Source organism: Boleophthalmus pectinirostris, unplaced genomic scaffold, assembly GCF_026225935.1.
Source record: "Boleophthalmus pectinirostris isolate CB_2022bp ecotype Guang Dong unplaced genomic scaffold, ASM2622593v1 HiC_scaffold_5, whole genome shotgun sequence".
In the NCBI taxonomy this organism is placed as follows: domain Eukaryota; kingdom Metazoa; phylum Chordata; class Actinopteri; order Gobiiformes; family Gobiidae; genus Boleophthalmus; species Boleophthalmus pectinirostris.
In genome coordinates, this window is record NW_026571404.1 from 3615339 (window position 1) to 3720283 (window position 104945).

The 104945-nt window shown below is 40.8% G+C and overlaps 1 protein-coding gene across 1 annotated transcript; it reads right to left on the reverse strand.

Moving 5' to 3' along the window:
* Positions 1-21841: 21841 nt before the first annotated feature.
* On the reverse strand, positions 21842-77394 carry mocos (molybdenum cofactor sulfurase). The gene is made up of 11 exons (XM_055162926.1): positions 76821-77394; positions 73769-73858; positions 63968-64034; positions 59050-59676; positions 44584-44734; positions 42982-43353; positions 31761-31923; positions 29873-29948; positions 26187-26329; positions 22831-22936; positions 21842-21881 (listed from the first exon to the last, which is right to left on the reverse strand). The coding sequence occupies exons 1-11, from the start codon at positions 76930-76932 to the stop codon at positions 21842-21844; spliced, it is 1947 nt and encodes a 648-aa protein (XP_055018901.1). The 5' UTR covers positions 76933-77394.
* Between the last annotated feature and the right edge of the window lie 27551 nt (positions 77395-104945).

The following is a 104945-nucleotide window of genomic DNA, read 5'->3' on the forward strand; positions in this document are numbered from 1 at the left end:
AGTGCCTAAATATGGAGTCAGAACATGAACAGTTTATTTGTTTTCAGGAGAAGATTGGGAAGGAGAAGGACGAGGTTTTTGGCTGTGGCATTTTGCAGGGGCAGTGGCAGATTGTGGAGTCGCAGCAAAGAGTGGAGGGACTGATCTGTGCTTCACTGCTTCAGTGACACGGAGTTCAGACACAGTTTTCATACGACAAGAAGAACGTTTGTGTACATTTGTGAGGTGTAGGTGGGATGAATGTGACCTGTCCGTTCAGACTGAAGTCACGTGTCAAAAGATCAGATATGGAGCACATATCCAAGTGGCCTGGGTCAATTTGAAAAATATCAGATCTGTGTCGTTCAGTCATTAAAAGATCAGAAACAGGAGCATAGGGATGAAAAAAATCAGATTTGGGTCACTTCAGGTTGCAGTCTGAACGCAGCCTTAGTACCGTATTTTTTCTCTGGATTATAAGACGCACTGTCATTAAATGGTGTATTTTTGGAACTTTTTCCACAAATAAACCGCGTGGGACTTTAAATGAAACCCAACAGTGTGATGGGTGAGTGGTTTTGTTTGTTTGTTCGTTCACGGTGACTCTGGGCTTTGTTCAGTTGTGGCGTGTAGGGAGGGTGTGTCTGGGACCAGCGGATTGTCGGCGTGTTCGCAGTGACTCAGTTGTTCAGTCGTGTCTAGAAGTGGCACGTCGCCCTCGCTTTTTCGGTTCCGTTCCTCGTCGGCGTGGAGTGATGAGTGTGTCTGTGGGTGTGTTTCGCTGTGCGGTCGCTGTCTGCTCCGTGTGTGTTTGTAGTTTACTGAAGTCGTGCTGGGACGCCCGAGTGGATTCGTGTATGGGGCGCTCTGGAATGTGGCGCACGGTTGTTTTTTGATGGGGTTGGAGGATTAAGAGCGCGTCTAATAGCCCAGAAAATACGGTACTTCAGTGGGTTTGGTCACAGTCGGTCGGCGAGTCCAGAGTTGGGAACTACACCGGAAGTCGTCATCGCAAGTTTCCAAACGTTTTCTTGGTTTGTGACTGAACCGTGAACAGAGCCTGTTGGATAAAAGTCTTAAGAACCAAAAAAAAACATTTCTAACATGAATAAACGGGCCGTCATGTCCAGTGTTTTTGTAATGAAGTACACATCGGCATTATAATTGTTCTGTCTTCATCATGTTTATCTTGTATCTTGGAGCACAGAAGTGGCACATTGCACTCGCTTTTTCGGTTCGTTCCTCCGTTCCGTTCCTCGTCGGCGTGGAGTGATGAGTGTGTCTGTGGGTGTGTTTCGCCGCGCTGTCGTGCTGGGACACCCGAGTGGATTCGTGTATTGGGCGCTCTGGATTGTGGGGTCATTTTTTGATGGGGTTGGAGACTTACGAATGCGCCCAATAGCCCGGAAAATACGGTAAATGAAAACAGGCTCTTGTGATCGTGTAGTACATTTAAACTAGGGCCGGGCACGTTAACACGTTAATTTTGCGTTAACTAATCACTTCATTAACGCCGACAATTATTTTAACGGCGTTAACACAGTTTTTATTATTTACTTATTTTTTTATTGTAAACCTCTGTTTCTCACTGGCTTTTATTTTGAAAAAGTCCACCGCGAGCGTTTCTTTAAGTTTGACATCTTTCCTTTTCACTTTTTTAACTTTTTTCTGACCACGTGAGATGCAATGTGTCCGAGCCTCCGCGAGCCGGACTCCGCGGCCGAGCCCGCGGTCGGGCCGGACCAGCTGTGCCCTCTGACCTTCCGCGGGCTCCCAGCTCCGACCGGGCCGCGCGCTCCGGTTCACGGGTCTTTGTCTTCTCCTTCCAGCCGCTCCTGAGGCGTCCAGATAGAGGTGTCCAGTGTGGTTTCCGTCGCTGTGGTCTCACTTACATAACGCTATCACAGTGTATTCACAAAGGTCCTGAAGATTTCGCGATATGATCCCGCCCATAACTCAATGAAATATGATTGGCTCAGACAACTGTCAATCTCAAACTTCGTTCCAGCCACCGGTTCAGCGCTGCAGGGGGAGTCACTGATTTACCCAGTTCCATTGGAAGAAAAAGTGTGATCGGTCCATTTCCATTCCATTATATTTACTTACAAAAGGTTATAAATAACCTTTGTTTAGTAAGAAATATCAGTCTAAGTTTATAACTATGATCCAGATATTATTACTAGTGTAGTGTTTATTACTCACTGAATAAAAAATATTGAATAAATATATTAGTAGTACAAACATTCATTCAATATTTTTTCTTGAGCCTTCAGAAAACCTTGAAGACTCTGACGGTTCAACTCTGACAGAAATGATGTTTGCACAACAAATGTTTGGCTCTTTCATTTACATTCCCAATAATACGCTACTTTTTAATTCATTAATTGGTTTTGCGTATAACATGTTTAATGTTATACGCATGTGCGATTAATCACGATTAATCGCACTCGATTTTTTTGCTATTTTTGCCCAGTCCTAAATTAAACGACATCATTTTGGTAAAATAATCTAAATCATCATCCACATTGGCCCAAAAATATCATCACATTCTAAACAATGAAACTTATGGCAGATTATGACTTTAAATGCAGCTTTATTTCTGCTAAAACCATCCATCGTCCTTCATAAAAGCGGCGTGTACAAGTGTTATTTAGCTCACAGTGTGTGGGGAGATGCTGCTCGTCTTAAGTGCACATGACCTTTTCTTTAAAGCCCTGAGCTCGGGGGCCGTGGGGCAGTGGCACAGCGCAGGTTTAATGAGCTCCACTGTGTTTCAGCAGAGAGAGTTTTATGTGGAGCAACAACATTTAAGGCCACATTAACCTCTTTATGGGGATATTCAGAAGAAATCTGAGAGCTGCTACTAACAATTATCAAAGTGCAATAGCAGTAATGTGGAATTCTCTCGTCTATTTTCATAAACAAAGCGCATTAAGCGGAACAAAACAGCCCGATAAGTCAAACGTTATTCGACTCTTTCACAAAAACTATCAACATTGTTCAGTTGTAAACACAAAAACTCACTTTTTCAGTTCCACAAATCCATCAAATTCTTCATCTTCAGTGTCTGAGTTTAACAGTTTGGACGATTTCGGAGTCAATTCTGGATCTTTCTCGTCATTATCCGAGTCTCGTCGATGTTACTTCGCTGTTCAGTGATGATTCGGGTCTTCGTGAAAAACTCAGACGACACTTGAGACTGATCCCTAAGTCCAGGTGTCCACGATCCATCGGCAGATCGTGGCGTAATTCGCCCGGCGTCACCTCCCTGTCTTGGTGAATGTGCATTATTCTCAGTATTGGGCAGTAAAGGATTACATGTACCAGAGTTATGTAATCAGAGTACAAATTATGAGTAACTGTATTCAGTTACAGTTACTGTTTGAGTGAGTGGTAATTGGATAACAGTTACTTTGTTGAAATAAATGGATTACATGGTGGTATATTCCTGTTTTCACATTTTGGGCTAAATCCCCAGCAATGACTGGAATGAGTAAATCCACTCATTGCCAGACACTAAACCAGGTCTAAAACCAGGTCTAAACCAGGACTAAACCAGGACTAGACCAGGACTAAACCAGGTCTAAACCAGGACTAAACCAGGTCTAAACCAGGTCTAAACCAGGACTAAACCAGGACTAAACCAGGTCTAAAACAGGACTAAAACCAGGTCTAAACTAGATCTAAACCAGGTCTAAACCAGAACTAAAACCAGGTGAGAAGACTGTATTACTTATCTCTCATAAAGTGGTAAATTCAAACTTCAGAATTTCATCCACATTATCCATAGAAATTCTCTTATGCAAATAATGAAATCCGGTCCACAAAACCGCACTGTGAATCCAGTTTGAGTCGTTGTTTAAAAGTAAAAAGGTGGGAGTAGTTCCTCGCGTGTCTGTTTACGTTCACACGGCGCACAGATCGAGGTGAAGCTGCAGATTAGTGACAGTGACTCTACTTCCTGTGGACTTATCTCCAATCTTTTATGCTTTAAAAATCACGTATCAAATAATAATAACACAGTTTTGATTTGGATCTAAACTAGAAGTGCAGAGTCTGATCTTCTGAACACTTAAGAGTCTCAAAGTGAGCCGTTTTACTGTTACTTTTTGTTAGTCATTAGTCTGTTGTTTTGACCTGTTGGGACCAGCTCTCCTGTTTTCGCTTTTTCTTTGGGTTTAGGTTTGTTGGTTTTGGTCTTTAGTTGCGGATGCTTGCACCGGCTTCTTCGCCCCTGTATGGGGTTGGCCCGATGTCGCAGCTTTTTATTCTGTTTGTCTGACAGGCTCATCAGGTCCACCGTTCTGCTGCTGCTGCTTTCTTCTTAGTTGTTTTTGGGCACGGGTTAAAGGTTGTATGGAGGATTTATTTTTTTTTGTTTTGTTTCAAATTGTCTGTGATAGATTATAGATGCAGTAGCCTTGTAATTATGATGACCAAAAAAAAGAGAATAAAAATTCATCAACTCTGGACGTGGTGGGGCTAAACATTTGCCAATAGATAACGACACTGCCTCGTTATCTGTGAGCTGACAGGCTGTCAATCAAACTCCCTACGTTTCTAGTGTAACTGACTTGCCTGCGCCGCCGTACGGTACGTGGTTTACGTACGACTGTCACGCAGTCCACAGACGCAAGACGCACAGACGCTGTTTACTCCACCAACACAACAGTTCTTAGCGGCTTTTTTTGACCTATATCTTCCTCGCAGTTCGCACAAAGTTTGTTGCGATGGCGACAAGAATCCAGGAGCAGTTCGCCGCAAAAGAAAGTCCGTTTTTGAGGTCGCTGAAAGAAGAAGACAAGGGGAAAAGCAGCGAAGCCAAAACTAAGGTGATTCTTGAAGATTCATTCCAGCGATGGCGCGACTGAAGCAGACGCAGGGTCTAAAGACTGAACCACTGGTCCACAAATTACTCCTGGACAGGAAACTTCTGCTTATTATGAAAACGTACTTTATTTCCAAGAGCGAGACAAACGTTTTTCAGGACACGAAAGCGATATCCTATGTCTGAAAACGTAATTTTCAAGGCAAAGAAAGAGTCCGCTTGCTGCTGCTGCGTGTTGTAGCTAGTTCATTCGCACTGAATCTCCGCGCAACCTTCTCTGCACCCCTTTCCTGCTCCTCTCCCCACTGCCCGATCCACTCTTCCCCCTGCTCCTCACTTCTCCGTCTTGTCTAACCAACACTGTAGTTAGTTGTTTACAAGTCATGTGCAGCACCGGCTGTAAACAAACCTGTTTCTGGCGTAAGGAGGAGGAGGGAGGAGGTGTTTCTACGTAGGAGCTGTAGGGGAGGGGAGGTGGTTTCACGCATGCGCAACATTTGAAAAAGGACAAACAGTCGCTGGATTTCTCGTTCCTTGGAAAATCCTCTATACAACCTTTAAGTTTTTTTTTTATTTTTTGTTTTTTTTTGGTTTCCAACATCAAATCTACTCAGGAGAACAAAAAAATAAACACATTTTCAATCCTTCAATCTTCTTCCTGTGTCCTTCATAAATATGTTTTGATCTTCGGGTCATAAAAACAGGAAACAGCTGACGCGCCGACGTGTCAGAGTCCGACTTCCAAATATAAGTTCTAAATATTGAACATCCACACCTGTCGAGTTCCAGTGGGTCCTGTTGGACTTTGATCGTGTTTCCATGCTGTACTGTAAACATCAAAGATCACTGACGACCTACTTAGTAAGACGTTACTGTTGTCCGACTACTTTTTTCAGTAACGAGTCGTCTAACGCAGTGCTGTTTCCAAACCAGTAGTCAGATTTAAGTTACTTTTCTAATACACTCTGCGTTACTATTTTTGCGTTTCAGGGCGACGTAGGTTATTTATTTATTTTTATTTTTTGGCGACGTGGGTTATGTGACCCTAAAGATCGTATAAATCGTCTCCGGTGACACGTTTCTTGTGATGTTACGTCGTCTCCGCTACGACACGAGTCAGATGTAAACAGTGGAGGGAGAGAGGGACGACTTTTGCAGCTGGAAAAACAAACATTATTTTGATTTTATTTCAGCTAAGAATGGAAACATAAAGGTTCGTTGTTCACTCTGTGCTGGCGACGCAGTGTTGTCTGTGTTCAAGAAAACAACATCAAACCTAAAGAAACATCTAGAGACACAACACGGCACAACCACGATAACAGAGCAGGTCCAGCCCGGTGCGAAGAAAACAGTAACGTAAAGTAACTTGTAATCTAACTTAGTCTACGTTCAGACTGCAGGGCTTAACGCTCAATTCCGATTTTTTTGTGAAATCAGATGTTTTTTCGAGGTCGTTCACATTTCCAGTTAAATGTGACTTGTATGTGACTCCAGTGTGAACATTAAACGGCCCAAAAGTGTCCCACATGTGACACTGGAGACACGACGACGTCAACCACAGCGAGCGTCTCTGTGTTTACAGAAGTTGTCCAAACATGGACGCAGCATCGAGCACCTGGAGATTTTAAAGTTCCTCTCGTACCGGAGCCAGAACATGAACAACTTACTTGTTTTAAGCAGGAGATTGAGAAGGAGAAGGACGAGGTTTTTGGTCGTGGTGTTTTGTGGTTCAGTCCGTTGAAAGGAACGTGTGGATGTGGAGACGGAGCCAAGAGTGGTGAGTGGAGATGTGCTTCGAGTTCATTAACAATTTTCTCCTACTTCAGCGCAGAATATTGACGTTTGTGTCTTGTTGATAACATGTAATGAATGCACTGTTCACACTTCACATGTCAAAAGATCTCAGTTTCAGGAGAGTGTCCTGGGTCACATTTGAAAAAAATCTGATCTGTGCCGTTCAGACTGACATTAAAACAGGGGTGTCAAACTCATTTTGGTCCGGGGGCCATATCCAACCTACTTTGATCCCAAAGGGGCCGGATCAGAAAACTCATGTCATATAAACCCCAAAAATAACAATAAGTTCAAATATTTGTGCAGAGAAACACAAATCTATTACAGAAATCTTTTTTAACTGATGAACTCTTTCTTTTACAAAATATGATAATATTATGAACAACCTGAAGCTTAAAAAAAAAAGAAGCAATTTCAACACAATGTTTTAATATGAACTTGTCTGTAAACAGGAATAAGTCCATTTTTGTTGTAAAATCCTGCACTCGGCTCCACTTTTCTCATGTTGGACATTTTTCTGATGAGGGTGTCACGGTCAACAGTCAAAACGATCGTCCTTTAAGAGCGTTTGGAAAGAGACAAGTCTTCATTTGTGCTGCTCTGGTGGGAGGGGCCACGTACAGAGACGCTGGAGACGCTGCTGTGATAAACACCACAGAAAATTAACAAGATTTTAATAGAAAATATAATTAAAATATTTTAGTAGAAAATCAGACGAGGGCCAGATTAAAGGTCTTGGAGGGCCGGATCTGGCCCCCGGGCCTTATGTTTGACACCTGTGCATTAAAAGATCAGATACAGGAACATAGGGGCCAAAAAATCTGATTTGGGTCACTTCAGGCTGCAGTCTGAACGCAGCTTTAGTTACTTTTAAAAGCAAGTAGGCAATAACTTAAGTTACTTTTAACAGAAGTAATCAGTAGTCAGTGGTCAGATTACTATTTCAAAGTAACTATGGCAACACTGGTGACGATCAGATGTGACTGAATCTCACTCCTGTTTAAAAGTGGATTAATTGCAAAGGCCAAAAGGCTGAGCAGCATTTTATAAGAAACTATAAAGGATCGTTTCTAGTGGAGGTTTTCTGTTGCCTGAGCGCACACTTCTCCTGTACTTTACACAGATGTGAGTCGTGTCACCGGTGAATGTCCCAGACTCCAGATGGGCAGACTGACAATCAGGGTCACACACATGGTCTGTCCACACTGACATTGGAAAAAAAAATAAGAAAAAAATATCGCAGGGGACTGAAAAACACGACAGAGTTCTGCACAATCAAAGAGCAAAGCACCAAACTCTGTTCATTTGAGGTGAGGAAAATAAGCTTTTTTTTAAATAACAATGTTTTGATTTTGTTTTTTTGTACATTATAAAAGCATAATCACAATCTATTTGGAAGTAGTGTACATGAAAACAAATAAACAAAAACAAAGAGAGATCAACCTAAGAGTTAGAAAATTAAGTTATATCCATCCATACTGTCGTCCCTCGATAAATCGCGGTTCACCTTTCGCAGTCTCGCTGATTTGCAGATTTTATTTGGTGCAATTTTTATGCCTTTTTTTTTACAGTGTATGAGCGTGCATTGTGTTCCTCCCCCTGCGTCCTGATTGGCTGTAGACCGTTGTCAATCAATCTCCTCTGTGCCGTGTCTCCTGTACAGTACAGAATGTGTGTTTGCCAAATGCGCATAAATGTCGGTTCTGTATCAGTGTGATTCTGAAGTGCTGTAAGTTTGCAAGTTTTCGACGAAACTTTCTGCACCGACAAAGTCTCCTGCGCTCGCACCCAAAAGGCCGAGGAAGATGCAAATGTAGAAGTTACGCGGCTGTAGCAGAGTCCTGCACCGGGTCGGGTACGGGCAGATAGTTGCTGAAACGGGCGGGTTTTAACTTTCTGGAATTTTACGGGTGGAGATTGATTACACACGGGAGGGTCAGGACTAAACCAGGACTAAACCAGGTCTAAACCAGGTCTAAACCAGGTCTAAACCAGGACTAAACCTAAACCAGGTCTAAACCAGGACTAAACCAGGACTAAACCAGCTCTAAATCAGGTCTAAACTAGGATTAAACCAGGACTAAACCAGCTCTAAACCAGATCTAAACCAGGACTAAACCAGGTCAAAATCGGGACTAAACCAGGTCTAAACCAGGTCTAAACCAGGTCTAAACCAGGACTAAACCAGGACTAAACCAGGACTAAACCAGGTCAAAATCAGGTCTAAACCAGCTATAAATCAGGTCTAAACCAGATCTAAACCAGGTCTAAACCAGGACTAAACCAGGACTAAACCAGGTCAAAATCAGGTCTAAACCAGAACTAAACCAGGTCTAAATCAGGTCTAAACCAGGACTAAACCAGGACTAAACCAGGTCAAAATCAGGTCTAAACCAGAACTAAACCAGGATTAAACCAGGTCTAAACCAGGACTAAACCAGGTCAAAATCAGGACTAAACCAGGACTAATCTTTACAGCCTTAAAACTGATATAATAATTGTAAAATATAAAGCTGACTACTTCGCAGATTTCACCTATCGCGGGTTATTTTTAAAACTTAACCCCCACGATAAACGAGGGACACTGTACATATACAAACATATACATATATACACTCATATAAAATATATAAAATGTATATATACATACATTAAAAATGGGAAATTAGCTTTAATTTGTAAATAAAATGAGACCAATGAGCTCCTGCGTTTCACATGTCACTGAAATAAACAAATCTGATTGGACGATCACGTTTGACTGGGTTTGAGACAAGAGCCGGGGATCATTAAGAAGTTACTGATACGATACATATCTCGAAACAGTTCACTTTCAGTTCAGTATGATATATTTAAAACCGATTTGATGCGGTTCAATAAAAATAAAGGCTAAATCATAAAAGTTAAACCACGTCTTGTGCAAAGTTCATATGAAACACAAACATTTTAATCATCAAAACTGTGAAAATGTCAAATGTGTCGCATAAAAAAGTTTCCTTCCTCTAAACAAGCAACAAAACTGTAACTGTAACAAAATAATTATGCAAAATACACCCATAAATTCTCTTAGCGATATATCGATACAGCAGCCCACGATATCGATACTGTATCATCACATTAAACGAGACGACATAGTGATATTTTGATATTTTTGCTTGAGACACAACAGAGGGAGTGGATACCAAACTAAAATCAATCTGAACACAAGAATAAATGCCTTTCAGAACGAGCTCGTAGACGTCTAAACCACAGGGTTGGCAGATTTTACACAGAATAAGACGCCATGGAAACACAAAATTACTTACGATGCAGCGTGTAATTATTATTATTATTATTATTATTATTTTGCACGAGAGTGACAATGGCAGTTCTCAGTGTTGTTGTTGCTGGAAAAATGCCTTCAATAACAGACTGATTTAGTGAAAACTGGAAGCGGAGATGTTTTATGTTGTTTTAGAAAGACTGTCGAGCCCATGGATATGTCTCTTTAGCTTTAATATTATTCAGTTTTGTGAAGATTGCGTAAAATTTTGCCTCATGACCCGGTTTTAGTCTGAAAGTAGAGACAACACATGAGGGAGACTCACAAGAGGAACATGATGTTGGACAGGGTTGTGCCCGTTTGCCGACTGAATTGATAAAATAATCATTAAATAACGTTGACAAGACTTTCATTTTGGACAACGCTGTTTACTTTGAGCTGAAGATCACTGCAATTGCTTTTTTTTTTTCTTTCCCGAGGAGTTTGTCCATGCTTTAATATTTCCTTTTGCCTCTTTTATTAAGTTTAGAAAAATTGGGTCTTGATTTAGTTAGTTTAGAGATGACTTTCCTTCTAAGATTTCTATAGATCTGATTATCTGTGATTCTTCTTCATTAAGTCCCACTGTTCACTGTTAAACTATGGCAAAGTTCACCTTATTGTTATCTTATTTATTATTATTTAGTTTTCTTATTTTTTGTCTTTATATATTTTGATTAGGGATGTAACGGTTCACAAAAATCACAGTTCGATAGGTCGGTTTGGTTCATTTTCGATACTGTATTGGAATAAAAAGCAAAACCATGTGCTTATTGTTTATTTGTGTGTTTATTAAAGGTTGTATGGAGGATTTTTTTTTGTTTCAAATTGTCAGTGATAGATTATAGAGATGCAGTCGCCTTGTAATTATGATGACCAAAAAAAAAAGAGAATAAAAATTCATCAACTCTGGACGTGGTGGGGCTAAACATTTGCCAATAGATAACGACACTGCCTCGTTATCTGTGAGCTGACAGGCTGTCAATCAATCTCCCTACGTTTCTAGTGTAACTGACTTGCCTGCGCCGCCGGTTACGTGGTTTACGTACGACTGTCACACAGTCCACAGACGCAAGACGCACAGACGCTGTTTACTCCACCAACGCAACAGTTCTTAGCGGCTTTTTTTGACCTATATCTTCCTCGCAGTTCGCACAAAGTTTGTTGCAATGGCGACAAGAATCCAGGAGCAGTTCGCCGCAAAAGAAAGTCCATTTTTGAGGTCGCTGAAAGAAGAAGACAAGGGGAAAAGCAGCGAAGCCAAACTAAGGTGATTCTTGAAGATTCATTCCAGCGATGGCGCGACTGAAGCAGACGAAGGGTCTAAAGACTGACGCACTGGTCCACAAATTACTCCTGGACAGGAAACTTCTGCTTATTATGAAAATGAACTTTATTTCCAAGAGTTAGACAAACGTTTTTCAGGACACGAAAGCGATATCCTATGTCTGAAAACGTAATTTTCAAGGCAAAGAAAGAGTCCGCTTGCTGCTGCGTGTTGTAGCTAGTTCATTCGCACTGAATCTCCGCGCAACCTTCTCTGCACCCCGTCCTGCTCCTGTCCCCGCTGCCCGTTCCGCTCTTCCCCCTGCTCCTCACTTCTCCGGGCACGGAATCTCCACGCACCGCTCCCCTCTCCTCTCTCCTCTCCTCTCTCCCTGCTTCGCTCTTCTTCCTGCTCCTCACTTCTCGTCCGCACACGAAATCTCCGCACACCCCCTCCCCCCGCTCCTCACTTCTCCGTCTTGTCTAACCAACACTGTAGTTAGTTGTTTACAAGTCATGTGCAGCACCGGCTGTAAACAAACCTGTTTGTGGCGTAAAGAGGAGGCGGGAGGAGGCGTTTCTACGTAGGAGCTGTAGGGGAGGGGAGGTGGTTTCACGCATGCGCAACATTTGAAAAAGGACAAACAGTCGCTGGATTTCTCGTTCCTTGAAAAATCCTCTATACAACCTTTAAGGATGTAACAATAACCGAAATATTGTCATATCGTATCAAACTAGTCACAATTATATCGTGCGCTGTCACATTATATTGAATCACAAGTTCCTTTGCTTAAATGCAGGTTTTATAGAAGCAACGTCTTTCATCAGAACATCGGAAACTACGTATCCCATGATTCATTTCAGCGCAGACAACATGAAGAGATATGTTTCTTACTTTTAACATGATACAAACGGGAAAATAAAATGAATGCAAAGTGCTGCTTGGTAAAACTAATAAGTTAAATAAAACATTCTCAAATAAGCAACAAATGTTTGAAATATTATAAAAAATAAGTAAGTAAGTCTTTATGTATATAGTGCTTTTCACAGACAGATGTCACAAAGACACTTTACAGATCATTATTCAGTATTATTCATTCACTCTACACCTGGTGATGGTAAACTACTGTTGTAGCCACAGCTGCCCTGGGGCAGACTGACAGAAGCGCGGCTGACATGCCAATCAGCGCCATCGATCCCTCTGACCACCACCATCACTCACACACACACCACTTTCATATTAGGCAATGTGGGTGAAGTGTCTTGCCTAAGGACACAACGACAGTTATTCCCACTGTGGCACCTGATTTTCCCAGTGTCTCCATCCAAGTTCACAGCAAAAAGTGGAGAGTTAAAATTGACTCTCACAGAATCAACTTTAACATTTTCTCAGAGTTTATATGAGTCCAATCTGTTCTAGAGTTAAATTAACATTTTTGGAAATGTTAATTAAGTAACACTGGACCAAAGTTCCTGTTTAACCCCAAAATCCAGAGTTATATCCATGTTTTGAGCGTAAACAGATAACACTTTGTAGAGTTATTCTGATTTAGCTAAACAACACACAGAGGTGTTTTATTTTATTTTTACTTTTTTTGAGTTAATTTAAGATGAAATTATATTCAAAACTGGTTCAAACTGGTCTTCTCTCACAAGAGTTTGAAGTGGTGAATGGGAGGAGCCAAATTAATACTAAGAGAAGTTGAATTAACACTAGAGGAAGTTGAATTAACCTCAGCCACATCAACTCTGGCAAATAACCCCAACTCAAACCCCCATTTAACTTTCAAATAGTTAAAATAACACTTTTGGTGTTAAAAACAACTCTGAAATATTTTACCCTTAAACTTTAACCCTCCAGTTTTTGCTGTGTACTAACCAGGCCCGGCTTTGCTGAGCTTCTGAGATCTGACGGGATCAGACTTTTACAAGCCGGTGTGGCCACACAATTCATTCATAAATTCATTATAAACAGTAAACAAACTTTTCAAAAAGTAAAGCACAGCACGAACAGCTCCAGCATTAAGTTTTATTCTATGCAGGTGAAAGACGCAACGATCGTAGTTTTTCAAGGATTCAGGTGGTTTGGAGGGACGTGGTCAAGGCGGGGGGCAGTTGTTGTGAAGGCCGCTCTAACTATAAAGCAGGAAACACTGACCCAATCACAGATGAGTTCCCTCGATTACAGAGCTGAGCCTCCGTGTAGCTGCACATGTAGTGGTTGAATGTAAACACACACTAATTGTGCAAATTCATTCGTGCACAGATACATGAACCGTTACACCTCTAATTTTGATAAAACCGTTTTTATGGTAGAAATTACATAATTAAACATTTGTTCACATGATTTGTGGTCTGGTCTGGCTTCTGGCCGGTCTTTTATTTTCTCAATGACACATTTCATATTGCATAGAAAATACCTTGAAAAACATTCTTACTGAGAGTGGAGTCGCCTTTCCACAGATCTCACATGTAACTTTGCCTGGTAGGGTCACCTGCTTGTCTCCATGAAGATAGATAAGCTCAATGCCACACTGCAGAACATTTTGGACTAGGGATGGGCATAATTAGTCGATTAATCGATAATTGATCAGTAAGAATTTCATTGATTACGTTACATTTTTAATCGACAAACCGAATGTAGGCTGCTGTGCGTAATGCAGGGTGAACAAACAGGTGTGTACATGTGTCTCTGCATCAGAAGGAGCGAGACACAAACCGTGGGTCAGTCTGCAACGAACCGAAGCACAAATGTGGATTTAACGATGATTTGTACAAGAAATTCCAGGTTTTCTGTTCCGGTCGGGTGTGAGTCCATGTGCACAGTGAACAAAGCAGCACATGTGTTTCAATGTCCAGTGGGAAAAGTTCACCAGGACACTGAAAAACATTTAAAAGTTTTTCCAGGTGAGAGTCGCTCAATGTGGATGACGAGGCCCCGCCCCCCTCCCCCCGTACGCTGTCCTGGTTTTGACAAACACAAATCTGGTCACACTGACCTGTATTCACCTGAGTCATGTCTTTTAATCCAACAGAAGTTGAACCACATCAGCGACACAAGAGCTGTTTTTTTTTTCTTCGCTTTGACTTTCTGCACCGACAAAGTCTCCTGCGCTCGCATCCCAAAAGGCCGAGGAAGATGCAAATGTAGAAGTTACGCGGCTGTAGCAGAGTCCTGCACCGGGTCGGGGACGGGCAGATAGTTGCTGAAACGGGCGGGTTTTAACTTTCTGGAATTTTACGGGTGGAGATTGATTACACACGGGAGGGTCAGGACTAAACCAGAACTAAACCAGGACTAAACCAGCTCTAAATCAGGTCTAAACAAGGATTAAACCAGCTCTAAACCAGGACTAAACCAGGACTAAACCAGAACTAAACCAGGACTAAACCAGCTCTAAATCAGGTCTAAACCAGGACTAAACCAGGTCAAAATCAGGACTAAACCAGGTCAAAATCAGGTCTAAACCAGGACTAAACCAGGTCTAAATCAGGTCTAAACCAGGACTAAACCAGGTCTAAATCAGGACTAAACCAGGTCAAAATCAGGTCTAAACCAGGACTAAACCAGGACTACACCAGAACTAAACCAGATCAAAATCAGGTCTAAACCAGGACTAAACCAGGTCTAAACCAGGACTAAACCAGGTCTAAATCAGGACTAAACCAGAACTAAACCAGGACTACACCAGAAATAAACCATGTCAAAACCAGGACTAAACCAGGTCTAAACCAAGACTAAACCAGGACTGAGTCATGTGGTTTTAAGTTTCATTTCTGTGAGAGTTGCACAAAGCTGCATTAAACACATTATAATGTCAAACGGGCTGATGTGGCTCTGTTTACATGTCATAAAGTTGAATTTATTTATGCAGATTAGTAGTGCAGATAGTACTAATAATAATGATCATTTTAATAATCGATTGTTAATTCTCCAGATGATCGATTAAGAAAACGTTATCGAATGCCCATCCCTATTTTTGACAAAGCGAGGGCCTCTTTAAATAACAGATGTACATTTGTAACAGTGACCGTGCAAATAACTGTTTCTATCTATGTCGTACTTTTTAAGCCCAGATTTAAATAAAGTTATGATTTCTTGTTTTTGTGAGGATTGATGAGCGTCATCAGTCTCTCCCCGGGTCCGGTCGTGTTTGCTCCACACAAGGACAACACCATCTGTACCGTTCAAGCCAAATGTGCAGAGAACAGGTCCCACTGTAGCTTTGAATCAGCTCCGAGCTTTCCACACTAAACAGATTTCCCATAGGTGCCTTCAATACTCCTGATAATGACAGAGTGTTTCCTTAAAAGCAATTCTGGAAACAGATTTGGTCTCCACAGGTTTTATAACACACAAATGAAACCAGGTATCTTTTATTTTGCCAGAGCTGTCAAATACTTTATTTTTAGGACCTTCTTTGGCAGTTGTTTTCTTTTCCTTTTTCAGCTGGCATAACAATCACCTAACACTTTGCGCTGTTTATTTTGTACTTAACAGTTTGCTGTGTAACTTTCTGGTGGAAGGTCTGGAAACTGTTTTTGCCTAAAACAGGGGTCTCCAACCTGTAGCCCGGGAACTCTCCACTCTCTTCTTAGCAGCCAAAGGATTTCTGAATTATACATAATGTGCTGAATGTCTCAAAATTTTATGAACTGCCATTGTAAATCTATCATTTTGATGCCTGACTTTGTGCACTAATAAATGGATAAAGGTTTAAGTTTTATAGGTATCTAAATGTTCTAAGACTTTCCTACGCTCAGTTTCTTATGACCACTAAAATTTGTAGCTCTTTGGTGTTTTCTTTTTTGTAAAATGTAGCTCACCAGAAAAAAAAAGGTTGGACACCCCTGGTCTAGAATGTTTCACAGTATGACATTAAACTTACCATATTTTTTGGACTATAAGGCTACGTTCAGACTGCAGGGCTTAACGCTCAATTCTGATTTTTTTGTGAAATCTGATGTTTTTTCGAGGTTGTTCACATTTCCAATTAAATGTGACTTGTATGTAGAGGTAAGATCTTAAGACCGAGCCCAAGCCAAATTCGGGTCGGGTCGGGTCTAAAATGTCAATCATTACTTCGGGTCGGGTCGGGCTTCAAAAAAATATATGTTTATAAAATGTATGCTAAAACGATGTGTGGATACTAAACTAAGGAATACTTGTTATAAAATAAATAATATGGATAAAACAGAGAAGTAATGTAATGTAATTGGTATTTAACTACTAAACAGGATCCGCAGAGCCAGAGCTCTGCGCACGTGAACGCCCCCTCTTCATTTAATCATCTTCCCCTCCACAAGTCTGCATCTATTTTGACCTGGTGTCCCCAATATGGAGGAGCAAGAAGTTAAACTAAAGGCAGGAGAACTGAAAAGACAAACACGCACCGGTAAGAGTGAGGTGTGGAAAAGCTTCAAATTGAATTGTTGAAAATGCTACAGAAATTGCGTTTGAACTTCGCTGAATGTCGTCAATGTGGCGCTTTGCTTTCATCATCGAGAGCAAAAAGACTGGGCCAAAAAAATCGGATTTGGGTCACTTCAGGCTGTTGCACTGCATTTGTGTTTTTGGTGTGTATTATTTGGGTGTTTATTGTGACTTACACTCCAATGCTACTTATATGATAAAATGTTCACACTGACAGCTGCAAGTGGTTCTAGTCTTGTGTGTGAGGATCTGCTGCTCCTGTTCCTCCTGTACCACTGTCACTTGGCTCTACTGCGCATGTCTCCTGCAGAAAGAGCCTCTGTCCTTGTCTGTATCACGTCAGTCGATCGCACCGTTACTTCTGCACCACTGAACAATTTAACATTTAAACAAACATGAAGACAACCGAAACCATCCTAATAATTCTAACTGGAACTGATGCTGATTCTGACGACAGCGACACAGAAGAGTTTGCGTCGCTCTGTTTACCTCCGGAGGTCGAGGCCGAGTTGTTCAGAAGTGACACCGAGGATGAAGAATTGAATGGATTTAGTGATTTGGAGTGAGATGGAGAGTTTGTTAAACTTGTTCTGTTCTGTTGTTTATGTTATAGTTTATCTGAAGAACTGTTCATATGTGACGTTAACAGTCTGTTGTTCTCTCTTGTATTGTTTTTACCGTATTTTTCGGACTATAAGTCACACCAGCCAAAAAATGCGTAATGAAGAAGAAAAAAAACATATACAAGTCGCACTTTTTGTGGGAAATTTATTTTATAAAATCAGAGACCAGGAACTGACATTTTATCTTGAAAGTCAAGTTTTAGTAAAAACAACAGAACAGAGAACAACAGACAAATAAGCATTAATATGCTAACGTCACTGTTACGACCCGGGGGATTAAACATATTAATGAGGACACAGGAGGCGAAAAGGTTACAAAAGTAAAAGATGTTTTTATTTTTAAGTTAATTTTAATTTACTTTAAAAACGCTAAAACCCTCCCGTGCCTGAAACCAAAGTAACAACTGAAAGGTGGACCTGGTGAGTCGACCAAACAGAACAAAATGATGCAGCACCGGGCCAACCTCGTACAGGGCCGTAGAAGCCGGTACCAACATCGCTGAACTAAAGGAAAAAAGACGTCCCCAAACTAAAATTACCAAACAAAAGGCGAAAACAAAACAGCCGGTCCCACCAGGTCAAACAAAAGACTAACAGCTAACAGGCACCGTGCAGCCTGCGCCGAGCAGCCAGGACAAGGGAGCGCGCATAGTGACGAGCGCGTGCCCAGGTGTGCGGAGGGGATAGGCGGCCTATTTATATGCGAACCAACCACGCCCCAAAACAGACACAATTATAAGAACACACGCAATGGGAAGCACAAAGGGGCACCAGCACGTAACAGTCACATATGAACAGTTCTTCAGATAAACTATAACATAAACAACAGAACAGAACAAGTTTACCAAACTCTCCATCTCACTCCAAATCACTAAATCCATTCAATTCTTCATCCTCGGTGTCACTTCTGAACAACTTCGGTTGTCACTGAAGTCCAGGTCTTGTCAATCCATCCAATGACTTCACGAAATGTTTCATGGCGCATCCTCCTGGTTCCTGTGAAGCTGTGTCTCCATCCCCGCTTTTCTCCAGTCCCTTACAAGTTTCTCACTGACTCCAAATTTTCTTTCTGCTGCTCGATTATGTTTTCACAACTTGCAGCAGGACAGAGGCTCTTTCTGCAGGAGACATGCGCAGAAAACTGATACACAAGACTAGAGCCTCTCGCGGCTGTCGGTCTGAAAGTTTTAATATATAAGTCACAGAAAACAACCAACCCATGAAAAAAATGTGATTTATAGTCCGAAAAATGCGGCGAGTTTAATGCCATACTGTGAAACCTTTTTCCTCCTGGTGAGCTACATTTACAATAAGACAAACAACTACAAATGTTAGTGATCACAAGAAATTGAGCACAGGAAAGTCTTAGATGGAGAACAGTTAGATACCTACTTAGAAACCATGAAAAAAAAGTGCAAGTTATAGTCTGAAAAATCTCGTACTAGAACTTGACTTTCAACATGAAATGCTGGTTCCTGGTCTCTGATTTTATCAAATAAATTTCCCCCAAAAAGTGACACTTATATATGTTTTTTTCTTCTTCATTACATGTTTTTTGGCTGGTGTGACTTATACTCCGGAGCGACGTATAGTCCAAAATATACGGTATATATATGTCCATAGAGACAAACAGTCGATGTCACCAGGCCATAACTTTGCCAGGAAGACGAACTCTCGCGATTTTTGTGAGGTTATAAACTCTTGAGAATCCATCTTAGAACCACAACAACAAACACGGCGACGCTGTCAGACGTACTTCAGCCTATTTGAGCAGAAACAAAGAAAATCCTGCTCGTTTTAGAAAAGCAGAAGGAACCGCCTTGAGCGTTTGGGCCCAGATAAGAAGTCTGAAACCAAAAAAACAGAGAGAACATGCAAACTCCACACAGAAAGGCCTCATGAACCGTCTTCCCGGAGCAACTATGTCAATGTTTGCTACTTTACGCCGTTCCTTTTGAAATGCCCACGTTCTTACCCAGGCTCGGGGGTTGGTCTGTGCCCGTGTTGATAAAATAACTACTGCATTCTGATAAATATTTCAAGTAGGAGCAAATGCCACCCCAGGTCGAGCATACACTTCTCATTATTGTTTGGGAAAGGCTCTGGATTCCCCTCTGGCTTACGATACAGACTCTGCAACTAATATTTATGCACCTTTACTCGGCTGGGTTGTTGACAAAGTATCCTGCAGTTTTCTGTTTGTTTGAAATGGGTTTAAATCGTTCAACAAATCCAGACCTGATGAACGATTTGTGCGTCATGCGGTGGTGGTTTTCAGAGTTTCAGATCCCAGACGGGGGTCTCTATTCATGACATTGTTCTTTGTCATGAAATATTTATTCAAAGGGTAAATTCACAAATGTTGAACCTGATCATTTCTAATCAAAAATAACAATATTTTAACAATACACTGGTCCCTCATTTGTCGTGGGGGTTACGTTCCAAAAATAACCCGCGACAGGTGAAATCCGCGAAGTAGCAACTTTATATTTTACAATTATTATATCGGTTTTAAGTCTGTAAAACCTCTCAGCACAAACTTTATACACTTTTCTCTCACAGGACAGTTACAACACTTTTTTCTTCTTTTTTTTCTTCTTAAAAGTTCTTGCCGCTGTCGTCTTTTTGTTATTTTCTTCCTTCTTTATGGTAACGAACCGAAGATTCATTTATTCCGTGAAGGAGAGTCCTGCACGGGTCAATTTTTGGAAACCCGCACTCGCCCGTTAACCCGAGATTATATCAAACTTTTGCGCTGCCTACGCCACGGACTGAACTGAGACTAAACCAGGACTAACCCAGGACTGATTCCAGGACCGAACAAGGAGAACTAAACCAGGACTGAACTAGGACTAAAACAGGACTAAAACAGGAGTAAACCAGGACTAAACCAGGACTGATTCCAGGACCGAACAAGGGGAACTAAACCAGGACTGAACTAGGACTAAAACAGGACTAAACCAGGACTAAATCAGGACTGATTCCAGGACCGAACAAGGAGGACTAAACCAGGACTGAAGTAGGACTAAAACAGGAGTAAACCAGGACTGATTCCAGGACTGAAGAGGAGGACTACACGAGGACTGAACTAGGACTAAAACAGGACTAAAACAGGAGTAAATCAGAACTAAACCAGGACTAAACCAGGACTGATTCCACGACCAAACAAGGAGAACTAAACCAGGACTGAACTAGGACTAAAACAGGACTAAAACAGGAGTAAACCAGGACTAACCTAGGACTGATTCCAGGACCGAACAAGGAGAAATAAACCAGGACTGAAGTAGGACTAAAACAGGAGTAAACCAGGACTAAACCAGGACTGATTCCAGGGCCGAACAAGGAGGACTAAACCGGCACTGAACTAGGACTAAAACAGGACTAAACCAGGACTCACTGTCAGGACGGGCTCGAAGGTGACCACAGGAGAAACGTCCGCAGGTCTACCCGACACTACCCGCCCACATACCCACCTGTAATATTCCAGAATGTTAAAACCCGCCCGTTTCAGCAACTATTTGCCCGCGGGGACCCGACCCGGTGCAGGACTCTGCCACAGCCACGTAACTTCTCCCTTCCTTCGGCGTGTCCAGAAGTCCAACTTTTTGTGCGATGGTTTGCAGCTTCCTCTGCCTTTTCGGTGCGAGCGCGGGAGAATTTGTCGGTGCAGAACGTTTCGTCGATATTGTTGGTTTTGTCGAGGAGAAAACTTTTTCAGAATCTCACTATTAGAGATCGAACATTTATGTAAATTTGTCAACATTCTGTACTGTACGGGAGACACGGCACGGAGGAGATTGATTGACAACGGTCTACAGCCAATCAGGACGCAGGGGGAGGAACACGACGCACGTTCATACACTGTAAAAAAAAATAAATAAATAAAAGCATGCAAAATTGTACTAAAAAATCCGCAAAACAAAAAGACAGCGAAAGTTGAACCATGATATAGTGAGGGACGACTGTATTGATTTTAGCTGCCCTGTCTGCATTAAAAGGAATTGTATGTAAGATTTAGATTTTGAATTCCATAAACATCACTTTTGTGTCTTCAGATGTGAGAAAAAACATGTTTAAATCAAATATATCTTTTGCTGATAACTATTGTAATGCTGATTTATTCTTAATTACAAAAACAGCATAATGGCCCAGTAGTTTACGTTAAAATGTTGTGTTTTAGCTCTCAAAATATTGTCAGTTTCAAAGCTGAAGTCCAGTTGGTTTAAACCTAAATGAACTCTCTCTAATCTGAATTCTCAGGACCTAAAGCCCGGCACCTGCAGCCAGTCATGAATCAGAGCCGAGCCTCTGCTGCTGCAGTGTGTGCTGTCCATACTCTGAGAATGAGAATGGATGTGTCCTCTGCAGGTTGAGGCTCTGGCAACGCAGGAGCAGTTGAGATTCTGGCATCATTTTAAACTGTAAACAAAGGCTGCATACAGTTTGTTTAAAGCTGGGCAAGTTAATGCTTTAATTTAGCGTTAACTAATGGCTTTATTATTGCAGACAATTATTTTTAATGCAGTTTTTCTTACCGTAAAATCCAGACTATTGAATGCACCTGAATATACGCCACATCAACAAAATTTTAACAAAATTTTTAAATAGGAGGGTTTCAGTCATGTGATCACGATGATGCGCGAAAAGACAAACGCGGCTCTGGAGAACACAGATATGGAGAAGAGTTCTTATTGTCAGGATTTAGAGCCAGGAGCGAGGCAAAAGTACGAGCAGTTAGTCGACAAATATATTGGGCGTGACCCTGATCTTATTGAAAATGAGAGAATTTTCAACCGAAGTAAAAGATTTGCCGACAATCGAGGCAGAGGAGATCACGAACTATTTAGCTCTTCAGACGTCGTTCTACACCAGACAACAGATGAAGGCAAAGTACAAAAGTTTGGAGGCATAGAACTTTTTTTTGTCAGTGGATGGGTCCTCAACCTCGGTGCAAAACGCCTAAATGATGATGATCGTTTGGTCTTCGCCGGGGTGAGTGTTTCTCTTATTTTATGTGTATAGATGTTATGAATCAGCAGTAACCTCTATCCGAACTATTTAATGTCAACAAACGTCGTTCGCCGTTAGTTGTTAATGATTCGTTTATGTTTAGGTAAACCACAAAAAACTATTTATCTTTGTAACAAACCTTTGTCGAAGTGTCACTGCAGACACGAGCGTTAGCGAATTCTGCTCCTCCCGACCGCAAACAGGTTTGTAATCCACTTTTTACGGTGTTGTTCTGTCGACTTTTCCCATTTCTGACCTTTGTGGACGACTGTATTCAGTACTCTAAAAAAAAATCGCTTTTCCTTCTCTCGGTTAGAACGATTGGCACAGCCGGAAACTACACAACACATCGGCATTTTCCTCCAGTCAGTTCACTTCCTGCCCTCCATCTGATTTTGCGCTGACAAACGTAGCCCTGTGACGTCACGTGAAACCCACATATTGAACATATATCGGGCGCACCTGAATAAAAGCCGCAGGTGTCCACGTATTCAAGAACGTTATTAAGTTCAGGTCGTCCACTTTTATCGCCTCTGAAAGTTTTTGTCATCTTTTTGCGTTGAGTCAGTTTGCCACGCTGCCGTCGCCAAAATCTCACCCTCGACTCACTGACACCGAGTTCACGTGCAGCAGCTGTTTCCTTCTTCCACAGACACATCGATCGCCTTTAACGTTCCGGACTATTGAGCGCACCTGAATATAAACTGCAACAACAAAATTTTTACGAAATTCTAAAATTTTACATATATAGGCCGCACCTGAATATAAGCCGCAGGTGTTCAAGAATGTTTTCAAGTTCGGGCCGTCTGTTTTTATCGCCTCTGAAAGTTTTTGTCGTCTTTTTGCGTTGAATCAGTTCTGCTGTCACCAAAAATCTCACCATCGACTCACTGATGTCGCTCGATTTCCCTCTTCCACAGTCACAACAATCGCCCTTAACTTAAAAGCTGCATCATCTGCATTTCTTCGTGTGTTTTCCATGAGGAAGGTGTGTGTATGAAGCGCAAAATAACTGTTCAAAACACAATCAAACTAGAATTTTCCTCGTGCTCTACTGCGCATGTCTCCTACAGAAAGAGCCTCTGTTCTGTCTGTATCATGTCAGTGTCTTGGAGGATTTCAGGAGATTTCAGACTCTCTCGGGGGCGGGGTTAGTTCTGTCAATCAGGTATGAGTGGATGTGCAGCAGTGAAGTTTGAGACGTTTCTTCTCGTCATTTGCACACACGGGTAAGACGTATCACACTCACTAATGTTCATTTAACATCAGAGCTTATTTTATCACACGACAATAAACTATTTGAGCACGCTGACAACATCGCACATGAATGGACACTGTGCCAAACAAATAATCCATCCATATATTCACCGCATCGTTTTATTCGCCGCAGGGTTCAAAGTGTGAGAAAAAAGTAGCGGCTTATAGTTCGGAATTTACGGTATATTTTTTAAAATTGTAAACGTATGTTGCTCACTGGGTTTTATTTTGAAAAAGTCCATCGTGAGAAAGCCCAGATTGTTGCTTACTGCTGCGGCGCTCACAGGAAACATTTAAAGTTTTTAAAGTTTTAAAGTTCTTCCAGACGGCGCAGTCGACGGAGCCAAAGTCACGCTGAACTGTCTTATCACCGGAGTTTCACGAGTCTAAAATACCACCAAAATGCAACACACTCTGTTAATCCCGGCAAATCATTCAGTGAAACACGTGGAGCGAGGCTTCAGCAGACTGACATGTCAGCGCCTTCACTCTAGACGCACATTAGGCACGTCACGCACGGCGCGTAGGGCACCAAGGGTTTGCCAGGGCACCACCGCACGGTCGATCGCACTTCGTCAAATTTTTTCAGTTGAGATTTACACTAAATACTTTATTTTACTGCTGCTGTTCTTTTTTTGTCTTTAAATGCTGATCACATGCACTTTACTTTTGAAATGAATTTATGAAGTCAAATTCCAGGAATTGACAAACTGCATTAAAAGTGGTTCTTTTTTTTGAGCGAGATTCTCCAGCGGAAGAAATAAAAACATGGACTTTACAGACTAGTTCACACAACAAATGAACGACACTTTCACATGTGGACAGTTGTATAAATATCTATTTTTCTTTTATAAAGAAGCATCTTATGGAGCTAAATTATTCCCTGACTGTGGGAAAGATGGACTGGCGCGGGTAGTGTTTTAGTTTGAGTTTTTCCTCGAGTGAAGCAGAAAAGAGGGAGACAGTCTGTGTGAATGTTCATGGCGCATTGATTCAGATTATTAGTTGTTTTTGTTTTCTTTTGTAGTAAGTTGTAATTAGTCCTTATTGGTAGCATTTTTGTTTATGGTTTATTTTTGTTTGACTGTGCGGAGCCTATAAATACGGCCGTTTGTCCGTGGCGCTCTCTCTCTCTCTCTGCTCCTCTGCTCCGTGCACCTTGCTCCACCCGGCCCCGCTCGCCTTGGCCCGCCCCTCCCCCGCTCGCCTTGCGCGCTCCAGTCTCCGTGGGGTCGCCCTGAAAGTGGCCTCGCCCCTGTCAGGCAGGTGCAGCGTGGGCTCCATGTAGCCTGTGTTAGCCGTTAGCCTTTTGTTTTGACGTGGTGGGAGCGTCTGTCCTGTTTTCACGTTTCTTTTGGGGTTCAGGTTGGTTTGGGTTTTTTCTTGTCTTTAGTTCCAGGCGCTGGCACCGGCTTCTTCGGCCCCTGTACGGGGTTGGCTGTGTCGCACCTTTTTGTTCTGTTTGTCCAGCTCGCCAGGTCCACCTTTCTGTTTATTACTTTTCATTATTTTTTTCTGGGCACGGGAGGGTTTTTAAATTTCTTTAAAAAGGTAAAATAAATAAATAAATAAATAAATTAAGAACCAATGATAAATAAAAGAAATTAAAGAGCCATATCTTGACTCCTATGTCCTTTTTTAAATATGTTGAGATCCGCCTTGTGGGGGTCGTAACAACATGCACATCTTCATTTCCAATAAAGGTGCGGTATACACTACTTTTGAATTCATTATTGGGTTTTGGGTAGGTATGGCTATGATTAATCAATAATTGATCATTAAGAATTTCATCAATTACGTTAATTTTAATCGACAAACTGAATGTAGGTGTCTGTGTGTGTCGTGACCAAACAGGTGTGTACATGTGTCTCTGCATCAGAAGGAGCGAGACACAAACAGTGGGTCAGTCTGTAACGAACCGAAGCACAAATGTGGATTTAACGTTGATTTGTACAAGAAATTCCACACTTTCCGTTGCGTTGGGACAAGTGTGAGTCCATGTGCACAGTGGATAAAGCAGCACATATGTTTCTGTGTCCAGTGGGAAAAAGTTTTTCCAGGTGAGAGTCGCTCAATGTGGATGACGAGGCCCCGCCCCCCTCCCCCCGTACGCTGTCCTGGTTTTGACAAACGCAAATCTGGTCACACTGACCTGTATTCACCTGAGTCATGTCTTTTAATCCAACACAAGTTGAACCACATCAGCGACACAAGAGCTGGAGTTTTATCTTCACTTAGTTTATGTAAATTAGTGATGTGGTTTTAAGTTTTGTTTCTGTGAGATTTGAACAAAACTGAATTAAACACATTATAATGTCAAACAGCTGATGTGGATCTAGAGTCGTTATGTTTATATGTCGTAAAGTTGAATTTATTTATGCAGATTAGTGCAGATAGTAATAATAATGATGATCATTTTAATATAAAAACATTAATGATTAATCGATAATCGATTCGTTAATTCTTCCGACGATCGATTAAGAAAATTTCATCGAATGCCCGTCCCTAGTTTTGCGTATAACATGTGATTAATCATGATTAATCACAGAAAATCCTGTAATTAATGCGATTCATATTTTTTATTTTCGCCCAGCCTTAAGTCTGTTTATTATTCCTGTCTTACCGAATGTCGTGATGTAACGTGAACCGCAGCCATAAAGAATCTAAATATAAAACATCACGGTCACTTGACTGTACCTTCTCCTTGGCCGGGCTCCTGTTGCTTCTTTCTCTTGGCGTCTCGTGTGAAATCAGGACTGAGCCTTATCAAACGGCACTTCTGCTGGAGGAAATCTGAGAGCCACTGTGCCACGGCCTCCCCACAGTCCAGCGTCTCCACTCTGAAACACAAAAGGCATTATTATATCCAGGAAGAGCCCGGGGAAATCTGCCGCGGACACCGAGTCTGAGGCCGGACCAGGCACATGTCCAACCAGAGCAATATCAGCGCTGAGGGAGAGAGGGAGTGTGTGTCTGCAGCTGTCATAGAAACGGTAAATAGTCAGTCATATGTGAAGAGGAGGAAGTTGGAGCAGGTTCATTCACCGGAGTCAAGTCTAAAACAAAGGTGAGTTTAAAACGATGGTACTTTCTTTACGACGCCGCGGGGAGTCGTTTTGATCAAGCTCCCGTAAAAATCTTTCTAAAACTCTTCTGGAAAGGTCAGATTTTGTCTTTTTAATGCGATTTTCTCTTCATATCAATTCCTGCTCAAATAAACCTACACTAAATCTAAAGTTTGGACACACCTCGTTAAATGTCTGAATCAAATTTATGAAGCAAGATAAATAGAATTGTGTCGTAAAGAAAAACTCTTAAAACACTCAACAAAATACAGTTTTTTGTTATTTTAATTAAAATGTTGTCACCATTTGCTTTGTCGACAGCGCTGTAAACTAGAGCCCGGCCGATATATCGGTTGGCCGACGTTATCGGCCGATATTTCACGTGGGCATGTTATACGTCGTTATAAAGCTTAGACTCTCTACATTCTGTTCATTTAATTCAATTTACAGATAAATGTCCTAATATGTGTCTCTGCATCAGTATTTATCTACGGAGTCATTTGTCTGTGTGTGTCGTACTGTCCCTGAACACACCACAGAGTCACGTGTGTTTGTTTACATCCACAGACACAGATCCACGTGCAACACTGAGATTATTTTCTTTTTAAGGACAATCGTTTTGAGTCTGGATTAAAAGGACATTTATTAGTTCAGACTTGTGATGTGGGAGGAGCCTGTGTGATGTGGGAGGAGCCTGTGTGAGGCTGAGTGTTGGAAATACGTCGACTTTGAAGCTAGTTTTGGTTCGTTCTGATTGGTTAGTGATGATCTGCTGTAGCTCCAACACATAAACAGTCTGTTTTCTATTGGTCTATTGTAAAGTGATTATATTGGTCGTATATTTGTTACTGGACCTGCATTGATCTGTAAATGAGCTGTGAACAGACGTGTGAATGATGAAATTTGCGCATATAATTAATTACCGCGGCGCACAGCGTTTACGGCCAAAGGCTAATAGTGATTGTTTATTTACTCTATAGTAGTGATGGCTCGGTCGGTAACGAAGCGGCTCTTAGATCCGACTCTTTGAAGCGAACGACGGGAGCCTGATCCTTATTAGGAGTCGTGTTTTCTCTTTCTCTCACTTTTTTTCTCTTCACGTCGCGTTCAGACTCTTGGGAGTTTGACAGCGGCAGCGGCAAAAAACGAAACTTTCAAAAATATATGCATATAAATATATTCAGCATAAAATAAATAAACCAGTATTAATCTTGGGGTCGAGAGACGGAGAGAGATAGAGACCGAGTCCAGACACTCAGTCCTGGTTCAGTTCTGGTTCAGTCTTGTTTTAGTCCTGGTTTAGTCCTATGACATATGATGTAAAGAGGCAGAATAACAATAAATGTTTCCTAAATAAACCCAGTTTAAAATCCACTAGAGCCAAACCTAAGTTTTTTTTTAAATAATTCAAGATTTACAGTGAATTTTTACATCACTAAATATATCGGTGATTATATCGGCAGCTCCAACTCCCATTATATCGGTATGATATCGGCCACCACAAAATCCATATCGGTCGGGCTCTACTGTAAACCCTTGGTCTTCTCTCTCATCATGGCCTTCGTGATGAAGTCTTTGTTTTTTTTTTTATTTTAAGAAACCATTTCAAAACATACAAAAAGCAGTGTCCTGTGGGGTGGACGTCTGACTGTTCTCACTCTTAGGTGTAATGAAGAAGCGTGTCAGATTCTTCTTGCAGCAGTATTTCCCTCCACAACAGTGACTTTGCCGTACTGTGGTGTATTTCACACGTCTGAACTGAAGCGGTTTTCATTTCACAGCTGTGCCGTGTCAGGGTCAATGCCAAACGAGCAAACCAGGGTTCAACACAAAGGGCGACTTTTACATATATATATTTTTTTAAATCTAATCTTCAGTGTGAATGTTCAGTGCCAGTAGTCATGGAAATAAGGAAGAAAATAAATGAAAACGTGTAAAACTTTTGCTCTGTTAGTTTCTAGATAAGATAAGATAAGATAATCCTTTATTGTCTCCCATGGGAGAAATTTGTCTTGGGACAGGGGGTCACATGTTTTATCAAAAAACAGGACGACACAACACAAAGCAGCACATAAACAAACACTGTAAAACAAAGTAAATATGAGGCCAAGTATGACCACGAGTGATGCACCAACAGGACCCTTAAATTATCCTTAACAGGCAGGACCTTTACATTCATACTTTATTAATTATTGCACATTCCCTAAGCCTATGTGCAGTTTTAATTATTGCACATTCCCTAAGCCTATGTGCAGTTTTGATTGCACAATCCCTAAGCCTTTTATAATTATTTTTTAACTGCATTCTCTGAGTTCAGCAGTTTAACAGCTAGTGGCACAAAAGAATGTTTGCCACTAGACTTAGACTTTGGACACAGAACCTCACAAATCACAATAAATTACAATAACAGAGTGAAAAATATTTAAAAAATTGAAACAAACTTCTAAATAAGTAGGAAGAGATTTGTATTAATAAGACATAAATTATATAAATGTATGTTCTGGTTTAGTCCTGTTTTAGTCCTGGTTTATTTCTGTTTTAGTCCTGCTTTAGTCATGGTTTAGTTCTGTTTTAGTCCTGCTTTAGTCATGGTTTAGTCCTAGTTGAGTCCAAGTTTAGTTCTGGTTTAGTCCTGGTTGAGTCCGGGTTCAGTCCTGGTTTAGTCCTGGTTCAGTCCTGGTTCAGTCCCGGTTTAGTCCTGTTTTAGTCCCGGTTTAGTCCTGTTTTTAGTCCTGTTTAGTCCTGGTTTAGTCCTGGTTCAGTCCTGGTTTAGACCTGGTTCAGTTCTGGTTTAGTCCCGGTTTAGTCCTGGTTTAGTTCTGTTTAAGTCCTAGTTTAGTCCTGGTTTAGTCCTGGTTAAATCCTGTTTTAGTCCTGTTTTAGTCCTGGTTCAGTCCTGGTTTAGTCCTGGTTCAGTTCTGGTTTAGTCCTGGTTTAGTTCTGTTTTTAAGTCCTAGTTTAGTCCTGTTTTAGTCCTGGTTTAGTCCTGTTTTAGTCCTGGTTCAGTCCACATGCGGCACAAAAACCTGAAAGCTGAAAAAATGAATCATTATCCATTTTTTAAATTTTGGTTTTTTGAGACAAATAATAAAGAAAATAGTTTTTTTTTTTTTTTGTGTTTTTTTTAAAAACAAAAGAACAAACGACACACAGATACAGACCTGCTCTTGCTTCCACTGAAAGATTAAACTGTACTATTATTTTTTTATATATTGTATTGTAGATTTAATTGTACTGTTTAATGATACTGTTGTGTATGTAAATGTCTCAAGAGATCAGCCTGTGTGAGTAAAATAATGTTTATTAAATGAGTCTCACCTGTCTCCACACACTTTGCTCTGACACACTTCACTCTGAACTTCAGTTTCCAGTGGAACAGAAATACTCTCCATCCCTGTGGGTCAAACACACAACAAACCTGAGACAAAACAGGATTTAACATCAAAACACACGATATTAAAAGAGACAAAATACTGGATAATAGAGCTGTAACGATATCCAGCCTTCTCGATACGATATACTCACGATACGATATTTTGTGGAGGCAAAAAAACCCAAAACAAAACAAAAACTAAATTGTGATTATGCTACTTTTTTCTCATCACAATCCAAATAATTAAGATTTAAAAGTGCTTCATAATTCATATTTCAACATGTGGATTGGACTGAAACAGAGCAAAGGATCATGGTCTATGTAGTTTTTTAGCTGTTGCTGCACCAAAACAATGAATTTAAGCAAAGAGACTTGAGTTTGAGACTTTTGACGATACGATATTTCGATTATTATTACATTCCTACTGGATAAAAATGGAAAAAAAAATATATAGGAAAAATGTTTCACAATTTCACAGGCCAGTAATTTTGTCAGTTCTTGTTGAAATAATCTCAAATTTTCACAGAATGTACAGAAACAGATCAAGATTTTCTATTTAATGTTTTATTTTTGTTTATTTGTGTTTTCAGGTTGAGCCGTTACTTCCCAAAGAAAAGTCAATCCGCGTTTCACCCAAGACTGTGCAGCTTCAATGAAAAATCTGGAAAAAACTCCACCAACTTGGAAAAAAGTTTTGGATTACACCAGGTCTAAACCGGAACTAAACCAGGACTAATCTTGGACTTGAGAGCGAGAGAGAACCCCGAGCCCGTGTGTGATCAGGCGACAACTCCACTTCTGCCCCGGTCCTTTCACCTGCGTTCACCCGGCACTCAGTCCTGGTTTAGTCCTGTTTTAGTCCTGTTTTAGTCCTGGTTCAATCCTGTTTCAGTCCTGTTTTAGTCCTGGTTTAGTCCTGTTTTAGTCCTGGTTTCATCCTGGTTTAGTCCTGGTTTAATCCTGGTTTAGTCCTGTTTTTTAGTCCTGTTTTAGTCCTGTTTTAGTCCTGGTCTAGTTCTGTTTCAGTCCTGGTTCAGTCCTGTTTTAGTCCTGGTGTAGTCCTGGTTCAGTCCTGGTTCAGTCCTGTTTTAGTCCTGTTTAGTCCTGTTTTAGTCCTGGTTTAGTCCTGTTTCAGTCCTGGTTCAGTCCTGTTTTAGTCCTGGTTTAGTCCTGTTTTAGTCCTGGTGTAGTCCTGGTTCAGTCCTGGTTCAGTCCTGTTTTAGTCCTGGTTTAGTCCTGGTTTAGTCCTGTTTCAGTCCTATTTCAGTCCTGTTTTAGTCCTGGTTCAGTCCTGGTTCAGTCCTGTTTTAGTCCTGGTTTAGTCCTGTTTTTAGTCCTGGTTCAGTCCTGGTTTAGTCCTGTTTTAGTCCTGGTTCAGTCCTGTTTTTAGTCCTGGTTTAGTCCTGTTTTTAGTCCTGGTTCAGTCCTGTTTAGTCCTGTTTTAGTCCTGGTTTAGTCCTGTTTTAGTCCTGTTTTAGTCCTGGTTTAGTCCTGGTTCAGTCCTGTTTTTAGTCCTGGTTTAGTCCTGTTTTCATCCTGGTTCAGTCCTGTTTTAGTCCTGGTTTAGTCCTGGTTTAGTCCTGTTTTAGTCCTGGTTTAGTCCTGTTTTAGTCCTGGTTTAGTCCTGGTTTAGTCCTGTTTTAATCCTGGTTTAATCCTGTTTTAGTCCAGGTTCAGTCCTGAACCTATGCAGGTTGTTTTCACCGTTGCCAATTGCTCCAGTTTGACATTTAAATTGTAAGTTATTTCATTTTTTCTCATGGAATAAATAACTGCCCAAATAATCGTCGTAACTCGTCTAAAACGTCATGTTAAAGAGTCCCTCACTCAGACCTGTGGCGTTGAGCTGCAGCTGGTTTCTGGACAGTTGGATCTCTGGTTTGATGAGGCAGAGTCGAGGTTCTCTCTTCTGGCTCAGACACACTCCGTTCACGTTCACCACCATCCAGCCGCGGTCGAACAGCAAACCCCGATCTCCCAGAGGCCACTGCTGCACCTGCATCAGCGCAGGACCACGACGACAAACAGCACAGACAGGATTAAGTCACTACTGGGAAATACTTTGTTGACCACAGAGCCCTGATACTGCAGCTTCTCGTTTGTTACAGGCTCCGTTTGCTTTTGTGTGTTGGAGGCGATCGGTCCACGAGCCCTGGACCCGGGGATCGGCCGGCAGTGTTGGGAAAGTTACTTTTAAAATGTATTCCCTGTTACGTCCCCTTTGCTCGGGGAGAAAGGGAAGTAACAATAAAACCAGGATGTTAACTGAACAGAAGGTTTAACTAAAAATTGTTTATTTTATTTATTTATTTATTGAATAGGGACAGTGCATATTAATGAACATCTACAACACTGCAGTGTAAATATGCCAGATTATAGCAGGACTGCTCAATCCGTGTATCATTCGTTCATTCGTTTTTCAATATAAAACCAAAAATAAGAAAACGAAAAAACAACAGTTTTCTTTGTTATTTGTCTCCAAAACCAAAATGAAAAAACAGATAATGATTCGTTTTTTCAGTTTTCGATTTTGTGTTTAAATGAAGAATGGAAAAAACGGATAACGGCCGTTTCCCGTTTACGTGACGTCAGTGACTGCGATGCCGAACTTTTGCACCGGGTACGGACTGAACTAGGACTGATCCAGGTCCGAGACCAGACCGAGACCAGACCAGGACCAGAGCAGGACTGGGGCGGACTCCAAGCTTTGACTCTGAGCCTCCGCGGGGTCCAAGCCTCAGCTTCGAGCTCCGGCCCTGCTGTGGGCTCTGAGCCTCCGATCTGGTCGGTCTGGTCGTCTCTGTCTGGTCGGTCTGGTCCTGGTCTTGTCTCGGTCTCAGGCCCGCTCTGGTCCCGGTCTGGTCCCAGTCTCAGTAGCGCTCTGGTCCCGGTCTGATCCCGGACCTGGTCCATTTGAACCAAAAGCTCTTAGTTCGGTTCGTTTTCGTTGGTGTGAAAGCGTCAGTTGGATGCTTTGCTCCACCTCGGAACCAGCCGCGGTTCTGGAGCAGCCCGTCCGGACCTGTAGTCCACAGAACATTCTCACTTTCCCCGCACGGAACCAGCGCGGAGACGATGACACGGAACCGCTCGGACCGCTGGTCTCGGTCTCAGTCTCGCTCTGATCCCGCTCTGGTCTCGGACCTGGATCAGTCCTGGTTCAGTCCGTACGCGGTGCAAAAGTTCGGCATCGCAGTCACTGAAGTCACGTAAACGGGAAACGGCTGTTATCCATTTTTTCCATTCTTCATTTAAACACAAAATCGAAAAACTGAAAAAAACGAATCATTATCCGTTTTTTCATTTTGGTTTTGGAGACAAATAACGAAGAAAACTGTTGTTTTTTCGTTTTCTTATTTTTGGTTTTATATTGAAAAACGAATGAACGAATGATACACGGATTCTGCTCATTTCCATCTGTCGTCCCTCGGCAGGAAACACCACAAATTTAAACAAAGCAAAAACAAGTAACAAATCTATACTAAAAGTGTCCACAGGTCTGGTTTTTCTTTAGCCGCTCTTTTAAGCAGGACTTGAAGGTGGCAAGAGTTGAAGTTTCTCTTATTGATAGTGGCAGACTGTTTCAAAATGTTGTTCCTCTGACTGAGACACAGTTTGACCGAGTGTTGTGCGTCTGTGTGGGACGTCACAGTTCCCCTGAGCTGTGGCCCTAGTTCCACTCACAGTCTTTACTTTAATAAAATCCTGTAATGGAGGAGGGGCAAGTCCATGCAAAACTTTATAGACAAAACATCCATATTTAAAACCAATAAAATTATTAAAATTAAGCAAATTATACTTGTCTAAAATAGTGCAGTGGTGAAGTGAGAATGGTTTCTTGTCCAATATTTTTATGTCTTTTAAAAAAAGTGATTCGATGGGTTTGAGTTTTGTGCAGCAGCGAGTGACCGTGTGGTTCTGCAGTCGTCTATATGGGACAGAATCATGGAGTGTAAAAACATTCGTGCCGCATATAAAGTCATAAAAGGTCTTGCTTGTCTAAAATTCACTAAGTTAAAATGAACAGTTTTTGATTGGCCCTTGATGTGTTTCTTAAATGTCAATGTCGGGTCCAACGTCAGTCGCAGGTATTTAAACTCTTTGACGAGGCTGAGTTCCACGCCGTCCAGAAAGACATTGGACGCTGTAGATCAATTGTTTTTTTGCTGAACATCATGCAGACAGTTTTCTTTATGTTGAGTTGCAAGCATGAATTCTTGACCCACTTTTGGAGTCATGGCTGTTAGTTTTTCTGAAGCTTCTTGTACAGTTTTGGCCTGTGTAAAAATCACAGCATCGTCAGCACACAGATGGACACTGACATCTGGACACATTTTAGGAAGATCATTGATGTATAAACTAAATAAAATAGGTCCTAAAATGCTACCTTGGGGGACCCCTGTTGGACAGTGAAGGTAGGACGATTTAAAACCAGAGAGGGAAACACATTGTTGTCTGTGGGACAAATAAGATTCAAACCAGCACAGCGCCTCTTTAGACAAACTAAAATAGGATAATTTAGATAAAAGAATCTGGTGATTTACGGTTGTGTACAATGTACAATTGTGCATTTATTATTGACAGTGTAAGGGAAGAACAAAAAAAAACAACAGGCAATTGAGGTGAAAATAAATAGGAATTAAACAAAATAATCTAATAAACTAAAAAGCCCTAACTAAGTACAATGTAACAAATCTAACTCAAGTTTTTCTGCGAACTGTGGGCTTCTACCCTGTGTTTTTAAAGTTTCATTCATATGTTAATACGTCCTGTAATTAATCTCTGTGTTCCTTGACATGCTGTGTATGTTTTTGGACTTTGGAGTGTCAATGGGGTTGGGATATGATATGGACGGTGAATTTATATGGGACAGATAAGGGGTGTATCTCCAACCTTTAGCATCTGCCAGTCTGTTATGGGACACGTGTTGGGACAAAGTGCTGTGTGTGTTTCCATGAAGATGTGAACTCAACAGTTCTGCTGGTATAAAAGGCATCCAGTTTTTCTGTGCATCAGTGGGGGAACGTCGACCGCGTTGTCGAGGGACGACCGACGCACAGAGAGACGCCGCGTAGGCAAAATCATGCTGAATCAACTTGAATCTTGAGACCTGAACCTGCCTGACTCAAATAAAGAGACATGTCTGAGAACTGTTCTAACTCTCCAAGTCTCTTTCTTAAGATCCTCTGTTTAGGCTGCCTCCAGGAGAAGCTGACAGAACAAAAAGGCGTCTCGAAGAACTAAACGAGGCAACAGCCGGCAATTCAACAAAATGAGACAACCCAAAATATCAAACTAAAGTGGCGAGCTGGCCGCAGTGACCCAGCCGCCTCCAGCAGACGGAAGACGGTCCCTGTTCAACCCGCGCTACCACAGGTGTCAGGTGGATTGGTGGGAGCGCAGGGATGAAGGGCCGATCGTCGATGCGCCGCGACCCCAGCCTCCGTCCCGCGTCGGTTTCTCCCGCGCACCCGGGTCCAGGGCTCGCGGACCCAGAGCATCACACACACAAAAGCAAATACAGAAGAACGGGAGCACACGAACAAATGTCAAAGGACCGGGGCCCGTAACATTCCCCTACAGATTACAGATTACAGATTACACACACCAAAATGTAGTTTGTAACGTAATCCATTAAATTACTTAAAGTGAGTAATGTAATCTGAATACTTTGGATTACTTGATTTGCTGTAGAGAAACAAAGACGAGGAAATTGTAACATAAGAAGTTTTGTCTGATAAAAGAAAATAAAAAGTCCAGACTTTACTGAACCAAATTAAAAATATTATTGATGGAAGACGAGGAGACACGGTCCGTGCAATCCTGTTTTAGTCCTGGTTTAGTCTTGGTTTAGTCTTGGTTTAGATCTAGTTTAGGCCTGGTGTTAGTCTTAGTTTAGACCTGGTTTTAGACCTGGTTTAGACCTGGTTTAGATCTAGTTTAGACCTGGTTTTAGTCTTGGTTTAGTCCTGGTTTTAGACCTGGTTTAGACCTGGTTTAGATCTGGTTTAGATCTATTTTAGCTCTAGTTCAGACCTGGTTTTAGTCCTAGTTTAGTCCTGTTTTAATCCTGGTTTAGGCCTGGTTTAGATCTAGTTTAGATCTAGTTTAGACCTGGTTTTAGTCCTGGTTTAGTCCTAGTTTCGGTCTGGTTTAGACCTGGTTTATATCTAGTTTAGATCTTTTGTTTAGTCCTGGTTTAGACCTGGTTTTAGTCCTGTTTTATCTGGTTTAGACCTGGTTTATATCTAGTTTAGACCTTGTTTAGTCCTTGTTTTAATTCTGGTTTAGACCTGGTTTAGTTTCTGGCAATGAGTGGAATTACTGAAAAAAAAAAGAAAAAAAAAAAAAAAAGGGGAATATAGCCCAAAATGTGAAAGTAGTAGTAGATTATTTTGTTTAAATTCTTTTTATTTTCTCCCCAAATTTCTGTGCTTTTTTCCCCCCCGTTTCCTACACTGTAATTTAATAAATGCACAATTTTTAGTTAAACCTTAAACATCTTTTTTTTTTTTTTAATTGTTACTTCCTTTTCTCCCGTCCCTTGTTATATTTCTGTCATTCAAAAGCTCTACACATTTGTTTTAAAGTGTTAATCTCTTTGGCATCGTTTCTCATTTTTAATTTTTTATTTTGGACTCATGGATAGTTTAACTGATTTGATTTGTTTATTTAATTATTTGGGGCACTGCGCAATAATGGATCTTCACTCTCCCACTGAACGACCGACATCTGTGAAATTATAACACTGGCAAACCAGGCAAATAATGACTTTTTGTTCCTTTTTCCTGCTTTGATACAAAAAAATAATAGGAAAAGCGTTTAAATTTTACCAAGAGGAGGGTTGCTGCGTCCCGAAGACGAAAAGTCCTGGTCAGAATTGGAAGGTAATGAGGTACAAAAGTAAAAGTACAAAGCTTAAGTACAATTTTTAGGTATCTGACCTGGTTTGAAACAAAAAAATTTAAAATTTTAAAAAGATATATAGAAGTGATCAGTCAACAAGTTTGTTTTAAGTTATTTTAAAGGTTGGGCTGGATGATTTTTTCTTTGAACAATCATAATATGCCCAAAAGGCCAACTTTTTAATAGAGTTTAGTTTTTTTTTTTAACATACTTTATTTAAAGGTTGTATGGAGGATTTTTTTTTGTTTCAAATTGTCAATGAAAGTTTAAAATACCATTACAGAGACGCAGCAGCTTTGTAATTATGATGACCAAAAAAAAAAGAATGAAAATCTATCAACTGTGGACGTGTTGAGGCCAGATAAACATCAGCCAATAGAAAACGAGGCTCCCTCATTTTCTATTGGCTGTTGGGTTGTCAATCAATCTCCCTAGTGTAACTGACTTGTCGGAGCGCGGGGATTACGTGGTTTACGCAGCGGTTCTTAGAGGCTTTTTCAAACTGTCGCTTCCTCGCATTTCGCACAAAGTTTGTCGCGACGGCGGACGAGAATCCACGACCGGTTCGCCGCAAAAGAAAGTCGGTTTTTGAGGTCGCTGAAAGAAGAAGAAGAGAAGGGGAAAAGGAGCGAAGCTAAACTGAGGTGATTCTTGGAGATTCCTTCCACCGATGGCGCGAATGAAACAGACGAAGGGTCTAAAAACTGACGCGTCGGTCGATAAATTACCTCTAGACAGGAAACGTCAACAGTAATTCTGAACGCGCACAAGGACTGTCGCTGTATTTCTCTTTAAAAAATCCTCTATACAACCTTTAAAGCACTGATACTGCACAATTTTCTAATGTACACTTCCGGTCAAAAGTTTTAGAACACCCTAATTTTTCTAGTTATTTATTTCAATTCAAGTCGTGCAAGAACTTGAAATGAAGAACTTGAAATGGTACAAAGGTAAGAACTGAACAGACAGAGGTTTAAAAAAAGGTAAATGATACAAAACACAAGTCCAAGCTCGGCCAAAACTACCTCAGGAAAAAAGAACAAGGCGGTAAAGCTTGAAAACGTGGAGTGTCCAGCAGCAGCGCAGTGTCCAGACTTAAACCCCGTGGAGCTGGTTTGGTCCAGTTTGAACTGGACAGAAGAGTGAAGCAACCGACAAGTTCCACACATTTATGGAAACTTCTGCAACAGACTTGGGAAAAACTTTTTGATTTCTGTTGTAAAAAGACCGAGCCACGAGTGTGTTCAGCTGTTCTATCTGCCGAAGGTCGACGCTTTCATCAATCAAAAGTTTAGAATGTGTTTTGGTCAATAGTAAACAGTAAAAAAACTAGAAAAAGTGTGGTGTTCTAAAACCTTTGACTGGTAGTGTACATTATGATGTTGTTTCCTCATCACCAACAGACCTGGAGTTGTTCACCGGCTAGCGCGCCGTTTGTGGATCGTAATTTTGATTATTTCTTGCAAAAAACACAGTGAAACTCCCGTAGTTCTATTGCTTCTGCGGTGACATCACATTGGGTCAGTTCTACATGCGTGTCTATGGTGGAATGTTCAGCACTTCTGTTAACGTTTGCGCACTTTTTCCCCCTGTGTATTTATTATTGTCTTCAACTTTTTGTAGTCGTCCAAAGTACTTAAGTACAATTTTTAAGTACAGTATTTTTCGGACTATAGGTTGGAGTTAAATCACTTTTTTTAAGAGCAAGTATGAGACCACATGTACATTGTACCGTCTAAAAAGAGTGTTTTATTCTTCTAATTTGATTGTTTAAAGGTTGTATAGAGGATTTTCCAAGGAACGAGAAATCCAGCGACTGTTTGTCCTTTTTCAAATGTTGCGCATGCGTGAAACCCCCCCTCCCCTACAGCTCCTACGTAGAAACACCTCCTCCCTCCTCCTCCTTTACGCCAGAAAAAGGTTTGTTTCATCGCTGCACATGACTTGTAAACAACTAACTACAGTGTTGGTTAGGCAAGACGGAGAAGTGAGGAGCGGGGGAGGGGGTGCGCGGAGATTCGGTGCGCAGAGAAGAAGTGAGGAGCAGCGGGAAGAGCGGAACGGGGAGCAGGGAGAGGAGCAGGAAAGGGGTGCAGAGAGGGGGCGCGGAGATTCAGTGCGAATGAAGCTACTACTACAACACGCAGCAGCAAGCGGACTCTTTCTTTGCATTGAAAATTACGTTTTCAGACACAGGATATCACATTCGTGTCCTGAAAAACGTTTGTCTAACTCTTGGAAATAAAGTACGTTTTCATAATAAGCAGAAGTTTCCTGTCCAGGAGTAATTTGTGGACCAGTGCGTTCAGTCTTTAGACCCTTCGTCTGCTTCAGTTCGCGCCATCGCTGGAATGAATCTATCAAGAATCACCTTAGTTTGGCTTCGCTGCTTTTCCCCTTGTCTTCTTCTTTCAGCGACCTCAAAAACTGACTTTCTTTTGCGGCGAACTGCTCCTGGATTCTTGTCGCCATTGCAACAAACTTTGTGCGAACTGCGAGGAAGATATAGGTCAAAAAAGCCGCTAAGAACTGTTGCGTTGGTGGAGTAAACAGTGTCTGTGCGTCTTGCGTCTGTGGACTGCGTGACAGTCGTACGTAAACCACGTAACGGCGGCGCAGACAAGTCAGTTACACTAGAAACGTAGGGAGTTTGATTGACAGCCTGTCAGCTCACAGATAACGAGGCAGTGTCGTTATCTATTGGCAAATGTTTAGCCCCACCACGTCCAGAGTTGATGAATTTTTATTCTCTTTTTTTTGGTCATCATAATTACAAGGCGACTGCATCTATAATCTATCACTGACAATTTGAAACAAAAAAAAAAATCCTCCATGCAACCTTTAAGTCCAAGTTTAGTCCTGGTTTAGTCCTGGTTTAGTCTTGACCCGCCTGTAAAATTCCAAAACGTTAAAACCCGCCCGTTTCCCTCCGTTACCGCTTCACCGGACCTTTTTACTACAACTTCACTTTCAAGATAAAATGTCGGTTCCTGGTCTCTGATTTTATAAAATACATTTCCACCCAAAAAGTGCGACTTAAATATGTTTTTTTTTTTCTTTCTTTATTGCGCTTTTTTTGGCTGGTGCGACTTACTCCGAAGCGGCTTTTAGTCTGAAAACACGGTACTTCATCAAATTTTGCTTATTCAGAAATCCCTCGTCGAGCTCGGAGTTGAAGATCAGAGACTCCCGCTGTGTATACTGTGTCAAAAAGAAATCAAAACTGAGAACAACGGCGACACATAAAGTTTTAAGTTGTTTCCTCTGATGTGTGCGCAGCCCTTTGTGAAAACGCCTGTTATCCGGAGGAGCGGCGGCGGACAGCAGAAAGCCCCTCGGAGCTTTGGCGCTGCCACGTCTCCACCAGATCTGTGTCCTCTCCGTATTTGGGCAGTTTTTAATTAGACACGGACTCACTGTGTAACAAGACCCCGGGAGATTTTACATTTTAAAATATGCATTTGATGTGTTGCACCAACTCGAGACAAAAGGGACAACGGCACGTCCAGAAACACGTCCAGAAACACGTCCAGAAACACGTCCAGAAACACGTCCAGAAACACGCCGGGTTTTTAGAAATGTTGATTAGTACGAGTTTAATAATACTTCCAGCTGAAGACGAAGCAGATGTGTCAAACTGAGCTACTACAAGCAGTGTTGGGGAGTAACAGATTTATGTAATCAGAGTACAGATTATGAGTAACTGTATTCAGTTACAGTTACTGTTTCAGTGAGTGGAAATTGGATTACAGTTACTTTGTTGAAATAAATGGATTACACAGAGGGATTTAACTGTTTTCACATTTGGGGCTAAATCCCTTTTTCTTTTTCCTCGATAATTCCATTCATTGCCGGTAACTAAACCAGGTCTAAACCAGGTCTAAACCAGGTCTAAACCAGGTCTAAACCAGGACTAAACCAGGTCTAAACCAGGACTAAACCAGGACTAAACCAGACTAAACCAGGTCTAAACCAGGACTAAACCAGGACTAAACCAGGACTAAACCAGGTCTAAACCAGGACTAAACCAAGACTAAACCAGGACTAAACCAAGACTAAACCAGGACTAAAGCAGGTCTAAACCAGGACTAAACTAGGACTAAAACCAGGTCTAAACCGGGTCTAAACAAGGACTAAACCAGGACTAAAACCAGGTCTAAACCAGGACTAAACCATGACTAAAGCAGGACTAAAACCAGGTCTAAACCAGGTCTAAACAAGGACTAAACCAGGACTAAACCAGGATTAAACTAGATCTAAATTATATCTAAACCAGGACTAAACTAGGACTAAACCAGGACTAAAACCAGGTCTAAACCAGGACTAAACCATGACTAAAGCAGGACTAAAACCAGGTCTAAACCAGGTCTAAACAAGGACTAAACCAGGACTAAACCAGGATTAAACTAGATCTAAATTATATCTAAACCAGGAATAAAGCAGGACTAAAACCAGGTCTAAACCAGGTCTAAACCAGGTCTAAAACAGGATTTAACAGGACTAAATCATACTGTGTGGACGCGTCTCCTCGTCTTCTATCAATAATATTTTTAATACGGTTGAGTAACGAGTTTAAAATTCATCCAATCAACAATAAATTCATAAACAATGTGAAAAATTTAGAGTTTAAATGTGAGAATCCACAGAGGCTGGAGTCAAATTCCAGGTCGGATAGATCGGAAATTTGCATTATTCGAGCCCTTTAAAGGTTGTATAGAGGATTTTTAAGGGCAAAGAAATACAGCGACAGTTCTTTTTCAAATATTGTGCATGTGTGACACCACCTTCCTCAGTAGAAACATCTCATCCCGCCTCTTTACTCTAGAAATCACATTTGTTTACATCCAGTGCGCGTTCAGAATTACTGTTGAAGTGACCTGCCTAGAATGAATTTAGCGATCGACACATCAGTTTTTAGACTTTTCATCTGCTTTATTCGCACAGTCGTTGGAAGAGATCTCCAAGAATCACCTCAGTTTGGCTTCGCTCCTTTTCCCCTTCTCTCCTTCTTTCAGCGACCTCAAAAACGGACTTTCTTTTGCGGCGAACCGGTCGTGGATCCTCGTCCGCCGTCGCGACAAACTTTGTGCGAACTACGAGGAAGCGACAGTTTAAAAAAGCACCTAAGAACCGCTGCATAAACCGCGTAATCCCCGCGCGCTGGCGAGTCAGTCACACTAGAAACGTAGGGAGTTTGATTGACGATCTAACAGCCAATAGAAAATGAGGCAGCCTCGTTTTCTATTGGCTGATGTTTATCTGGCCTCAACACGTCCACAGTTGATAGATTTTCATTCTTTTTTTTTTTTTGGTCAGCATAATTACAAGGCTGCTGCATCTCTGTAATGGTATTTTAAACTTTCACTGACAATTTGAAACTAAAAATAAATCCTCCATACAACCTTTAAAGGTTGTATAGAGGATTTTTTAAGGGAAGAGAAATACAGCGACAGTCCTTTTTCAAATGTTGTCCGTGTGTGACACCACCTTCCTCCTCCACAGCTCCTTCAGTAGAAACACCTCCTCCTCCCGCCTCTTTACTCTAGAAATCACTCTTGTTTACAGCCGGTTGCGCGTTCAAGAATTCCCGTTGAAGTGACCTGTCTAGAAATAAAATCCTTCGTCCGCTTCAGTCGCGCCGTCGCTGTAAGAAATCTCCAAGTCTCACCTCAGTTTTGTTTTGCTCCTTTTTCCCTTCTCTTCACGACTTCAAAAACCGGCTTTATTTTGCGGCGAACTGGTCGTGGATTCTCGTCCGCCGTCGCAATAAACTTTGTGCGAACTGCGAGGACGCTACAGATTAAAAAAGCCTCGAAGAACCGCCGCATAAACCACGTAATCCCCGCGCGCTGGCGAGTCAGTTACACTAGAAACGTAGGGAGTTTGATTGACGACCTAACAGCCAATAGAAAATGAGGGAGCCTCGTTTTGTATTGGCTGATGTTTATCTGGCCTCATTATGTCCACAGTTGATAGATTTTTCATTCTTTTTTTTTTTTGGTCATCATAATTACAAAGCTGCTGCATCTCTGTAATGGTATTTTAAACTTTCACTGACAATTTGAAACTAAAAATAAATCCTCCATACAACCTTTAAGAGGCTGGGAAAAGTAAAAAAAAAATCTAATTAACTCCATGCAGCTCTAACCTCGAACGCCCCGCAGGACTTGACGGGGTAAATGTAGATATTGGTGAGCGTGCAGCCCTCCTCCCTCTGGCCGTTTCGCTCCGTCTTTCCAAATCCCCTCTCCTCTTCTCTTTTCCCCTCCTCCTCTTCCCGTATCTCCCCGTTCGGCCGCGCGATCGACCGCCGGCCCGGGTCCCGCGGCGACGTGGCGTTGGCGAGCCGCTCCACCCTCTCCCGGTCCACCGTCGCCGGCCCCTCCACGAAACACTCCGCCACAAACCTCAGGAAGTTTTGACAGTCCGGGAAAGTGGACATGTATCCGAAGGACACGCGCACGGATCCGGTCGGCCGCCCCGAAACCAGGTCCACGTTGTCTCCGCAAACGTGACCTGCCTGAGAACCAAACAAGAGCAAATACAAGACAAAAAGAGAAAGAGGAAAGAGCAGAGAGTTTGGGGAGTTAGAAAGAAGTTCGGGGGGATATTGCAACAGTGTAAAATTCGTAGTCTGACCCGGTTGGCAACAGAAAATTGGAAAATAAAAAAGATATATGGAAGTCAACAGTCAAGTTACTTCAAGACATTTTTCTTTCAACAATCACAATATGCCCAAATTGCCTGGACCTGAGATTGAACTACCGATTTTTTACTACAGTTTTTTTTTTTTTTTTTTTTTTTTTTTTTTTTTAGTTTCCATGCCGTATTTTTCGAACTATAAGGTGCACGTTAATTTTCTCAAAAATCAACGGTGCATCTTATAATCTGGTGCGTCGTTCACACACCCAGGGAATGTTACCGGCCCTAGAACAGCCTCCTTCCCCCCTTCCACTTACTCCTCCTCTTTCTTCCTCCTTCCTCCTCCTCCTCCTCCCTCCTCCTCCCTTCCTCCTCCTCCTCCTCCTCCTCCTCCTCCTCCTTCTCCTCCTCCTCCTCCTCTTCCTCCTTCCTCCTCCTTCCTCCTCCTCCTCCTTCCTTCCTCCTCCTCCTCCTCCTCCTCCTCCTCCTCCTCCTCCTCCTTCCTCCTCCTCCTCCTCCTCCTCCTTCTTCCTCTTCTCCTCCTTCCTCCTCCTTCCTCCTCCTCCTGCCTCATTCCTCCTTCCTTCCTCCTCCTTCTCCTCTCCTCCTCCTTCCTTCCTCCTCCTCCTCCTCCTCCTCCTCCTCCTCCTCCTCCTCCTTCCTCCTCCTTCTTCCTCCTCCTCCTCCTCCCTCCTCCTTCCTCCTCCTCTCCTCCTCCTCCTCCTCCTCTCCTCCTCCTCCTCCTCCTCCTCCTTCTTTCTTCTCCTCCTTCCTCCTACTCCCTCCTCCTCCTCTTTCCTCCTCCTCCTTCCTTCCTCCTCCTTCCTTCCTCCTCCTTCTTTCTTCTCCTCCTTCTTCCTCCTTCCTTCCTCCTCCTCCTTCCTCCTACACCTCCTCCTCCTCTTTCCTCCTCCTCCCTTCTCCTCCTTCCTCCTCCTTCCTCCTTCTCCTTCCTGCTTTCTTCTCCTTCCTCCTCCTTCTTCCTCCTCCACATCCTTCCTCCTTCCCCCCTCCTCCTTCCTCCTCCTCCTTCCTCCTCCTTCCTCCTCCTCCTTCCTCCTCCTTCCTCCTTCCCCCTCCTTCCTCCTCTCTCGCTCCTGCGTCCTACCTCCAGGTTTCTCTTCATTTGCTCGTCGCTGATGCCCAGAAAGTCCTGGCACGCCCCCGTGTTGCAGAAGCAGCCGGTTCGCACGTGGATGTTGTAGAGACTGGCCATCCGGTCGACCTGCGCACACAGAGGAGGAGCTCGTGTCATGTTCCTGCCCACGGAGAGACACCGGGGAAGAGCTCAGGCAGTTCATTAAACCCGTTAGGAGCCGTTCGGTCTTGAGCGCTGGAGCTGAATACCAGAGCGGACGGTCCCGACACTTTCCGTCCAACCGCAATCAAACCGGAATTGCAATTTGAACGGACGCCAGTGTTTTCCCCATTAAAGGTGCACGATATAACTTCTGGTTGGGGATCTGTCACCTGCTTGTTTCTATGGTTACCGTAAAATACCTAATAATAGTCGGGGAGAGTTTATTTGTTTCAATCACTTAACAGACCAGGCTTTTATTTGAGACCAGGCGGTGATTTGGGGCAGGCGATTAAAGGTTGTATGGAGGATTTTTTTTTCTTTCAAATTGTCATTGAAAGTTTAAAATATCAGTACAGAGACGCAACAGCCTTGTAATTATGATCACCAAAAAAAAAAAAAAAAAAAAAAGAATGAAAATCTATCAACTGTGGACGAAGTGAGGCCAGATAAACATCAGCCAATAGAAAACCGAGCTCCCTCTTTATCTATTGGCTGTCCTTGAGGTTTTGGTTTAGTCCTAGAGACCTGGTTTAGTCCTGGTTTAGTCCAGTCCTGGTTTCAGTCCTGGTTTAGTCCTCCTGGTTTAGTCCTGGTTTACCTGGTTTAGACCTGGTTTAGTCCTTGGTTCAGTCCTGGTTTAGTCCTGGTTTAGACCTGGTTTAGTCCTAGTTTAGTCCTGGTTTAGACCTGGTTTAGTCCTGGTTTAGTCCTGGTTTAGTCCTTGGCTCAGTCCTGGTTTAGACCTGGTTTAGTCCTGGTTTAGTCCTGGTTTAGACCTGGTTTAGTCCTGGTTTAGTCCTTGGCTCAGTCCTGGTTTAGACCTGGTTTAGTCCTTGGTTCAGTCCTGGTTTAGGTTTAGTCCTGGTTAGTCCTGGTTTTAGTCCTTGGTTTCCTGGTTTAGACCTGGTTTAGTCCTGGTTTAGTCCTGGTCCTCCTGGTTCCAGTCCTGGTTTAGACCTGGTTTCCTGGTTTAGACCTGGTTTAGTCCTGGTTTAGACCTCAGTTAGTCCTGGTTTAGTCCTGGTTTAGACCTGGTTTAGACCTGGTTTAGTCCTGGATTAGTCCTTGGCTCAGTCCTGGTTTAGACCTGGTTCAGTCCTGATTCAGCTCTGGTTTAGTCTTGCTTTAGACCTGTTTTAGTCCTGGTTTAGACCTGGTTCAGTCCTGGTTTAGTCCTGGTTTAGTCCTGGTTTAGTCCTGGTTTAGTTCTCGGTTTAGTCCATATACGGCACAGAAATTCAGCATCTTCGCAGTTATTTTGTTGAGATTAACTCCAGTCTTTATCAAACAATAATCTGGACGACATCAGGTTACCAGGTTTTACTCCAAACTTTAATGTAACTTCAATCAATAAAATATTTTAGATTTATAACTTAAGCAAACGAAGAGTTGCCATCAAACTGTGTCTTTTATAACCTCCCTCGTGCAGTTTCATTTAGTGATGTTTTTGTGTTGCTGATTGCAGTAAATCCCGTAGAGACTTGTTAGTAAAAGTTGTTATATAAATACTTTACTTTGTTGTTTGCTAATTAGACTCTTCTAATTGAGTTTCATTCCATTTAAGAACATTTTGCCTGTACAAAAGGAGCTAATGAACGCTAAAAATGTGTTTCGTTAGCTATAATTCTGGTCTAATAAGGTCCAGATAGAAGAAACACGCCATATATTTGCAATTACACAAATAGAAAGAACTTGGATAAATAGCTTTCCCATAAAAAACTCACTGCAGTGCGCAAAATGGTCCAAGGGCATTAACATTTGAGAGACTGAAATAGGAACAGACAAACTGAGATAAGAATTCATGTATTTCAGAGCAGGTTTAGTCTGAACGAGCAGCTTGTAGGGAGTTTTCACATTTCTCTAAGGAGGAATTTATATAATGAAGCTATTACCTAAAAAAATAAATATAAATAAATAAAATGAATAAATAATTAAATAAATAAATAAACAACAATAATGTAAAAAATAATACAAAAATAAAATAAAGTAAAACAATACAAAATTAAATAAAAAAATAAATTAATTAATTAAAAAATAAAATAAAATAAAATAAAATAAAGCAATACAAAAATAAAAAAAATTTAAAAAAATGAAATAAAATAAAATAAAGTAAAACAAAATTAAATTAAATTATTTTTTTTTTTTTTTTTTAATGAAATGAAATAAAATAAAGCAATACAAAATAAAATAAATAAAAAATAATATTAAATAAAATAAAATAAAATTAAATTAAGCAATACAAAAATAAAATAAAATAAATGAAATGAAATAAAATAAAATAAAGGAGCAGGACAAAATATGGCAGATACAGGAGGAAACAGAAATGAAAATGACATTTCTTTGCGAGCGTAGATCTAGACTTTAAGGTAGACTAGAGAAATCTGTCATCTGCATTTGACCCGTTTTGCTGCTGCTGGGTTAAACCTGTCAGGAGCAGTGGGACCCATCTCCAGATCTTGAACTAGTCTTGGTCAGGACTACAGCTGCAGGATTTGACCTGTTTGCGCATGTTTTTGTTTTAATGAGGGAGACTGGATCCATTAACTTAAATCCAGTTGGGTTTGACTTTTCATTTGAAGTTTAAACTACAGGATTATTCACAGGTTGGACACAGAAAAAGATCCCAAGTGGACAAAATATTCAATTGGAAGAAGACGACATGTTATTACTTAAATACTTTGTCATCATTTATCAGACATCAGATCTAAATACTATAGGCTTTAAGTCTGGGTCACAAATTAAGCTGCAGGATAGAAAAAGTACAATTTTCTATCCTAAAAAAATTATATTTGAGCTTCACAAAAACTAATTTGTGGAGTTGAGATAAAATGAAAAACTATTGCAGGGTCATTTCTGAGTATTTGTCCAGTCAAACTTAAAAATCAGACTTTTCCCTCAGCAGAAACGTGTCCACGGTTCGATGCGAGACTCAAATAAAGGCTCTGTTATCTTAAATGTCATTAATTAAAGTGGATTTCATTTGTCCAGAACGGCCAAAGTGCATTCATCCACCTACACGTTATCAACAAGACACAAACGTCACTATTCTGCACTGAAGTAGGAGAAAATTGTTAATGAACTCTGTGTGACTGAAGTGAAGCACATCTCCACTCACCACTCTTGGCTCCGTCTCCACATCCACACGTTCCTTTCAACGGACTGAACCACAAAACACCACGACCAAAAACCTCGTCCTTCTCCTTCTCAATCTCCTCCTTAAAACAAGTAAGTTGTTCATGTTGTGGCTCCGGTACGAGAGGAACTTTAAAATCTCCAGGTGCTCGATGCTGCGTCCATGTTTGGACAACTTCTGTAAACACAGAGACGCTCGCTGCGGTTGACGTCGTCGTGTCTCCAGTGTCACATGTGGGACACTTTTGGGCCGTTTAATGTTCACACTGGAGTCACATACAAGTCACATTTAACTGGAAATTTGAACGACCTCGAAAAACATCAGATTTCACAAAAAAATCAGAATTGAGCGTTAAGCCCTGCAGTCTGAACGTAGACTAACTTGGGAAGAACTGTTCATATGTGACAGTCTGTTGTGCTCTGTTCTATTGTTATTACTCGAACTTGACTTTCAAGATGAAACGTTGCTTCTTTGTCTCTTGATTTTATAAGTGCAACTTCTAGTCTGAAAAATACAGTAGTTTTTTCTAAATCAGACCTCGGCGTTATGAAGCTTCCAGGCCGTTCTTTGCTCGACTCTGACCGGCCCGTTTAAGCTCATTTGGAATTACAAAACACACATTTTATAATTTTACCTCATGCATGGACTAAAGCTGCATTGCTTTTATTTTAGAGGTGTGTATTTAAATGATATTTTTTGTAAGTCTGCCTCACTTTTTCGTTGCTTAGTCATAACATGAACTCTGACCAGTCTGACCAGCTCGTCTAAACAATGTTATCTAGTTAAAGGTGCGTCTGAGATAAAGCTGCGACACTTGAATTTCCACTTTGGGGATCAATAAAGTATGAATGTGTCTATCTGTGTATCTGTCTATCATATCTACTACATTTTATAAAGAAATACAATTAATATTACACAGAATTTTGGCCTCCACAATATTTTCTGTTTCTTATGTTGTCCCCACTCCTGCTCTAGACGGTTTGCAGTGGTTAGACATTTTTATTCACCGTGACAAGTTCATATTTTCACAACTTTGTAAAGACCAGTGTGAAGTTTTGGTGGAACTTTACCACCAACAACAACAACAACTATCATGCTAAGAGAGCACTTTCTGATAACCAGACAATAAAACACCAGTAGAATTAGACGCAGCGAGCGGATCTCCAGAGCTGATTACACCAGTGATCCCCAAACTTTACTGCCCCAGGCACGACGTGGTTTAGACCTGGTTAAATCCTGATTTAGTCCTGGTTTAAGTCCTGGTTTAGTCCTGGTTTAGTCCTGGTTTTAGACCTGGTTTAGACCTGGTTAAATCCTGATTTAGTCCTGGTTTAGTCCTGGTTTAGACCTGGTTTAGACCTGGTTTAGTCCTGGTATAGTTCTGTTTTAGACCTGGTTTAGACCTGGTTTAATCCTGGTTTTATACCTGGATTAGACCTGGTTTAGACCTGGTTGTAGATCTGGATTAGACCTTGTTTAGTTCTGGTTTAGACCTGGTTAGAGTCCTGGTTTAGTTCTGGTTTAGACCTGGTTTAGACCTGGTTATAGTCCTAGTTTAGTTCTGGTTTAGTTCTGGTTTAGACCTGGTTAAGTCCTAGTTTAGTCCTGGTTTAGTTCTGTTTTAGACCTGGTTTAGGCCTGGTTTAATCCTGGTTTTATACTTGGATTAGACCTGGTTTAGACCTGGTTTAGACCTGGTTTAAGACCTGGATTAGATCTGGTTTAGTCCTGGTTGTAGATCTGGATTAGACCTTGTTTAGTTCTGGTTTAGACCTGGTTGAGTCCTGGTTTAGTTCTGGTTTAGACCTGGTATAGACCTGGATTAGACCTGGTTTAGTTCTGGTTTTAGACCTGGTTCAGTCCTGGTTTAGTCATGGTTTTAGACCTGGATTAGACCTGGTTTAGTTCTGGTTTTAGACCTGATTAGACCTTGTTTAGTCCTGGTTAATTCTGGTTTTAGTCCTGGTTTTAGTTCTGGATTAGAGACACGGTCCACGCGGCGTATGGGAGGGGTCTGGGTCTGGGGCCCGGTCCTGGTCCACGGCCCGGGGATTGTGGCCCCTCTGTCTTACACACTCCGTCTTTACTGAGCTACATGAGCAAAAAAACAAAGTACCGAGCCTTTAAAAGTCCATTTGTTGACAACTTGACAAACCCTGATGTTTTTCCTCGAGCTCGTCTCTTTACATAAATGTGTTTGGAGTTAATGAGCTCGGGGGAAGCGGCTCCGGTCTCACTCGGCGCCGTGGACGTGCTGGTATCAGTCTGCGGTGTGAAGAAAACTGTGAAACATGATTTTTACGTGTGATGTGACAAAGCTTTGAGCCTCGTGAAAAAAAAAAAAAAAAAAAAACGAGGAGAAGACGAGGAGATACTGGCCCAGATCACCGCGCCACTCAAATCCTACCTGCAATTTCCAATATATTTTTATCCCTGTGACGTCTTTGTACTATTTATCTGGGTTATCCGCCAGAAATGTGCCAGAACGTGTCTGTAAATGTAATAGTCGACTTTGAAGAAGTGGGAAGTGTTCACGTAAGAGGAGAAATGTCACTGATGTGTTTTGTTTGAGACGTAAAAGTTGTGTTAATTTTTTAAAGGCCGTGTACCCAGTTTCTTTCCATGTATTTGTTTGCGTTGTCCTGGTTTAGTCCTGGTTTAGTCCTGGTTTAGACCTGGTTTAGTCCTTTTTTAGTCCTGGTTTAGTCCTGGTTTAGTCCTTTTTTAGTCCTGGTTTAGACCTGGTTTAGTCCTGGTTTAGTCCTGGTGTAGTCCTGGTTTAGTCCTGGTTTAGTCCTGGTTTAAGTTGGTTTAGTCCTGGTTTAGTCCTGGTTAAAGTCCTGGTTAGTCCTGGTTTAGTCCTGGTTTAAGTCCTGGTTTAGTCCTGGCTTTAGTCCTGGTTTAGTCCTGGTTTAGACCTGGTTAAGTCCTGGTTTAAAGTCCTGGTTAGTCCTGGTTTAGTCCTGGTTTAGTCCTGGTTTAGTCCTGGTTAAGTCCTGGTTTAGTCCTGGTTAGTCCTGGTTTAGTCCTGGTTTAGTCCTGTTTAGTCCTGGTTTAGTCCTGGTTTAGACCTGGTTTAGTCCTGGTTTAGACCTGGTTTTTCCTAGTTTACCTGGTTTAGTCCTGGTTAGTCCTGGTTTAGTCCTGGTTTAGTCTGGTTTAGACCTGGTTAGACCTGGTTTAGTCCTGGTTTAGACCTGGTTTGGTCCTGGTTAGTCCTGGTTTAGTCCTGGTTAAGTCCTGGTTTAGTCCTGGTCCTGGTTTAGTCCTGGTTTAGTCCTGGTTTAGTCCTGGTTTAGACCTGGTTTAGACCTGGTTTAGTCCTGGTTTAGTCCTGGTTTAGTCCTGGTTTAGACCTGGTTTAGACCTGGTTTAGTCCTGGTTTAGTCCTGGTTTAGTCCTGGTTTAGTCCTGGTTAAGTCCTGGTTTAGTCCTGGTTTAGTCCTGTTTTAGTCCTGGTTTAGTCCTGGTTTAGTCTGGTTTAGACCTGTTTAGTCCTGGTTTAGTCCTGGTTTAGTCCTGGTTAAGTCCTGGTTAAGTCCTGGTTTAGTCCTGGTTAAGTCCTGGTTAAGTCCTGGTGTAGTCCTGGTTTAGTCCTGTTTTAGTCCTGTTTTAGTCCTGGTTTAGTCTTGGTTTAGACCTGGTTTAGACCTGGTTTAGTCCTGGTTTAGACCTGGTTTAGTCCTGGTTTAGTCTTGGTTTAGACCTGGTTTAGACCTGGTTTAGCCCTGGTTAGTCCTGGTTAAGTCCTGGTTAAGTCCTGGTTTAGTCCTGGTTAAGTCCTGGTTTAGTCCTGGTTTAGTCCTGGTTTAGTCCTGGTTAAGTCCTGGTTTAGTCCTGGTGTAGACCTGGTTTAGTCCTGGTTAAGTCCTGGTGTAGTCCTGGTTTAGTCCTGTTTTAGTCTTGGTTTAGACCTGTTTTAGTCCTGGTTTAGTCTTGGTTTAGACCTGGTTTAGTCCTGGTTTAGTCTGGTTTTAGTCCTGGTTTAGAGTCCTGGTTTAGTCCTGGTTTAGACCTGGTTTAGTCCTGGTTTAGACCTGGTTTAGACCTGGTTTAGTCCTGGTTTAGTCCTGGTTTAGTCCTGGTTTAGACCTGGTTTAGTCCTGGTTTAGTCCTGGTTTAGTCCTGGTTTAGTCCTGGTTTAGTCCTGGTTTTAGTCCTGGTTTAGACCTGGTTTAGTCCTGGTTTAGACCTGGTTTAGTCCTGGTTTAGTCCTGGTTTAGACCTGGTTTAGTTTAGTCCTGGTTTAGTCCTGGTTTAGTCCTGGTTTAGTCCTGGTTTAGTCCTGGTTTAGACCTGGTTTAGTCCTGGTTTAGTCCTGGTTTAGTCCTGGTTTAGTCCTGGTTTAGTCCTGGTTTATTCCTGGTTTAGTCCTGGTTTAGACCTGGTTTAGGGTCAAAATCGCAGGAGGCCCTGGACACGCGACCACGTAGACTTTGCCTTGATGCTCCAGTCTGAACGGATCTTTACAGTCTTGTCCAAACTCTGGCCTCTGAAAAATGTGGTAAATAATGAATTACTGCACCTTCTTGACCTCCTCTCTCTTGCCGTAACATTATTCTTACAAATACAGTTTCATCTCGAGCCCAGACTTCACATTCACGACGAACAATATGCAACTTTTTTCCCGACCGAGACTCACTCATAAAACCGGGATTTATGTGTCGCCGTTTGGTTTGTGGCTCAGATGAACGATGCCTCTGCTGCACTTTCATTTATTTATGATCGTAACTTCCTTAGTCTTTTCCTTAACGGCATTTGTTATAAGTTACATTTATTTAATGTCTGAATCTCATCAGCGCCTCGACATACGCTCATAATTTCACATTTAATTTTGGAGCTTTCAAAACCGCATCCTCTCTTCTGTTTTTATCTTGTAGTGCTGCGAAAATGTCAAACTCCATTTCGATACTAAAGAAACATCCTCTGTACTTAATATTCGAGAACATGATGATAATAACAACACTTTTTCTTGTGATTTTCAACATTAAATAGTGACTTATTTCAAAATTATTCTATTTCTGTCCTGCGAATGTGAATTTTTTTGGATTGAAACTTGCTCAAATGCAAATCTACTGTAATTTCGATAAGACATAGACCGATATTTGGACTTTTTAACGCTTCAGCTGCCAGCCTTAAATCTTCAGCACAGGTCGATATTTTGTTTTGGTCAATTTCATGTCTAAAAATACACACAAATCTTTATATTAACACTTTAATACGAAGAGATAACTGCACTAAATGTGATACACAGCTCTCTTAAAAAAAAAGTCTGTGGGTGAGTTAGTAATAAATTTAAATTAAATTATTTAAAAATCTTCCTTCACTTTTTTCACAGTTTTGTGTAAAGTGCCAGAGGAAGTTCTCTTAAAGAAGAGGTTCTCAAACTGTGGGGGAGGGTCCAAAAAAGGGCCACAGAGTGTTTCAGTGCAGTTTGTTTGACTTTGTATTAGGTCGATCATTTTGACTCGGTCATTTTGTAAGTAGCTCACATGATGAAAAAGTGTGAACTAGAGCCCGACCGATATATCGGCTGGCCGATATTATCGGCTAATATGGCCACCTGGAGACATATCGGCTATCGGCCGATATGCTTGCTGATATGGGCCGATATTTCACGTGGGCATGTTATACGTCGTTATAAAGCTTAGACTCTCTACATTCTGTTCATTTAATCCAATTTACAGACAGATAAATGTCCTAATATGTGGCTCCACATCAGTATTTATCTACGGTGTAATTTGTCTGTGTCCGTACTGTCCCTGAACACACCACAGAGTCACGTCACTTCACTCACGTGTGTGTTTGTTTACACCTGCAGCCGTGCGCAACACTGAGATTATTTTCTTTTTCGGACAATCGGTTTGAGTCTGGATTAAAAGGACATTTATTAGTTCAGACTTGTGATGTGGGAGGAGCCTGTGTGAGCGGTGAGTGTTGGAAATACATCGACTTTGAAGCTAGTTTAGGTTTTGTTAGCTGTTAGCTGCTGTAGCTCCCGCACATAAACAGGCTGTTTTCTATTGGTCTATTGTAAAGTGATTATATTGGCCGTATATTTGTTACTGGACCTGCATTGATATGTAAATGAGCTGTGAATAGACGTGTGAATGATCCACATTTATGCATATAATTAACTACCGCGGTGCGCACGTTTTTACGGCTAAAGGCTAATAGCGATAGTTTACTAGCTAGGAGTTATGGGTCGGTCGCGATCGAAGCGGCTCTTACAGAGCGAACAACAGGAGCCTGCTTCTTATTGGGAGCCGTGTTTTCTCTTTTTCTCACTTTTTCTCTTCAAGCCGCTTGTCGACCCGTAGTTTGACAGCAGCAGCGGCTGAAAACGAAACTTTCAGAAATCTGCGTGTGCATAGGATAAAAAAAAAGTGCATATTTGGCTGCAGTTCAGCATAAAATGAATAAACCAGGACTAAACTTGGGCTCGAGTGAAGGAGAGACCGAGTCCCGACACTCAGTCCTGGTTCAGTTCTGGTTTAGTCCTGCTTGCAACAAAACAATCTCAAGAGTCGCTTGGGAGCCGAAAGAGCCAGCTGCTTTAGTGAGCCGAGCCAAAAGAGCCGGTTCTCCAAAAAAAAACAAAAAAAAACTGGAATACCCATCACTAGTGTCTAGAATGTGATGCAAAAATGCCATTAGGCCAAACGTACTGTCTGTAAATATGATGTAAAGAGTCAGAATAACAATAAATGTTGCCTAAATAAACCCAATTTAGAATCCACTAGAGCCAAACCTAAGTTTTTTAATCAATTCAAGATTTACAGTGAATTTTTACATCACTAAATATATCGGTTTCATATCGGCCACAACAAAATCCATATCGGTCGGGCTCTAGTGTGAACACCCCTGACTTAAAATTAAAATTAAGTCCAACATCGCACTCATTATGCAGGTGAAAAACACCAGATCCAATTCTAATAACGACCAACTAACTACTATATTTAGAATCTAAGAGCCTGTGGATTAAACCTACACCTCCCAATGATCCATCCAACGTCTTTCTTCACTCTACTGATCGTTTATTCATTGCCACCAGCGCCCGAAACCAAAGTTTTGTTTACGTATTCTTCAAATTAAACGTTCATTCACGTTACACGATTTCACGTTGTTGTTTTTTTTTCCTCCCTCAGTTTAACATCACACTGCAGCTCGGTTGAGTTCACAATAAAATAGACTAATGAAATTTAAGACCTTTGTGAAAAAAAAAAGACTTGGACAACATAATTTAAGACTTTTTAAGGCCTTAATTTAGGGACATGAAACTTAAGACCTTTTTAAGACTTTTAAGACCCAGCGACTGCCCTGTACACGGAGGCTCGGCTCTTTAATATTCATGAGCGAACTCGTCCGCGATTGGGGCCCTCCTCCCCCCCAAAAAATGACAACTGAGTATCGGGGTGTGCAAAAATATCGGAATATCGATATATCATATCGTTTAATGTGATGATACAGTATCGATATCGTGGGCTACTGTATCGATATTTCACCAAGAGTATTTTTACGTGTGTTTTACTAAATTATTTTGTTACAGCTACAGTTTTGTTGCTTGTGGAGTGAAAGGAAACTCATTTATGCGACACATTTGACATTTTGACACTGTTTTGTGGATTAAAATGTTTGTGTTTCATATGAACTTTGCACAAGAAGTGGTTTAACAAACACTTTAGTATCACAGTCATGATTTAGCCTTTATTTTTTATTGAATTGTATCAAATCGATTTTAATTATATCATATCGAATCGAAAGTTCACTGTATCGAGGTATGTATCGTATCGTGGCCTGTGTATCGAGGTATGTATCGTATCGGCAACTTCTTAATGATAATGATACCCAGCCCTAATTGAGTAAAAGTTCATGCTGGAACTGTTAGTGCTGTGCTTTTTGAAAAGTTTAGTTTACTGTTTACAAGATATTCATTTTTTATATTTTATTGAACTTATTAGTATTACCAAGCAGCACTTTACATTTATTTTCCCATTTGTATAAAGTTAAAAACAAATTGCTGGTTTAATAAAAACACAAACAAACAACTAGGTTTTCCATTTTCTCCCCATTTTGTGTACCGTTACACCCCTAGAAAATAATTAAAAAATTTCCCTTCGGCTGCTTAAGATTCTAAACAATCAGCATCAGCCTTGAAAAAAATCTTAAAAGTTTTGATACTAGTTTTATTATTGATTAGTATCTGGTTTTCTGAGCATGTAGAGATTACTTTAAGGAATTGTTTTTTCTCAATGAAGTGCTATCAAACATAAAACTCTATCACTTAATAGTAGAGCTTTCATTCTTATCTGTAAAAGGTGCAATTGAAATAAACTTGGGTTATTGAATTACTCGGTTCTGGTTCTTTTATTACCTCTGAATGAGACGCACCAGTTAAACTTTAACAGGTTAAAATCGACGGCTCTGACTAAAACAGAATTAAAAACACGTATTACAAGGCCGAACGATGATGAACTGTGATTTTTCTGACAAGTATTTGCAATTTATGTTTTAATAATAAGATTCTGTTCAAAGTTCACATTTAAAACACGTCCAGAAGCAGAAGAGTTGAAGAAAAGACTAAAATATGAACTGACAAACTCTTATTTTGTTTGTGGAGGAAGGAATGGTTCTCTTCTCTTTAATTTAATCTCTCTCTTTCTTTTTAATTTTATGATGATTATTTATGTTTTGATTTGTTTGTATTGTATTGTGATTTTAATGTATTTCTTATTCTGTAAAACACTTTGAATTACTTTGTGTACGAATTGTGCTTTACAAATAAACTTGCCTTGCCTCCAAATTAAGCAGCATTTGCCGTGTTTATTTTGCATCCAATTGTATAACTTCCGTCTCTCGAAATATTCTTTAAAAGGTGAAATTTTCATTTTCAGTTTGAAATATATTGAAAAAGTATACTTAAAATTTCAGCTAAAATTCAGAATTTTTTTTTTTTTTTCAGAATAAAATAAATAAATAAATAAATAATAATAATAATAATAATAAGAAGAAGAAGAAGAAGAAGAAGAAGAAGAAAGAAAGAAAACAATAATATAAATGAACAAAAAATATGGAAATGCATGATTTGACAGCCCTAAAATGTAAATACATACACACATGCAAACACCTTATTTTTATTTACTTATTACTCTTTTGTTTGTTTGTTGTACTCTTTAATATTTGTCTGTCTGCACCTCCACCTTGTGATGTCATAAACTGGTAGTTTTCAAGTTAACAGATACTTTTGACCTTTAGTTCAGTAGAGTTTGGCAATTCCAGGGCTGAAAACATCCAAATTATTCTAGTAAAGGTGCAAGGAGTTTAAAAACAACATGGAGCACTTTCTGTATTTTTCGTATTTTTCGGACTATAAGTGTCACTTTTTTTCATGGTTTGGGTCTTTCCTGCGACTTACACTCCGGTGCGACTTATATATTAAAGTTTTCACACTGACGGCCGCTCCTATTCCTCCAAAACAATAACAAGCAGACCCTCCACAAGAAATGTTAGATTTTAGATTATTACTGTCTTAAAAACAAGGAAAAAAATAACAATTGTATTTTTCAGACTATAAGTCGCACTTTTTTAATGGTTTGGGTGTTTCCTGTGACTTATACTCCGGTGCGACTTGTACCGTATTTTCGGGGCTATTAGACGCGCTCTTAAGCCTCTAACCGCACCAAAAAACGACCGCGCACCCCATACACGAATCCACTCAGGTGTCCCAGCACGACTTCAGTAAACGACAAAGCCGCACCACCCACAGAACACGCAAACACACACGGAGCAGACAGCGACCGCACAGCGAAACACACCCACAGACACACAGACACACTCATCACTCCACGCCGACGAGGAACGGAACGGAGGAACGAACCGAAAAAGCGAGCGCGACGTGCCGCTTCTAGACACGACTGAACAACTGAGTCACTGCGAACACGCCGACAATCCAGCGGTCCCAGACACACCCTCCCTACTAGGGATGGGCATGATTAATCAATAATTGATCATTAAGAATTTCATCGATTACGTTCATTTTAAATCGACAAACCGAATGTATGTTGCTGTGTGTGTCGTGACCAAACAGGTGTGTACATGTGTCTCTGCATCAGAAGGAGCGAGACACAAACAGTGGGTCAGTCTGTAACGAACCGAAGCACAAATGTGGATTTAACCAGGATTTGTACAAGAAATTCCGTGTTTTCCGTTGCGTTGGGACAAGTGTGAGTCCATGTGCACAGTGTATAAAGCAGCACATATGTTTCAGTGTCCAGTGGGAAAAAGTTTTTCCAGGTGAGAGTCGCTCAATGTGGATGACGAGGCCCCGCCCCCCTCCCCCCGTACGCTGTCCTGGTTTTGACAAACACAAATCTGGTCACACTGACCTGTATTCACCTGAGTCATGTCTTTTAATCCAACAGAAAGTTGAACCACATCAGCGACACAAGAGCTGGAGTTTTATCTTCACTTAGTTTATGTAAATTAGTGATGTGGTTTTAAGTTTTGTTTCTGTGAGATTTGAACAAAACTGAATTAAACACATTATAATGTCAAACAGCTGATGTGGCTCTAGAGTCGTTATGTTTATATGTCGTAAAGTTGAATTTATTTATGCAGATTAGTGCAGATAGTAATAATAATGATGATCATTTTAATATAAAAACATTAATGATTAATCGATAATCGATCGTTAATTCTTCCGACGATCGATTAAGAAAATTTCATCGAATGCCCGTCCCTAGTCTGTACCACTGAAAATTTAACATTTCACCAAACTTATTTTTATTTACTTATTACTCTTTTGTTTGTTTGTTTGTTTTTTGTGTACGTGTATTAGTCTTATATTTTGTTCTGTCTAGTGAGAAATTCAGCTGTATTTAAAATTCTAAATCTAATGGAACAAATTATCTTTCATACATAAATGCATACATGAGTTTTTTAATGCCGTACTGTGAAACATTTCCGTGGAGACAAGCTGATGTAAAAAAGTTACGCAGTGCACCTCTCTGTCTCTGTCTGTTTTACTAAGAGACTGTATTATTCTGTCCTCCCCCTGGTCTGGAGTTTGGTCTGGACGTCAGTGTGTTTGTACATTCCGAGCGCAGCCAGCTTGTGTTTTTTTATTATTTTTTTTACTTCACCTGTCAGACGGGCTCTTCGCCGGGACGTAATAATCTTCTCCGGAGAGGTACGCCATCGCCGTGCCTCCCCCGAAATACCTCTTTCTCAACACGGCCGCGGCGTCCCTGTGCACGAGCAGCGCCCCGAGCCCCGAGGGGAATCCGAGGAGCTTGTAGAAGGAGACGGGGATGAGATCGGCCTTGTACTGCTTTAAATTTAGTGGAGAGGAGCTGACATAGGAGGCGGCGTCTAGGAGGACAAACCACTTTCCGTCGTAGCCGCTCGCTGGGTACAGACGTCGTGCTTGGATGCCCCTCACGTAGCTAAGGGCGTATTTCTTCCCGGAAAAGTTGCTCTGGGCAGGAAAGCAGAACAGATGCGGAGTTTGGCGTGAAATATCTCCTTCCCGAGCTGTATTTTTAGCGGTGTTTTCGAGGGCTTCGGGCCGTACGGGTAAAGTGGTAACCCCCAGGTCAGAAGTGAGGCCTCTCATGCCCACGACGGAGGTGTGGTTGTCGGTCAGGTAGCTGAAGATGCTCCCGGGGCTCCACGGGAAACTCTCGGCGGCCAGGCGGAGGGCGGCCGTGCTTCCGGAGGTGAAGATGACGGAGTATTCCTCGGGGTCGGCGTTGAAATGCTGCAGGATCCTAAAAGAACATTTCAAAATTTTAATTATAGATCCAATATTATACACAAAAATTATTCTCTTGAGCTTTAAGTCATGTTAGAATGTTGTTACCTCATTAAAAACAGACCTGGGGTTGTGTTTTGTTTTGTTTTGTTCACAAAAGTTTAAGTAACACTTTCATTATTAGTCTGTCTGCACCTCCACTTTGTGATGTCATGAATTTTCATGTTAACAGCTCGGTTAAGCAGAGATTGGCAATTCCAGGTCTGAAAAGATCCAAATTATTCTAGTAAAGGAGCATGGAGTTTAAAAACAAAGTGGAGAACTTTCTATATTACCGTATTTTTTGGACTAACGTATTTTCCAGGCTATAAGTGGCTCTGGAGTATAAGTCGCGCCAGCCAAAAAATGTGCAAGGAAGAAGGAAAAAAAACAAATGTAAGTCGCACATTTAGGGGGAAATGTATTTTATAAAATCAGAGACCAGGAACCGACATTTCATCTTGAAAGTCAAGTTCTAGTGATAACAACAGAAGAGAGAACAACACATATGAACAGTTCTTCAGATAAACTATAACATAAACAACAAAACAGAACAAGTTTAACAAACTCTCCATCTCACTCCAAAACACTAAATCCATTCAATTCTTCATCCTCGGTGTCACTTCTCTGCGACCTCCAGAGATAAACCACAGATCCATGAGTTAAACAGAGCGACGCTTCCTCTTCTGTGTCGCTGTCGTCAGACTCAGCATCAGTTCCAGTTAGAATTATTCGGGTCTTTCTGAATCCCGACAGGATGGTTTCGGTGTCACTGAAGTCCAGACTTTGTCCATCCATCCACTGACTTCAGGAAAGTTTCATGGTGCATCCTCCTTGTTACCATGAAGCTGTGTTTTTCATCCCCGCTTTTCTCCAGTCCCTCACAAGTTTTTCTCTCACTCCAAACTTTCTTTCTGCTGCTCGATTACCGTTTTCAGCTGAATATTTCACTATTTGCAGCAGGACAGAGGCTTTTTCTACAGGAGACGTGCAGTAGAGAGCGAAGTAACAGTGGTGCAGGAGTAATAGTAGCACTAGATACTGACACACAAGCCTAGAACCTCTTGCGGCTGTCAGTCTGAAAATTTTAATATATAAGTCGCACCGCAGTATAAGTTGCAGGAAACACTCAAAGCATGAAAAAAAATGCGACTTAAAAAAAAAAAAAAGGTATAAGTAGCACTTTTTTTACATGGTTTGGGTGTTTCCTGTGACTTATTTTCCTCCTGTACCACTGTCACTTGGCTCTACTGCGCATGTCTCCCGCAGAAAGAGCCTCTGTCCTGCTGCAAGTCGTGAAATATTCAGCTGAAAACGATAATCGAGCAGCAGAAAGAAAGTTTGGAGTGAGAGAGAAACTTGTGACACCATGAAACTTTCCTGAAGTCAGTGGTTGGATGGACAAAGCCTGGACTTCAGTGACACCGAAACCATCCTGTCGGGATTCAGAAAGACCCGAATAATTCTAACTGGAACTGATGCTGAGTCTGACGACAGCGACACAGAAGAGGAAGCGTCGCTCTGTTTACCTCCAGAGGTCGTGGAGTTGTTCAGAAGTGACACCGAGGATGAAGAATTGAATGGATTTAGTGATTTGGAGTGAGATGGAGAGTTTGGTAAACTTGTTCTGTTCTGTTGTTTATAGTTTGTTGTTATAGTTTATCTGAAGAACTGTTCATATGTGACGTTAACAGTCTGTTGTTCTCTCTTCTGTTGTTATTACTGTATTATTGACTGCACCTGAATATAAACAGCATCAACTTAATTTTAACAAAATTTTAAAATTGTACATTTATAGGCTGCACCTGAATATAAGCTGCCGTCTGCTTTTATCGCCTCTGAAAGTTTTTGTCGTCTTTTTGCGTTGAGTCAGTTCGTCACGCTGCCGTCGCCAAAACCTCACCATCGACTCACTGATGTCGAGCTCACGTGCAGCAGCTCTGTTTCCTTTTACCACAGACACATCGATCACCTTTAATTTAAAATCTGCATCATCTGCATTTCTTCGTGTGTTTTCCATGAGGTTAGTGTGTGTATGAAGCGCAAAACAACTGAAAAACACAATCAAACTGAATCTTCCTCAGCGTCTCTCCTCGTGCTCTACTGCTCATGTCTCCTGCAGAAAGAGTCTCTGTTCTGTCTGTATCGTGTCAGTGTCTTGGAGGATTTCAGCAGATTTCAGACCGTCTCGGGGGCGGGGACAGGTGTATGGATCAGGTCTGAGTTTGAGACGTTTCTTCTCGTCATTTACGCACACGGTTAAAACAAATCCCCCTCACTAATGTTCATTTAGCATCAGAACTTATTTTATCACACGGCGATAAACTATTTGATTGCGCTGACAATTAGGGGTGTCAAATTATCACGTTAATTGCGATTAATTAATTACAGTGCGTTGTTTTTTTATTGCGTTAATCTCATTTTTAATCTCTAACTTTACTGTATCTGTACGCGAGTTGCCTTATTATAAAATCAGTTTTTATGTGTTGTTGGGACAATAACACATCGCTCCCGCAAACAATTGTGATTTTCATTCTCGTTCTCGCCGCATCTGCGATAAACCTGCACACGTCTGAAAACATCACGACACAAACACAGAACAGACTCACCTTCACCTTCAACACTCTGTCACAGAAAGAACATCTATATTCCACTGAGTCCTTCAGTCCCACAGAAGCTGAACCGCATCAGCGACACAAGAGCTTTTTTTTTTCTCGCTTAGTTTATGCAAATTAGCCATGCGGTTTTTAAGTTTCGTTTCTGTGAGACTTGCGCAAATCAGCATTAAACACATTATAATTTCAAACGAGCTGATGTGGCTCTAGAGCACAGGTGTCAAACTCATTTTGGTCCGGGGGCCGTGTCCAACCTACTTTGATCCTAAAGGGGCCAGATCAGAAAACTCATGTCATATAAACCCCAAAAATAACAAAAAGTTCAAATATTTGTGCAGAGAAACACAAATCTATTACAGAAATCTTTTTTAATTGATGAACTCTTTCTTTTACAAAATATTATAATATCATGAACAACCTGAAACTTTAAGAAAAATACAATGTTTTAACATGAACTTCTTTAAAATTAACTTGTAGAAATAGGAAAAAGTTAATTTTTGTTGTAAAATCCTGCACTCGGCTCCACTTTTCTCATGTTGGACATTTTTCTGATGAGGGTGTCACGGTCAACAGTCAAAACGATCGTCCTTTAAGAGCGTTTGGAAAGAGACAAGTCTTCATTTGTGCTGCTCTGGTGGGAGGGGCCACGTACAGAGACGCTGGAGACGCTGCTGTGATAAACACCACAGAAAATTAACAAGATTTTAATAAAAAATAGAATTAAAATATTTTAGTAGAAAATCAGCCGAGGGCCAGATTAAAGGTCTTGGAGGGCCCAATCTGGCCCCTGGGCCGCATGTTTGACACCTGTGCTCTAGAGTGTTCATGGTTTATATGTAATAATAATAATGTAATAATGAATTTAAATGAAAATACCTCAAGTTGAAGGCTTTTCTCAGCATTTTTTAGGTGAGATTAAAAAGAGATTAATTAGATTCATTAATTACAGATCATAATTAATTAATCTCTCAATTTTTTTAATCGCCTGACAGCACTACTGACAATATCACCAGTGAGTGCAGCAACTTCATGTTAACCCTAGATCCATGTGTAACCGCACGGACAGCGGCGTTTTTTGAAATCAGGCTGCACGTGGATCCAAGGTGTTACCATAGACCGTGTTAATGATTGGAAAATGTGCCAAACAAAGAATCCATCCATTTATTCACCGCATCGTTTTATTAGTCACAGGATTCGAAGTGTGAGAAAAAAGTAGTGGCTTATAGTCCGGAATTTACGGTACTATAATTTGCCTTTCAACATAAAATGTCGGTTCCTGGTTTCTGATTTTATAAAAATGTATTTCCTCCCAAAAAATGCGACTTATCTATGTTTTCTTCTACTTCATTCTACATTTTTTGGCTGGTGTGACTTATTGTCCAGAGCGACTTACAGCCCGAAAAATACCGTCACTAATTAACTAACCCGCTTTCTTTCTTGGTTTAGTGTCACTACAGTCCCGGCTAAAGTTTTACCTCCGTCCTCGTCTCGTCTCGCTGTTGTAATCGTCTGCAGTTAATCCCTAGTTCAGTCCTTGTTTACTTTAGACCGGTTTTAGTCCTGGTTCAGTTCTCGCGTTCCCTGCAGAGGTCCGCAAAAGCAGTTACGAGTCCGTTAAAAGCAGCGCGTGCGGCTGGTGTGAGAGCGCGTTACCTGTATCTGACCCTCTCCACGGTGTCATGTGTCAGTCTGCTGCTCGGGCTGTGGCTGTGCGGGTTTCCTGTGGGGACAAATACAACACACTTTAAACGGCGGCAGTGGATCCCAAATCAAAGTAATGTCTGTTTTTATGTCACTCCCTCACCGAGGAAAGAGCATTTGGTTCAATTATAGATAAAACGCCAAAAAGACTCGGGTAAAGGCTGTGTATTCAAAGGCCAAGTGGTCCTGTGAGGAGATATTAGAGAATATAGCTGTCACCGGATTCTCTCTTTAAAGACGGCGGCAAAGCAATGGGCCCGCTACGCTCCCGTACTGTCAACAAAAAAACAATAATGGATTCACGGCGACTGCATTTGGTGGCCTTTGTTTTTCACTTTGTTTTGTTGAAGTATGAAGAGACACTGGGCTGCATAATAATTACTAGGATCCATATAGAGGATGAAATAGGGCTATGGCTGTGTAATTGGCTGTGTTTACTGTATTTTTCAGATTATAAGTGGAACTTTTTTTCATAGTTTGGGTGTTTTCATTGTGACTTCTATATTAAAATGTTTCAGTGAAGCGTGGAGAGGTTCTAGTCTTGTGTGTGAGTATCTGCTGCTCCTGTTCCTCCTGTACCACTGTCGCTTGGCTCTACTGCGCATGTCTCCTGCAGAAAGAGCCTCTGTCCTGTCTGTATCACGTCAGTGGATCGCACCGTTACCTCTGCACCACTGAACAATTTAATATTTAAACAAGCTTATAAAGACAAAGACTGAGAAGACTGACCACAAATGAACACAAAAACAAAATCAGATTTTGCAGATTACAAACTGCAAGAAGCAAAATCTGCAACTGAAAACAGAAATCAAGCAGCAGAAAGAAAGTTTGGAGTGAGAGAGAAACATACATCCAACTTTCCTGAAGTCACTGGACGGATGGACAAAGTCTGGACTTCAGTGACACAGAAACCATCCTGTCGGGATTCAGAAAGACCCGAATAATTCTAACTGGAACTGATGCTGAGTCTGACGACAGCGACACAGAAGAGGAAGCGGCGTCTGTTTACCTCCAGAGGTCGAATTGAATGGATTTAGTGATTTGGAGTGAGATGGAGAGTTTGTTAAACTTGTTCTGTTCTGTTGTTTATGTTATAGTTTATCTGAAGAACTGTTCATATGTGACGTTAACAGTCTGTTGTTCTCTCTTCTATTGTTTTTACTACAACTTGCATTTAAAGATGAAATGTCAGTTCCTGGTCTCTGATTTTACAAAATACATTTCCCCCAAAAAGTGCAACTTATACTCCGGTGAGACTTATATTTGTTTTTTTCTTCTTCATAACACATTTTTTGGCTGCTGCGACTTATAGTCCAGAGCGACTAAGTCTATGTTCAGACTGCAGGGTTTAACGCTAAATTCCGATTTTTTTGTGAAATCCGATGTTTTTTCGAGGTCGTTCACATTTCCAATTAAATGTGACTTGTATGTGACTCCAGTGTGAACGTTAAACGGCCCAAAAGTGTCCCACATGTGACACTGGAGACACGACGACGTCAACCGCAGCGAGCGTCTCTGTGTTTACAGAAGTTGTCCAAACATGGACGCAGCATCGAGCACCTGGAGATTTTAAAGTTCCTCTCGTACCGGAGCCAGAACATGAACAACTTACTTGTTTTAAGGAGGAGATTGAGAAGGAGAAGGACGAGGTTTTTGGTCGTGGTGTTTTGTGGTTCAGTCCGTTGAAAGGAACGTGTGGATGTGGAGACGGAGCCAAGAGTGGTGAGTGGTGATGTGCTTCACTTCAGTGACACGGAGTTCATTAACAATTTTCTCCTACTTCAGCGCAGAATAGTGACGTTTGTGTCTTGTTGATAACGTGTAGGTGGATGAATGCACTTTGGCCGTTCAGACTGAAGTCACATGTCAAAAGATCAGATATGTATCAGTTTCAGGAGCACATATCCAAGTGTCCTGGGTCACATTTGAAAAAAAATCAGATCTGTGTGGTTCAGACTGACATTAAAAGATCAGATACAGGAACATAGAGCCAAAAAATCTGATTTGGGTCACTTCAGGCTGCAGTCTGAACGCAGCTTAATAGTCCAAAAAACACGGTAAGTTTTTGTAATATAATGATTATGTTAACTGACCGAAGAAAAATAAACTACTGTATTTTTCGGACTACAAGACTTTTATTCATGGTTTGGGTGTTTTCTGCGACTTATACTCAGGTGCGACCTAAATATTAAAACATAATTTTTTCACATGTTTGTTATTTTCAGACTGACAGCCGTGAGAGGGCGCTCTAGTCTAGTGTGCGCATGTCTCCTGCAGAAAGAGTCTCTGTCCTGTCTGTGGACGTCTGGCTACTGAAATCTGAGACATTTCTTCTCGTCATTTATGTTTCAGATTTAATTTCAAATTACAAACTGCAAGTACTGAAATATGTCTGTCGATTTCCTGGTCTCTGAAATAAATTTCCCTCAAAATTGCAACTTATACTCCGGTGCGACTTAATAGTCCGAAAAATACGGTAGTTCTTTTGTGTGTCTTTTTAGTTCTCACTCGATTCTGTTTATGGGTTTATGTGACTTTATATTTTAGTTTTGTTTATTCACTTTGCCAAACCGTGTGGATAATTTAATAGTGATGAAATAAAACCTGAATGATGCGTGAAGTTAATGTGACAAAAACAGACGAATAAAAAGCGCCGTGTCTTGGTTTACAGATTGAAATAATATTGAAAATATTGAAATTGAAATAACCACATTTTCAAAATAAAAAACTGGGACGTCTCTGTTTTGGTTTGGTTGGTAATAATAAAACTGTGAAGTGTGTAATGAAGGAAAATTGTTGCACTCGGCACTAATGTGAGTCAGTATAGTCAGATTTTCTTTGTGTTTTGGACATTTTTAAGCAGCTTTTCTGTCATTTTAACAAAACAAATAACAACTTATGTCTGGGACATTTCTTGTATAAAACTGGGACAAATCACTGGTTTTGGCTCTCAAGTGGAGAAAATCAGGTAAACAAACAAAGGCTCAGTAAAAAAAAAAAAATACAATCTGGAATCCATTTTTGTCTTATTTTCAAACCATGGAACCAAGTGAAATTGCATAAATGTACTTTAATTTATAATTTTATATTATTATTATTATCAACAATAAAAAAATAATAAAAATAAAATATAATAATAATAATAATAATAATGTATTTAAATTTATTTATTTCTTAACAGCTTAATTTATTTATATCATTTATTTGTATTTATTTTTCTACGAGGTTTATTTTCTGTTGTCACTATTTATCGAGCTGGAGGAAGTGTCTGGGATGAAGGAAGTCTGGGAGTCCCTGCTTAGACTGCTGCCCCCGTGACCGGGCCCCAGATAAACGCAAGAAAATGGATGGATGGATTATTTATCGATTCATTTCATCAATGTTTATTTCTTGTACCTGTCGAGCGAACGGATCCTAACGCTGCGAGGTCACACGGTTTCCAAAGTGAAACTGGCCGATGAATCAGACTAGGGAGAAAAACTTAAAAATTACGAAGACCTGTTGTGTTATTGTTTTTGTGAATAAATAAACCTTGAACAAACAAAAAAAATCACTGGTTTTGTGTAAATTGCTCAAAACTGGGACTGTCCCACGTAAATAGTTTTGTTTTTTGTGTCCCTTAGTTTAGTCACTCTTTTTTTGTTTTTGTTTGTTTTTTTAAAGACGTACGTGACTCGTTTATATGTTAATCTTGTTATATTTTAGATCATTTTCACTATTTTATCTGCTACGTTCCTGTTAATTAAATTATTACTTCATTTATCCCATTTTCAGTCTCCGTTTTTGTTACTTCCCTGACCCGAGTCGAGCCGGGACGCAACTTTGTCAGTGATTAAAAGTCTGTATTTTTATCTTTATGAAATCGATATATCAAAAGCCGTTTGTCTTTATTAAAAAACGATAATGATTGAAACTGTGATGGGGCGAGATGAAAAATAAAACATGATTAATTGCACTTATAAAAGAGCTGTTCAATAGATACTTCCTGTATTTGTGAATTATATATTTATACTTTTGAAAGAGACAAAGACTTGGAGGTTTACAGAAAAATTAAAAAAGTGCAAAGTGTCGAGCGTTTGTTTTGAGAATGTTAAAAAAACGAACTTGGATCCCAATATCAAATTTTAGAGAAGAAACACCACAATTTAATTATTATTTCCAGAATGACAAACAGTGAAATCCTTAATTTTCTTTCATTCACTTTGTTAAACCGTGTGAATAATTTAACGGTGATGAAATCAAATCTGAATGAGAGCTGAAAAAAAGCACTGTGTTTTTGTTTTACAGATTGAAATAATTGAGATTATTTTTGTTCTTTTACCTCTAACAATCAGAAAAGAAAGAAGAAAAGAGCTGGCCTGTTCGTTGGAGATTTACTGAGTCAAAGTTCTGTCATAAATCGCTCCTGTAAAAGAGTTAAAGTGCTGCGTTCGTGTGAGATAAAATGTAAACTTAAAGGAAAACATGACAAGAAAACACAAGGAGGTATTCGCTGGTTTTAGCCCAGTTCATATTTATTTTATAGATTTAGTTTTATCCTGTTCTAGTGCTGGTTTAGTTCAGGTTTAGTCCCAAGTTCAGAGGGACGTAGAGGAGCCAAAAATAGTATTGAAATAAATGTATGTATGTATGTATTATAATATTACTCAAATATCGTATTTTTCGGACTATAAGTCGCTCCGGACTAGGGACGGGCATTCGATGAAATTTTCTTAATCGATCGTCGGAAGAATTAACAATCGATTATCGATTAATCATTAACGTTTTTATATTAAAATGATCATCATTATTATTACTATCTGCACTAATCTGCATAAATAAATTCAACTTTACAACACGTAACGACTCTAGATCCACATCAGCTGTTTGACATTATAATGTGTTTAATTCAGTTTTGTTCAAATCTCACAGAAACAAAACTTAAAACCACATCACTAATTTACATAAACTAAGTGAAGAAAAAAAAAACTCCAGCTCTTGTGTCGCTGATGTGGTTCAAAGACATGACTCAGGTGAATACAGGTCAGTGTGACCAGATTTGTGTTTGTCAAAACCAGGACAGCGTACGGGGGGAGGGGGGCGGGGCCTCGTCATCCACATTGAGCGACTCTCACCTGGAAAAACTTTTTCCCACTGGACACAGAAACATATGTGCTGCTTTATCCACTGTGCACATGGACTCACACTTGTCCCAACGCAACGGAAAGTGTGGAATTTCTTGTACAAATCCTGGTTAAATCCACATTTGTGCTTCGGTTCGTTACAGACTGACCCACTGTTTGTGTCTCGCTCCTTCTGATGCAGAGACACATGTACACACCTGTTTGGTCACGACACACACAGAAACATACATTCAGTTTGTCCATTAAAATGAACGTAATCGATGAAATTCTTAATGATCAATTATCGATTAATCGACTAATCATGCCCATCCCTACTCCGGAGTATAAGTCGCACCAGCCAAAAATTGTCAATGAAGAAGAAAAAAACAAAAAGTCGCACCGGACTATAAGTTTTTTATTTATATCTTTTTGGGGGAAATTTATTTTATAAAATCAGAGACCAGGAACCTACATTTCATCTTGAAAGTGAAGTTGTAGTAAAAACAATAGAAGAGAAAACAACAGACTGTTAACGTCACATATGAACAGTTCTTCAGATAAACTATAACATAAACAACAGAACAGAACAAGTTTAACAAACTCTCCATCTCACTCCAAATCACTAAATCCATTCAATTCTTCATCCTCGGTGTCACTTCTGAACAACTCCTCGACCTCCGGAGGTAAACAGAGCGACGCAAACTCTTCTGTGTCGCTGTCGTCAGACTCAGCATCAGTTCCAGTTAGAATTATTCGGGTCTTTCTGAATCCCGACAGGATGGTTTCGGTGTCACTGAAGTCCAGACTTTGTCCATCCATCCAGTGACTTCAGGAAAGTTTCATGGTTCATCCTCCTGGTGTCACAAGTTTCTCTCTCACTCCAAACTTTCTTTCTGCTGCTCGATTTTCGTTTTCAGATGCAGATTTCACGACTTGCAGTTTGTAATCTGCAAAATCTGATTTTCTTTTTGGGAGCAGTTGTGTTCAGTCTTCTCAGTCGTCTTTATAAGATCTGGTTTAGACCTGAAATAGTCCTATTTTAGCCCAAGTTTAGTCCTGGTTTAGAGGTGGTTTAGACCTGGTTTAGACCTGGTTTAGACCTGATAAAGTCCTATCTTAGCACAAGTGTAGTCCTGATTTAGAGGTGGTTTAGACCTGACATAGTCCTGGTTTAGACCTGAAATAGTCCTATTTTAGCCCAAGTTTAGACCTGACATAGTCCTGGTTTAGACCTGATAAAGTCCTATCTTAGCCCAAGTGTAGTCCTGGTTTAGACCTGGTTTAGACCTGGTTTAGGCCAGATATAGTCCTATCTTAGCGCAAGTGTAGTCATGGTTTAGACCTGGTTTAGACCTGACATAGTCCAGGTTTAGACCTGACATAGTCCAGGTTTAGACCTGACATAGTCCTATCTTAGCCCAAGTTCAGACCTGTTTTTAATAAGTTTGTTTAAATGTTAAATAGTTCAGTGGTGCAGAAGTACTGGTGCGATCGACTGACATGATACAGACAGAACAGAGGCTCTTTCTGCAGGAGACATGCTCGCGGCTGTCAATCTGAACATTTTAATCTATAAGTCGCACCGGAGAATAAGTCAAAGGAAACACCCAAACCATGAAAAAAAGTGCCACTTATACAGTAAAAAAATACGTTAAAGTACTTCAAGAAGTTACTCTATAAAAACTGTTGGAACAGGCTTATAAAAAGACAAAACATATGGTCTATGTTCTGTCACCTTTACCTTAACTTAAGATACAGGCAGTGTTGGGGAGTAACAGATTACATGTACCGGAGTTATGTAATCAGAGTACAAATGATGAGTAACTGTATTCAGTTACAGTTACTGTTTCAGTGAGTGGTAATTGGATTACAGTTACTTTGTTGAAATAAATGGATTACACAGAGGGATTTTCCTGTTTTCACATTTTGGGTGATATCCCCCTTTTTTGTTGTTGTTGCCAGAAACTAAACCAGGTCTAAACCAGGACTAAAACAGGTCTAAATCCAAGACTAAACCAGGACTAAAACCAGGACTAAAACAGGTCTAACCCAGGACTAAAACCAGGTCTAAACTAGATCTAAACCAGGACTAAACCAGGTCTAAAACCAAGACTCGACCAGGACTAAAACTAGGTCTAAAACAGGTCTAAAAACAGGTCTAAATCCAAGACTAAACCAGGACTAAAACCAGGACTAAAACAGGTCTAACCCAGGACTAAAACCAGGTCTCTAGATCTAAACTAGATCTAAACCAGGACTAAACCAGGTCTAAAACCAAGACTCGACCAGGACTAAAACTAGGTCTAAAACAGGTCTAAAAACAGGTCTAAAAACAGGTCTAAATCCAAGATTAAACCAGGACTAAAACCAGGTCTAAACTAGATCTAAACTAGATCTAAACCAGGACTAAACCAGGTCTAAAACCAAGACTTGACCAGGACTAAAACTAGGTCTAAAACAGGTCTAAAAACAGGTCTAAATCCAAGACTAAACCAAGACTAAAACCAGGACTAAACCAGGACTAAAACAGGATTTAACTGGATTAAAACAGGACTAAATCATGCTGCTGTCTTCTCCTCTTCAATAATATTTTTAAATTGGTTAAATAAAGTTTGGGCTTTTTATTTTCTTTTAGCAGATAAAACAAAACATCTTATGTTACGATATCCTAGTCTTTGTTTCTCTACAGCAAATCACGTAATCCAAAGTATTCAGATTACATTACTCACTTTAAGTCATTTAATAGATTACGTTACAAACTACATTTTGGGGTATGTAATCTGTAATCTGTAGGGGATTACATTTTAAAAGTCACCTTCCCAACACTGGATACAGGCAGTAAAATACAGACGAGGACCAAGGAACTAATTCATTAATTTTCCTTATTATTTTACGTTATATTTCAGTGTATGTACAGAAAAACAGGTATTTTAAAAAGTATGAACAAATCACATTATTATTATTTTTCTTTTTTAGTTCTGATTTAGTTAAAGGTTATTTGATATTGATCAGTATAAATAATGTAAAACGTTGGCATTGAAATACAGCTGGGAGAGTACTCCGAAAAGTACAATTCCTGATTGATTTGTTTTTTATTTCGAGTTTGTGTTTCTCTTTTGGCAATCACACACACTGTAAACAATAGAAAACACATTTGTGGAAAAGCAGCGGGAAGAAGATAAACTTATTAACTCATTACACAGTTTAAATAAATATATGTGGTTGTTTATGTACGTTGTCTTTACTAATGATCTGTACTTTAACAAAACAAAACACAATTTAAGTCTCTCTTTATTGTTGGCAGGGATCAGACTGGTCAAAAAATAGGGACATTTGGGAATTTTCTTGTATAAAACTGAGATAAATCAATGGTTTAGTCCTGATATAGTCCTGGTTTAGACTTGAAATAGTCCTATCTTAGCCCAAGTTTAGTCCTGGTTTAAAACTGGTTTAGACCTGATATAGTCCTGGTTTAGACCTGATATAGTCTCATTTTAGTCCAAGTTTAGACCTGGTTTAGACCTAAAGAAATAGTCCTATCTTAGCCCAAGTTTAGTCCTACTTTAGACCTGGTTTAGACCTGGTTTAGACCTATTTTAGCCCAAGTTTAGACCTGGTTTAGACCTGATATCGTCCAAGTTTAGACCTGGTTTAGACCTGATATAGTCCTGGTTTAGACCTGATATAGTCTCATTTTAGTCCAAGTTTAGACCTGGTTTAGACCTAAAGAAATAGTCCTATCTTAGCCCAAGTTTAGTCCTACTTTAGACCTGGTTTAGACCTGGTTTAGACCTATTTTAGCCCAAGTTTAGACCTGGTTTAGACCTGATATCGTCCAAGTTTAGACCTGGTTTAGACCTGATATAGTCCTATTTTAGCCCAAGTTTAGACCTGGTTTAGACCTGATATAGTCCAAGTTTAGACCTGGTTTAGACCTGATATAGTCCTATTTTAGCCCAAGTTTAGACCTGGTTTAGACCTGATATAGTCCTATTTTAGCCCAAGTTTAGACCTGGTTTAGACCTGATATAGTCCAAGTTTAGACCTGGTTTAGACCTGATATAGTCCTATTTTAGCCCAAGTTTAGACCTGGTTTAGACCTGATATAGTCCTATTATAGCCCAAGTTTAGTCCAAGTTTAGACCTGGTTTAGACCTGATATAGTCCTATTATAGCCCAAGTTTAGTCCAAGTTTAGACCTGGTTTAGACCTGATATAGTCCTATTATAGCCCAAGTTTAGTCCTGGTTTAGACCTGGTTTAGACCTGATATAGTCCTATTTTAGCCCTGTGTTAGCCCTAGTTTTGTCCTCGGTTTTGACCTGGTTTAGATTTGGTTTAGTCCTGGTATAGTCCTCATTTCGTCCTGGTTTAGACCTGATATAGTCCTGGTTTAGTCTTTGTTTACTCCTTGTTTAGATTAAATTGGTCAAAAATCGTGACATCCGGGACATTTTTTGTATAAAACTGGGACAAATCAGTGGTTTTGTCTAAATCCACTGGGACATTGGACACAGGACTCAAAACTGGGCCTGTCCCGGGTCAACTGGGCCTGTCCCGGGTCAACTGGGCCTGTCCCGGGTTAACTGGGCCTGTCCCGGGTCAGCTGGGCCTGGTCTGGTCACTCTGTATTACCAAACTGAGAGCCTCACCGTACAGACTGGTGCTGATGTCCTGGCAGAAGCTCTGGACCGCAGACTCCGGGTACAGCGTGGTGCCGGCGTGATCCAGATACGTGATTCCTGTTCACAACACAGAGACGTTCAGATCCGTGCAAGAGAGAAGAGACAACGGGAGGTAAAGGACTAGATTTTCCAAATAAAAAAACTAGGACATACTCTTTTTTTTGGTGGCTGGTAATAATAAAATTGTGAAACGAGTGCGGAATTAAGGAAAACTCTTCTGCAGACACCATTCATGACCAACAAATGACCCAGTACAGTCACATTTTCTTTGTGTTTTGGTCGTTTTTAAGCAGCTTTTCTGTATTTTACCAAAACAATTGACAATTTATGCTTTTCTTTACTGTTGGCAGATATAAAATTGGTAAAAAATAGCGCCACTTGGGACATTTCTTGTATAAAACTGGGACAAATCAGTGGTTTTGTATAAATCTGCTGGGACAGGGGAACTTCTGTCCCTGCATTTTTTTGGTTTTAAGGTCACGCGCATTCAATACGGTTTTATGTATTTTGGCCAAACAAATAACAATTTAGGTTCCTACTTTCTGTTGTAGGGGATCAGATTAGTAAAAAATTGTGATAGTCCAGTTTTAGTCCTGGTTTAGACCTGAAATAGTACTATTTTAGCCCAAGATTAGTCCTGCGTTAGTCCTGGTTTAGTTCTGGTTTAGACCTGGTTTAGTCCTGATTTAGTCCTATTTTAGCCCAAGTGTAGTCCTGGTTTAGACCTGATATAGTCCTGGTTTAGCCCTATGTTAGACCTAGTTAAGTCCTGGTTTAGACCTTGTTTAGCCCTGGTTTAGCCCTGGTTTAGTCCTGATATAGTCTTATTTTAGCCCTAGTTTAGTCCTGGTTTAGTCCTGGTTTATACCTGATTTACAACTGATATAGTCCTATTTTAGCCCAAAATTAGTCCTGGGTTAGTCCTGGTTTAGTTCTGGTTTAAACCTGGTTTAGATCTGATATAGTCCTATTTTAGCCCTAGTTTAGTTCTGGTTTAAACCTAATTTAGTCTTAGTTTAGACCTGATATAGTAAGTCCTGGTTTAAACCTGAAATAGTCCTGGTTTAATCTTAGTTTACTCCTGGTTTAGATCAGATTGATAAAAATAGCGACACTTGGGACATTTCTTGTATAAACCTGGGACAAATCAGTGGTTTTGTATAAATCCGCTGGGACAAGGGACACAGGACTCAAAACTGGGCCTGTCCCGGGTAAACAGAGACGTCTGTCACACTACGGTTGGTGTAAATAAAACTGAAAAAAGCGAGCGTAACGTTGTGCATTCTCGTGTCAGTTATAATGTGAGGAACTTCTGTCTCTGCATTTTTTTGGTTTTAAGGTCATGCGCATTCAACACGGTTTTCTGCATTTTGGCAAAACAAATGACAATTTAGGTTCCTATTTTCTGTTGGAGGGGATCAGATTAGTCAAAAATTGTGATAGTCCAGTTTTAGTCCTGGTTTAGACCTGAAATAGTCCTATTTTAGCCCAAGTGTCGTCCTGGTTTACAGCTGAAACAGTCCTATCTTAGCTCAAGATTAGTCCTGGGTTAGTCCTGGTTTAGTTCTGGTTTAGGCCTGGTTTAGTCCTGGTTTAGTCCTATTTTAGTCCTGGTTTAGACCCAGTATAGACCTGGTTTATACCTAGTTTAGACCTGATATAAGCCTGGTTTAGACCTGATTTAGTTCTGGTTTAGACCTTAGCCTATGTTTAGTCCTGGTTTAGACCCAGTATAGACCTGGTTTATACCTAGTTTAGACCTGATATAGTCATGGTTTAGACCTGATATAAGCCTGGTTTAGACCTGATTTAGTTCTGGTTTAGACCTTAGCCCATGTTTAGTCCTGGTTTAGACCTGGTTTAGTCCTATTTCCCCAAAGTTTAGTCCTGGTTTAGGCCTATGTTACCCCTAATTAAGTCCTGGTTTAAACCCGGTTTAATCTTGGTATAATCCTGGTTTAGACCTGAAATAGTCCTGGTTTAGGCTTAGTTTACTCCTGGTTTAGATCAGATTGGTCAAAAATAGAGACACCTGGGACATTTCTTGTATAAAACTGGGACAAATCACTGTTTTTGTAATAAATCTGCAGAAACAGAGGACACAGGACTGAAAACTGGAACTGTCCTGGGTAAATAGAAGCGTCTAGTCTCCCCAGGAAGGACACATCCACGCCGCGTAAAGAGCGCACTCCACCGGGCACCACGACCTGATCTGCCCCCGAGGGACCTCTCCTCTCACGCCTGAACGAAACCACTACCTCTACTCTGCTTGGACTGATTTAGACCTGAAATAGTCCTGTTTCAGCCCAAGTTTAGTCCTGGTTTAGACCTGAAGTAGTTCTGGTTTAGACCTGATATAGTCCTGGTTTAGACCTGATATAAACTTGGTTTAGACCTGAAATACTCCTATTTTAAGCCCCAGTTTAGTGCTGGTTTAGTCCTGGTTTAGACCTAAAATAGTCCTATTTTAGCCCCAGTTTAGTCCTGATTTAGAGCTGGTTTAGACCTGATATAGTCCTGGTTTAGCCCTGGTTTAGACCTGATATAGTCCTGGTTTAGCCCTGGTTTAGACCTGATAAAGTCCTGGTTTAGACCTGATATAGTCCTGATTTAGCCCTGGTTTAGACCTGATAAAGTCCTGGTTTAGACCTGATAAAGTCCTGGTTTAGACCTGATATAGTCCTGGTTTAGTCCTGAAATAGTCCTGTTTTAGCCCAAGTTTAGTCCTAGTTTAGTCCTGTTTTAACCCAAGTTTAGTCCTAGTTTAGACCTGGTTTAGACCTGGTTTAGCCCAAGTTTAGTTCTGATTTAGACCTGATATAGTCCTGTTTTAGCCCTAATTTAGTCCTGGTTTAGACCTGAAATAGTCCTGGTTGAGACCTAATACAGTCCTATTTTAGCCCATGTTTAGTCCTGGTTTAGACCTGATATAGTCCTGCTTTAGACCTGAAATACTCCTATTTTCGCCTAAGTTTAGTCCTGGTTTAGACCTGAAATAGTCCTGGTTTAGTCTCATTACCTTTACTCCGCTTGAACTCCTTCTCCACGACCTCCTGGAAGTCTCCCCCGTATCCATACTGATCCGAGACTTGAGTAAAAAAGTCGAAAGTGCAAAGTTGTTGAAAATCCATGGACCGGAGAAGTTTGGAGAGGCGAGACGCGCGGAGGAACGGCGCGTTTTGGAGACGTTCTTGGAGGTTTTTACGCACGCACTGCCGCTGTCTGTCTTGGCTTGGGCTCTGAATGCTTCCATTGACATCTCCCCGGGTCTAAGTCCGGTGACAAGCAGCTGGTTTATTTGTCCACACCGGATCCGTTCGTCCCACTTCAGGCTAATGAGTAACACCAGGCGTCAGTCCGCGGCGCTAGCATCACAGCTAACCCCGGAGCGCGCAAGTTTGGAGCGAAAAATCTGAAAAAACTTTGCAGAAACTGATCAAGATGACAGCTAATGTGTAATAAGAGACGTATTCAGTTTGTGTGAACTGCAGGCGTCGCGTGTGACACGTCTCAGAGTGTGAAAAATACATTTGTGAAGTGTGAACTAAACTTTGTGCTGTTAGCATCGGGGGCTGCGCCGGAGCTAAAACCAAAACAAGAGACAGAAGAGGAAGATGAACTGAAGTGAACTTTACTGGAGATTTAAGAGAAGATTTACAAGGTTTTAAACCGAGACACAGACGTGAAAAAGTCAAAGAAGTGGAAAAAAAATAATAATAATAATAATAATAATAATAATAATAATAATAATAATAATAATGTAGTATTGTCCATCCTTGACTCACGTGTGGATCAGTGTTTAACCTCAGACAAAACACAGAAGCACAATTTTCTGTGTTTCAGCCCAACAAATGCACTTTATGCTTCACCTGGTTTAGACCTGAAATAGTCCTATTTTAATCCTGATTTAGTCCTGGTTTAGACCTAGACCTGATTTAGACCTGATACAGTCTTATTTTCGCCCTAGTTTAGTCCTGATTTAGTCCTAGTTTAGTCCTGGTTTAGCCCTAATTCAGTCCTGGTTTAGACCTGAAATAGTCCTGGTTTAGTCCAAGGTTAGTCCAAGTTTAGTCCTGATATAGTCCTATTTTAGCCCTAGTTTAGTCCTGGTTTAGCCCTAGTTTAGACCTGAAATAGTCCCAGTTTAGTCCTAGCTTGTGCCCAAGTTTAGTCCTGGTTTAGACCTGAAATAGTCCTGGTTTAGTCCAAGGTTAGTCCAAGTTTAGTCCTGCTATAGTCCTATTTTAGTCCTAGTTTAACCCTAGTTTAGACCTAAAATAATCCTGGTTTTGTTGTAGTTTACTCATAGTTTAGATCTGATATAGTGCTGACATAGTCCTATTTTAGCCCTAGTTTAGTCCTGGTTTAGTTTTTGTTTAGTCCTGGTTTAGACCTGATATAATCCTATTTTAGCCCTAGTTTAGTCCTGGTTTAGCCCTAATTCAGTCCTGGTTTAGACCTGAAATAGTTCTGGTTTAGTTCAAGGTTAGTCCAAGTTTAGTCCTGATATAGTCCTATTTTAGCCCTAGTTTAGTCCTGGTTTAGCCCTAGTTTAGACCTGAAATAGTCCCAGTTTAGTCCTAGCTTGTGCCCAAGTTTAGTCCTGGTTTAGACCTGAAATAGTCCTGGTTTAGTCTGAGATTAGTCCTATTTTAGCCCTAGTGTAATCCTGATTTAGACCTGAAATAGTCTTGGTCCTGGTTTAGACCTGATATAATCCTATTTTAGCCCTAGTTTAGTCCTGGTTTAGCCCTAATTCAGTCCTGGTTTAGACCTGAAATAGTCCTGGTTTAGTCCATGTTTAGTCCTAGTTTAGTGCTGATATAGTCCAGATATAGTTCTATTTTAGCCCTAGTTTAGTCCTGGTTTAGCCCTAGTTTAGACCTGAAATAGTCCCAGTTTAGTCCTAGCTTGTGCCCAAGTTTAGTCCTGGTTTAGACCTGAAATAGTCCTGGTTTAGTCTGAGATTAGTCCTATTTTAGCCCTAGTGTAATCCTGATTTAGACCTGAAATAGTCTTGTTTTAGTCCATGTTTAGTCCTAGTTTAGTGCTGATATAGTCCAGATATAGTTCTATTTTAGCCCTAGTTTAGTCCTGGTTTAGCCCTAGTTTAGACCTGAAATAGTCCCGGTTTGGTCCTAGTTTCAGTCCTCCTTTAGACCTAATATTGTCCTGGGTTAGTCATAGTTTAGTCCTAGTTAATCCTTGTTTAGACCTGTAATAGTCCTGGTTTAGTCCTGTTTTATCCCGATTTTAGCCCTAGTTTAGACCTGAAATAGTCTTGGTTTAGATCAAATTGGTCCAAAATGGGGACACCTGGGACATTTCCCAGGTAAACAGGGACGTCTGGTCACTTTATCTTAGTAAAAGTTCATTTCAGTTCAGTTTCCTACACAGAGTGACCAGACGTCCCCGTTTACCCGGGACAGTCCCTGAAGATTTATACAAAACCAGTGATTTGTCCCAGTTTTTGAGAAGAAATGTCCCAGGTGTCTCTATTTTGACCATTTTTATCCCCACCAACAGTAAAGAGGAGAATATATTATCATTTGTTTCGCTAAAATCCAGAAATTTGAGCTTGAAAATGACTATAAGACAAAAATAGAACCGTCAGAAGTCAGATTAGTTAAGAATGGACAATGTTTAGGGCGACCAGACGTCCCTATTTACCCGGGACAGTCCCAGTTTTGAGTCCTGTGTCCCCTGTCCCAGCAGATTTATACAAAACCACTGATTAGTCCCAGTTTTTGACTAGTCAGGTCTAAACCAGGTCAGGATATGAAGCTGAACTGAAATGAACTTTTACTAGAATAGGGCAACCAGACGTCCCTGTTTACCTGGGAAATGTCCCAGGTGTCCCCATTTTGGACCAGTTTGATCTAAACCAAGACTATTTCAGGTCTAAACGAGGGCTAAAATCGGGATAAATCAGGTCTAAACCAGGACTAAACTAGGGCTAAACCAGGACTAAACTAGGACTAAAGTATGACTAAACCAGAACTATTTCAGGTCTAAACCAGGACAAAACTACTAATCTAGGGCTAAACCAGGACTATATCATGTCTAAACAAGGACTAAACCAGGACTAAACTAGGTCTAAACCAGAACTAAACAAGGACGAAACCAGGACTAAATGAGGACTAAAGTAGGACTACACCAGAACTATTTTAGGTCTAAATCAGGACTAAACTAGAGCTAAAATAGGACTATATCAGATCTAAACTAGGTCTAAAGTAGGTCTAAACCAGGACTAAACAAGGACGAAACCAGGACTAAACTAGGACTAAAGTACGACTAAACCAGGACTATTTCAGTTCTAAAAGAGGACTAAATTAGGACTATACTAGGGCTATTTCAGATCTAAACCAGGACTATATCAGGTCTAAACAAGGACTAAACCAAGACTATTTCAGGTCTAAATCAGGACTATATCAGGTCTAAACTACGACTAAACTAGTGCTAAAATAGGACTATATCAGATCTAAACTAGGACTAAACCAGGACTATATCAGGTCTAAACCACGAGTAAACCAGGACTAAACCAGAACTATTTCAGGTCTAAATCAGGACTATATCAGGTCTAAACGAGGACTAAAGTAGGTCTAAACCAGGTTTAAACTAGGACTAAACCAGGACTATATCAGGTCTAAACCACGAGTAAACCAGGACTAAACCAGAACTATTTCAGGTCTAAATCATGACTATATCAGATCTAAACTAGGACTAAAGTAGGTCTAAACCAGGACTAAACTAGGACTATATCAGCAATAAACTAAGGTTAAAATCAGACTATTTCAGGGCTAAAACCAGTGAAGCATGAATTGTATTTGTCTGGTCAAAATCCATTTTGACAAGAAATGACCCAGGTGTCCCAATTCTTGACCAATTTGATCCCTGCCAACGGTAAAGAGAGACATACGTTGTGATTTGTTTAGGTAAAATACAGAAAAGCTGCTTAAAAACGACCAAAACCACAACCAAAATGTGACTATACTGACACACATGTTCATCATGAATGGACTCTGCATGACAATTCTCCTTAATTATGCACTCGTTTTACAATTTTACTATTACCAGCCACCAAAAAAAAAAAAAACTCTGGATGTGCATAATTAAGGAAAATTGTTCTGCACTCAGCCCATTCATGACAAACATGTGAGTCAGTACAGTCACATTTTGTTTGTGTTTTGGTCGTTTTTAAGCAGCTTTTCTGTATTTTACCTAAAAAAAATGACAATGTATGCCTCTGTTTATTGTTGGCAGGGATCGAATTGGTCAAAAATAGGGAAACCTGGGACATTTCTTGAATAAAACTGGGACAAATCAGTGGTTTTGGATGAATCTGCTGGGACAGGGGACACAGGGAAACTCAAGACTGGGACTGTCCCGGGTAAACGGACGTCTGGTCACCGCACCTTTTACTTTACATGAGAAGTGTGTAGTCGGTCAGTATAGGCGAGTTTCATTGTTGACAAAAGCGCGCGTTGCATGCTGGGAATTATTTTGGTCGGCGGCAAGAAACACTATTTCAACATGACACAACGAGTAGCGCTCTGGTATTTTTGTTTTGCAAAGGCTCAACGGAGGAAAAAGGTTGGAGACCCTGACGCAGTGTCACAGAAGAGCGTGTGGGCGTGTGGGCGACGCGGGCGTAGGTGTGCTTTCCCACTGAAATAAACTGAATATCTGGAGTTTTTTAAATGACTCGTACAGGATCATTTTGAGTTTTAATTTTGAGTTTTTTGTTTAGCTTTACTTTAGATTTCATTTCCTCCAGGTTTAGGTTGAATCTGCGTGGACGCCCCAGCCCCCAGCGGCACTCACAGACAACGACAAACCTCTACGTTGTCCTCGCCGGGGTCATGTGAGCGTTCATGGACTCGTTTAATATCTCAAATATCAAAGTGGACTGAATAAAACCATTTTTCGTGAGAAGGGAAACTATCGATCTTTAAACAGCTCAAGCTCAAGGTTATCGGCTCGCGCTGGCAGCTTTCCTCTGTGATGCTTTATTTAACAGTTTGTCTTTTCCAACTCACAGTTACAGCGTGTACAGTTAAAGTTTTACTCTTCAAGTCATCCAAACCAGAGACTGTACTGTACATACTAGTACAGACGCATCAAGAATCTCAGACTTCCGGTCATTGCGCAATTCATACCGGGAAGGATTTTCCTAAAAAGTGAACACCAAACCTCCATGTTTGTTTTCCCAGTGGGATGCGTCTATTGTCAAAGTCGATCTTTTCTAGTCTTTTGAACCATATCACTTTTGTTTCTGGTTCTGATATTGTCATATTTTACAAAATGTTCGGGATGATTTCCGGGATGAGGTTTCCTTTTTCGTCTTTCCTGTGGATCAATCCTGCCCATCACCTTCACCTTTAACTATTTTTCAATTCCGTTGGGAAGAGAAACAGTTTGAACGGAGGTTTGAGTCACACACATCTGATTCACTTTTGCATTTATGAAGTTCACAAACAAATTTCTCGAGCCGTTTTCCGCTGTTAAGATCCAACAACCACAACAATTAACGATGTCCGAATCCCAAAACTAAAACTATGACAATATCAGAACCAGAAACAAAAGTGATATGGTTCAAAAGACTTGAAAAGATCGACTTTGACAATAGGCGAGTTTCATTGTTGACAAAAGCGCGTGTTGCATGCTGGGAATTATTTTGGTCGGCGGCAAGAAACACTATTTCAACATGACGGACGGAGCGAGAAAACACGTAAAGGGTATTGATCCCGGTTATTTATCCACTCTAACGGCAGAGGACCCAAGACCATTTGACCAGAAATTGGTCATAAGCATCGACGGACGACAAATCACCCTTTTCAACCCCGACAAAAGGTGGAACAAACCAAATTTCTGGTCTGAATCACCAACTACCTGGACAAATATTCACTTCAGCGATATCAATCAATCAACCAATCAATCAACAACTTTATTAATCCCAAAGGGCAATTCAGTTCACACATCTCTGGTCACACACAATATATAAATATAAATAATAAAGAAAAGAAAGACAAACACCAGACGTTCAAACCACATGCATCAGGGACACAGTAACAAATTCACTTTCCATTTAAAATCCTTACGGCAGAAGGAATAAAAGATTTGACGTAACGGTTGGTCTTTTGCTGTGGGGTGACATAGCGCCTCCCAGAGGACATTTTCATGAACTGTGAGTGCAGAACATGGTTAGGTTGGCTCAGTTTGGCCTTAGTCTTTTGTAACACCCGATGTCTCCACACAGACGCCAAATCCTCCATCTGAACACCGCTGATTTTGCTGCAAACTTTTACAATCTGGTTCAGACGGTTCTTGTCTTTCACAGATAATCCATAAAACCAACAGATAAAAGAAAAGGTCAGCAAACTTTTGATAAAAGAATGATAAAAATTATTTAAAATATTAGACGACACGTTAAAAGAGCTGAGCTGAACCCGCTGCTGTCCTCGTTTGACGATGTGCTCAGTGTTTTTATCGAACCTTAAAGAGGAATCAAACACAGTTCCCAAGTATTTATAAGCGTCATCATTTCTACTGCTTCCCCATGGATGGAACTGGCTTTTGGGCTGTGGACTTTTTTCCGGAAGTCCACAACCATTTCTTTGGTTTTGGCTACATTTAGGTCCAGGTGGTTATTATCACACCGTTCAATGAAAGCAGGTGGAGCTCGGCCGTGGTCTGAGTTTGCTCCTGCAGGAGAGAGAGGAGGACAGTATCATCTGAGAACTTGATCATGTAGCTGCCCTCATTTGCAGACCTACAACTGTCTGTATACAGAATATAAAGCAGCGGAGACAAAACACAACCCTGGGGAGCCCCAATATTTGAAACGATGAGATTGGACATTTCCCCATTTACCAGGACTCTCTGTGTGCGGCAGGTTAAGAAGTTTAAAAGTAGCAATAAAAGCTGATCAGGTCGACTAATATCCACAGTGACTTGGTGGAAACTCCTGGGCCGTTCACAGCAGAAAAGATGAAAACCTCCAAGAGTCTCGATGTGTTGTTGAACTTGTTGGAGTCCACGGTTTGTTAGGATCTTCTACGTTTGCTCTGCGGATGTTTGAAAGTCGTTTAATTCACCGTTAGCGGTTCTTTTCACTCAGAATACGAAAAAGACATTTTCCTTCTTCCGTGCTTCTATTTGTTGCATCCGATAATGCAGCAGGAATTTACCATTATCGGGGATAAATACACGAGGTTACGCACTGTGTTTGACGCTAACGTGTTTCTTGCCTCGACCAAAATATTTCCCAGCAGCAACGCGGGCTTTTAATAACAATGACATCAGCTGAAACTCGCCTATAAAAATGAGAAAAGAAGTACAAATTTATGTTCTATAAAGGAATAAATATGAAGATGTTTGGTCTAACTTCTTAGGTTCTTTTTAAAGACAGTGCAGTAAAGTGTATTTACCTTGTTGACATGTTTCAGCTGCTGCATCTTCAGAACTGTCACGGTGTTGGTGGTGACGTGTCGTATATCAGCTGTTGTTACTTCCTGTGGGCGTGGTCAGACCTGATGGACCTGCAGGTCGCTCAGACTGACCACGCCTCCCGTCGCCCGGTGTCTCTGGAGGAGGGTGTCCCAGGTGTGTGAAAGGAGGAACGCTCCGTCATCACGGTTAATTCTGTCCGAGCCTCGTTTCCTGATTTCACCGTCCTCCTTGATCCAGCGTTTGAACTTGTTGTTTTCTGATCCAATGACCCGAGCCCCGACCTGATCCATAATGTGGTTGTTCCATTTACAGTGTCTGATGCGGCGGAGTTTAGGTTTTCCTGTTCTGCTTTGTCTTTTTGTTCTGGTGAGTCTCCCTGACGTTTCCTTTTCGCATTGCATTGTCTTTAAAAAGAACCTAAGAAGTTAAAGTACATAAAAAGACATAATGAACATCATTGGCTTAATAAGATGTTTGGTCATTTGATCAGTTGGGTAAATATTTTATCTCTGAATAAATAGAATCTGTATTATAATGTTTCCTCGTCACAAACAGACCTGGACTTGTGTTTTGTTTCATTCACACACGTTTAACACACAGATTTAGGCTGAGCTCATCTCCCAAACGGAAAACGCTGTGTTCCACCTTGTGATGTCATGCAGTAATACGGGAAGTGCGTCTTCATGAGAGTCATAAGGATGATTTCAGCCCTGGAATGACCAATCTGACCCACAGACTACAGATGTTTATGATGTATTGTGACGCTTAAACATAGAAAATACAAACGTCTCACCCGACCACTAGATGTCGCCATTTCAAAATAATAAAATAAGCCTTGTGACAGCCCCATGTCCAGAGGAAATCATCGGCCTACGGTGTTGGGAAGGTGACTTTTAAAATGTAATCCCCTACAGATTACAGATTACACACCCCAAAATGTAGTTTGTAACAGAATCCATTAAATTACTTAAAGTGAGTAAGTAATGTAATCTGAATACTTTGGATTACTTGATTTGCTGTAGAGAAGCAAAGACGAGGAAATCGTAACATAAGATGTTTTATCTGATAAAAGAAAATTAAAAATCCAGACTTTACTGAACCAAATTAAAAAATATTATTGATAGAAGAAGAGACACGTCCACACAGCAGGATTTAGTCCTGTTTTAGTCCTGGTTTAGACCTGGTTTGGATCTGGTTTAATCCTGGTTTAGTCCTGGTTTAGACCTGATATAGTCTTGGTTTAGTGCTATTTTAGTCCTTGTTTAGTCCTGGTTTAGACCTGAAATAGCCCTAGTTTAGTCCTGGTTTAGACCTGGTTTAGACCTGATATAGTCCTGCTTTAGCCTTAGTTTAGTCCTGATTTAGTCCCAGTTCAGACCTGGTTTAGACCTGAAATAGCCCTAGTTTAGTCCCAGTTTAGTCCTGGTTTAGTCCCAGTTTAGCCCTAGTTTAGACCTGCTTTAGACCTGATATAGTCCTGCTTTAGCCTTAGTTTAGTCCTGATTTAGACCTGAAGTAGTCCTGGTTTAGTCTTAGTTTAATCCTGGTTCAGACTTGATATAATCTGATTTTAACCCCAGTTTAGTGTTGATATTGTCCTATTTTAGCCCTAGTTTAGTCCTGGTTTAGTCCTAGTTTAGTCCTGGTTTAGACCTGATATAGTCTTGGTTTAGTCCTGGTTTAGGCCTAGTTTAGTCCTGGTTTAGTCCTGGTTTAGACCTGGTTTAGTCCTGGTTTAGTCCTGGTTTAGTCCTGGTTTCGTGTACAGTTTTTTTGTACCGTTAGACGCCTGTAAAACATAAACCAGTGTTCGTTTATTGATGCACAGTGTCGGGCTTCAGAAAGACTCGTGTGATAATCGTTTTCACATTTTTATTATTGATCACAAAGGTATAATTGTGAAATCCTTTGACTCGGAGGTGGACGGCTGCTACAGGTTGAAGATCTCTGGATTAGTGCATCTGAAATCTATAAAGTCTGAGGCAGTTGGTCATGACAGAGTCTTGTAAATCTGATCTGGTATTGAGTGAAGATCAGTTTTATTGTGTATTGAATATTAATGTTGAAAGGACAGACTGTGGAGAGAGGAACTATTGAACTGTGATCAAACTGTAATGTGATGAGTGAAGCTCACATGGATCTGTTAAAATCACTCGAAAGTAGCCTCCAAAACCCAAAAAGCTAATTTTTTAAAGCTTTTATTTTTATTTTATTTTTTTTTTATTGAAAATTTCAGTCCAAATCCATTAAAAACAACAGTAACCCCACATCCCACCCCATTGTTTCATCCATATAAGGGCCTGGTCAAGCAGAAGTAAACAACAAGGCCAAAAATTCAAGTTAATTCATCTGATATAAAAATGTATTGAACAGATACATATGTTCTCTAGTTTATGAAACTGTTGACCTTTTTTCTGTACCATTTTTGGTTCTAAAGTTCCATATGTTTTAAACAGACCATGTATGAAACATGGAACAAAAATTATTTCCCAAATTTCAAAGACCCAAAAATCATGTAAATAAATGTTTGTATTTCATCATATCTTGTGTTATTCCATCTTTTAACTGTTGATGAAGGGACAGGATTTAAATTTTAAAAAAGTATTTAAAATGATAAAAAATGTTCTTGGAAGGACTGACATATTTTATAGAAATAGTTTCCTTTCATTTTGAAGTAATATTAAAGTATTCGGAAGAAAAAAGTGACAAATGATGTAAAATCCTGCACCTTCTACTTGTTTGTACAATTTTCCCTCCGTTACTTTTCCCTCCGTTACCATGAACTTTCTTAATAAAAAATCTCATGAGTCAAAAAGTCAGAGGTTTTTCAACCTAATCTTGTACCATATGGTAGAAAACTATATGAAGCAAATATTCAAACCAGTTTGTTAAGGATATGTAAGTGAGAACCAAGAGTTATCACTGTTTGGATTTATTGACCAAAAAGTGCTGCATATTTCATTCCCTCCGTTACCGACATGAGTTTTTTTAATTTTTTGTCAACAACTTGAAAGAATCTCACAGGTTTAACTTGACCCTGTTGGAGTGTAACTCTTTCCTACATTCTGATACTTTACTTATTTCAATAGTTCCTCTAGTTTCTGAATAAGAGACATTTGAATGTCAAAAATCTGACCCTGTTTCCCTCTGTTAACACTTGACCGGACCCCTCTTTTATTTTTTTTGTATTTATTTATATATATATATATATATTGGTTATGATTCCAGCTCTCTCGTTTGTGCTCCCTGACATTCTGGTTGCAGCTTTTGGCATAAAACTAAACTGAGAAAGACGTGAAACAAAAAAAAATGTTTCCGAAGAGGCAAGATTGTAAATGTTTTTTGTTATTTTTTCCTTTTTTGTTTGATTTTTTTTTTTAATTTATATTTTGTTTATACTTTTTTGCTTGATGTTTGCACACTGCTTTACCGCTCGGAACGATTGTGTCCAAAAATGTCATTTCTGAAGGACTGGAAAACAACATCTGCACCGACTTCTAGAAACTGAACGAGCCTGTGTAATATTTATGGAAAAATAAATACACTTAAACACTGGAAATCTGCTTAAATGTACCACGGAGTATAAGGGTCAGATAAAAATAAAAAAAAATGCTGGAGCTACGAGAATAAAGTCGTAACATTTCAACATTAAAGTCGTAATATTATGAGAATAAAGTCGAAGCCAGAAAAAGTCATATTTTTACAAGAATAAAGTCGCAATTTTACGAGAATAAAGTAGTAATTTTATGAGAATAAAGTCGTAGTCAAAATAAAGTTGTAATATTAGGAGAAAATCGGCTGCTGGAGAATGGAGAATTTGGAGCATTTTGTAAAGGAGAAGAATCCGTGTATCATTCGTTGATTCGACTGAACAAGGACTGAATCAGGACTAAATCAGGTCCGGAACCAAACCAGAAAGACCAGGACTGAGACCGGGACCAAACCAGGACTGAAAATGGTTTAGTCCTAGTTTAGTCCTGGTTTAAGTCACAGAAATAGGAAATGGCGTTTCCGTGACTTTAAAATGCGATGCGGGACTAATGAACCAGGACTGAACCGAACCAGGACTACCAGGACTGAACCAGGACTGAACCAGGACTAAACCAGGACTGAACCAGGACTAAACCAGGACTTAAACCAGGACTAAACCAGAACTGAACCGTTTTCAGTCCTGGTCTGGTCCCGGTCTCAGTCCCAGTCTCAGTCCTGGTCCTGTTCTCGGTCTCAATCCTGGTCGCAGTTCTTGTCTAATCCCGGTCTCAGTCCCAGTCTCAGTCTTTGTCTGTTCCCAGTCTAAGTCCTGGTCTCAGTCCCGGTCTGGTCTCGGACCTCGTTTAGTCCTGGTTTAGTCCTGGTTTAGACCTGGTTCAGTCCTGGTTCAGTCCGGAGGCGCAAATAATGAAGAAAATTGTTGTTGGTTTTCTTATTTTTGGTTTTATATTAAAAAACAAGTTTCTTCTTCTGCCGCATTTTTCACTTTGACTTTGATTTTATTACGACTTCATTCTTGTAAAATTATAACTTTATTCTCATAATATTACGACTTTATTTTAACTTCGACTTTATTCTCGTAAAATTACAACTTTATTCTCGTAGCACCAGCATCTTTTTTTTTTTTTTTTTTTTTATCTGACCCTTATACTCCGTCGTACAAATGAGAAAATACAAACATAAATTTAAAAACATGAACAGTGGCTTTTTTTTTTTTTAATGGAGCGAAAAAGATCCACACATTTTTTATTTTTTTATTTTTTTTGCATGTCTTAGTCTGAGTTGAATCAGACCTGTTGCTGTGATCCGAGTAATCCCATTATGGAGCGTTGTAATCCCGTCGCCGCACAGGGAGCGGAGGGAGCGCGTCTGATTGGCTGTGAACCCCCACCCCCGGGTCACATGATCAGGAACAAAACGTCTGTGTCAGCTCACACACACACACACACACACACACACACACACACACACACACACACGTCACGCCCTCGCACACAAACAACTTGATCGGACTTATTAAGGCGCCGTGTCACACGCCTCACGAATAACACTGATGAATTGGTTAATAAAAAATTAAACGTAACCAAATCTTGTCCAAAACGAACCCCGAAGCCTTTAGTCCCTTACTTTTTTACCATCCGGACGCCCAAAATACTCCCTACAACTGTACAACTCACCTTATGTAACAGATAATTACTCCCTACAACTGTACAACTCACCTTATGTAACAGATAATACTCCTACAACTGTACAACTCACCTTATGTAACAGATAATACTCCCTACAACTGTACAACAACTCAACTTTATGTAACAGATAATACTCCCTACAACTGTACAACTCACCCTTATGTAACAGATAATACTCCCTACAACTTTACAACAACTCACCCTTTATGTAACAGATAATACTCCCTACAACTGTACAACAACTCACCCTTTATGTAACAGATAATACTCCCTACAACTGTACAACAACTCACCCTTATGTAACAGATAATACTCCCTACAACTGTACAACAACTCAACCTTTATGTAACAGATAATACTCCCTACAACTGTACAAACAACTCACCTTATGTAACAGATAATACTCCCTACAACTGTACAACTCACCTTATGTAACAGATAATACTCCCTACAACTGTACAACTCACCCTTATGTAACAGATAATACTCCCTACAACTGTACAACAACTCACCCTTATGTAACAGATAATACTCCCTACAACTGTACAACAACTCAACCTTATGTAACAGATAATACTCCCTACAACTGTACAACAACTCACCCTTATGTAACAGATAATACTCCCTACAACTGTACAACAACTCACCCTTATGTAACAGATAATACTCCCTACAACTGTACAACAACTCACCCTTATGTAACAGATAATACTCCCTACAACTGTACAACTCAACCTTATGTAACAGATAATACTCCCTACAACTGTACAACAACTCACCCTTATGTAACAGATAATACTCCCTACAACTGTACAACAACTCAACCTTATGTAACAGATAATACTCCCTACAACTGTACAACTCACCCTTATGTAACAGATAATACTCCCTACAACTGTACAACAACTCACCCTTATGTAACAGATAATACTCCCTACAACTGTACAACAACCCTTATGTAACAGATAATACTCCCTACAACTGTACAACAACTCACCCTTATGTAACAGATAATACTCCCTACAACTGTACAACAACTCAACCTTTATGTAACAGATAATACTCCCTACAACTGTACAACAACTCACCCTTATGTAACAGATAATACTCCCTACAACTGTACAACAACTCACCCTTATGTAACAGATAATACTCCCTACAACTGTACAACAACTCACCCTTATGTAACAGATAATACTCCCTACAACTGTACAACAACTCACCCTTATGTAACAGATAATACTCCCTACAACTGTACAACAACTCACCCTTATGTAACAGATAATACTCCCTACAACTGTACAACAACTCACCCTTATGTAACAGATAATACTCCCTACAACTGTACAACTCACCTTATGTAACAGATAATACTCCCTACAACTGTACAACAACTCACCCTTATGTAACAGATAATACTCCCTACAACTGTACAACAACTCACCCTTATGTAACAGATAATACTCCCTACAAACTGTACAACAACTCACCCTTATGTAAAAGATAATACTCCCTATAACTTTACAACAACTCAACCTTATGTAACAGATAATACTCCCTACAACTGTACAACAACTCACCCTTATGTAACAGATAATACTCCCTACAACTGTACAACTCACACATATGCAACAGATAATACTCCCTACAACTTTACAACAACTCAACCTTTATGTAACAGATAATAATCCCTACAACTGTACAACTCACCCTTATGTAACAGATAATACTCCCTATAACTGTACAACAACTCACCCTTATGTAACAGATAATACTCCCTACAACTGTACAACAACTCACCCTTATGTAAACAGATAATACTCCCTACAAACTGTACAACAACTCACCTTATGTAACAGATAATACTCCCTACAACTGTACAACAACTCACCCTTATGTAACAGATAATACTCCCTACAACTGTACAACAACTCACCTTATGTAACAGATAATACTCCCTACAACTGTACAACTCACCCTTATGTAACAGATAATACTCCCTACAACTGTACAACAACTCACCCTTATGTAACAGATAATACTCCCTACAACTGAACAACTCACCCTTATGTAACAGATAATACTCCCTACAACTGTAAAATGTAACAGATAATACTCCCTACAACTGTACAATGTAACAGATAATACTCCCTACAACTGTACAACTCCCTCCTAAAATATTATATATAGCTCAATTGGAATCAGGACTTTCACATGGGAGACCCGTCAATCCCCTCTGACGGGCGGGGGAAATGAGCTAACAGTTGGGTCCTTGGGCAGCCCTTCGGCTATGCCACTCATACAAGATAGAGAGAAAGAACGTTACATCCGCTCAGACGTCGCCCGGCCAAACAAGGTCTGCATCAGGTGCTGGGAACCAGGGCACCTTGATGAAAAATGGGCTACTGGAACACGGCGGAAATGGGCGAGATGCCGAGAACAAGGCTCTGTTGGAATGCTACTACTACAGTAACCCTAGGCAGAGGGGTTACATGAACAGGATGTGGGAGAAATGGTTATTACGATACCCACAGTCCAAGCTAACGGCCAAACAACTAGTAGCTCAGTGTTCCAACATCCACAAACGGCAACTGCTATCACAACTAGAGATTGATGAGGTACAACACAAATGCCACGGCAAGGGGGAACCAGTGTGCCAGGTCAGAGGGGAGTTGACACCAACTCCCCAACCAGAGATTGGGTACGAAACCCCAATAAGTATCACGCTGAGCGAGGCAGCGACTGACCTGAAAGATAAGATCATGGCCCGAATGAACACAAGGCAACCCCGATGCCGGTTACAGAGGCTAAGTGACGTACCATCTGAAAGTCTCCTAGACGTGTGAATGCAGCACTGACAGTGATCCCTACCACAACAATCACTGAAACCAATGAGCTGATATACACTTCAGCAGCAGTGATCCTAGATGTGTTGGGCTATAAGAGCAACCATGGGAGCCATGCGATACAATACCCACCATGGCAAAGACGGTTAGAGGAGTGAGCCAACTGTCAGAGGCCCAGAAAGGTGCAATGAAAAGCAAGTGCCCAAGGTACAACCAGTTGCCCATACCTGAAGCACTCGAAACTGCCAAACAAAGGCTCCAAGCCTTGGCCAGCCGCCTAAAGAGGTACACACGAGATAACGAGGCCAGACGAATAAACCGGCTGTTCGCAACACAACCGGCGAAAGTGTACGCTCAGTGGCAGGGTAATAACAGCAGAGCATACCCACCAAGGCTGGAGACTGAGAGGTACTGGAAAGGCATATGGGAAAGGGAGGCATCACATAACACGATGCACAGTGGCTGGTGGATCTGAGAGAAGACCACAGCAACCTCCCTGAACAGAATCCAGTCACCATCACAGTGGCAGACATCCAGGGAAGAGTCTCAGGTATGAAAAATTGGACCGCACCGGGCCCGGACATGATCCATGCGTACTGGCTAAAGAAGCTCACTGCCCTCACGAGCGCCTGGCCAGCACAAATGAACCAGCTGCTAAGGGATGGGACTCACCCTGAATGGTTAACCCAAGGGCGTACGATCCTGATCCTAAAGGATCCCTCAAAGGGTGCAGTCCCATCCAACTATCGGCCAATAACCTGTCTCTCCACAACATGGAAGCTCATGTCAGGCATCATTGCGGCTAAGATAAGTGGGCACATGAATCAATACATGAGTGCAGCACAGAAGGGTATCGGCAAAAACACCAGGGGAGCCAAACACCAACTCCTGGTTGACCGAACAGTCGCCCGCGACTGCAGAACCCGTAAGACCAACCTGTGCACTGCCTGGATTGATTACAAGAAAGCCTATGACTCAATGCCACACACATGGATCACTGAGTGCTTGAAGCTGTACAATATCAACAGGACTCTAAGGGCGTTCATTGCGAACTCGATGCGGTTGTGGAAAACCACCCTTGAAGCCAAGAGGAAGCCACTTGCACATGTGTCCATCAAATGTGGCATCACTCACTGTGACTCACTGTCCCCACTACTGTTCTGCATAGGCCTGAACCCTCTCAGCCAAATAATCGACCGCACTGGCTATGGATACCGACTCAGAAACGGGGGCCACCATCAGTCACCTCCTCTACATGGATGACATCAAGCTGTACGCTAAGAGTGAGCGAGACATCGACTCACTGATCCACACCACAAGGATCTACAGTACAGACATTCGGGATGTCATTCGGGCTTGCGAAATGTAGCAGGATGGTGACAAAGAGAGGGAAGGTAGTCACACAGAGGGGGTGTCACTCCCAGAGGGAACAATAGCAGACGTTGAGGACAGTTACAAGTACCTTGGTATCCCACAAGCAAGTGGCAACCTCGAAGAGGCAACAAGGAAAGCGGCTACGGCCAAATACCTGCAAAGAGTAAGGCAAGTCCTGAGAAGCCAGCTCAATGGCAAGAACAAGGTGCAGGCAATCAACAGCTACGCCCTGCCAGTGATCAGATACCCTGCAGGGATTGTAAGCTGGCCAAAGGAGGAGATACAGACCACAGATGTTAGACACGAAAGCTCCTGACCTGCATGGAGGGTTCCATCCCAAATCCAGCACCCTGAGACTGTACGCAGGCCGGAAGGAAGGGGGCCGAGGACTAGTGAGTGTGGGAACCACTGTCCAGGATGAAACATCCAAGCTCCTTGAGTACATCAAGGACAAGGCCCCGGCAGATGAGGTGCTCAGAGAATGTCTCAGACAGTGGGGTCCAGAGGAAGAGGTGCTGGAGGGACCATCATGGCAGGACAAACCCCTACATGGGGCGTACCACCGGAACATAACTGAAGTGGCTGATATCAAGAAATCCTACCAATGGCTTGAGAGGGCTGGTCTGAAGGACAGCACAGAGGCACTGATCCTGGCTGCTCAGGAGCAGGCCCTGGGCACTCGAGCAATAGAGGCCCAGATCTACCACACCAGACAAGACCCACGGTGTAGACTGTGCAAAGAGGCTCCTGAGACAGTCCAGCACATAACTGCGGGGTGTAAGATGCTGGCAGGGAAAGCATACATGGAGCGACATAACCAAGTGGCGGGCATAGTGTACAGAAACATCTGTGCAGAGTACGGGCTGGAGACCCCAGGATCAAGGTGGGAAACACCTCCAAAGGTTGTGGAGAATGACCGAGCCAAGATCCTGTGGGACTTCCAGATACAGACTGACAGAATGGTGATGAACCAACCAGACATAGTGGTGGTGGATAAGAAACAGAGCAGAGCCGTGGTGGTTGACATCGCAATACCAAGCGATGGTAATATCAGGAAAAAGGAACACGAGAAGCTAGAGAAATACCAGGGGCTCAAGGAAGAGCTGGAGAGAGCCTGGAAAGTAAAGGCATCAGTGGTGCCTGTGGTGATCGGACACTCGGGGCTGTAACCCCCAAACTGGAAGAGTGGCTACAACAGATACCGGGAAAAACAACGGAACATCTCAGTCCAGAAAAGTGCAGTACTGGGAACAGCAAAGATACTGCGCAGAACTCTCAAGCTCCCAGGCCTCTGGTAGACGACCCGAGCTCAATGAGGGTGAGAGAGACCTACCACCGTGGAAGGTGAGAAACACATTTTTTTTTTATTTTATATATATATATATATATATATATATATATATATATATATAATAATTTATTTTTCTCTTTTTAACTCTTTATTGTCAGATACTCAGGAGGCCAAAGATGTTAAGACATGATTCCACACGGTTCCATCCCGAATCCTTCACCCTGAGACTGAACGAGAGCCGGGAGGAAGGAGCCCCCCCGCCCCCCCCCCCCTCCACCCAGGACTAAACCAGGACTAACCAGACTAAACCAGGACTAAACCAGGACTAAACCAGGACTAAAACCAGGACTGAAAACCAGGACTAAAACCAGGACTTAAAGGACTAAACAGGACAAACAGGACTAAACCAGGACTAAACCAGGACTAAACCAGGACTAAAACCAGGACTAAAACCAGGACTAAACCAGGACTAAAACCGGGACTAAACCAGGACTAAAACCAGGACTAAACCAGGACTAAAACCAGGTCTAAACCAGGTCTAAACCAGGACTAAAACCAGGACTAAACCAGGACTAAACCAGGACTAAACCAGGACTAAACCAGGACTAAACCAGGACTAAACCAGGACTAAACCAGGACTAAAACCAGGACTAAACCAGAACTAAACCAGACTAAACCAGGACTAAACCAGGACTAAACCAGGACTAAAACCAGGACTAAACCAGGACTAAACCAGGACTAAACCAGGACTAAAACCAGGACTAAAACCAGGACTAAACCAGGTCTAAACCAGGACTAAACCAGGACTAAACCAGGACTAAACCAGGACTAAAACCAGGTCTAAACCAGGTCTAAACCAGGACTAAACCAGTTCTAAACCAGGTCCAAACCAGGTCTAAACCAGGACTAAATCCTGCTGTGTGGACGTGTTTCCTCTTCTTCTATCAATAATATTTTTAATTTGGTTCAGTAAAGTCTGGGCTTTTTATTTTCTTTTATCAGACAAAACTTGTTATGTTACGATTTCCTCGTCTTTGCTTCTCTACAGCAAATCAAGTAATCCAAAGTATTCAGATTACATTACTCACTTTAAGTAATTTAATGGATTACGTTACAAACTACATTTTGGGATATGTAATCTGTAATCTGTAGGGGATTACATTTTAAAAGTCACCTTCCCAACACTGACTACAGGATTTTCCAGATAAAGCAACAGACTTAGACTTGGACAAACTTTATTGATTCACAAGGGAAATTATTTGAACACAGGAGCTCACACATCACAATATAATATAATATAATATAAATGATAATAATAAATTCAAGCGAAATAAAAGAGCAAGAGGCAGGTGTCAAATAAGACATAAGTATATAAATGTAAATGTACGAGTCAAAGTAAAATAGAAAAATAAGAAAAGATAAAAAGTCAAACAGGAAAATCGACAGACCGTTTCTTCTTCTCCAGCACGTCTCACGGGGAAATTATGGGCGTAACAAGACACTTTACTTTTTTATTAACCGCGGCGTTACGTTTTTAAAATCCTAAACGCGTAAAAGAGTCATATCGAAGCGAGTGTTTGTGTGTGTTTTCAGCCGTCCCCCCGCTCCAGCCCACAGCGCTCGTCATTGTCCCGGTGCAACACACTGAATCATAATTGAATATGCCACTTCTGCTTGAGCGACCCATTTCCTTCACCGGTCCTGAATACACTTTTACACAAACGCACACAAACACACACACGCACACTCGCAAAAAAAAAAAGAGAAAAAAGACACGTATTGTATCCACTTTGGCCTCGTTATTATAAGGGCAGCGCGTGGGGGGGGGGAGGGGAACTCGTGTCGTGAACTCGGAGAAGACAAAGAGTTTTAAGTTCAACTAACAACTTCGCCGCGCCGTATTGTTCTCCGCGGCTTTCAATTTCTCGTTTTTACGCAGCTTGGAGTTGTCTTTTTAGCGCAAGAACCAACGTAGAAGCGGCGTTAAATCGATCTAAATTGCTTCGTTAGGTCAAATCAAGCTGTTTTTTGGAGTTTCGAAGACTCTAAATCACTCTAAAATTGCAAAAAATATCACGTTGGCTTCTTCTTGTTAGTTTGGAGTTGTCTTTTTAGCACAGACACCAACACAGAAGCGCGTTAAACTGACCTGAAGTGCTTCGTAAGGTCAAATCAAACTCTTATTTAGAGTTTCGAAGACTCTAAATCACTCTAAAATTGCAAAAAATTATCACGTTGGCTTCTTTTAGGTAGTTTGGAGTTGTCTTTTTAGCACAGAAACCGATGTAGAAGGGCATTAAACTGATCCAAACTGCTTCGTTAGGTCAAATCAAGCTGTTATTTAGAGTTTCCAAGACTCTAAATTACTCCAAAATTGCAATAAAATATCACGTTGGCTTCTTCTTGTTAGTTTGGAGTTGTCTTTCTAGTGCAAAAACCAACCGAGAAACGGCGTTAAACTGATCCGAACTGCTTCGTTAGGTCAAATCAAGCTGTTATTTAGAGTTTCGAAGACTCTAAATCACTCTAAAATTGCAAAAAAATATCATGTTGGCTTCTTTTAGGTGGTTTGGAGTTGTCTTTTTAGCACAGAAACCGATGTAGAAGCGGCGTTAAACTGATCCAAACTGCTTCGTTAGGTCAAATCAAGCTGTTATTTAGAGTTTCGAAGACTCTAAACGACTATAAAATTGCAAAAAAATATCACGTTGGCTTCTTCTAGTTAGTTTGGAGTTGTCTTTTTAGCTCAGAAACCAACGTAGAAGCGCCGTTAAACTGATCTGAACTGCTTCGTTAGGTCAAATCAAGCTGTTATTTAGAGATTCGAAGACTCTAAATTACTCCAAAATTGCAATAAAATATCATGTTTGCTTCTTTTAGTTAGTTTGGGATTGTCTTTTTAGCGCAAAAACCGACGTAGAAACGATGTTAAACCGATCTGAACTGCTTCGTGAGGTCAAATCAAACTCTTATTTAGAGTTTGGAAGACTCTAAATCACTCTAAAATTGCAAAAAAATATCACGTTGGCTTCTTTTAGTTAGTTTGGAGTTGTCTTTTTAGTGTAGAAACGAAGGTAGAAGCGGTGTTAAACTGATCCGAACTGCTTCGTTAGGTCAAATCAAGCTGTTATTTAGAGTTTCGAAGACTCTAAATCACTCCAAAATTGCAAAAAAAATCACGTTGGCTTCTTCTTGTTAGTTTGGTGTTGTCTTTTTAAGACAGAAACCAACCCAGAAGCACGTTAAACTGACCTGAAGTGCTTCGTGAGGTCAAATCAAACTCTTATTTAGAGTTTCGAAGACTGGAAATTACTCAAAAATTGCCAAAAAATATCACGTCGGCTTCTTTTGGGTAGATTGGAGTTGTTTTTTATTCAGAAACTGACGTAGAAGCGCGTTAAACTGATCCGAACTGCTTCGTTAGGTCAAATCAAGCTGTTATTTAGAGTTTCGAAGACTCTAAATTACTTTAAAATTGCAAAAAATATCACGTTGGCTTCTTCTTGTTAGTTTGGAGTTGTCTTTTTAGCGTAAAAACCAACGTAGAAGCGCGTTAAACTGATCCGAACTGCTTCGTGAGGTCAAATTCAAACTCTTATTTAGAGTTTCGAAGACTCTAAATGACTATAAAATTGCAAAAAAATTATCACGTTGGCTTCTTTTAGGTAGTTTGGACTTGTCTTTTTAGCACAGAAACCGATGTAGAAGGGCACTAAATTGATCCAAACTGCTTCGTTAGGTCAAATCAAACTGTTATTTAGAGATTCAAAGACTCTAAATTACTCCAAAATTGTAAAAAATATCACGTTGGCTTCTTTTAGTTAGTTTGGAGTTGTCTTTTTAGCGCAGAAACCAACGTAGAATCGCTTTAAACTGATCCGAACTGCTTCGTTAGGTCAAATCAAGCTGTTATTTAGAGTTTCGAAGACTCTAAATCACTCTAAAATTGCAAAAAAAATATCACGTTGGCTTCTTTTAGGTGGTTTGGAGTTGTCTTTTTAGCACAGAAACCAACACAGAAGCGCGTTAAACTGACCTGAAGTGCTTCGTAAGGTCAAATCAAACTCTTATTTAGAGTTTCGAAGACTCTAAATCACTCTAAAATTGCAAAAAAAAATATCACATTTGCTTCTTTTAGTTAGTTTTGGAGTTGTCTTCTTCTTAGCGTAAAAAACCAACCTAGAAGCGCGTTAAACTGATCCGAACTGCTTCGTGAGGTCAAATCAAACTCTTATTTAGAGTTTCGAAGACTGGAAATCACTCCAAAATTGCGAAAAAAATATCACTTTGGCTTCTTCTAGTTAGTTTGGAGTTGTCTTTTTACCTCAGAAACTAACGTAGAAGCGCGTTAAACCGATCTGAACTGCTTCGTGAGGTCAAATCAAACTCTTATTTAGAGTTTCGAAAACTCTAAATCACTCTAAAATTGCAAAAAAATAATCACGTTGGCTTCTTTTAGGTAGTTTGGAGTTGTCTTTTTAGCGCTGAAACCTAAAGTAGACCAAATTCGAAGCGCGTTAAACCAATTTACTCCGGTTCGTTAGCCCTGGGGTCAACCCGAGCTTTTGTTTAGTGTTTCGAAGACGCACAAATTGACGTTTTTTTTTTTTCCCAAAAGCTTTAATCTAGTTTGCTCTATCGCCCTGCCCCTAGGCTTCGAATGTGAGGACGAGCAAAAGGAACGCCTCTTTTTCTTTTTTTTTTTTGTTTGTTTCTCATTCCCGTTGTGGAGGTTGTGGTCAGTTGGATTTTACCGGAGAGGCCAGAGATGCCGGTTCGCTCGCCCCACGTCGATGAGCTTATCTGGGCTAAGCTGAGGGAGTCTGGAGCCATCTGTCAGGAGCTCTGAGCGCAGACAACAAAAGAGACACGAGGAGACGACTTCCCCCGGGGAGAATCCAGAATTCAACGGGAAAAACAAAAGACGAACGCCGTGATTCAGGTAAGAACAACGCAAAGTACGAACTGTTATTTATGACGCGTTTCCGTCGTTTCAAAGTGATTCGTTTTAAGAGACTCAACAAAAGAACGGTGAAGATGCTGAAGTTTTGCGCCGTGTATGGACCAAACCAGGACTAAACCAGGACTAAACCAGGACTAAACCAGGACTAAACCAGGACTAAACCAGGACTAAACCAGGACTGAACCAGGACTGAACCAGGACTAAACCAGGACTGAATCAGGACTGAACCAGGACTGAACCAGGACTAAACCAGGACTAAACTAGGTCTAAACCAGGACTGAACTGAGGACTAAACTAGGTCTAAACCAGGACTAAACCAGAGCTGAACTAAGGATTGAACCAGGACTAAACCAAAACTGAATCAGAGCTGAACCCAGACTGAACCAGGACTAAACCAGGACTAAACCAGGTCTAAAGCAGGACTAAACTAGGTCTAAACCAGGTTTAAACCAGGACTGAATCAGAACTAAACTAGGACTAAACCAAGGATTGAACCAGGACTGAACCAGGACTGAACCAGGACTAAACCAGGACTAAACAGGACTAAACCAAAACTAAAACAGAACTAAACCAGGACTAAACCAGGTTTAAACCAGGACTGAATCAGAACTAAACTAGGACTAAACCAAGGATTGAACCAGAGCTGAACCAGGACTGAACCAGGTCTTAACTAGGTCTAAACCAAGACTAAACCAGAACTAAACTAGGACTAAACTAGGACTAAACCGGGACTAAACCAGGACTAAACCAGGTCTAAACCAGGACTGAATCAGGTGTAAACCAGGACTAAACCAAGGACTAAACCAGAGCTGAATCAGGACTAAACTAGGTCTAAACCAGGACTGAACTGAGGACTAAACTAGGTCTAAACCAGGACTAAACCAGAGCTGAACTAGATTGAACCAGGACTAAACCAAAACTGAATCAGAGCTGAACCCAGACTGAACCAGGACTAAACCAGGACTAAACTAGGACTAAACCAGAGCTGAACCAGGTCTAAACCAGGACTAAACTAGAACTAAACTAGAGCTGAACCAGGTCTAAACCAAAACTAAACCAGGTCTAAACCAGGACCTAACCAGGTCTAATCTTGGACTAGAACTTGGAAGCGGCTTGCATCAGGGCGTCGAAAAACAAAGCTCGATCGGGCGTCAGCTGCGTTTCGCCCCGTGGAGCGTGGAGTTCTGCGTCGGTCCTTTCGCCCGCGGTCACCTGACGGTCTACGTGGGCGCGTCTCCGGCGTTTCACCTCTGCTGATTTCACCGTGATTTTTAGCGAATTTGCATGAAGAAAAACGAAAAAAACCACCACTTCAATCCAGGTTAAAAAGCAAATGTAACGCGTGATTCTCACATTTGTACCGAGTCAAATATTAAATTTTTTTTCCCTGTAATTCCACATTACTGCGTTACAGAAAAAAAACAACAACACATGACAGTAATTAGTTACTTTTATAACATGTTACTCCCCACACTGAAAGTATGAACATGTTTTGTAAAAATGTAAAAACGTGTGAATTCAGAATGAAAATATTGATTTAATTCCAAGTTACATGTCATGACTTGGATTTACTTGAGTTGTTTTAATAAATGAATACACTTTAAGAATGTTTCATAGTGTGGCTTTAACCCTTTCTATCTCCATGGAGACCAAACTAAAACAAGTTACAGGTCAGATCTGTGGAGAGCAGGGAGAAAATTGTGAAACGAGCGCGTAATTAAGGAAAATTGTTACGGCGAGATCACTCATGACAAACATGTGAGTCAGTATAGTCACAATTTCTTTGTGTTTTACTTGTTTTTAAGCAGCTTTTCTGTATTTTAGATGAGTATTTATGCCTTTCTTTAATGTTGGGAGAGATCAGATTGGTCCAAAATAGAGACACCGTGGACATTTCTTGTATAAAACTGGGACAAATCACTGGTTTTGGATAAATCGGGACGTCAGAATGTCTGTTTTTCTTGGTATTTTTGAGCTATAAAACCACCTGTAACTGAATAAATGTAAAGTAGATCTACAGTAGCTCACTTGTTTTAATACATGAATACACTGGAGGAAAAAAAAGAGAAAAGAATGCTTCATAATGTGGCTTTAAACCTTTCTATCTTCATGGAGACCAAACCAGACCAAGTTACAGGTCAGATCTGTGGAGAGGCGACCCCGTTCTTAGTCAGAATGCCTGTTTTTGTTTTGTTTTTGTTTTTTTTCTATAAAACCACCTGTAACTGAATAAATGTAAAGTAGACCTACACACTGGGAAAAAAACAATATCTAACCAAATTAAAATGACTTAAATTAAGAACATTTGACTTTCTCTGAGTAGAAATTATCAACCAACGGATTAAGTGCTTTTCTTTCTCAACATTATTATTATCATTTTAAGTACAAAACGTCTTGTTCCACTGGCAGATCATTTTACTCATCAAGTGAAATTTACTCAAATCATGATAAGACTTTATTATTTCATCTGAACTTGACTAGATTTTGTTTTCTGCAGTGCTTACTCGTTTTAATATAATCCTTAAAACACTGGAGATGCAAAGAAAAGTAAACGTGTAATTGCCAAAAATGAATTTCTATATTCTTTAAAAATGTGTAATTCAAAATAACGGTTTTGATGTGAGTTTATATGTTATGTTTGAGTTGTTTCAATGTATAGGTTTTTATACGGAAGCCGAGAGGGGCCACAACAAACGCAAACGCTGCAAGAAATACAAATGCCACAACACGACAAAAAGTCACAACAAACCAAAAAAAAGCCACGACACATTAAAAAGCCACAACACATTAAAAAGCCACAACGGAAGTGACAGTGGGACTCTATTTTCCAACGGCCCAATCAAGTGGCAAGTGAAGAAGAAGAACTACAACGTGAAAAGTAAAGGAACGGAGAAGTTGGAAACTTAAGTAAAAGTAATTTATTGTTTTATCATTATTCGTTTCACGTTGTAGTTCTTCTTCTTCACTTGCCGCTTGATCGGTCTGTCGGAAAATAGAGTCCCGCGGTCACTTCCGTTGTGGCTTTTCTGATGTGTTGTGTCTTTTGCGTTTGTGTTGTGGTGTTTGTATTTGTTGCGGCGTTTGCATTAAAATAGATTCCCACGGTCATTTCCGTTGTGGCTTTTTTTGTTGTGTTGTGGCTTTTTAATGTGTTGTGGCTTTTTAATGTGTTGTGGCTTTTGATGTGTTGTGGCTTTTTTAATGTGTTGTGGCTTTTTAATGTGTTGTGGCTTTTTAATGTGTTGTGGCATTTGCGTTTGTGTTGCGGCGTTTGTATTTGTTGCGGCGTTTGCATTAAAATAGAGTCCCGAGGTCATTTCCGTTGTGGCTTTTTTTGTTTGTTTGTTGTGGCTTTTGTCGTGTTGTGGGCATTTGTATTTGTTGCGGCGTTTGCGTTTGTTGTGACCCTCTCAGCTTCCGTATTTTTAACTGAAGCTAAATTTCTTGCCAAAGGTCAAGGTCACACTTTTTTACACCGAGCTTTTCCACCTTCCAAGTGCTTCACATCAAGGAACCACTCACACATTTACCCACATTCACACACTGGTGTACGCAGACACTGGGGGTGAGGTGGGTTAAGTGTCTTGCCCAAGGACACAACAACAGCGTTCATCATTAAGGATAGAAACTTAAAGGAGCATTGTGAAATTTTTGTAGTGGAGGGTCTGTTAAACACTTTTCTCTATGGAGATGTTGTTGCTTTGTTGGGAATTTTTCACAGTACGTCAGGAGAGTCAAACTCATTTTGGTCCGGGGGTCGTGTCCAACCGACTTTGATCCAAAGTGTCCGGATCAGAAAACTCATGTCATATAAACCCCAAAAATAACAATAAGTTCAAATATTTGTGCAGAGAAAACACAAATCTATTACAGAAATCTTTTTTAATTGATGAACTCTTTCTTTTACAAAATATTATAATATTATGAACAACCTGAAACTTTAAGAAAAATACAATTTCAACACAAAGTTTTAACATGAACTTGTATGTAAACAGGAATAAGTAAATTTTTTGTTGTAAAATCCTGCACTCGGCTCCACTTTTCTCATGTTGGACATTTTTCTGATGAGGGTGTCACGGTCAACAGTCAAAACGATCGTCCTTTAAGAGCGTTTGGAAAGAGACAAGTCTTCATTTGTGCTGCTCTGGTGGGAGGGGCCACGTACAGAGACGCTGGAGACGCTGCTGTGATAAACACCACAGAAAATTAACAAGATTTTAATAGAAAATATCATTTAAAATATTTAGTAGAAAATCAGCCGAGGGCCAGATTAAAGGTCTTGGAGGGCCGGATCTGGCCCCGGGGCCGTATGTTTGACAAATGTGCAGTATGGTATTATAAACCTTTCTATCTTCATGGAGACCAAACCAGACCAAGTCACAGGTCTGATCTATGGAGAGGCGACCCCACTCACAGTCAGAATGCCTGCTTTTTGAAGTATTTTTGAGCTATAAAACCACCTGTAATTGACTAAAAAGTAGAGGTGAGATCGGGCCTAAAAAATCCAGCCCGACCCGACCCGGCCCGCGGGTATTAAAACCCGACCCGGCTCGAGCCCGACCAATTAACTTGATTTGCAGGCCCGAGCCCGAAGCAAACCCGAAATGTCATATTTTATTTGTGACTCGGGAGGAGGAGCAGTGCTCAGCGTCGAGGTGCCAGTCTTTTTGCTCTCGTATGAAGCAAAGCGCCACATTGACGACATTCAGCGAAGCCAACGCAAGTTTCTGTAGCATTTTCAACAATCAATTTGAAGCTTTTCCACACCTCACTCTTACCGGTGCGTGTTTGTCTTTTCAGTTCTCCTGCCTTTAGTTTAACTTCTTGCTCCTCCATATTGGGGACACCAGGTCAAAATAGATGCAGACTTGCGGAGGGGAAGATGATTAAATGAAGAGGGGGCGTTCACGTGTGCAGAGCTCTGGCTCTGCGGATCCTGTTTAGTAGTTAAATAGCAATTACATTACATTACTTCTCTGTTTTATCCATATTATTTATTTTATAACAAGTATTCCTTAGTTTAGTATCCACACATCGT

What these genes read in the sequence shown, in the direction of transcription:
- mocos (XM_055162926.1), bottom strand. Translation starts at nt 76,932, where the DNA reads ATGGATTTTCAACAACTTTGCACTTTCGACTTTTTTACTCAAGTCTCG. An exon ending in GTGGAGAGGGTCAGATACAG is followed by an intron (nt 59,677 to 63,967) that starts GTAACGCGCTCT and finishes ATGTTCTTTTAG; the next exon opens with GATCCTGCAGCATTTCAACG. An exon ending in GCTGCAGCTCAACGCCACAG is followed by an intron (nt 29,949 to 31,760) that starts GTCTGAGTGAGG and finishes TTTGACCCACAG; the next exon opens with GGATGGAGAGTATTTCTGTT.